The 107,335-nt window shown below is 38.5% G+C and overlaps 2 protein-coding genes across 24 annotated transcripts; both read right to left on the bottom strand.

Moving 5' to 3' along the window:
* Positions 1-5,094: 5,094 nt before the first annotated feature.
* On the bottom strand, positions 5,095-27,839 carry MELTF (melanotransferrin). The gene is made up of 16 exons (XM_053459591.1): positions 27,700-27,839; positions 15,003-15,157; positions 14,679-14,778; positions 14,161-14,343; positions 13,349-13,502; positions 12,469-12,536; positions 11,754-11,941; positions 10,681-10,861; positions 9,950-10,101; positions 9,575-9,671; positions 8,967-9,158; positions 8,240-8,396; positions 7,437-7,504; positions 6,709-6,896; positions 6,027-6,216; positions 5,095-5,280 (listed from the first exon to the last, which is right to left on the bottom strand). The coding sequence occupies exons 1-16, from the start codon at positions 27,743-27,745 to the stop codon at positions 5,213-5,215; spliced, it is 2,187 nt and encodes a 728-aa protein (XP_053315566.1). The 5' UTR covers positions 27,746-27,839; the 3' UTR covers positions 5,095-5,212.
* A 408-nt stretch (positions 27,840-28,247) lies between these two features.
* DLG1 (discs large MAGUK scaffold protein 1) lies at positions 28,248-102,010 on the bottom strand. Of its 23 annotated transcripts, none has more exons than XM_053459565.1 (26): positions 101,248-102,010; positions 97,689-97,820; positions 95,371-95,537; positions 77,495-77,659; positions 58,365-58,463; positions 55,830-55,883; positions 53,938-53,988; positions 53,477-53,601; positions 52,312-52,481; positions 51,229-51,368; positions 50,329-50,473; positions 50,115-50,238; positions 49,346-49,502; positions 48,348-48,450; positions 45,632-45,746; positions 44,785-44,961; positions 43,557-43,626; positions 40,165-40,264; positions 36,658-36,699; positions 36,349-36,384; positions 33,540-33,590; positions 33,094-33,195; positions 32,411-32,583; positions 32,217-32,326; positions 31,600-31,691; positions 28,248-29,908 (listed from the first exon to the last, which is right to left on the bottom strand). In XM_053459565.1, the coding sequence occupies exons 1-26, from the start codon at positions 101,264-101,266 to the stop codon at positions 29,802-29,804; spliced, it is 2,826 nt and encodes a 941-aa protein (XP_053315540.1). In that variant the 5' UTR covers positions 101,267-102,010; the 3' UTR covers positions 28,248-29,801. The 23 variants fall into 23 exon arrangements, with proteins under 23 accessions (XP_053315540.1, XP_053315542.1, XP_053315547.1 ...); XM_053459567.1 differs by having other exon boundaries at positions 40,165-40,261; XM_053459572.1 differs by lacking the exon at positions 40,165-40,264 and adding an exon at positions 39,640-39,673.
* Positions 102,011-107,335: the final 5,325 nt, after the last annotated feature.

The following is a 107,335-nucleotide window of genomic DNA, read 5'->3' as shown; positions in this document are numbered from 1 at the left end:
TGTGTGTCAGCATTTGGTGTTTGTATGTGTCTAAGGGTGGGTGTCAAACTACAGTGTTACCATGAGTGTGTATGTATGTGTAAGTTTATGGGTCTAGAATAATAATGTGACACAGATAAAACATACCAGTACAGAAGGGACAAAATGGGCCCACTCTTTCAAAATTAAAACCTATTAGGAGGTTGGGGGGGGGGTTTGTGACAGAAAATGAAAGTCACATGGAGATGTTAGGGGCATAAGGGCAGTTGCAACTTGGACTTCTGATTTAAACATTTAGGACCACTACCTGAAAGTGTTTTGTTTCATAATTCCACATGCATTCAAGGGCCTAGACTAATACTAACTCAAGGAATCATTTACATTTTTACTGGATCATTTCTGCAGTTTCTCTCTGTGTATATATATATATATATATATATATATATATATATATATATATATATACATACAGGAATGAATAGTAAACTCTGATAAGTTTCTTATCACATGGGCTGCTTTATTACCAGACTGAATGTTGCCAGCCCTCCCCTGTAGTATGCAAGGGTTTGGAAACAGATGTTGGGGGCATTAGTAGGACAGATCATAGATCATATGCTTCTGAACAGGTACCTTCTTAGTAAGAATTAGAGTAAGTAGGAAAGAGTCTGGCGGAACAAGCTAGTGTCTCCAACGGAATAGATACAGTCTGGGTGACGTCATGGAGATGCAACTGGTAAGGTGGGATTCATTGCTTTTACATCTCAAAACATCTGCTTTCATTTACTAAATAACATAAACTTTATTTATTTATACAAGCAATGTATTGAAGACTATTACACTCACTACCAGCAGAGGGCGCAATTCGTTTTCAAATGCTCTCAGGTGCTGTTTATTAGAGAGCAAAGTTTTTGCATTTCCAACAGGAAGTCTATCAGAAATACATTTGTTAGATTCACGCCTCACAGGATCGTTACGGAATAAATGCATAGTTTATGTTAATAGTCACACATTACAGATATTGTTTTGCTTCAAATAGACACAGTGGTTTTGTGTTATGAAATACCGGGAAATGGTTGGCATTTTATCCCTTACCATTCCTGCATTATTATTTTAGTGTTTTGCTTTTTGTAACATTTCTTTATCTTGTATCCCCGCAGTTTCTGCTATTGATCCGTTCATAAAATATTTTCACAATATTCTCCAGGGAAGTCCATCATTGGATTAAGGTATCACTAGGCCTCAGGCTAGGACAACGTCAGTGTTTACAATTGTTTACAATGAATGACTGACGAAGTAAGATACAATATAATATAAGAAAATAATATATAATATGAACAGAATGTGTTGTGAAGAATATGGCTAAAATCAGCTTTCTGTTTCACTGTTAATGTTAATTTAGACATTAGCCAATTGGACATAAGGAATTTAATTGGTTAAATCATTGACATCATTGTGTATGTATGTAGTGATGTCAGAGACTTGTGTTTTCCAGTGCAGTAAAGTATTTCACCCCTAAAATCATTACTAATTATAATAAAGATCACTTTATCTTTTTCGATAACTTCCTTTTTGTTTCTCTCCCACATTTACTCTTCGTGTGGCTTTCACCAGTGGACTAAAGACTGTCTCTTGTTTCCTCCTTTAGTCTCACAATCATGCCATCTTATTTTAAAACGTTCTGTCATCTTCTCCTCTGTTCTTTTTACCCATTCTGACATCTGTCATACAATTCCGCAGCTGACCTAAGGCACAATCCTGTAAAGCGCATCATATAAAAAAAAACATGAACAGGAGATTATTTTTCAACCTTTTTTTATTCATGTTTTAACATAAATACTAGCACAACAGAAAAACAAACATGGGTTGGCACTGAATGATAAGGTCTGAGCAAAGTGCAAACAGTCAACAGGAATTATGAAAGGGAAAGAAAAGTAAAATGTATAGTGCATTAAAAATGAAGAATTTATGACACGTTCAGACATTTTAAAAAAGTATGTGCTTTCCTTTCACAATTTCATATTCCTCTATAGGAATATATTGAAGTGTTGTGCACGGCTTAATGTAAATCTTTCCCATTTTTAATGGAATTGCTTGTCTCACTTTAACAAAAAAAAACAAAGACAATCCCATGTATAAAAATATCTATTCTGTAGCTTTGATAGAAACTAAATCTCTTCATCAATTATATTAGATGTATATCTATGTGTGTATGTATTGTGAAAAACACATGTCGAAACACATGGTTATTTAAGTGTCATTAAGAAGAAACCTTTGATCTGAAACACATTCACTTATCAGAAAAAACGTAATTACATCCCAAAATAAAAATGCCATTGCTTTGCACAACTAGGTCAGGCTTGTTCCTTCACCCTCCTGGAAGAAATGTGCCAGTGAGCAGAATTAAACAATGATTAACCAGGGATGTGTCAATGATGTATGGTGGAGCTGTGAGTCTGCTTAAACGGAAAATAGCCTTGTAACAGTTTTTAACATAATTTACGTACCTTAATTACATTTTTTACTTACTTTGAATATTGTTTTGTAGTATTGTTTTACCTTGTGGAGCCCTTTCCAGAACCATTAATCAACAACTTAATAATGGGCATAACTTAATGGGAAGCAATAATGCTACAGATTTTTATGAGCACCAATCACAGCAGTAAAAGGTTTGATTTAGGAAAAAAGACAGACCTACTATAAAACAAGTGTGCTGCTAAATATTCTAAGAACGATTGCACGTTTTGTCCTTTTTTGAGATCCAGCATGTCATGATGAAGCATCTGACACATTTAGGGCCTAACTGAAAAAACTCAAGGGTGGCACAATGGAAGAGGTGGTAGACACATAGCTCAACTCAAGCCAAGTCCATCAAGGAGCACATTTTTGTTGATCTTCCAGGAGGAGTCGCTACAAAATCTCATTTGCAGTCTTGGCATGACTTCATATAACAAAGCAGCTGGATATGAGGTCACATCTGGACCCCACACTATGAAGTCAAGGGAGCACTCAAAGAGAGACAATGTCTGTAACTAGAACAGATGTAAACATTCACTTTAAACTCACTTTTACATGGAACTTTAGGCCACATCTATGTTTACTTTTGCTCCCATTCTGCCACCCATGTAGGGTTTCAAAATAAATTATAATCGAAGGCCAGTTTTTCATAGCAGTGACTAATTTGTCCTCAAATTTGAACCTGTCAATGACAAAATAAGAAAATCCTTCTGTTCTGATTAGATTCTGAATATATATATATACTGGACTGCATGTTTGCAATTGATTTAACAGACATTGAAGAATAAATGGTGTATGTAATGGCTTTTATTTGACATCATACTTTTTACACAGAGCTTTGTATGAAGGCTAAATGAAATACTGGGAAGAAGTCATTGTTGTAAATAGCACACATGGGTAACTTTATTGGATTCAAACAGTAATACCACTCAAGTTCTTGTACTGGAGAAGATAAACCCTAAGAGGCATTAAACGTTCTATAATCCAGGGACTCAATTTCACAATAACCACCTGCTGATTGAAATCATTCCACTTAAAAAAAAAATCCTTAAAAGGCTAATGGCATCTACCCAGCATCACTAAAAATAGGCAAATATTGACTTTAACCTACATAGTCATAGAATCTACATGACTAAATATGTAACTCTATGTCAGTAAAATGGATGGGAAGTTTGAGGAAGTGAAACTTTGCTGGTTTATGCCGGTCTTCCATAAGAGCAGTGTTAATTGTTCTTTGATGCATATCGCAATAATTTATGATCATGTTGGAATTATATTACTTGTTTGATGGTCTCAGAAATGTTAATGATTAAAAGAGCAATCTAATAGTTGTGTTCTAGTCATAACCACCAATCCTAATCCCAAGTACTGTTAATATCTGGTTGTCAGTTTTGGACTTGCGTGTAGTGAATGCCCTGCAATGATCATACCTGGGAACTTCCCAGGGTAGGCAATCTGGAACTCTCCCTCTTGAGGGGGCCAAGCTAGCCATTCATGGAGGTAGGGCAAGCCATGCAAGTAGTGGTACTAGCCTCAGTTAGTGCCCAGGGAGTAGGTGGGGAGTAGGTGGAGATTAGGTGTAGTCAAATACTGCTTCCTGTCAGGAGAAAGTAGAAAGTGACTCAGAGACCCAGGAAAGGAGAGCATCTCCGAGATACTCTGGAAAAAACCCAGATAGTTCTCTGGTAAGCCCATGGCGTTGTGGTTAGCAGGGTCCAACATATGAGGAGAGATTTGGTAATTGTTTTTTTGTTTAAAAACACATTATATTTGTTCTTTACACATCCGACACATGCTAACATAGTAAAACACAATATTTACAATACTATTAAACAGAGATGTGAAATAGTGATGTAGCTCATACTTTGTGTAATATGGGTAACACATTAGCGATTGAGCTGAGTTTTTTTGCTCCTCAGACAAACTTAAACCAAAACCTAGAGTATTGCAAAAATTATTCTATATGTCAGTGATCGGAGAACGTCTGCACTGTATGGTCTATTTGAATGTCATTAATGTGAAATTATTAATATATTAAAGTAGACTATGTAAGCCTGATAAGTTGAACTCCAGTTTACTAATGCATTATGTATTCTAAAGCCTATACATACAAATATGTAAAAATATTATGTTTTCATTTCTATATTTCTTTATATATAAATATTTTTTTTAACATATGTGGGTACATTCACCAATCTGGGCTTCTGCAGCATTTTTAAGTAGAATTTCATTATACATTGCAAAGGGGCAACCCCACTGATTTTTTTTCCTCTTTGGAAACCGAACTGGCCCAGCAAAATGTATTTTTAAGTCAGTGAGTTATGCATTGCGGATGCCCAGCTCAGCTATTTGTGTAGGTAAAATGAATGAAGGTACTACTTTGGGATGCACAGTGAAGTCAGTAAATTGAAAGGTTCACCTCTACTGCCAACTTACTGAATTCTTTCTTTACACTACTATTAGATCAGTCTAATGCAAAACTAGAAATATGGAGAAAAGGTTATCTGGCATCTGAAACATGGAAAACTATACATTTGTATATTATATTGAGGTCTAAAATAAAATATTCCTGATGACTTGGACTTTATGCGTTACTTGGATAGAGGACAAAGTTAAAGACAGTAAGACGGGTATAGACTAAGAGTACATTCATCCTTCAGCTATTAAAGTGTCATTCATAGCACTTCCGTTTGCAGCCACATCCCATTGCCTCCGCAGTTTATACAGACAACCTAATGAGTAAGAGATTGGTAATCACTGTTAAAATGGCACTCCATGGAGTAAGCACTGTGGGAAAAAAAGAGAAAGGAAAATTACTGCTTATAATTGTACAGAGATAGGACAAAAGTCTGTGTCATGGAGTGAATCGTAGATAATCCTAGTGAAAAGTAATTTCGTAGATTTAAAATGCAGAATGGAATTGGAAACTAGAGTTCGATACGTTTTCTCATAAATATTGAATAACTGGCCATATTACCTGATATTGATTTATATCCCGATAAAGCAGTTGCAGTTCAGTGGCTAATTATATTGGCAATATCATACAGATTGAGAGAGAGAGAGAGCAAGAATATGATGTCATAACATAGCTTCCTTCATTGGTGGGTGCAGAAAACAAAAAAATGATTTATTTTGTTATACTTATATAAACGTTATTCAGAGATAACGATTCTGATACAATAATATACTAATAAAAGACTATCATTTACATTTAAATAATTCAATAGTGTATTATATTTGAATGTAATACCCCTCCATTGCCCACTGCCATCACATCGTGCATCAACCAAAAGTCAGGTATATGTTGATAAAATGTCTCAGTAATAATAAGGGCTGATATTGGGTTCTATAATGTAACCATCTTTCATTTCATCTATAAGGGGCAAACTGATCAGCATTTAAATACAAAAACAAACATTGGGGTAATTTTTAGTTGATTATTTGCATTCTGTGACCTTTTAAGGTGCAAAGGAAAGATTTTATTTCATGGAACTCAAACTCAACAGGCCTGCAACAAGCCAGACAATTCTTACCTGTGCTGGAAGAACACTGTGAACCTTCTAGCGATTCAATATAATTCTTTCCTAGCCACTTTTCATATGTGGTCTTTTCCTGTACAGGAACAATTTTGTTGGTGGAGTCCTTGAAAATCAGGTCATTTGCATAGTAAAAAGAGGAGTTGAACATTTTAAAATCAGGATTAGTGTCGCTCCCATAATATATCTGTAGAGATGGGGGAAAAAAGGCAATTAACAAAGCTTCCAGTTTAGGACTGAGTAAATAAAACAATCGACCAGAGAAGAGCAGTAGATGAGTAAAATTGGGCAGACAAGATGGGCCGCATGGTTCTTATCTGCCATCAGATTCTATGTTTCTTTGTTTCTGTATTGCTTACCAATTTGTGTTATTTTTCTTAACATCATTTTTATATTGCTCAACCATCAAGTACTTTTAACACCTTCATGACAGAGCCCGTACATGTATAGGCTCAAAATGCATTGTCATAAATGGGTTTTAGGGTAACCCGTTGGTAAAATGAGAATGAGCAATGCTGAATATTCTAGTCTGTGGAATTAACATTTATGTATTGTAACTTTTTTCTTTAATTGTATCAAATTGAAAGGTTTTACAGTGATTTTACGTAACAATTGTAGATACCATAGCTAGAAAACTTTTCTGCAGTACTCCTAAACTCTTTGAGTGATGATTTTTTACCTGAGCATTATCTAGGAGGCCGAACACTGCGTGTACGTTGGTATCTGGATGAACCATTACTGCATGCGGTGGCACTTGTGCCCAGTTACAGTCTGCAAACTGAGTTACTTCTGCTAGGGCTCCATTGGGACATAGTAACTGGAATTCACTGGATTTTAAATCCTTTGCCCAATCCTGTGTGTTTTTTCCTTAGGAATAATAATAAAAAAAATGTTATTTTGGTCTACCACTGCTCCTCAGAAATTTGTGATGTAAAGATCTGTACTGTAGATAGACGAAGACAAATGATAGCAAATTTTTTTCTATTTTTGTCAAATAAACTAATGTAACTTCATTGGGAGTAAGAATTGTATTTTTTTACAAACATCATTAGCACGGATCTTGTCACTATGCTTAATAAATGTATGGATTATGAGTGCCTGACACCAATGACGTATTGTGTACAATGAACGACATTGTGGTGAGAACCACATTACTTACTCTATACCCAAATATATACATTAACCTCTGGCTGTAATTAAGCAAGACACAAGTTTTACTTTTATGCGTTAATATTAGGAAAAACAGTGTATATAGCATTCTGTATACTTTTTACTGCGATGCTAAAAGAGTCATAGCTAGAAACTTTATCCTGAAAATGTATCCAAAGAAAACCATGATCATCCTTTGTAACTGACCACTGCAAAGTTAGCACGACAAAGGAATATATGACAAAAAAGGTCAAATACCATTTGTGTTTTCAAAAACAGTCGAGTGTTTAACAAAGGCCACATCTCCAGTCTTTTCTGCCAGGCACCTGCGATAATTCACACGGAAACATGATATTGGGCATTGCAATATTAGGTAAAATACAGAATCACATACTAGTTATGCTCTATTTTCTTTGATAAAAACCTATACACACCAGAACTGTTTTCTACCAAAAGCCATATCACTCCTGGATGCATGTATAGAGGATTCTACACTTAACATAATAAATGGTTAGGTAAATAAGTGAGGTGCATGTCTTACTAAACAGAATTCAAATAAAAACTTTGCAAATCAATTAAGAATTTTGGAATGGAAAGCAAATACAGAATGGTGAAACAATATATATAAAATATTCAGGGATTTTCTTTTGTTAATGTTTAAGGTTTAGCGGGCCACCTTATGATTGGGTTCACCTTCTACATCTGCAAATACAGCATTTGATATGTCTGTCACATAAAGATCATTTTGAATATGAAGATTACACATATTTCTGGAAAGCTGCTCAACTCTTCCTTATGTTCTTTTTCACTTTTTGGACTATTTTGGTTTTCAGAGACACATTGCCTCCTTTTAGTGAAATAACATTTTTTGGTGATTGATGTACATGGAGTATCCTCTTTTCTCGTAGTTTCTGTTACTCATCATAAATTCAGTTAAGTTGTCTAGAAAGGCCAAACCTAACCAGTAATCCAACGGAATCTATTTTTGTTCATTAACTTTGTGTATTATTACCAACATTACTATTCTTTAGAAAATGCTTATTTAATTCTCCAATATTTACCTAAATGCCCCAGAATATCCAAAGTATTGTTCTTGGTTATTCTTCTCACATTTAGATCTTCCAGTTCCATCGCCCTTGCAGAGCTCACACAGTTGTGATGGAAAGTTTTTTTGGTTGGCGCCAGGCACACAGCTTGCGGAGAAAAAACTGCTAACAGCTATAGAGTTAAAGGAAAGCCAAAATCACGATATGGTACATTCAAATCTAGAAATAACAATGCAACTTAGCCATTTATTTCTTACTAATACATCAGGTGAAATATTCACTACCCTTCAGTTGGCTTTGAACCTAGACCCAAGAGTAGCTATAGTTGGTCAAGTCATTGTTGGCTTGGGCCGAATGCTTGGATGAGCCTAGCTCACGGGCGAGTGAGAGATGGAGCCCAGCTGGATCACACTTCTCTCATTTGGGATTTTCTTTCTTGCTGATTATTGATGGAATACACAATTTTTCTTTTAGATAAACATTCGTGAAACTTGTGATTTTAATTTTCATGGGATCCAGTCTTTAGTACTGTTCCAATTTGTCTTGCTCTGGGAGCATGTGTACTCCGGGTTTAGCAATGGATCCCTACATGCCAAATTCAGCAACCTGTTCTTACCATTATAGAAACTTGTGGGATAGGCCATTATCAAGCAAAGAGGGGCTTAGCACCTATACATAGTACTTTCACCTTCTAATAACAATTCATTTAATAATAAAACTGTAAGTGAATACACATACTAACCTTTAGCAGTGTTGCATCCTTCGGGTCTAATAAAACCTTTTTTAATTAGAGTTCCTACAGGTATGTTCCACCCAGCTGTCCGTTCATATCCTGTGTGGCATGATTTCTTGCCCTTCAATTCGTTGATGGTAAAGGCATCATATAGGTTCTTGCGGACCACAGCTACTGCATAGTAACTGTCAGACACACTCTCTAGTAAAATAAAAAAATAAGCTTGTTTTGTTTTATTATTGAAATAGTATTTGTGTCCCCATCACAATGAGCTGATTAATCATGTGTGTATAGTGGGGTGTATTCAATAAACCAGAAGTTGAACAAACCCCCCTGTAATCATTATGCATTATGAAGGGCCCACTCCAGTGAGGTCTGCCTGCTAGAGGTGGGTGAGCTGACCCTATATAATGCTTAGTATCTTTTTTAATATATATATATATATAGTGTTGCTGAGATATCACCCAGTCTAATTCAGAATACCAGATCGCATTTAAAAAGCAGACTTGGATTGTGTATAGCCTTTGATGAGTAAATATACTGTTACAATCATCAGCCAGTCTTCAAGTTATGAAGAATAGAGTATCTTTTTAAAAAAAGCTGATCTGAGAGCTTACCCAAATAATTCTCTCCAGCAGCAGGCACCAGTCCATAATTCTTTCCAGCTTTGTAAATATCCCCTCCATCCAATGTTACAGCATCAGCTTCTTTTTGCTATAATAACAATAACAATAATAATAATAATATACATTTACTTTACTGAGATGGTGGTAAATAAGTGGAAAAGCCTCTCAGTAGAAGTGGTAGAGGTTTACACAGTAAGCAAATTTAAACATTTATCTAAGGACTGATTATGATTTGAATCTTTAAAGCAGACTAGATGGACTGACGGGTTCTTATTTCCTATGTTTCTATGTAAGTGATAGCTAATTGAAACCCAAGGAACTCAAATTATTAAGGGGATCATGGTTGTTAGCACATAGGACTCTGACCTGTATCATTTTCATGCAGGCTTCAGGGCTGTCAGCAGAAACACACTGGATTGACGGGTACAAAGTCTTGTTCATAAAAGCGCTGGCCATATCTGCGCACTTCCAGATCTCCATAGTAGATAAGGTGCACCAACGCAACATTTTGGGCAACTCTAAATTATGTTATTTATTAAAAGAGAGACAAAACATTGTAATATTTGAATATAGAACTGCACAATATCTGATTTAAACGCCCAAACCTCTTGAGACGAGAACATACAGGACAAAATTATATTTGCAGTTTCTAAGGTACTTTCTGTATGACATATTGGGCTTATGGGCTACTTATTTCCAGGATATGTAGGGCTCAGGATTTTTTATATAGTGAAGAACAAGAAATAGATTTCTGGAATACGTGGAAGAAATAATTTAAAGGAAGAGAAGAAAGATTGCTTTAGTGAATTCAAAATTATAATAGTGAAAAATATATCATTGTATTTATATTCTGTGATATGACAATTAGGCAGACCAATGTACAAAAGAAAAAACATATCACACACAACTGCATTGACAGCCTCGACCACTAACAAGGTTTGATGGGCCAGTTGGAGTCAATATTTCACTGTTGGACTACAAGTATTTGCAAGCATGTTTTTTTTCCCTAAAACAGTTGTAAAGGAAAGACAACGGTTAACACAAAATATAGCCAGTTTTGTTCGAATGAATAAGAATGTTGTAGAATACAGCCTTACTGTCTGGATCGCAGTCAATTCCGTTCATTGCCTGAAGAAACGTGTCTCCGAGCCAGGCTTGGTAAGTCTGATTTGAGATTGACCTCAGTTCTATAGTGGAATCCCTAAAAAGCAGGTTGGTGCCTCCATAGGTTGAAGAGTCAAACATCTTGAAATTGGAACTAGCAACACTAAATTTTTGCTGTAAAAAGAAGAGGTATTTTCAAAGAACGTAAGGGATGTTTTTATCTTGCATCTCATTAGTACAAAGCATGTTTTTTTTTTCAGACTAGCTGCATACATTGTTATTCTCACTTATTGACAGAATAGAAAATATGTTACAAAGTAACAAAATAGTAAAAGTGGTACAATCACCATAGTAATTGAAAGGGGAGGGCATGCAGCCTACAAATAAAGGGAGAATCGCAAATTCAGTAGTCTCTTCTGAAAGATTTTCATCACCAAAAACATCCCCAATGCCAAGCTATGAAAGCCTTTTCTTCTGTGTCAGTTATTATGTTCTCAGTTCATTTTAATCTGTTGTTTTGAAACTTTGTTTGCATGCTTAATTTTGCTGTTACTTTATTAACGTATTATTAAAATAGCTGTTAATAAGCTCTTCCATTTGAAAACTATTTGATTACATACTACATTACCCCCTTAGTCACCCAAGTCTGTCTTATTGTATGTATGTATGTATGTATGTATGTATATATATATATATATATAATGTAATGTGTGAGTACACTGGGCATTAAAAAACAGACAATTGGGCAGATGAGCCGAGTAATTCTGGTCTGCCATCAAATTCTGTTTATACGACTGAATGAACATATGGTATATATGGCAAAAAAATTCAAGCACTGGAACTTGATATATATACTGATCATGATGGGGTTGAACAGGCATTAAACAGAAACATTTAAGTTGCTTATTTAAAAGAATCTATATTTCATTTAAAAACATATGCAGTATTTTGCAACTCGCAGTAACTCGCTATTGTGTGAACAAAAAAAAATATGACAAAGTTTCCAGAATCCCCCAAAATATCAAGAACATCATACAAACATTTCCTACAATACATCCGTGCTCACCTGCCCTTCGTGTAAGAAGTTATAAATTATGGAACCATCCACATCATTCCGGACCACAACAGCACGAGCAGGGACCCTTGCTAGGTTACACCACCTCCACTCGCTCACTTCTGCCCGTGTGCCATCACGACACAGGAGTTGATAATCTGCAGATGAGACTTCTTTTGCCCAGGCATCAGAATTTTTGCCTATAAAAAGTATGCACAAAATTTTAAAAACATCTTTTTTTTTATTTTTATTATAGGCTATGTATTATAAGAAGTAAATTGTGCCAGCGCTGTATAAATAAAGTATAATAATAATAATACGACGTGTTTCTATTATCCGCAAGAAAATATTTGTACTTATTTTATACCACATTTTTGGTTTGGTTATGTTTATAGTGCACCCTATTTAAACTATGTAATTAGTTACATTTATATATTATTACCCGAACACTGTTCCAGTAAAATTTGTAACATATTCATAGGTAATTTATAAATAAGATATTATTATTACCGTACTATACATCACAGCAAGCTAATATGTAACATGCAAAATGTTTGCTTGTATGAAATAATATGGAGGGGGGGCATTTTGAGAATCCATTCTTAGAGAACTCACTCCTTATATTTATCCCTATGTCAGCTTGACTGGTTTATCGTTTCTAGACTTTATGTCCTATGCTAGATTCTACCCTGCCTTACATACAACGAAATATGTTAATCAAACGTACCATCTGAATTTTCAGACACTGTGCTGTGTTTAATGAATGCCACATCACCTGCTCCTTCCACCAGGCACCTAGAGAGATATATAATTATTATCATCATCAATTATCAGTATTTTACACCACCAAACAACATGGGGTAGTTTAAAGAGCAGAGTACAAAATATATTTAGACATATCAGTATAATGTAGGCACATCAAACTGTGAGTCATACAACTTTTGAGTTTATAAAACGGCTATTAATGGGCTGGCATTAAAAGAAATCATTTAGTTGGAGAAAAAGCAAGACAAGGGAGAAAACTATGGGTTGTTCTAATTATTTGGGTGGGTGAGTTTGCAGGGATTTAGGGAAGACTGGGGTTATGGACTTATGTTGATATTACATTAAAAAGAAGCATATCGAAGAATCTTAGAATTGGCTGTTCCTATTTCTAACATATCACTGCATAGAAACATGATGAATTTCAAATGATAGAGATATGGCTCATATAACACAACCACCACTCACATGCTGCAATGTACCCTGCTCTAGGGGAGGGCTGGCAACTTCTGGCCTGGGGGGCAAGTAATGCCAAGTGGCCTCATCGACCCCCCCACCACCACACTGGCACATACACGTACATACACATGAAGGCTAACACACATACACATGCATATACATACTTAAAGTAACATACTGTACACTTACACATACTTAAATTAACGCACTTACACTACTTATATTCTACGTAACCATAATGAATATAGCATCTCTGTTTACACATGGAGCTCCAGGCAGTGGTGTACAAGAAGGTAGATTATGTTACTGGTGGGTCACATACTCCACATACTGAATGACCTTCCTGCAAAATGATTTAAAAAATTCACCTAGTGTCCAAGGCATACCTGAAAGCCCCGTTATAATCATAATATCGCTCCTGACTACTCAGGTCACACACATTTTGCCCACTGTCATTTCCTTTGCATAGCTCACAGAGAGATGGGTAGGTTGCCTTGTTGGCCCCAGGTATACAGCTTTTGGAGAAGAAGGTGCTTACCCCTAGAAACAAAAAGAAACCAAACATGTTCCAAAAACAATTGAAAGAAGTCTAATAATGTTAAAACTATGTCACAAATACCATGGTACCAGAAGAGACAAAGATGATAATAATGAAATAATCATTCTAACTCTAGAAGAATAACATTTGGAAGTTAGAGCTGCTGGATCTGGTTCTAATTTAATCCTCCCTAGATAAGTTTAACCATGCCACCTCCTCTAGCAGTTTACATAACACTTTCAATGCCCTGAAACTGGAAATATTTCAAAATTACAATTAATATTATGTCTACCTCTAGGGAGCTTTAAATTATTTTCTTCAGTATCAATTATACGTTCAGTTTCAGGCATTGTGGAGTCCTAGCCATTCTTCCCTCATATTAGTTAAGACATTTTACTATAGCATGTAAGCCCCAAACATGGTATGTTGTGACAATTACATAATTACGGTAATATGGGCTCAAAGGAGTGAATGAAGCATTTATTAATATATGCACTTTTGTTTTTTATTTTTATTTTTTTAACTTCAATGTCAATAAAGTCAACTTTAATAGAAAGTGTGTCCTGGGCTGTCCCTGTAAGAAGCGGATTGGACTATCAAGTACCTTTTTTCCCTTCAGTTAGAAACCTTATTACATACATTTAACTTTTATCATCTTACCTTTAGGGATATCACACGCCATAACTGACATTCGCCCACTATCAATAAGATAGCCAATAGGGACGTTCCAGCCGGCTGTCCTCTGGATTCCAGTGTGACAAGACCTGGCTCCTCTTAGACTATTTAGGGTGATATTTGAGTTCCTCCTGGCAACAGCCACAGCATAATAAAAGGTCCCTACACCTGTGGATCAACACAAGATTTCACTGTATAATAATGGAAGCAGCTGTGTTGGAAACATATTTACAGTTCCTGGGCCATGTCCTCAATCCAGTGCTTTCCAGCTATACCATTATTTGAGCTCATAAAGCCAACATGTCTTTTCCCAACCAATTTAATACAAAAAATAATAAATACAATAAAATAAAATTATTGTTTAAGATGGTTCCCCTGATACTGGAGTTTATGTCCGTTTGTAGCAGTCTTTGGACATAATAGACCATGCCATTAATCACCATAACATTAAATTAACCTTTGTAAAAAAAAAAAAAAAAAAAGCATATCATTGCCATGCTTACCTTGATCATACACTTCACCAACAACAGGTTTCAAATTGAATTGTCTGCCAGCTCGGTATATAGAATCTCCCCCCAATGTCACTGCATCCGCCTGGCTGTTCTGTTGGGGAAGAAGACCACTGGATAAACAAGAACGCACTAGATTGGGGTTTTCATACAGTAAATAAAAGCAAGGTTATGTTTGTAATTAAATAACCAAGTCTTATATTACGTTATGTATCCTTTTAATACATATGTAACATATTATGAAACAGTATGTATGAATGAATGACATATTATAAAACAGTATGTATGAATGAATGAATGAAGAGTTATACGTCTTACCATAACCTTTTGAGAGCAGTCTGTGGAGGAGCTGCCTCGGACACATGACATCCGCGGGAGGATCTGAGCTTGAGTGAAAGCTAATTTCATATCGTTGCATTTTTTGTCCTCAAGGTCAGAAATAGTGCACCATCTAATTTCATTCAGACATAAAACTAGGAAATAGGGGGGGAAAAAGAAAGCAGGTGTATATCTACATTATTAGAATTATTTATTATCTTTTATTTTTATAGTGCTCATTACAATGAATTAATTTAAAGAGTATGATAAAATTAGACAATCACATTAGGTGAAGAGGGCTCTGCTATTAAGTTTACAATCTAGATGATAAATATAGTTGAGAAAGAAACACACTATATCATGCCGTTCCTAAAGAATAATATCAAAAGTAGGAGAGTTTTCCGTCACTAGGGTAAAAAAATGTCTCAATTTTCTCAAAGCTTAGTGATATGTTTGTGTTTTATAAAACTTTAGGTATCCAACTTTATGATGATCCTAAACACAATATCAAGCTGCTCTAGAATTTCAAAGCTTTGTGGAACCCTGGCTTGCTTAAAGGGGTACTCACACAAAATGTTTTTATTACTAGATTACAAATACGGGGTTTTTTTTTAAAAAAAATGTGCTTTCTTTAAACAAAAAAGCCCAATTATAGCTCAATCCACTACACGAACACCCTGATTCCTTACTATACTGGATTGTGGTAAACATTTACATTAGCTCTGTCCCGATATTCCATTAGGCACCCAAAATATTACATGATTTCCAGTACAAGGATGGCAACCTATAGGTATTCAGATACGGAACAAAACTATGATTTATCCATGGAAGCTCCACTTGTGTATGCAATATACATGTTGGTATATTTTCAGTACATCGAAGAAGTTGAAAGTGAAGAAAGAGGGGAAAGTTTATATTATTCACTTCGACTTTTGTCTAAATTGCTTTGTAACACCAGGGATACCATGTTGGGAATTGCCACTCTTGTCACATATATGCACTCCTGGAGCGGGAGGAAGTTGGGTCTGACATTCATACGTATTAACAAAATTGGCAAATTTCATTAACATTTAAATTTGCATGCATTCAAACACACGTCTATTTGCCAATTTGTAGGGAGGATGCTGGAGATTTGTCATTACTAGGGCAGGTGGATTCACCAAGTAGCGTCTCTAGTATAGATGGGGATGAAATGGAAGGCTAGACAGGCTATGGCGATAGTGGATTCAATTATTAGGAAAGTAACGTTTTGCTTTCTCCCAGGTTGTTCGGCTTTGGCGTGTGTTGGACCGAGAGGACAGATTGTTGGGCGGTGTTTGGAGAAGGGTGAAGGTAACATTAATGGGATAGCTAGTGCATGTTCAAGACATGGCTTAGCTTTAGGGGTTTTTGAAATTGATGATGAGAGAAGCATAGATACAGAAAAAGGAAGGCAAGATGGAGGGTTTGTCCTTAATGTGAGAAATAGCTTAAAAGTTAATCTTATACAAAGCAAGGATGAGAGCCTACAGACAGTTTGGGTTGCTTTAGAACTTAGTAAAAGGCTTCCATTCATAAAGTCTTGCATGATCCGAGAACCTTCTCTGGGTTTATTTTTATTCATGGGGGTTCTATACCTTTAATATAGGGTTTTGAGCATGTTCATGATGGCATGAAGGTTTTAACAAGTACATTTTTTTGACTGGCTAAAATAATAGACCAGGGAGGAGCAGTAGATTTTGCTTATCTAGATTTCAGTAAGGTGTTTGACACTGTCCCCCGTAGAAAACTTAGTAGCATTAATAAATAAACTGCAGTGTTGGAGTTTAAATGACAAAATATTTGAATGGATAAGGCAATGGTTGAGTGACAGGAGGTAGAAGGTTGTAGTTAATGGTGTATATTTAGAGGAAGGACTTGTTACTAGTACCTCGGGGATCAGTATTGAGACTTGTAATTTTTAATATTTTTATTAGTGATATTACAGAAGGTTTTAATGGTTAATGCTTGCATCAGGAGGAATGGGAAGACTAGATGGACAGAATGACCCAATTAAAAGTCTAAATTGTCAAAATGAATGAAAAATGCACCAGAGAATGCATTGGGGGAAAAACCCATTTATTTTCTACTTGCAGTTTCTAGGCATGGTTGTCTTTAAGGGGAAAAGTTGCCACAGGGGCTCATAGGAGCTGACCCTTGTACCCAGCAAAAGCTGCTGCAAGAGATAAAGGAAAAGTGACGTGAGAGAGAGGTATGAAAAAATGAAATAAAGCTGTAAAGATGGAGAAGGGATGCTGAGTAGGTGAGGGATTGAGGCCTGGGAATCACAAGCTGTGCCACAAGGAGGGAAACTAACTTTAGTCGGATATTGTTGTGCATGGAAAACATTGTAAAACCTGGTCAGCCAACTTGGCAGCCCACAGTGAATTTGATGAACACCAGTAATCCAGAAAAGGACTCCCAGTTTAAAAAGATGAGCAGCACAGGATCATTTACTTTTAGAAAGGTTGAATGTAAACAGACCATTGAAATTTCTGTAAAAGCCGCCTGTGCTGTACACATAGACTGTTCTGGTTTTATTTTGATGCGTATATGACCGAAAGGCTCAAGAAATTTCCAGTTTGGAAACTATGACTCCAGTCATTGCCCTTCACATGGGGTGTCTTGTAAGAGGAATGTAGCTGGATACATTTGAAGCTATTTTTTTTCTGTATATTTTCATTTTATTACTTGGATCAGTGACACACGAAACCTCTGTAAACACAAACATGAAAAAAACATGAAATATTCAGACTGATTTCTTATAGTGAAAAAGGAATTGAAATTGGGAACTATTTTAAAACTGTAAAAAGTGCGAAATGACATAAGCTTACAGCTGCAGCATTCACTCAAATAAAAAGTCCGAAAAATGTTTGCAATATTCATGATCTAGTCTCTCCTCCATATTCACATTACTTCAGCTCACGTTTCGTAGTTATTGGTGCTTTATTATATTATTTTCTGGGTTTTGAAACAGTTGTGTACATTCTGCTATTATCAGGACTCCTAAAGGATATTGGACATACCAATGGAATACGTCCTTCTTCGAGCCCTAGCATTTGGTACCCATGGGCTCATTCGTATAAAAATGCTTCTGCATTGCCAGTATATGAAGTTGATGTTGCATGCTTAAACGTATGCAGCGTTTATTTTGTTTTATAAATTTGTATTCTTTTTCTGTTGGCTTTTGTGTAATGTGATCCCTGCACATGGTCACTGTATGATCTCAACATTGTAAATATTGTAAAACTGTCACTTTATTGAGTGCACATTTAGGTTGATAAAGATAGTTCGATTGTGGGGAAACCCATAGGCAATGCTATTATATGTAGTAAACACTGTGACCTGATGTTTTTGGTTAATCTCTTTTTTATGTACCGACTTTTTGAAAAATGAATAAACATATTTTAAACAAAAAACACTTGCAATATCCAAAGGCCTGTAGAACATTAGAGGGATCCTTCTCCACATGCCGGCCCTAGGAGTTTCCCAGGTATGATTTGTTTATATGGTGATAAGACCACTTCTTAAACTGAGCAAGAGCGCTTTTTAGACATTATCCTCATAGTGTTTCTAAATAGGGATTACAAATCATTTCTAAAGATTCTGCCTGCACCCTAAAATTAGCTTTGAATTCTTGTAATTATGCCAAGTATTTTGATGCTGCTTTCATTTTGCCTAGAAAAGTCTGCATACTGCTCCTCTCCTTTCAATATATTGTAAAACTGATGAAAATAACTAATTTAATGACATATCTGAGGTTCTGAAAATCACTGTAAAATACTGTAATCTACTGTAATTGAAAATAAAAACCTGACATAAAAAACATTGGAAGACAAGATCTTAGCTCTGCGTCTGACATGTAATATTGATTAGTTTATAGAGACAGTTGAAACTGGAGACTCAAGGAGGTCCAACATTGTTTTGGATGAAAACCAGAGGGTCTATGGTATTATCTAACCTTGCCACTATCTTTTATTACAATCAACACAATTTAGAGCCAGCAGGATATATTACACGGACACCGTTTAACCCTTTCATAGACGGTGATATAGTCTGAACCCATGCATTGCTTGCCTCGATGCACTGAAAGGGTTCAGGTGCATAAGCTCAGAGAGAAAACTGCTGGAAGTATGCATGGTATGACCAAGTCTGTGTACAGTGCTAATGATGCCGGAGCTGAGTGATGGGATTGCACCTGAAGATTGTGTATTCATAGATAGACAAAACCTCATTGTTTGATCATGAATGGCCGCCTTCTCTCTGTGAACATAAAGGGTAGTTATCTCAGGGTAGTCTTATCCAGAAAGCGACTGGTACGCTAAAAGAAAGTATGTTCATCCACCCCATGACAGTTTTACCATCAATACGTAGACAAGTAATGAAGCACATCTTAGAAATTGCATATGGCAGACAAGGGTAGTCAGCGATAGGTAAATACCCCACACGTATCCATGACTTCCAAAAGCCATCATGTCCTCAGGAGTCTAGGTACAGATGCTTTTTCTATCCTTGATTGCAGAATCTGCTTACATGACGTGGCCCTAGAACTGCAGGGTATAGAATCTCTCAAACAAGCCGTCTAATACCTAATTTCTGTTCTGATGTATCTCTATGCCAGCTATTTACAATCCCATCACGGATAATGCAGAGTAAGCTGGATGTTCTATATCCACTGCATGTATGCACTATATGACATTAGAAATCCTAGTGGGTGACCGTTCTTTAAGTGATGGCATTGTGATGGCAGGGAGATCATAGATCTTTCCAACCACCATCACTCCATATGACCAAAGAGCTTTAGCACCCTACGCTGATGCCAAGTTTGCCTATTAGGTGGGGTCAGCCCTGACATCAGGAGGCAATACAATTCAAACACAGATATTTAAGCACAGTTAGCTTGGTTCACTGAGCTTTTAATTCATTATGAGCGCACTGTGGGTGAGGAAATGATGACTGGAACAGGCCCTTTTATCATGAGCACTGACTGATGAATAATAAAACATACTGTGGACTAAAATATTTTGTAGATGTTAAAGTGTTCGCCTGAAACAGAATTAGCATGCTAGATGTTGTGTAGCAAGAAAGCTACTAATATTTTCCACTCTCAGTAAAAAAAAAACAAAAAAAAAACGTTCCTAACCTACTATTTAGGTAAATCTTACATACACAGACATCTTTCTGTATGTGTTTCCAAAACTATACAGTCAACTATCAACAGAGAAAAGGCATCATTGAAGAAGTCATCTCAATAAACTTAGCCTGCTGATCTTGCATTTCAGGAAACAATTTTTTTTGTTTTAGAATTAAAACTTTTTATAAATTAGCATACAATGATGTACCATATCATCATCACTGAATTATCGATATGACCTTTTCGCAGTTATTTATCTTGGAATTTGGTCTACCGAAAACCGGGATTCCAAATGTTGCTGTAATGCCTTAGTACCCTCTTCTTGAGCTAACATCTTGATCATCTTCTGATCTTCACCCATGTTCTTATACACATATATTATTGACTTTTAGCTCACCTTGTCCTTTCCATTTTACATAAAATTGTAAAAACAAAAAAATGAAATGGTGCCTGTCAATAGCATTCATGTGTAAACAGAAGATAGGATAGGTAGAATACCATAGTCATAGAAGAGGATGAAAGTTATCAACTACATTTTGGTGTGAATTCTTAGACTTTCCTTGCAAATCATTTATCTGCTCGAGAAAAGCAAATATAGATTTTGCATTTAATTATAAATATATAAATATGTCTATATGCCAAGGCCAAATGCTAAACTAGGGCAAAGTCTGTAAATTATTGTCATTGTCAAACTAGAATTGGGTACAATTTCTACATGATTGTAAGATATTTAAGGAAAATGTTGATATAGCAAATCTGTTGGTACAACAGGACAAGTAACATTTAGTGGCAATGCTTAATCAGCTCTTATTTTCTTTGGAAACTTTCTGTTAATGATTGCTGAATTGGTTAACCTTTCCTACTGGTAGTGTGGTTGTCAGAAGACCGAGGCATTGTTAAGTTAAAAGGAAAGGTACACAAAGCAGATCTGTCACTTTTACCAAATCCCCAATTTTACAATGCAACTATGTAAATGTGTTTACTAATTAAGATCAGCAATGTGTGTATTAAGCACATCCTACAGAGATAAAGTGTAGCCCACAGGGAAAGGCATCTTGCTTTTCTGTCCCTTGTTCTTAATACATTACACTTAAAGCTTTTTCACACCAATTGGAGGAATTTCCTGCTGAATGGCTGCTTCAAGCTGTCAATCAATGGCAAAATAGACCACAAAGGATGGCAACTGCAGGAGCAGGCCCGGACTGGGACAAAAAATAGGCCCGGGCATTTAAGACTGAGCAGCCCATTTTTATTTATTTATTTATTTTTAAAGCCCACCCTTCATGTACCATCTTTGCATTTCCCCAAATCACTTAAACCAGGCATGTCCAAAGTCCGGCCCGCGTTTCGGACTGATACGGCCCCCAAGTGAGCCACGGGACTTGGCGTCATCAGCCGGCGCAGGGAGAAGGAAAGCGCGAGATTTGGGCTTTCCTTCTCCCTGCGCCGGCACACACCCCTCAGTAGCGTACCGAGCGGGGGTCGGTCCGCACCGGGTGCCGCTCATCAGAGGGGTGCCAACTTGCCGGCACCCCTCCAGAGACGGACAGTAATGTCCGCCGCTGGAGGAGCAGGCTCGCAAGGGAGCGGTATCGGAGGTCTTTAACAGACCACCGGCTCCCTTGAGTGATTTTAAGCCGGTTCCGCGCGGCAACAGCTGTTGTGCGCCGGGGTTTGTTGTCAGATCCCGGCGCACAACACTGAAGCCGCGCCCACCGCTGTCCGTGCCCTCTGAACCCCGTGCCCTCGGAAGAAGACAGAAGAACTGAAGAAGAAGAGGAGCGAAGAGCAGGAAAAGGAGCTGTAACGAGAAAAGAGGAAAGGTAGGAAAGCATACAGTGAGAGTGGATTGGTGTATGTGTGTGGATTGGTATGTGTGTGGATTGGTGTGTGTGTGTGTGGATTGGTATGTGTGTGTGTGGATTGGTATGTGTGTGTGTGGATTGGTATGTGTGTGTGTGGATTGGTATGTGTGTGTGTGGATTGGTGTGTGTGTGTGGATTGGTGTGTGTGGATTGGTGTGTGTGTGTGGATTGGTATGTGGATTGGTGTGTGTGTGGATTGGTGTGTGTGTGGATTGGTAAGTGTGTGAGAGTGATGGGTGTTATGCTGTACCATTTCCAATGTATTTTTCATTATATAATTATGCTCTAAAGTACATCATAACTCCCATCACTCTATACTGTTCCATACAGTGGGAGACAGAGGCCTTGCACCCCCACCGCAGGACTCCTGAAAGGTAAGTGAACTTCAAAGAGGGAGAGGGTAGATAGTTAGGAGGGGTAGATAGGGAGAAGGGAGTGAGAAGGGGTAGATAGGGCAGAAGGGAGCGAGAAGGGGTAGATAGGGCAATCATACTCCTATCATGCCAAGTTTGCGAGTGCCTCCTGGAATCTGGGTATGCCTGGGCATGATAGGAATGTGATTGCTGTTAACAATTATATATATATATATATATATATATATATATATATATATATATATATATATTGTTATTTAATTGTTTTGTCCTATTTTGGTGTGTTACTTACTTTAAATAAAAGTGTTAAATTTTTTCATGGTGTGTGTGTGTGGGGGGGTCATATTCAGTTTCGGCCAGGTAGTTTTAAAGTGTGTGTTTGGGGGGGGGGTGGCACATACAGGATCCGCCCCGGGTGCCAAATACTCTAGGTACGCCCCTGCCCTCCCCTACACAATTTCTTCATCAGATGCCCTTGTGGCTGTGTGTGCCGGCGCAGGGAGAAGGAAAGCCCAAATCTTGTGATCTCGGACGTCGCTAGATTTGGGCTTTCTTTCTCCCTGCGCCGGCACACACAGCCACAAGGGCATCTGATGAAGAAATTGTAGGCAGTGGCAGATCGTGAGAAGGGGGGTAGGGAGGGAGAGGGTAGATCGTGAGAAGGGGGGTAGGGAGGGAGAGGGGAAATTGTGAGAAGGGGGTAGGGAGGAAGAGGGGAGATTGTGAGAAGGAGGGGTAGGGAGGAAGAGGGGAGATTGTGAGAAGGAGGGGTAGGGAGGAAGAGGGGAGATTGTGAGAAGGAGGGGTAGGGAGGAAGAGGGGAGATTGTGAGAAGGAGGGGTAGGGAGGGAGAGGGGAGATTGTGAGAAGGGGGTAGGGAGGGAGAGCGGAGATTGTGAGAAGGGGGGTAGGGAGGGAGAGGGGAGATTGTGAGAAGGGGGGGTAGGGAGGGAGAGGGGAGATTGTGAGAAGGGGGTAGGGAGGGGAGATAGTGAGAAAGGGATAGATGTGGTATGCCGTTTTCAATAAACTTTGCATAAAATAGTTAATTTGCATAATTTTAATGGTTCAGAAAATGTCAGGCAAAATGGTCGGCCCTCGCACATGTTCACTTCATCAAATCTGGCACTCTTCGAAAAAAGTTTGGACATGCCTGACTTAAACATTCATGATAGACACAAACACTCACACATTCACACAAATCATTAACACATATTCATTAATGCAGTCTCACAAATCATTCAAGCAATTTCTCCACACATGAATTCATTAACTCTCATACGCATTCACACAATTCATCCACACATTTATTCATTCATTCTTGTACGCATCCACACTACCCCCCCCCTCTCCCCATCACCTTCTCATCTGCCCCTTCTAACTATGTACCCCCTCTCACTATCTATCCCCTCTACCCCCTCTGCCCCTTCTCACTGCACCTCCCTCCCTTACCCTACTTACCTTGTTGCCGGAGTAAGCAGCAACTGCGACCGGGTCCGCCACTCTAGGAGGCCGGGCAGCACCCACCAGGGCCGGCCTTAGGGGTGCGCGGCCGCACAGGGCTTAAATTAAAACATCGGGGTTTTTTTTTTTTTTAAACTTTATTTAACATCCTCCATGTTAAATAAAGTTAAACAAACTTTATTTAATATGAAGGATGTTAAATAAAGTAAACCAAAAAAAAAACCCTTATGTTTTAATTTAAGCCCTGTGCGGCCGCGCACCCCTTAAGCCCGCCCTGGTGGGGGCTGCCCGGCCTCCTAGAGAGGTGGACACGGTCGCAGTTGCTGCGGGTTTAAGGGGCAGGTGCCCCTTAAGCCCTGCGTCAATGCGGCCGCATAGGCCCAGTCAGCCCGGTCCTGACTGAGCCTATTTTAAGGTAGGTGTCTGGAGCTGCAGCTCCATCAGCCCCTATGTCAATCCGGCCCACCGGGAAAATGCCCGGTGTGCCCGATGGCCAGTCCGGGCCTGTGCAGGAATAGGGCTGCAGCTTCGTTGTCAGGAAAGTGTTTTTTTTCGGTTTAGGAAGAATGCATGGTAAGGTACTCACAAAGTACTGCAACATGCATTCTGAAGTGAAGGTGTCAAGGACATTACACTGTCGCTTTAGCTTGGCGGAAAAGAGAGGAGTAGTGATAGAAACACTTAAGTACTTAAATGGATGTAACAAAGTAAACTAGGATGTTCATTTCCTAAGGAGAAGAACTAGATGGTAAGAGGTACGGATGTGTGTGTGTATATGTATATATATGTATGTATGTATGTATATGTGTATATATATATATATATATATATATGTATATGTATATGTATATGTATATATATATATATGTATATATATATATATATATATGTATATGTATATATATATATATATGTATATGTATATATATATATATATATATATATATATATATATATATATATATATTTTGAGGGATTTTAAACATGCATTGGATAGACATACAGCTTTCCTGAATATAAGATGACACCAAAATAGATAGGCAGAAATGGTTCTTATTTGTGAAAAAGCAGGTCCACTTCATATTTGTAATCCAGAGGTTGAGCATGCCATTCATTCCTGAGAACCCTTATGGATAGTCTGAACTATGTGCATTGCCTCTAGTACAATCTTTCTTGACCATGAACTTTGGTTTATGGAAACGTAAGTAAGAAAAGGTAAGATTAGCAGGTTGAAATCTTAAGATTTGAGTCAGCAACTTTGCTCCCATGGAGTTTACTTTAGAAATGTTATGTGCCAAAATAGCTTTGGAATCATGTCTGTTATAGACAACAGAAGCTACTTTCTGGCTACGTACTAAACAGGCAATACTCTCAAACGATGTCTACATTCAGTGTTTTGTTTGAAATTAACAAAATGTAAAAGTGTAATGACTTAAGCATGGCTTATTCCTCATTTACCTTAGAAAAGGTAACTTTAATTAAGATAATAGTTATGAAGTTAAATGGAGTGCATGTGTCAGAAAAGGTATTTTAATAGGTTTTTTATATTATTGCTCCATTTTAACACATAGTTACGACCAAGAAACACATTGCTTGGTCATGTGGACATCAAGCAGTTTAAAGCAACATTGCAAAGACAATTTTTTCCAAGCAACCATTTGGTTTGATGTAATGAAGGATGTTGACTTCTAACATTGCTATACAGATAGTATTTCTACCACCACTGGCAAGGAGCCGTACAGCAACAGAGGGTGCATTATAGGCACAGGGGGAGTTATCTACGTATTTTGTGTGCGAGTATAAAGACATCCTGTGGCAAGCAGTACCTCCATAAACAGAAAGCTCTTATTTGTATGGAACGGTGGAGGAAAATTACAACATAAGCCATCACGTCACTGCAACAAACATGTAGAATGCACAAAATAACCAGTCCTGGCATTAATACAGCCTCAATTTTCAGTGGAAACCATAGGTAATGTATCATCCAAGAACAGATTCCGTGTTTGAATGACAATGACTAAAATGAATCTAACGAATATAAAAATTGCATGATAAAAAGTAAAATGCCTTTAACTTCACAAATACTCAGCTTTGTTTTAGACTAAAAAGCCATAAAGAATAAAGCTAATTGTGAGCACAACTACATTATTCAAAGAGCTACTTAAATTGATAAGTTATATTTATATACACGCACATCGTGCAAATGTTTTAGGTAGATGTGAAAAAATGCTGTAAAGTAAAAAGAAAAAAAAAAGGATGTATTTTTAATAATTTAACAAAATGCAAAGTGGGCAAACAGAAGGAAAATCTAAAGAAAAACAATATTTGCTGTGACCACCCTTTGCCTTCAAAACAGCATCAATTCTTCTAGGTACGCTTGCACAAAGTCAGGGATTTTCCAGGAATATAGTAAAGTGAATGATTAAACAGTTATACCAACGGGTGCTAATGATCATGAACCGAATATGTAGGTTAACACACAATCATTAACACAAATACTCCTTAAACAAGAGTTGCCACCTATCCAGATTTCATCAGTACTATCAAAATAAAAAGGCAAGTCCACACAGCATTGAGGAATACATGCGCTGGTAGACGGTGGAGAGGAGCAGTCCAGATGTCCTTAATCTCAGCTGGTTAAAGTGTTTTGCTCTCTCTGCTCTTGTCCTTTATTTTCTCGTCTTAGGTTTTTTTCTTCTTCAGCGAGGACAGGGAATTGAAACCTTCTTTCTGTCCTCTCTCCTTTCTTTCTTGTTTCTCCTCTCCCTCTTTTCTTTCTTGTTTCTCCTCTCCATTGTCTAAACTAAACCGATCATTTTAGCCGTCACCAGTTACACCACACACATACACAGCCAAAAGCCAGGAACAACCTCTCAAAAAGGTGTCAAAGAAAAGGCACTGCAAAAGATGGCAGCCCTACTTGGCATAGATTGTTACAGCAAAAAGATCCAGTGTAGCACTAACCCATGTTTGTTCTCATGGCTGCTTTGCACTAATCCATAGGGGATGCTGTCCTAGGGCAGTCATTATGTTTATTATACTTGCGGTGTTCTATACAAACGTTTACTGGATTAGTGCAAAGCAGCCATGAGAACATATGCATTTCTGGGAATAGGTGGCCCTTTCAGGCAATTGATGGCCCTTTCAGGCAATTGTCTTCTCAATGTGTCTGCTCTATAAGCCATGGGATATGTTTTTCTAAGTGGAAGAGCAACAACATTTTTTTAATATTACGGTTTGTGTAATTATGTGGCTGCAGACATCAGGTGACATGGTTTAAAAATTAACCTTATACTGCATGTAGTAGGTTAAGTTACAGATCAATACAGATAGTGGACATCAGAGCTGAACCATATGGAGCCATGCGGTTGTAGGGCTACAAAGTTACCCCATATCATTAAAAAAAATGCTTCAAATATAAATAAGTCTCTCATGCATGAAGAAATGCAACGTAACACAATCCAAGTGAAATGACAATTTCTACCTACAATACTTTCTGTTTAACAAAGTCAATAAGAATACTTTACTGGTAATTAACGGAATCATTATTCCATGTTATATATAACATCTATTGCCAGTTATTTAACCAAATATAGGGCGACTTTGCTGACAACTTCTCTCCGAGTGCCCTGAGACGCATTTAGCAAAGTATTTTTCATTATAGAGTTACATGGTTCTTTCCATAAAACACAAGTAAATTGTAAAATGGACCCAAAAATAATAAAAAATCCCCCAAACTTTAAAATCACTTAAAGATTTAAAGAACCCAGCAAGCAAAAATGAACAAATACATTTAGGTATAATCAGAACACAAACAAGTAAATACGCAAATGATTACTTACTGGTTTGAATGTTGCACAGAATAAAAAATAACCTTTTCCAAATCATCTCGGGTCCCCGACTGCCACCTCTCTCGTTTCCTTCAAGTAAGAGACTGTTTAAACTTTGAGCGGCAGTACTTATAATGGTGTTCCCTGTTCACTTCTGCTCTCTGCTGGCCAGGTTTCCAAGGAAGATATACTTGGCTTAAAGACCAACCCAACAGATGGCATTTGGAAAATGACAGATACATCCCGAGACACCATATATGTACGAATGGGATACTCCGTTTGATGACAACACACATTTCTTACACGATAAACAGTAGGGCAGTTTACCTGTACAGCTAACGGAGCAAAAAGAATATATAGGATATGGAAGCACGTGATGGAAATAAACATTCCCATTGATGTTAGAGCATTTCAGAGAAGTTCTAGCAAACCGGGTCCTGCCAGCCTTTTGTTTCTGTATTGTCGTTATAATGTGTATAAAGTGTCCCGTGGTGAAACTTTGTGGCATTTGTTACATAAAGGGAAGAGCATTGTAAATTATGACACGTTCACACAGGAGCTTTTTTTTTCATTAAAAGTTTATTAGCTGTTCTCCTCTTTCTGATATATGGAATGAATAATGCTGCTTTGTTCCTTACAAACTAATGCTTATCTAGTAGAAAGAATTAATGGAAAGCATACATATTTCTTTAGAAACAAAAAAATAAAAGAAAACAAAAGCAATGATTCAGTACCAAACAATACATATTACAAAAAAAATAAAGTTTACTTGTGAAACGTCCACTCAACCCTTTGTATGCGCAACCCACTGAAAACAGACGTAACGCGCCACACAAAAGGTCAGCGGATGGCAGCGTGACCCCAAATTAGACATGGACATGATACATGCAGCATTAAGTGAAAATGCAATTTATAACTCAAGACCGTATTAGTTGAAATCTCACACAGGGTAGACATGCAGATATTACATAAAACACCAGAGACTCTTCAGAAGAGAGGAGAACACGCCTATACTTAATTAAGCAGCTAATCTTCCTCAACCCCAGCATCAATTAACATAGCCACAAATGCCTTGTGCATATTTCACATGGAAGGAAAATGCAGGGTATATTAACCAAAAATATTGTGGAGGTGGTAAAAGAAAAATATATATATATATATTTTGTTATATTTTTTTTATTCTCATGTGCAAGTATTTAAAGAAAAGTACTCCAATTGTTGCGATTAAGTTTTAATATATATTTATTATAACAAAATAGGCAGATACCGTGGGTAAAATATTAAAATCTGTCTTCTAAGAATACACATACAGTCTATGATTCCAATTTTTAGATGCAATGTAAAGATATTCTTTTCATGTAGTGCTATATACATCACTGGACAATAAAGATGCTGTGTTAATTACCTGAAATTTATCTTTGTGTTTCAGAAAACAGGTCCGTATCAAAAGCATTATTGGACATTGTAAATAGTGTTATAGGAGCACAACTAAACATATCGTTCCTAGAGCTGTATCATTGGAACAAAACAAAACAAAAAATCCTAAAATAACCTTAAAGCAAAAGTGAAAACCAACTGCTGAGTTAAACCTCTTGCTTCTCTGGATAGGTTTTAAAGTAGATTGCAAAGCCAATCAGTGGAATTTGGAAACGTAAAACAATTCACCCGCCCCATGTAGAGAACTGTGTTATTTAATAAGTTCATTTGGAGCGAAATGCATAAGCCAAACCATGCTATTAAAAAGCAAATTGTGCAAAGTTGCTCACAATGTTGTATGTTAAGACCACTTATTTCATTTATTTTTATAAATTGTCTATTTATAAAGCTTTTTTTTGTGAAAATGTCAACTTTCCCTTAAACATTAAGGATTTTTCTTTGTTTACCACTTATTTCCCTAAACCTTTAAATACAGGTCCGACCATTCCACCTTCTTTAAAATTAGAAAACTTAAAACAAAAGTGACATTATTAAAAACAGTTTTGTTAAAATGCGACAACGAATAAAGGTGGAAAGAATGGCAGCAAATAAGTGGAAGGAGCAGTCCCTTTAATATGGACCTGCGCCTATGGGCTAGAATGTCATGAGGGGTCCTGGACCGCACAAACATCATGTTTTCATAGCTTCTCTTTTGCAGGAACCCAGATATATGAGCTGGACTGTTCTTCTATGATCTGTTTGACCTGGTTGTAGATTTCCTCTAATGTGTCGCCCTGTACAATTGCTGTGAAAAAAACAGAGACACACATGAGTTTTCTGGGAAGAAAAGCAATGCTTCTGCACTCAAACCAAACAAAAACACTGTTAAGTGACAAATTTGCTCTTAATACCAAGGCTAGTGTCGATCAAAGATGCGTACTTATTTGTATTGCCATATCACTTTCCTAAATTTTAGTGTAGACTTTGACAAAAGTGTCAATTTGCATAAAATGTGACATTTCTCCATGTCATGTCCATTTCATTGACAAACAGGGGACACTACAATACATACAGTGACTCTTCATACACAATGTGTTTATGTTAGACCGGCTGCTTAGCTCGTCACATCTGTAGGATATTTCTCACCTTTCACACGTTGTAAAAATTCTGCCAAAAGCTACTTGAATTTAAACGTTTCTGAATAACCAAAAGGGGGAACATTCACTTAATTTACAGGTGAATTTAAATGTTGTCCTTCATACTGCCAAGACAATGTGAGAACAATAACAAAACGTTGCTTTAATGCTTATATTTTAACAAGCAAAACTAATACTGTATATTTTCCACTCACACTTATGTGAATTATGCATGATCAAAAAAAAAGTCCAGAAAAACAAGTATATTCCGGTTTAGGATGTTCATACGTAGAGTCTCTATGAATGACAGTTAGATTATGTGTGCCTGACTACCTCAGTGCAGCATTTATCACTTTTGCATAATCAAACAAAATAAAATGGTTAGAAAACATTAATGGTGCACAATACAGAGTAAGTCAAACACCTAAACTCCTTCTCAAGTTGATGGTGCACAGAGAGAAACAAAGTAAACAAAAAAACAAAACTAACTAGGGGATTAACCCATATGGTGGTCTAGCAGAAATCGATGCGCCTCCAGCACAGAGGTCTGCCATCTGCTGCCTCTAGTGGCTGCCTTTTGCAGTGCGAGGGAGAAAATCGTAGAATGCTGCACCAGAGGAGTAAAGTTCTAATTAGAATTGCTTTCATAATGTGGAACTTCCATGTTACAATCCCTAGAAAGAATGTGATAGACTGGTACAAAGTTCTTCACTTTTCAAATCTCTCTGGTCAAATTGAATGAAGAGATGTGGTGGTGCTATAGTCCAAGTCGGTAGGTCAAAGGAAAGTGGAAGAACAGGAAGATTGAGCGTGTGACGGAGAGGAATTGCTTTCTACTCCTCCCAATCCGAGTAAATCATGTCATGAAGCCTTAACACTTAATGTGCTTCCCAGAGCAGATGGAGCCAGCATAGATATCTTCAATATTTGTTCATGTGATGGCCACATTGTTATCTTATATATGTTTTAATATGATTGGTACTTACCTTATCCACCGGTCATAAAAATTAAAGGAATGCTATTATATTGCATCAGTCCAATAGAATGTTTTCTGGAACAGCAAACTCTAAAGTCTTCCACAATATATGGAGTGGAAGCAAAGAACAGTTTATCCCCCTAACCAGTTATTTCTTATAAGGTAAATCTTAGCTGCTGTTTAAAATCATCTCCCATAACATTTGGTATTTCAAATATTTTCAAGGCATCATGGGATTGGTAGTCCAACAATAACTAGCTTTTAGCCTCTTCTCTTAACTATTATAGAAGCAGTCTGTAGTTATCCTCTCTACAGTACGTAAATAAGAAGAGCGACTGAGTAGTGTGAATTTACTTAAGTTGGCCATTAAATAAAAATACCAACCTGTAAAATGTTCTGTAAATTCTTGCTCTAGTTTCATAGCTCTATCAAACGTCTTGCGGGCTTGATCCTCAGTCAGGCGTTTATTCATTTCCCTGGTTGTTTGCAGGAGGTAAATATAATGTACAAATGACCAGTGCATACAATATTTGTGAAAATATGAATATCAATTATCAAAAGCAGGGCTGACATATATATATATACATACATCTATAAAGGTTTGTTTTTTTTTTTTTTTGTTTTTTTTTTTAACACCTGCTTAGCTTATAACTGTCCTAGAGTATTGATGGAAAAGTAACTCATGCTCAGCTTTTGGTTATGTTCTAGAGAATAGCAGTCAGTGATCAGATAATTATATCTATCTATCTATCTATATCTATATCTATATCTTCACACACACCCCCAATTCAAAAATGGATGAAAACAGCTAAGTGACCCCAAACACTAGTGTCTTTATCATCTGACATACAATCAAATCTGTTATTGCAAGGCCAGTATTTCACTAAAGACAGTACATGTCTATATCCAAAATGGACACGGTGACAAGCTATGTACATTTTATCAAAACTTTCCATAAACTAGCGGTGTAATTTATTAATTGCATGAAGTGTATTGCTTACATTATATTTTCCATAGATTTAGGCTTGATGAAGATGGAGATTGGGTACAACAGGGCTATCTGTAGCCTTTTGATCGCATTGCCAGAGACATCAAGAATGCAGTGTTTTCCCTAAATAAGAACGCAAAGTCAGAACACACAAATTAAAGAAACGACTTAAGGATGAAGCATGTGACGGTGACGAGAATGACTTACCCTCTCCGCCACCTCCCGCACAGACTGTACACTCGTTCCATAGAGATGATTATTGTACTGCCCGGCTTCAATAAACTTGTGATCCTGGATATCTTTTTCCATCTGCTCTCGAGAAGCTACAAAATGATAATCCCTTCTGTCTACCTCGTAGTCTCTTTTTGGTCGAGTTGTATCTGCAAAACAGTGACAGTTCATTTCAAGGCTTTAATTGCTCAGTTGTCAGGTTCAGCTGCTACAGATACAGAAATACAGTTATTAAGAAAACCAGCAGCCATAACATTGCAAATATGCAAGTCGATGAACACATACATCCGATGACATATGTAAAAAAACAACGGACCAGAAATTGTGTTTGACTGCAGCATAATCAAGAGTTTTTGAAACAGTGGTATATAGTGAACTTCCACAACCTCTCAATAAGACACCAATCCCCATCTCTATTACCTCAGCTTCTATAACTTGAAATTTTTCGGCCCCTGGCAGCCAGTTGTCAAAAATGCTCTATACTATGGCTGCCAAAGATAATAACCTGTATCTTGATATAAACACTTATATGTGCAATATATGTACAATATGGCAATGCCAAGCGTTCTTAAAAGTGAAAAAGTGTTTAATGTAACATTTTAGTTAAAAGGCTTGCATTAATAAAATAAAAATTTACAAAATATATCATGTATACTTACGTGGAACACAAGAACCAAATTTTTCTGGAAATTCTGAAATTAGGTCATCATTAATTCGGTCCTTCATGGGTCCTAAAATAATTACTGGCCTGGAGTAGTTTACTGAAACAGAATGAAACCAAAGTAAGGAGACATGAGGTGTATATGAAGCCCAGTACTTGCTTCAGTAACCTGTAGTGTCTTCCGAATACACAAATCCAGGGGCCTTCTCCTTATTCTAGTGTAGAAGTGACAATTGTTTTCTCCTTGTATTCCAATAGGAAGATACAGATATGCAATCTAATGGGCCAAAAAAATAACTCCATTTTTAAAGTTTGATTAAAGAGATTCTCACCTTTAAACAAAAGATTTTAAACTCTAACATTTCACATTTTATCCAACATACAAACATGATAATGCTCATTGGCAAAGTGAGATTTCTGTATGAATCTGTGAATATAACAAACCTTCTTGCTGATTTACTGGTTCATATGACAAAACACACTCTTCTTGTCCGCCTAATAATAATAAAAAAAAAAAATGGTGAAAAACAAGGAAGATGCCTTTGAGAGTGAAAAATAAAGCCATCTAGCAGTGCAATAACATCCCGTGGGAACGATGGTCTGAAGCATGCAGTGACTGTAATCGTAACTTGTGCACATACAAAGTATTGTGAAAAATAATAAAAATGGAAGATGCACACAAGCAACGACTTTCGCCTGATCATGTTCTTCAAATAGAATTAAAATTCTTTTTGTTTCAAGAGGTTTTACACAGTAGGAGTACTGTTCATAGGTAATCTCTACATATCTAATACATTGTACAGCTTCCTTATAAGACATATTTAATAAAGACGGATGTAAATGAACCACCACTGGAATATAATGAACCCAAACATAAAAAATATCTATGTGATGGAGCACGGCCCCAAAAAACATAACACCGACAGACATTGTAAGGCAGCATTTGGAAAGTTGAACTGACCCACAGCACATAACGTAGGAATGTCATGTGTTTGCCATTTTGATGCATGCTCCACAAAATAATGATGGAAAATGTGGGAATTATTTAAGCACATGTTAGATGTCCATGTCAGTGTAAAAGTACTCATAAGAGCGTCTGGCCTTATCCCAAGAGTGGAAACATCAGTATGACTGAGTTCAAGAAGCTGACGGACTATATTTATCACCGCAAATAGGAACAACCTAGGGACAGTTTCCATGATTGAAGCAGTCACTATAGAAACCAACAGAATATATGTTTGCCGATTACTCCATACCTGTCGTACAATTACTTAAGTCTTTTCTAATAAATACAGCCCGTTGTACACAGCAAAAAAACTGTCCAACTTCAGTTTGTGTGTTATCTCTGCTTTCCTGCGAGGTCAGCAAATGTTCAGCCATGAATAAAGATAATTAACTTTCATATAAGGTAGCGTTGTGATGGTCACAAAGTATACAGAGTCAGCGGGTTCACTATTGTTTCTGCTTGTAATGATCTGTAAAAAGTACCGGTGAAGCACATACCTGTGCTAAATGCTATTTATATAAGTAATTGCTCTAAAATGTCAATGCAGATATAAAGACGGATATTTTTGATACTGTCTGAGGGCGGATATGCATTGCAATACTACTTGTTTGCACGTAAAAGGCTATGGGGACAGCACTGTAACAGTAACATATCCAGGGCACAGTACTGAGCAGATGAGGGTGCATTTTCAAAACACAATAGAAGGTGGTCTTGCGGGCATCTGCTCCAGCACGTTATAACTCAAAATGGGAAATGCAATATTAATGATATCTTAAAAGCAGATTTATAAGTTTATACATTTATTTTAGAAATCAGTTTTGGGCACTACTGCTGTGCTTATGGTTCATATTTAGGAATCTGTGCATCACAAAACTAAATTAAACAAGAAGTGCAACAGCTTCCCATCGGACGTGCTAGATGCTAATAAGGTAATTTAAACATGCATTCATAGGCATAAAGCTATCCTAACACAAGACAAGACCAAGGTCTGAGTCTCTACATCAGGCCAAATGGACAGACTAGATGGGCCAAATGGTTTTTATCTACTGTCAAATTCTGTGTTTAAAAGGGGTAGGAATACTCTTCTCATTAAGGGTCACTGAAGCAAAGTTACTCATAATGGCTCCCTTTTTGTGGGGAAGCGAACCCATATATCCCCAATGTGGCTTCCCCAAGCCGCAGCGTCTAGGATGGACCCCGTCACCATGCGTCTGTGCCAGCCGCGTATCAGCCCTCTTGACAGACAGATAAAGTCATCAAGTTAAACAGGATGGAGAAAAGTTACTCTGTGGAGTGCCTCACGGAGAAAAACTCCATAGGAATAGTGAAAAAAAGAAATAAAATGTACGTTTGGCATCACTCCCTGTAAAACACCATATGGAGTGTTTAGGTACAGCCATAGGTTATAGACTCCAGGAGCGTTGACACCCAAATCCTCCAGGGAGCGGGGTCCTGAAAACCCCCACTCCCTGCTCATTCCCCCCTTAAACGGGGATGCACGCCACAAGTAGGGACTCCAGGGAGCGTAAAAGTTCCCAGGTATGGGTAAAGCCAGAAAAACAGCAGCTATTAGGAATGTCATTGTTCAGATTTCAGAGTATATGGGCTTTATCTGGTTGCGATGTGAATATTAGAAGATCCCTCAAGACAAACGTACACGTTGATGCCCTTCCTCATCTTCCCTAGGACACTTTTTTCTAGTCCCTTTTCTGCAATACTTATACTAATGTGGCTGGCCCATCCCTAGCAGTGGCGCTTTAACCCACTGTATAATACACCCCAACTCCCTCTTGTAAGTTTGTTTGAACAGGGACCTCCATAACCCTTGTTTCTGTAAGTCCAATTGTTATACTACTGATTATGTCCTCTTTACCCATTGTCAAAAAAAACGTCACTAAAGACTGCTCAGATGTGTTTAACTTCTTTATGGAAGTGGGCTTGCATGCACACTTTGTAAAGAAACCTGAGGAACACTCAGAACATGCAGCTGTGACATAAACCACCACAAAATATCCATGCAAATAAACCCACTGAAAAGAATATACTTTGCAAACCTCACTGCAGCCTGATGGGAAACGATTATTGTTCTAAACCACTAAACTAATACACATGAAGTAATTTCTTCTGTGCATTCAACGCCATCCATTTTGTGGCAATTGATTCATTATAAAGATCCATTATTTTGAGAGAGAGAAAAAGAACAGTGAGGTTTGAAAGTTTAAAAGAAAATATTAGTATATAATAGACCTTGTGAGCATCCATACTCATCCGTGATCAAGATTACTTTCATGTTAGAGAGCAGAAGAAGAAATTGAAAAAAAGACACCATTTCAATATGCACTTAATATCCCCCTCAAAGGGTAACCAGAAATGTTAGGAAAAGTGAAATTTAACAAAAAAGACAAACATTTTACTTTTCACTATACATTGAACTTATTTTCAAAAACCATACATGTTAATGAGAGCTATACAAAATATTACAACGCAATTAAATACATTAAATGTAAACCTAATACAGGGAGCGGAAACAGAAAGCAAGAAACTTAAAACACTTACGGTAACTACTTTCACTATCGCTGGCATTAGAGGTTACATGTTCTGAAACGCAACATATGGAAAAAATGAGGGGCGCAAAACAGAAATTAATAAAACAAAACAACTTAAATTGTTAACAAGGCGAATATGGTGAAAATATTGGGAAAACAAAAGAAGAAAATGCACAGGATTTGTAAATGGACACACTTTACTTTGCGTGAAGAATATTAATACCATTATAATACAGATCATGATTAATAATAGTAATATATGCCATGTGTGACAGTACACCATTAAATGTTTGGAAACACAACATTTACTATTAACAGACACTCCAGATTGAGGGATCTGCCAAGACTCAATTTCTAAACTGAAAAAAAAAACATAAAAATCACAGGTATAATACACAAGCCAAATTAAAATTTTGATTGATTTGTTTTCAGATCTGGCTTATTCAGTTGCAGCCAAACCACACAAAACTGAAAGCATCCAAGCAATAACTATTAGAATTTCCCCCAATTAATTTAAGTGACAAATAACCTTGCTAAATTTACAAATATATTTTGGTTGTGCTTGTGTATAAGTATGCATCTCCACCATTAGTGTCCTTTAAAATAGGGAAGAGTGATTATACATTGGGAATTCATATTTAACTTTAATTCAAACTTCACCTTTGTTCTTTTGGATAATGATATGCAAATTCTAAACATTTTGATTTTTTTTTTTAATATCCTGCAATTTATTTTAATGGATGGTTGTGCAAGCTCCAAACTGTTATATAACCCACATTACTGGGGAAAAAAATTTGATAAAATCACAAGCATAAAAACTCAGAAGTGGCATTTCCTTTGCAGTTTTTTTTTTTTTTAAGCACAATTGTGCATTTTTTACTAGGCTCTTGGGGTTAGAAACAAAAAAAAACACATGAGAATAGGCAATGCAATGCTTCTACAGAAGTTAAAATCCATTATGAAAGATAATTTTAAAAGCATTTAAACACTTACATCACAGAAAAACATATAGTTAAAGACACATGACGTGCCTGGCATGTCATGAGGTTAAATGTGCTTAGAACAATTGCTTTCTTTTTTTTTCCTTTTCTCAAATGATGTTGCTGCATTGCCTCAACATCAAGGCATTCAGCAGTATAAAAAGTGTAGGGGGCCTGTGCGATTACACGATGGACATTGAGGAATCTTAGCAACACATGGTAAACTTGTTCCAGCCGCCACATATCAAAACACATGCTGTTTTTCAATATGGTGTTGTCCTTCACCTGGCAACAACTTCAGAAGTGATCAATGATGACTTTCATTGCCTAAGGGGTATTGCTGCGTCGGCAACATCCAATCAGGAACATCCAATAATATGCATTGGCATTTTCGTTGGCAAGGAAGTGGTTTTAACCCATTTTAATTAAAACCAAATTGAATTTCAGGTGCATATTTCAGTTTTTCAACTTGGAATTTACCACCATGGTATATTTTTGAAAGCTAGTCACACCTTGGTATTTCAAATGGTGGTATTTTAACACTTTTCATGCACTAATTCTATCAAAGTTTGTGGAAATAATTTGTTTTGTGCGTTTTTTTTTTGTTTTTTTTTAATACACACACAGATTGTACTTCAGGTATAAATTTTTACGTTTAATTTCACATAAAAAAAAATACTACTTCAAACTTTGACAAAGGCTGGTGGTAGAATTACTGTATGGAAAGTGTTATATCAGCTGAAACACCCTGGGGTGTCTTGTTTTCAAAAATATATGGCTTGATGGGGGTAAATTAAACTGGTTGGCTTCAATGATGTCCCAAATAGGACATGGGTGCAGGGTGACCAGTGTCAATATTGCATATTAATATGCTGTTTAGCCCTCAAACAAGCCTATGCATGGGAGGTATCACTGTTTTCAGGAGATGTTGCTGAGGACATATTGAAATTTAGGTAAGATGTAATTTGTAAACTGACACACAGTTTGTGTGAGGTGAAGAATATTAATACCTTCATACATAATGTAAATAATAATATATGTCATGCATGACAAAACAACACAAAACATAATATGAACAGACACTCCAGATTGGGGGATGTGCCAAGTACCAATTACCAAACCGGAAAAATATAAAATTACAGGTATAATACACAAGTCAAATTTAGAATATATTTTTTGATATAGTAAATTAGATGATACAATCAAAATAATAGTATCTAAAGAAAGCTTTCTTGACCTGAAACAAGATATAATTTGTGTGCAGGAAATGAGAAAGATAAGAATTACAGCTAAACGCAAACATAGAAACATAAATGTTTGTCCCAAACTTAATGCTTCTTTATGTACTCAAAAGGCCATAAACAGCTGCTCTTGTATAGCAGTGCCCTGACATTTCCTGGAAGATATGGTGGCCTGTAAGACTTTGACAAGGACGGACAGTGGTGTACCTAGAGGGCTCACAACTGCGACAAAGCCCGTCTCGCTATGGGGTCCCCGCAACTTGTTCCTGACTCCTAGTGCCAGTTAAAATTTTCAGAAATTGTTCTAAAGAATTGTGAACCACCATGGGGAGACAGGAACACAGCAGGGTCACGTTATGTTACGTGACACCACAGGGAAACTTATGCTGCTTGGACCAGGTAATGGAGTGTGGTATATATTTGTATGTGAGCATGGATGTGTCAGTGTTTTTGTGTGTGAGAGCATGGATCTGTCAGTGTTTGTCTGGTGAGTCTATGTTGGGGGGGCACAAGAGGCAATGATGACACAGGCAGGCTGTTTTGGGGTTAGGATGGAACTAAGATTCTAGGGACAAAGGTGGCACTGTTGCTTTAGTGACATTGGCGTGGACCTAGTGGAAGTGGACTTTTAAATATATGTTTCTGTGGCCATCATGTATTTTTCTGTATGTATCCAAGCATTTGATTTTCACTTTCATTTCAAGGGAGTATACACATTAACGTAATAGGTCTGCTATAGCTGGAGGTGAATAGATTTTTTTTGTCACTTACTCAGGCCTTTTGATCCCATGTCGTCAGGGACATCCTGTTGTCCCAGAATGCAAGCAAAAAAAAAATAGAAAGATAATCACAGAGAAAAAAAAAGTTGTCAGTAACAAACACCAAAATGGAGCTACAGGAAGAGGCATTTCCAAGCTAAGGAACATGTCCCTGTTTCTGTAGATATATATGCATTGATGATGTAATCTTTTTCAAGCCAATAGGAACACACCTATGAATAGATTTTTTTCTTTTTTAAATATATGATTACAAGCAGCAGCACATGGATGCGGGATATTACCAAGCACATTACAGTACATGCTTACAGAAGGCTCAGACCTTCCTCTATTAAGCCAAAATCCTGCACCACTATAATCAAGCACCCATAACCTGACCGAAGTATGTACTGTAAATGATTCTGGTAAACAATCTCAATTTAACTTTTTTGTCACTAGCCCCTAATGCTTGAAAATACCTCCATTGTAACATCCTACGGTAAAACAGCCGGGCTTTCTAGAGCTTGCCCCACATACTTACGGTCTATATCACTTGTTTCCATTTCACTCTGGTCCTTGTTCTTGTAGAATGGAAATTTTCGGGAAAAGAGGTTCTTTTTACGCTTGTCATTGAATGACTGCTGAAGAAGAAAAGGAGGGGGCAAAACAAAGGATGTCTAATGTCTGTGTAAAAAAAAAAAGCCCCAGCCTAGCAGATTTGTGAGTGCGTAGCAAGATGATCTTGTAACATGCAGTATGCATTCCACTGAAGAAACCAAACTTCTCCATGTAAAGCTGTGCTCCATTAGAAACATACTGTCAATCACCTATTTCAGTAATATATATGGGCACATAGTATTATATTACAGGCCCCAAGAAAACACTATGGTTTAAAAGGCAGGTAGTGTCTGCCAAGATGCATAAAATGGTAAAATAACTCCTTACTTGGAAAGAAAGCGTCTCCAAAAGAAACCGCACAAAATTATGATAGAACACAATCTTATAACAATTCACAAACACGGTCACCCTAACCATTTGTGACAAAAACTTTAATTGTTCATGTGATGACATTTAATACATTTTACAGTAAATACTTGGTTTTATTGGCACTACCATTTTCCAAAGCCTTCCGGGGGCTAAAAAGCTTTTTACATTCATGATCATTTTCTGTCTAGGAACACAATGTAAATATGTCGTTAGCACTGGTATCTTGTGTTGAATGCAAGCTATTCACAAGTGTATGTCTGAGGAGGCTAGAGTGAGAAAGAATATAATGACTACTAATGTTCTAAATTCTCAGGAACAGAAAACTATTATGACTTTTACTGATTTATAGATTACAATCTCCAAGTACCTGCAAAGGGGTTTTCGGCTTTATTTGAAAATAACCATGGTCTCTAGGAGATGCAATTAAACTAACAATAAATTAATAATACTAATGATTACATTACATCATATTAATGATATACTAATGATTCCTGCTAACACTGATTATTAGATATGGAGCCGTCTGTAGACATTACACCTGGTTCAGTTTCAGTAGCTCAGTGAAATTTCATACTGCATTAAAGGGACTGCAATAAGTAGATACCTTGAAATTCTAGAAAGGATTTTTAACCCACACCAGGTTTTCACAGATATTGAGGATATATATAGCTCTGGCCAGCCGCAGCATGGAGGCTCATCTAGAAGTATATATATATATAGATATACATACACCCCCATCAGGTTACTACTAGACGAGTTTCTATACTGCGGCTGGTCGGAGCCTAATAACGGCAGAAGCGTAGAGGATAACTTAACACACCATATATCTGTCACCTAGTAAAGTGAGGTTAAAAACAAAATGGGGGGGGGGATTTGGGAGAAGGACACCAAAATCATCATACCCTCACTTATGAAAAAAATGACATTCCCTTTACTCAACAGACTTAGAAAAAAGAAAAACCCCAAAATGAAATCTTCATAAGATGATAGAAGCAATAATGTGTGTTAGTTGTGTTAGTGGCCACCACACGGTAGAGGTTAAGGTTTTCCAGCAAAACAAAGTAAATAGTGTGAGAAAGAATGTAAAAACAAGAAGTAGACGCATATGCGGTAGATCAATCTCAATTGGATGCGCAATAATTATTTATTGATTTAAATAGCCTCATCCTATTGTGCCAAGCTGTACAATAACAGAGCATACGTAGATTTGATTTTCTGCATTATTTAAACAAATTTTAACATTAACTTGAGAGAATTACTTAAATTCATCCACTTTTACTAATGCAGACAAAAAAAAAAAAATAATCGACTACATTAATACTAATATATTGACTTTCTAAGCAGATGTGACCCACGCCCAATTATTATTTTATGACATATTAGGTGTGTGCAAAGAAATGTAATGTTTGCATTTTAGATCAAACATTAAATCACAATTGGTGGATAATTAACTACGTGGCAACAATAATTTTAGAAAAGGGAAGGTAAAAGGAAAAAATAGACGAAAGTTGTGAAAAGAACTTCCCACAGCTTCCCAGGAAAATATTGGAGAAAAGAAAATGCAGTACACTATCAATGGCAAGCGTATTTTGTTTTTGTTTGTTTTTTTTACACATTCCATGCATTTTGAGATGCTGTGTTAATACACAGTGTGTATACAAATTGTTATGCAGTCAAGAACAAGGATACTGTATGGTTAATTAAGTTAAACGGTGTGTGGTTTTCCTTAGCACATGCATTTACATATAAAAACATCAAATGGGGTACTTAATTGCAGTTTTTAAAAATGATTTAGTCATTCCGATACATTTCCACATCTATGTATATATGTGTATAGTATAGAATTTATATATAGATAGATATATATATAGATATATATATCTATCTATCTATATATATATATTATCATGCAAACACACATACATCTCAACACAACCAAAGCATTTAAAGGTGCAGTCCTTAAGTTGTTTAGAAATAATAGCCCTGCTGGTATACTGTATAGGGCTTATCTTATACATAACTTTTGTACCAATTTATGAGTTATTTGTATAAATTAGTTGCAATAAAGGATGACGTTTATAGATTAACCAATGCAGCTCTAACAGCAGCTCTTATGGTAAATAAACCCCATAGTGTCTGTGTTGTGCTGTTCAAGAACAGCAATTTAAAGGGGTGCCATCCTATTTGGGAAGATAACTGGTGTGTGTGTCAAAGATTTAACTGTAAAATAGTGTAAGAACTGCACTTTTAGGGACTTATAGCAATGTAATTTTGAGCAAATCATGAAAATTAGCACATGCAGCAAGCACTTATTTGCCTCCTGCTTTTTATGGAGGTTGCCCAAAAAGAGCCAGTTTAAAGATTCTATCAATAAAACACCAATCGTTTGATGTGTCCTAACGCTGGTAAATATTACATTGAAGCGCAAGCTCTACTGCTGCACTTCAAAAATAGAAGCATTCACCATCAGATACCTAGGGTTTAGGAAACACACTTTCACATGATTTATAAAGTTTACCGTGATTTCCTAAAACAAATACTGTTTCAACAAGCCAACACGGCATCGTGTAATATAGCAAATTATCGTTTTTCCCTAAACGATCAGTTATTTCGAGCTGGGAATGACAATGTCTCTATTATTACAAAGTCACTTTCGCCTTGTCTTTTGATCTAGAAACTATCCACCCAATCACAGGAGCTTTAACTCTACTATGTAATAAATCTATCGTGGAATCTGTATAATATTCATTAGGCAAATGTGGCGACAGAATATTATACAAATACTTATTTATAATCATCTTAGTTTAATCATAATGGATTAAAAAAAATGGAGAAAAAAACCACGGCTCTTAGACCAACTTCCTTAAAAAGCCAGAAAAGGCACACCTGACCCAACTATTACGCGTTAAATACAGCACAAAAATATGAAAATATGGTCAAACTCACCCCTTTGTCCCCTCTTGCTTTTGAGTTAAACTTCACAGTCTTTAATCTTGCTCTTTCCTTCTTTTCAACTCTGTGAAAAGAAAAGGTTGAATCATCAGAAAATCAAGTAAGTCAGCTATTCTGGGAAAACTGTGGTTAAGCAATGAGTTTAGATAGTGGAACAAGGTGGTCAGAAGTGAAGAAACTTCAAGGAGAAACAGAGTTCCAGAAAATGAAAAAAAAATGGTGGTAGAAATGATTAAACTCCAGGGCCAGACTGGGGTTAACCAGGCGGCCCTGGAATTTTAAGTCCGACGGCCACCAAATGATGTGTGAATGGCCAACCGCTGGAGATACCAGGATAGACATTGTGTTTCTATACTCACTGGAGTGGCAGATCGTGTGTGCATTGAGTGATGGCGGGCAGAGGTCCACTGGCCAGTCTGGCCTATTCAACCAGTAGGTTTCAAGCTAATTGAATTCTAATTATGACACTAGAAATATGTAATGTTTAATATACTTTAAAATACAGCTAAACACTGTGGACTGGGGGGTTGAGGATGATCCGATTAAGAAATGTTGACGAAGTTAGCCACCATTCCAATCTCTTCCTCCGGTCGGTTCAAGCGGGTTAGACACTGCTGGCCAGTTAACGGAGCCCTGCTGTTAGAGACACCTGATCTCCACTAAGATAGGTGCGCTTTAGCAACATGATGGCTATAATGTTATACAACATGAGCAACTTAGTTTAAGGAAACGCAGGCAACCTAGTTTAAATAATATAAACTCTGGCTTCTTTAGAAGGTGCGGTTAACTATTTAATTACCCCCATTATTTTGTTTTGGATATTTTAAACAAATTAATAGACTGTGTATATCAATTTCGTCCTTTTTTCCTTTATTTAGATGTTCTGCTGTTTGGAGATTTTTATTCAGCTCAATGTAAAACATGTGGCTTGTTCAGGGAGATGGAATCACTGAAGTCTATGTCAAATGAGGTCTCAAAGAAGATGGGATCACCCAAAAACACTACCACGGGGATTACGCCACAAATCGCAGCACTTCAAGACCAGTTACCATATTTGTGTATGTTAAAAGGAAAAAAATATATATTCATACTAGTAGTTTATTCAAATGAAGATAAATATTAGGATATTTATCGTTCTGACCGTAACACGTTCCAAGGTCACTTCTAAGGAACTTTGGCAAATAGATTTACCCTCTTGAACACAAAATGCAATAAGATGTACCTGCGTTTGCTTGGAATAACACCAATCTCCTCACTTTCTCCATCAGGAGTAACTTGACGTGCTTGCCACCATTCATCATCTGAAGCGTTAACAACGTGCAGAATATCACCGAACTTGAAGTTAAGTCCTTGGCTCGGAAGGCCGCTGTCTTTAGTCTTGTCGTAATCAAAGAGGGCCCTGAGTAAAATAAAAAGTGCATTGAGAACAAAGGCAAAGCCTTAGTCATTAAGGAGATACTGGCATAGCCACAGCTTTTAGCACAATTAAATGCGTTAATCTATTCCTTGCTCTTTTTTTTGGCAATCAGTGTAATGGATTTTATTATAATTTTAACAGTTTTTTTTCTTCACTGAAACTGGGATTAACTGATCAATATCACTGTCACTGCTTTGGGAGTAGTACGGTTACGTCCGTACAGAGAGCCCACCTCTAATTGTTGAGCTGCGGAGCTGTATGTTTGGTAGTGTAAGCCCATGGGTGTTATGTGCTAACTAAACGTTATGAGTAAGTCTGTCTGTGGTGTGTGTTTATAGAGTGTTATACTCCATCTACAAATGTGCAGCCAGATACTTGTCTCAAGATTCAAGATCACACTCTGCACAACTAAGTTTGACAGCCCTTTTCCAGCATGACGCTCCTGGCAGAGCCACCAGCAAAATATAATATAATATAATATATACATATATATCACAACTGTCACTGGTCATATTCTTTAATGTTAGATAACTCATAATTAAATGAGCCAAAAAATACACAATGCATTGCAAGCACTAGAATGTAAGATGCGTAATTACAAGGAAAAAGAAATGGGACGGTGCTGTATTTTTCTAGCTGCTCACAAGGTTACCTGACATATAATGATCGTTTCTGGCTTGTCCGAAGGGAGCCAGATCCTGAGCTGATGCTGCTATTCATCATCTGTTCCCTTAAATCATGGATTTTTGCTTCAAAACGACTATATTCTACAAAACAAAAATGTGATGCATCACACAAGACCTGAATGCTAATATAATACATTACAAAATTAAAGTCTAATACATCTTTCAGGAGCAAGATCTATACAGATTAACCAGGGATAAACTGTATCAGACTATGATTACAATAGGATTAAATATAAGACAATATTTGTGACGTTGTACAACCATCAGAACTGCCCTCTGAGAAAGCAGGATAAATCGCCCCTTTGCTTTAAAGCTCTGTGCAAATTTATTGAGCAGAGATACGGTACCGACGCTCCTGACCTGCAGTCATCAAACGCACCAACTAACTTAAATTAAAAGGATACTACCATCAACCGTTCCCATTATTATTGCTAGTATTGATTTATATAGTGCCATCGATTTCTGTAGCACTGCCCAATGTATTTTACTGCATTTCTACTGATGCTTGTATAACTATTAATACAAACACAAAATGTGTTAAATACCCATATTCTGTTAATCCACAAACAAAAATGCTACATTATGACTATTAGTAATATAAAGCTGAACGAGCACAGTAGAATCTGTATTACTAATTTGGGTCAACATTGAACAAAATAATGGCATCAATGGCTTTTCTTTCATCCTTTGCCCATCATTACCTCCATCATTTGCTACACCCCCCCCCCAGCCAGTGGTCCAAAGAGTCCTATAGAGAAACTAGTGGATTAAGCAAGATTTTGAGGCAGGGGCAGAACATAATGGTCCTCAATCCCACCATGAGTTATCTTCTGCTGGAACAATATCCCAAATTTGCATTAACAACCAAAATAAATTCTAGAAAACCAGCGCACAAACAGTATGTCTATAGAGGAAATAAGAGAGTTCAGTTATTATTTTATTTACATAAACTGATATAAAGAATATATTTAAGCAGTGAATTTCTTTTTACCTCATTACTAAAGAGTTAAATTGCGCAAGCAGTATATAATTTGCCGGAATATTGGACAGACGACATTTATATGCTCCCCAGTGTTTCCATGGCAGCCCAGCGCATCATACTGTGATGGAATACCTGGTTATTGCTAGGATACTCCTACAAATAAACCCTGTGTGTGTGCCTGAGTCATCTTCACTGAGAATGTTACATTTTGGATAAAATATACAAGCACAAGAATAAAGAACAGGATTTATATTACAATAACACCATATCTTAAGCATTTAAGGTCATATTGTGATAACATATTTGGAGCTATGAGGTGGCAAACTCTGGTTGTGGGAAATTAAATGTTCCTATGTGAACCATTCAACAATGTAAAATCACAGATGCAGTCAAATGTCAGGATAACATCAACAATCTGTAATACACACACAGTATACGACCTGGGTGTATAAACTCAAGAACATAGGCAGTGATCTACATATACAAACACTGACAGTACATTGGGTCATGTTGAAGGGCTCAGCGACTTACAACGTGACACTTTTTTTTTTAATGATGTTCCACAATAACCGCCTGATTAAGCAAGTGAGAATGGTCCCAGTAGCTTTTATGACTGGACACCAATGAATGGAGATTCAGCCGTCATCTTAACTGCAAATGATGTAAAGCAGCCACCAAGATCTTCACAGTGGAAGTCAGTTTGTGACATTTCTGCCCTGCTAGATATGGCCAATTTGGACATTTCCACTTAGGGGTGTACTCACTTTTGTTGCCAAGGTTTAGACATTAATGGCTGTGAGTTGAGTTATTTTGAGGGGACAGCAAATTTACATTGTTATACAGGCTGTACACTTGTAGCAGAGTGACATTTCTTCAGCGTTGTCACATGAAAAGATATAAAATATTTACAAAAATGTGAGGGGTTTACTCACTTTTGTGAGACACTGTATATATACACACAACTAATTAGACTTGTTCATTGTCAAATGTAACTATAGCATAACTGTTCACTTGCATTCTCCCTCTGCCATGAAATCTGTTATCCTCACCGCTTGCTAAAATATTGCAAGTGCAGAACCAGAAATAACATTTAATGAATGCTTTAACAAATCTGGGGCAGACATAAGCCTCAAGTATATTGTAATAAACGGTATTATTTTTACCCACGGGTTAATACTGGATCCAGAATATCTAAAATTGAAACAGTCACACAGAAGCATGTGCATTACTCACTGTTGCTATGGTGTAATAGCAATATGTATATACTTAAAGGATTATTTGTAGGTGGCAGAGTTTTTTGTTTTGTTTTTTTAATTAGATTTCAGCACCTTGCTGTTCGATAAGACCCATTATATCTGCACTGTAAAACCTTGCTAAATGGGGAAATAGGAGGGACATTCGAACGTCCCTCATATGGTGACAAAACACAACTTCATGTAAAGCATGTATGATACAGTTTACGGGTTCCTTGTGAGCTGGGACTTGGTGAATGTTACAAATAACAAAGGCAGCGTCTGTAATATAGGTCCAAGTTAAGTGGACTAAAATATTCAGTGAATGAGATGCAAAGCTTTCTAAACCTCTTCAGAATTAAAATTCTACAAAACCAGCTATACTTCTGAAGAAACCTCTCTGAGGCTGTGAATGCTTATGTTATTCCTTCTCTGGGACCTATTTCCATAGGCGGTTCTTAAGCTTACCTTCTGGACGGTATTGTGCGATAATAGTAACTGACTGGCCGGCGTTCTTTAAGGCAGTTGCTGCCTGCTCATGAGTGGCACCTCGAAGGTCAACACCATTTACCTGAAAAATGATTATCATGAAACAAATTAACTTTTTTTTTTTTTTTTAGATTTTAGTCATATGTCATTTCTTACTAGGGAAATTCAGAATCTATAATTCAGTATGAATCAAATTAGCGTGTGCTGCAGTCTATAAATCAGGAACACATGCAAGATGTAAGAAAGGTAAAAACTAGGCGGGCAAGGTTAGTACAGGATTCTATATCTGGAAAGCCCTGGAAGTGCAAGTATAAATATGCACAGCAAACCGGCAAACGGCATACAAAACTGTCATGCTAAAGTAGATGATTTGTACGGCCCTTCATGTTACTTATTTCATTTTCAGACAGGATCTGTGAGCTGAAGCAGAAATAGCATAGTTTGCTTACTTGCATTACCCTCCTCCTGTCAGATTGATCTGCTGTGTATTAGCGAGTGACATGCTTGCTATCTGCTGGCCTTGGGCTATGGCTAATCCAGTTTTAGTCCCTTATACCACCATGCTTTCCGGCTTTAAAAATCAATCAGCACAATTCTTCACTCTCTATCAATCCAGGCATGTAGGCTACTTAATGCAGCAGTTTCCCATGAATATAGTGTTATTACTATAACGACTGAAGGATGAATACAATAATGGTTCCTAAATACAAACATTATGATTACAAAGAATACACCTTTATTTTTAACCATATACATGGCAGCTCAATCTCATATAAACTAAATAATATAATACTACTATGAAACAAGTTGCCTTATTGCAGGCTGGAAAGTCAGCCCAGATGCTAGTTAGAAAGGCGATTAATAAATATATGCCTAGTTGCCAAGTTTTTTTTTAAAAAGTTTGTCCAGAGTTATCAATGCTTGTAATTTAAACCATCAGGATTTTACAGAATATACTTAATCTGTCTGAAACATACTGATATAATGCGGTCCCCTTTTTGTAGCTCTCCACTCAAATCAGCTGGACCTCCGGCGAGGATGAACGAAATGAAAATTCCTTCCCCGTCTTCACCTCCAACAATATTAAAGCCTAACCCGGTTGTTCCTCTGTGCAATACAATCTTTCTTGGTTCCCTAAAAATAAAGAGGTATTTGGAAATTAGATACTATGCTCACATCAAAGGGGGGGGGGTTCCGCTGCATGGTTATACAAAAAAAAAGGCAAAAAGAAAAAAAAGAACGCTTTAAATGTATTACAGATATACTGATGAAACATCGTGTTCACGGATTCCTGGAATGTCTGTCAAAAGATTATGTTGAATTTCTTTCTTTACACATAAAGTGATGTGGCTGAATGAGGTCCCGTTCCCATCACTGCTCCATATCTCCATATATTGCTTCCTAGCACGAGTTCTCAAGACACAGGCTAGGCAAACATAAGGTATAAAATATATCCCTAGAAGGGACTGAGTATGCTGGGTGAAGTCTGCACTGGCTAGGAACAAACCTCCATGGTGTAAATGGGCCACCTGGGGGGGGGGTCAGAAACTCCCCTTCTTACCAGCTTTTCGAGCAGCTCAAATTCCACAATAAGCAAAGGGGCAGCTGCCAGCGCAGACCTCTATACAACGCTAACTGCACCATCTGTCCCAATGTAGGTCTCCGTCACAATTACACAACAATACCAGAAGCTATCATTAATGTTTGATGCAGACAGACTACAGTCTGTGAAAAATAGTTCCATACCGTGTTAAATCGTCTTCTCCAAGCATTGCTTTAGGGACAGGGGAATATCTACCGGGAGAGGGAGGTAACTGGTGCCCTAGATATCCAGAAGGACTGATATGGTTATCCACTTGCTGAGAATATGCTGCAACAAATCAGACATACACAGTGTTATAACACAAACACACTGACTAATAGATTAATACACATTGTGCCAGAAACGTTTTAAACTTACAGTTTGTGATATCTGGAGGTGCATAGCTGTCATTCATGAACATGGTGGTAGGTTTTGCTACTTTCAGATAAACAAAGTCGGACGTATTTTTTAAAGCGGTCACGGCTTCTTCGTGACTAACATCTTCCAAACACACAGAGTTCACCTAAAGGGAAAATGAGATCCTTTTAGCAATGCATACAATTACTGCCTGGCATGCAAAAAAGAGTGTATGGATATGGAAAAGGCTTTTGTTTTAAATATGCCCAGGTTCTATTACACGTTCCTTCTTATTCTTATACATTGTTCAAATTGAATACAGTAACAGGGGGAATTTAGAACTTGGAACTTGCATATTAAGTACATGTGCTTCATGCCATGTGTGTGAAGTACTGTAACAGGATTACTCAGTCTCACAGGCTAATCAAAAAATCTTCTAAAGAGGGATAATCATGCACAATATTTTAATCACAATGCCCTGTAATATACATGAAAGCAGGTGTAAGAGAAAGGTATACTGTACCTGCTTACTTCACTGTAGCTGTAATGTTATTTTTTAAATTCCATTAACGGAACATTACGAATGGGTCATTCATGTCAGTATTCACATAACGGTGACCCACACTGATAACTACACTGAAAGGTTAGCGAATACTAATATAATATTATTTAATTAATCTTAACAAGGGACTAAAATAATTAAGCACAGTGGTATCATATCTTCTAACTTTAATGCACAATAGTTTGAAGCAGACAAAGACCACTGGAAATATTTTAGTGTATAGATTGAGTCCCCGAGTGTGTACATTTACCCAATTAATTCAGCAATACTGGCTCAACTCTTTTTCCCATGAGCAACTTTCTTCTCCGTGGAGTACACAAAGCGTAGGAATTGTGTAGCAAAAGCAATAGACTACGTACCGCTAGAAGCTTGTCCCCAATTTGAAGTTTTCCATCTTTGTGAGCTGCGCCGCCTTCAATGATTTTAGTTACATAAATACTGTTGTCTCCAGGAATGTGCTGATTTCCTACACCACCAGCTATGCTAAATCCAAGACCTGCTTGAAAAGAGAAAAAATAACCCTCTTAAGGTTAGATGTAAACTCACTATACAAAAACCAGCAAAAAAAATAAATGTTTTTACATATCTTATACTTTACAGCTCAGTGCCACACGTTGTGTGTGTAACGCGGGAACTACCACCTTAACTTAATGGAGGGGCCCGCAACCACTAAAGCCAATCAGAGAGCTTTCAGCGCGGGCACACCAGGGGTCTTAGCAGACCCCCAGGAATATTTCTGCAAGCCAGCATTAGAGCTGGTTAGCGAGGAGTATTCCGTTAAATGCAATGAAGCAAAAAAAAAAAAAAAAAAAAAATTCAATGGCTGGAGTGTCCATTTAATAGTAAGAATTCAAAGGATAGTATAGAGTACAGCACCACCAGAAATGGAATACTACAGAAAACTGTATATAATTGGAACCAACACAAACACGTTTATTTGTTCATTGCAAAATAAACCCATTCCAAAAAAAAGGAAAATAATTAATATTTAGATGTTTGCATGTTGGCTTTCCAGGGATCACAAAGATAGCCTGTTATGTGAGCCGTTCAATGATCGCCCACCTAAAACTGTCACTGGCAAGCCCTTTCATCTATCCTGGATCGTCTTCTTCTGCAATGCGCTTTTCTTTTAGTTGCTAGGTAACCGTTTCAGGAAGGTAAAAAAGGATGGATGCCCACAATCCAGATGTAGAGGTTAACATTACGAACGGCGGATCCTATCACAGAACCACTCCAAACAAGCTTAAAGAGGCCAATGTCAAGTTTCTAAATATTTGTACTTTAAAGGAGCTGGGTTTCACTATATTAAACCAGCAGCTTAGAAAACATAAATACTTCCGTAGTATCAGTACTATAACAGTTATGGACACATAGCGCAGTATGTATTACTGCAAACAAATATGCAATGTGACTTAGTAGTAAGGGCCAGTAATTTTACTCACCTTTAGGGCCTTTTACAAGCTTAAGCTCCATTATTTTCTCTGTGATAGGCTTTCTCCTTCTGACATATAGTCGGACAATGGACCCAGCCTCTTTTAATGCTTCGACAGCCTTACTGTGCGTTACATCGTGTACGTCCACATCGTTCACCCGTAATATACAGTCATTAACCCTGAGAAAAGAATTGAGGGTATTTATCCAGAGGCAGTGAAAGAGAACTTTACATTTCATATAGACACAGATATCGTGTCTAGGATTCCCTTCCTAAGCAGCAGAATACAAATACCATATTTGCTCGATTATAAGACGACCCCCCAAAATGTAAATATTAATTTAGAAAAAAAAGAAAAAGCCTAAATATAAGACTACCCTATAAGAAAAAAGTTTTACAGGTAAATATTAATGTAAACTATTTTTTTCATATTTAATAAGAATTGATTGAGAAAAATGCCTCTTGTTTTTATTTTGCACTCTGCCCCCCAGATATACCTTATACCTCCCTATGCCACTCTGTCCCCCATATATGCCTTATACCCCCCATGCCACTCTGCCCCCCTCAGATATGCCTTATACCCCCAGATATGCCACCTTGGCCCCCCTCCCGATTTACCAATGCATCCCGAGACATGTCCCCCGTGCTTCAGACTCCCTGGTGTCTAATGGGGGCCGGTGAATGACTGCGCGATGCACGTAGACACCTCTGCTGATAACCGGCACTTCCGTCAGGGCTTCTATGACTAGCCGCCGTAAGGTCATGTCACGCCGGTGCTCAGTCATAAAAGCCCTGCCTGCCGGAAAGGAGGATCCGGGTCCTCTGCAGCTCTATTTGAGGTCAGATTATAAGACTACATCGAATATAAGGGGTATGTCCCAGAGCATTTGTTCTGGAAAAAACCTTGCCTTATATTTGAGCAAATATGGAACTAATTGGAAGCTTAACTGTATTGATGTGAATCCCAAATACTTTTACATACATCTCCCCTAACGCTCTATAGTAAATGCAAGCCAGAACATTTTACAATGGCATTTACTTTAATAATGTTTCTCGCGGTATACAAGACACTGAAATTAATTTGGTTTCTATGTCTTCTGCTTGTTCACGGTCAAGCAGAACATACGAGGACATGTTTTACTGGTTTCAGATTTGACTAGATCTGGGGAACCTACCGTAATCTTCCATCTTGAGCAGCAGCTCCTCCAGAAATGATTTTTGTGATGAATATGCTTGTGTCATCGCCAATGTGTGGGTTGTCCGTACCGCCTGCAATGCTAAACCCGAGTCCTGATGTACCCTGAGAGTGGGGAAATATATGGTATATAAATTAATATATAGAGTGTGTGCATTTATGTACATATATACACATAAACACACACATTGCTTTCTTGACCCCAGGGCCTATGGGATATACGTGAATCATTACACAAATAGGCCCTCCTATTTTTCAGGACTAACAATATAAAGCTGGGCTGCGAACAACAATGCTCTGTGACTTATCACACGGAGCACCAAAGCAATCATTAGATGTGAAGAGGTCCATGCAATGTTTGAAGACTCGTGGCACATTTAGCTGGAAGGGCTGTTCACTTAGAGCTCTAACATAACTTGTGGCATTTTGCTGCCATATTACCCTTTCAAGCGTAATTTCCTCATATTCATAATCTGCATCTGTTCCATTCACCTAAAATTAAAATGGAAAAACACGCTTTAATAATGGATTGATGTTTGAAACGACAAAACCTTTCTTCATAATAAACAAAGAGCACATTAACAGCACTCGAGTGCAAATTCATGAACATATACATTAAATAACCGAAACGCTTTTTTTTTTGTTGTTTTATATATCGTTCAAGTGGCGTCTGAAGTATTATCTGCAATCGGAACAGATGGCGCGCTAAAAACAAAACTAATAGAGGTTACAACCAGATTCCATACAGCAAGACTGCCAAGGTTTCCCTGATGAGTGAGATTATATCAATTTGTTTTACTTATTTATTGCTCAATCAAACCAATTAAACAACAAAGCTGTTCGTAGAAGTGGTTTTAGGAAGTCCATTTTCAGTTTGGGGTACGAGCCAAGAGATGGTCCGCAGCTTCATTAGTCTCATTACAAGGCTCTATTATAATATGCTATATTAAAAAATAATATTTTCGAGAGGCTGCAAAAATGTTGTGTATTAGTTCATCTGGCACCTTAAGAACGGTCTGCAATGAATCGCACCCGTGGAACGCAGAAGAGCTTGCGGGTCAATTCTGTATTGCAGACTAATTATCGTTGTTTCGAAAGAACTGAAAGCATATCGCTTACATGACATTATCGGAGGAAATAGAGAACCCCGAACTTGTTAATTAGTAAAATAGAAGCTTGACAGATCCATGCACGATTTTAGTGGGTTTTGTATTGGCAATCGTTTCAAGCGAGCGACCCCACGCAGAGATAAACACTTCTCTCACGTTACACACACTTCACAATATACCATCAGGAATATATTTTAGTTTGTGCAGAATCAGTATAGTCATACAGAGATAATACGCTGCTTGAAAAGGAGAATAAAAAGGATTTTGATCAAATTCATCATAGGACGGTCACATCTGAAATCAAACCATAACCGAATCCAGACACAAAGTTTTCCATACATCGTTTTTGGTTCAATGGTTCGTTGTTAACCAATGTTAGCGTTTCATATTTTTCCATACACTACTTTTGGTCAAGTCTCCTATAATCCCTTAGTAGAAACCCAGCATCAGGCCTCCTGTGTTCTCTACGGTCTAACCATACATTCAAACTTCTGGGATACATACATTTCGGAGCCCAGCCTGCCAACCATATAAACTGTTAAAACGGTTAAGCTTGAATTGCTAGGATGATCTTGGTCCTAAAGGGTCCATACACTGAACTTAGAAACAAAACGCACAAGATAATTCATCCTAGTCAATGGATGCAACACATGAGATGCGATACTGCATACAAATTTTCAATGAATCCACTGGGAAAAGGTCCAAGAGATATTAAACTTCACAAATGCTGAAATTTTAATGCACAGCTTTAGCCGCTTTTGTTGATAAAGAAATAAACAGCAGAGGAAAGGGATAATGTGCCATTAGCATCGCCAAGCAATACCCCATCAGCTAATTACATTTCTCTTCCAGGCTAGGTCGTTATCAGTTGTGTTTGTACATAATCACTATTTGAATACAGAGATACTTTCAGCGAAGATGCACAAATTACAGATTGTCCAAAATTCCCAAGGCATTGCTACAAAAACAAGGAACTTAGAAACAAAACAGTATTATATGCTGCGGGTAATGTTATTCCAGCACCTAAAGCAGATCATTCCCAAAACTTACCTGTCACAGTTATTTAGCTAAATAAGTCAATGTAAAGTTGTTTAAGTGTTAAATTAAGCCATTTATGTGCATCATAAATATAGCGATAATAGGAAGTGGTGTCTTGGCTTGGCAGTGTGAATTACACACATACACACACAGTACAAAACACAACAAATTGAATATGGCACTTACATAGGGTGGCGTGTCCAGGCTATCTGTGTTCACAATCACCGGTGGGGGATTTGCCTTGAAAATAAACAAGAATTTAAGTACGTAATTTTATGACATAACTATTGATTCATCCTACAGCAAGGCATCTTTCAAAGCATAACGTTTCACATTTAACACAGACAAACACCTCTACCCACCACCTAGAAGTACAGGTTCCAACAGCGGGGTTCAAGCCAGCAGGAAACCCCACCATACTGTTACACATAAAATATTTTCGGAGGTAAATCATCATATTTGATTTCACATCTCCTGCCTGGAATGTATCCACAAACCGTTCTTGCTATTCATAGTGTTCTAGCATGTTTATTTCCCTATCTATACATTTATAGACTCTATATCTACGCCTAATTTAGAAGACGGACAAAAAGGCTCAAAACTCGTTAAAACCCAACAGTAACGTTTTAGACACCATTCAGCAACAGATGATGTGAGCAGTGCTTACTAATAAAAGTGACAGGAGGTAGAAGATATTTTAGTTGTTACAGAAAAGGCTTTTTAGAACATTGTGTACTACATGAGGGCATCCGACACAAATGTAACCTTCCCGGGAGGTACATAGACACCTCAAAACTAACAGAAAGCAGCACAAAAAAAGTTACATGCAGTGCCCCATCAGCAGGAAAGCGTCAAGCTTGTCAATGATTCTGCATCAAATGGTTGAATGTGGCATTTTTTACCAAAACAAATCCTATATATCTTAAATAACCTTATCAAAGGGATGATCATTGTATACCAATGAACTCCCATTGTAACAAATGCATTTATTCAATAAACAGGTGAACTAAAAACTTCCACGACTGCACAAATGATTCATTATATAGGGCCATTCCACTCGGCTCTTCATAAAGCATGTCAGGGCTGTCGAAACCCAGGCAATGAAGGCTGCAAACAGCCCTACTTGGACAGAAGTAATGAAATCAATGCAACTCTAGCTGGGATATCCAAAGACCCTGGCCTGCTCGCCACGCCTGACTGCAGATGAAACGTTTCCCGTCCCTTCATTTACTGCGCAACACACTGTTCAGAAAATAAATGTCACAGAACCGGCAAAAAGAAAATCACATGCTTCCAAATAAGACTCATGCGATTAAACGTTAGTAGACCACCAATATACACAATAATATGACAGAAGCCCGCCGAGTTAGAAGCTTAAGGGACAGAGAGGATGAAGGAACGTTTCACTGAATGGTGGCTAAACAGGTCAAAGGGAAGAAGGATTAAGCAGACTGAAGAAAACGAGAGGGCAAAAGGTAACAGACTGAGTCAGGACAGCACCGATTCCTAATTCTGTGGATAGACAGAGTAGCAACGGTAACAGGACAGATGTCAGCTATTACACAAGATCGGAACCTGGGAAAACATGGAAGTCAGTTTCTGAGCTGTGCTGCAGACCAACGTTAACGTTACAGGTAGTCTACACTAATATGGCCAACCATTTCTCGGGACAGACTGTAAGAGTCATACCAAATAGAAGGCTAATAAAATAATGTTAAATACCGTATTTGCTCGATTATAAGACAAGGTTTTACCCCTCGTCTTATAATCAGGGGTCGTCTTATAAATCAGACCTCAAATAGGTCTGACTATGAGACGACTAAGATCCAGATGCCCCGCAGCTGCAGGGGACCTGGATCCTCCTGTCTCCCCCCCCGCCCCACTTAGCGGTACTTCTGAGTCCCCGGTGTGTAGCTGGGGCAGCGTGTAGAGCTCTGCAGCCGGAAGGAGGCATGGCTAGCAGCGGGGGTTGTCTGCGTCCATCGCGCAGACCTTCCCCGGCTGTCAGAGAGAGTTCATAGAGTGCCGAAACGGTGCGGGGAATTCTCTCTGATAGTCGGCAGAGTGTTCTATGAAATGCCTTTTAACCCCCTTAATGCCACTCTGCCTCCTGAAATGCCTTAAACCTCCCTATATGCCACTCTGCCCCATAATATGCCTTTTAACCCCCTTAATGCCAGAGTGACATATAGGGGTATAAGGCATTTCTGGAGGCAGAGTGGCACATAGGGGGTCAAAAGGCATATCATGGGGCACAGTGGCATATAGGGGGTATAAGGCAATTCTGGGGCAGATGTGCATAACTGGGGGAGCAGGTTAGAAAATAGAAGGAAATAAAATCAAAATATTTTTCTCAATCATAGCTTTTATTAAAAAAAATAGTTTACATGAATTAACATTTACTGGTAAAACTTTTTTCCTATAGGGTCATCTTATATTCAGGCTCTTTTTTTTCTAAATTAATATTCAGATTTGGGGGTCGTCTTATAATCAGGGTTGTCTTATAATCAAGCAAATACGGTAATAAAGGCGACAGATTCGTTTTGTGGACCGAAGAAAAGCCTGTGTTGATCCGCTGCCTTTGGCACAGCAATCACAAAGCCATTCTCTAGATTGTTCAGGTTAGTATGGTTAGTACAATAATATACACCGGACGGAATATGGAAAACAAACAGGCACATCAAAATAATTAAAAAAACAAACAAAAACAAACTAAAAGACCTGTGGAGCGGAGGGTGGGATGACATTGCTCTCGGCAGGGACTGGTATGACAGGGATCACAGGGACAATGGGAGGACAGGGAGAGCCAGCTTCAGTGGGCTAAAAAAGAAAAGAAATACATTCAAAATCATAAAGCAACGCAAGATGACAGAAACATTGCTGGACATTAAAACCCATACACCAGCAAGAACCTTGGCTATGGCCGAGTACAGTTTTATTACTTGTGCGTGTGTGTATGCGTTAACTCTATAAGCCATAAAGTGACAGAACTAGAGTGCATCATGCCTTTCCAAATACGTTACGTTGATCATGGCACTTACGTGGTTGGTGACAGTATTAAGGCTAAAGCCAATTAAACAATACAATCATTTAAAGGGCAACAGCTGATTCTGCAGTGCTATTACAATGTGGGGGATAATTAACAGTTCAATAGAATGGGAAGCCATTGTTTGCAAACTTACAATTATAATAAAATATAAATGGTAGAAAAAAAAAATACCATAAAACAAACCACTTAGGTTTACATCAGACTTTAGTTGTGAGAACTCAGTTTCCAGCATGTACTTGGAACAATCCCTGTTCAATCGGTCGGTGTCGCTTTAATTCTGCTGTTTGGCAATGAACATTTTAAGAGGTCATATAGACAAGTACCCTTAATGTGTTTTACAACACAACACTTAATGTGTTTGCCATTGTTGTCTGTTATGCGATATGTTGGATGACTTTCCCTTTTTAGATTCTTTATAACAATTGTGATGAAGTCTGTAAGGCTGGATGATTTAGAGCCATTCTATTGTTTCCTATAGGCGGTATGAAGAGGGGTCAGGGGGTTTGTCTAGTAGACTGGGCTGACATAACACAGCTATAATACATACAAGTAGCTAATACACTGTTGTCTGAAAGCATTAAGCAAGAACATATAACAGTTTTAATAAAAGAAAGCAATATATCTTACAGACTTAATGTTAAGCTGATACTATTAATACAATTGGCAGGAGTTTCCCCATAAGGATAACCTTCGAACCAAACTAATTATAGTAATTCTACTTACTTAATACTTTTTGGAGCAATGAGTAACACTACATAATACCACCAAAGTTTCTCAGTTTATGGTACGTGCCGTGTGAGGTTAAATGATAATTAACAGAAACAATAGTTTCCATTAGCAGAACTTGCCTGAAGGAATTTGGCATTCTGTAAATAATAATAACAACAACAACAACAACAACAATAATGTTGTGTACCAACAAGAATATGAAGTAAAAAAGCTGAAACAAAATAGCAAGACATTTGATAGAATTTAAGAGCATTCAGGCGATTTAGGCTCATAGACTTGTGTACAATATACTAAAACAAAATGTATAAGGCAGCAGTCCCCGAGCAGCGCCAAGCCCTGTAGCATTAAATGACGTTATACAGAATACGACTGTTAGAGGAAATGCTATGAGACGGGGCGGCTGATGCTCATTAGATGCAGTCTGTCTGTTGAGATTTTTGCCCTAGACAACGAAGCCATACCTTTACAAACGAACAATTTGACCAAGAGCCGTCAGACCACCAGCCACTAGTAGCTTTGAATTTGGCGGTGCTTCGGGTAGGACTCTTTTTGACACTGTCCCTGAGGTTGGTGAATTTGCCTCTGTTCTTGGAAGAGGATGGTAAGGTAGAAGAGCTGAAAGATCTTTGCATGTATGATGCCTGTTGCAGTTGTTGCTGAAGTTGCTGCAGCGCAGAATGCTGCAATCTCTGCTGTACACCCACCGCGCTCCTTGGAAGACTTGCCATCATACGGGTCAGTCAGATGCTAGCTGTTCGACCAACGCTACAAGCTTACTTACAAGGCATACGATGTTACCTCAAAGTAATAAAGCATGCGCAAAGCGCTGCATTACAACCAGGCAATGTGAAATCCAATTTTCTCCCGAAGCTCACCCTCCTGTTAATTAAACCCCACCAATGGATCAACAAAGCGCAATGTTGTTTCTAGGCATGAATAATCAATTCTCAACACAGACTACCAAAGGGCAGCGTTACAGTGACAGTGCTGTGAAACAAACATAGCATCTGTGCCCAACAGAAAAACACGCGCAACCAGAGAAGTGCCAACACCTAACACAAAGATCATATCCTCCACACAAACCAAGAGGCAGGACTGCTTTCTATGGAACTGTCCAATCAACGTCACCAGTCTTATAAAGTCTATATAGATAAGTAAATCTTGAAAGTATAGGCTAGATGGGGGTTCTTCAAATATCCCCCACCACACACACAAAAGTGTGATATAGCTTATTATCCAACAGCCATAAACTGCACAGTGTTTGTGGGGAGAATGTAATGAGTAGAGATAATAGACAATCACACATTCACTCTCTTCATTACTTGTTCATAGGGGAGAAACCAAGGTTACGCTCGTATTTATCTTCATCCATCAAAGCGTACGGGGTTAAAGAGAAAGCAATCTGCACTAAAATCACTTGATCATCCCTGACAAATATCCACTTTAAGTCACTGGACACAAACACACAGGATAGCTAATGCCGTCACTTCACTTGGGTTAGTCAGGGACCAACGGTTGTCTTATTTGTTACCCATAATAAAGAGTAACTTCTCTACCAAACTTCTATATCAAACAGCATCCACTGCAATAACACACATAACTTGGCATACACAACGAGATGCAGATAGTGTGTGTGTGTGTTATATATCGTGCTGCCCTTCATTTGAATTTCTGGGGGTAGCCAGACTATACTATCTGGGCAAAAGTACAGTCTTGTGCAGCTGACCAGCAACGTTTTACTGTTCTGTAAAAATACTTCTAGCAACAACAAGAATACCAGCTGCAAACGCAAAGCTTTATAGGAAATTTCCAGGAGGGCCGTATCGGTGCTACCGAGAGCATCATATGTGGTGTCATATCGGCAAAATGGGGTTCATTCACTAAAAGAAAGTCTGCAAGAATACCCTTACTGATATGTTCATTGAAGGGCTAACACTGGAAACGTTTCTCAAGTAAGAAATGCTGAGCTGGTCCTGCATAATGCATACATTAATGGTTGAAGAGACTCTGGAAAAAACTCAATGAATTAACTATGCTTTATACAGGTGATATGAAGATCCTCCTGTAGCAGAAGTTCACTGGGTTTGGCCCCTCATGATGAATAGTGAAGTCAAGTAGTTGAACCCCCAACTCTCCTGACAAACTTCCCTTTAGTGAACACATCTAAAAGAAACACCCTTTTCCTTCTTAAGTAGCATATGAGGGGCCTAATACCGTAGTGACGCTTTGTAGATGCTGAAAGACGCAGGAACAGGGTAGTACAAACATCTCTAAAATCACACACTTTACAATGTCCAACGGCTTTAACATCTGGCTCCTGGATTTTCAAATCGGACTCTTGACTTTTTGTGCTATTTCATATTGATCTCCAAGAGTGTACCTCCGAGCAGTTTGAGGTATCAGACCGCACAGATACATCGCTAATGACACAATCAGAACTGACATTAAGACCTTCTAATCAGTGATCCAATGCCAGCTTTCATCTATAACAAATGAGCTTAACATGCACAGCCAACCTGCACAACATTTACTATTCTGCTGCAGAGTGGATCAAATAAACAATGTCCATAACTGGACATATAAAATATCTTTACCTACTTCAGATACATTGTAGGGCATGGAAGTGCACTGGAGAAACGCGTGACTAAGCTTAAAGTTATACCAAGTATCACAAATCTATTTTATCTGCTCACATGACCACACGTAGATCAGTTTAACAGAGCTTCATCTACTTTTGTGTGCTAAACACCCGGACACTTTGGCTTTGCTGCACAGTAGCGCTTATTCAGAATCCCTCCCCCCAACCCCCAGATGTGGATTTATTCCCCGTGGCGGATTATAAACAGACTTCAATCAATGCATAGACACACAAGGTATATAAGCGTGTGGGTCAGTACAGTCTTACTTTATGGCCGTTCAAAAGAAATGTAACAATATAATGCGTCACCGGCCGCACTCCGCTCGTGGTACTATTGTTTATTATTCTAAACAAAAATCAAAAGTAGAAATCCAAATAATTAAAGCAATGTTATAGGCCTTAGTATTCCAACCAAATTAGTGATAGCTCATTAATATAATTTGATTCAAAGCCTGATTCTCATAAAACAAATGCCTCCCCCTGGTATCAAACCAATTAAAGAAAAACAAAAAAACGCTGGGGGGGGGCCACAGCGCCAAAAAAAAACCTGAAAATTGCCAAAAAAGTCACAATATAGTAAATTGGTAAGCATCAGTTATCAAACGTTCATCAAAATAATCTGGGTAAATCAGCAATCAGAAATGTACCCGGTGATTAAAAATCATCCAAATCACACAAAATGTATAGTTTTTAAAGAAGCAACACAGATTCTTTTCCACTTATGTATTCTTTTGATTGTTTGATACCCGGGGGATGCATTTGTTGTGAGAATCATGCTATGGATTAAATTATTCTAATGAATTATCACGATAAGCGCCTCTATATGTGGTTGGAATATTATTTGGCATACATTTTTGTTTATATTATAAATAGTACCATAAGTGGAGTGCTGCCAGTGAGGTCTTCAGAAGGAAACAAGTGGATTTATTTATAACGAAAAGCATCGATTCTGTCTGATGCACACCAGAGCACTGCAGACCACAGGAGCGGAGCTCAAACCCATCGGTTTCTTCAGTCCAGTTTATCCAATCCCATTAACCACTAGGGGTCTCCGCCAGTATGGAGTATGTCATGCAAACAATGCCTACGTTTAAGGAGTTATAATCTATATTCCAGGAAAAGGTTATTAGGGGACCTGGTTAGACCCTAACCCAAATATATCAGTGGAACACAAATGGCATCAAAGTGGGGTATATTCAAAGAACGCCAGATATTCTGTCCTGGGTGTCATAACATATTACAGGGACTGGAGTCACACAGAGGGCACGGCGCTAAAGAGTTATGGTATCAAAAATATGGTTACGTTTCCATAGCAGAATCATACATTGAAAACGTCCTGTCTGTGGACAGTGTGACCTCCAGAATGACGGCCAGGGCCCTCCTCTCCCTTTGTACCAGGTTGTGATTGTGTGTGATTTGAATGAATTCCTCTAATTGTAACAGCGCTACAGAATCCAATGGATCTACATACATTATAACTGTATTTATTCTACATAATTTGTCCGTGACACAGTGCATCTCAGAGCAGAATTGTACCCAAGCAGTTTCTTCATTTCAAGTTAAAATATAACAATACATGTGCATTAATTATATGTCTATGGTCCACTTTACTTTTTAGCACTCAGTATTTATTATGTAAGTAAATATGAATTCTAGTTTGTCAGCTTTATCTCCAACAAGTTACATGGAGGACTTTGATAGAATCTGCAAATCATGGCAATACATTGCGTACTCACGCTTTTTTACCTTTTAATTCCTTTGCTACCTTCGCGTAGCTGACAAAACAGACATGAAGACTGTTTAGTTTCTGTCCTGTAGTTTCCCTACTTCCCTCACTTTGGATTTGGTGATAAGCACTTTAATATAGTTTATAGAACATACAAGGTTATAAAGAAATATTAATGTATCATACAGTTTTCCCAATAAAGATGTACACATGTATACAAATATAGAAACCCAATGTACTTTTTTGTCTAAAAAAAAATCCCCAAAACCTTTCATATCATTCCTACCTTCCTACCAGCCCAGCAGCTTTGAACCTTTCATCACCTTACAGGTTAAACAATTTAATGGCAATGAATAAACATTACATGGTATGCTCGAAGAACTCAGATATCCATATCAGCATGGTGATGCGCACTAAGCCATGCTATATATTTAACGTGATCTTTACAAGCCAGCTGGAAAAGTCTGTCACAGGAGGTGAAACAATGGTTTGCCCCCAAAGGACCAAGAAACCATAGCCACAAAAAAGGCATAAAAAAAAGGCGCCGTTGGAAGGCATTAAGTGCCATCTTCTGTGATTGAAATGCACACGGTCTAACATCAGTGTCTGATATACCCCAGCAGCATCGCTTGTAAGATAACCTAGGAGTCAGAGAAAGTCATTTCCAGCAGTCACTTAACACAAACTGGTCCAAAACATTTGACGTTATCACTTACCCACAACAGCTCATTACACTCATCATTGTATTTACATACAATTAAAAGATAATAAAATCCGAAATTTTGGCCTTAAAATACTAAACATTTATAAACAATCTTATCGGCTGCTTTACTATCAGCAGACTCTCCTTGTGACATGTAATTTAATGTAATTAAAATGGTATCAGCATCATTGTTTTATAAATAAGGGAATTCTTATTCTTGCTTATGCTCGTGCTCATCTCCTCTAGCCACGCATTTACAGACACAGTCCGAACCAACAACAGTGACTATGACCTGCCCAATATAATAGAATCTGTGCCCCATTACATGGGTTTACTGTTATTTTGGTATTGAGCTGCAAAGAGCACAGTATGTAAAAAGGCAATAAAAAAAAGAAGAAGAAAGAATTCAATAATAAAGGTGAAGTTTTACGAGCACGGATGGTCCCTCTCGCTGCCTTCACTTATAACAGGTGAGACACGTGTGCCTGTGCTTTTTATTACCTTCACATATAAGGCATGAGGTGAAGTTTCCTCACTGTGCAAGAACAATTCTCTAGGCGCTCTCTTGCAAATGTAGCATTTTTGGCCACACGATGTAGAGTTTAAACTTGTATGGGTTATCCTCTCTAAACATGTCATCCAGTAACCATGGCAACAAATTCCAATATAGGCAAAGGAATACTTCACTGCATGGGCACCAATATTACTGGTACATTTCAGAAGGGACACAGATCACATATATATCTTTTATTATTATTATTTCACACAGTGAGATTTCACACAGCAACATAAGACCAGTGCATTTTAGCAAGAATTTAGCCCATATCATTAGAAAAAACACCCTTAGAGAAATATTTGGGGATCCTGTCATACTATATTGTCATATATCGCACCTAGCAGTGTGCAGAATAAATTTGCAGAAGGTAACATTTCACCAGTTATGGGATCATCATACCCGCCATGGCCTACTTTTGCTGGATGTATACCGTGCATTGTATGTATTGTACATTATATAACACTACGATGCCACCATAGTCCAGAGTTTCCAGTGACGATGAAATGTAAAGCATTTATCTGCATTATATACACCTGAGACGGTGTTAAAGGTAAAGAGCAGGAGTACGTCACATGCATTAGCTTTATGTCATCTCTCTTTAAATATGCAGCTGGATCTCCTTCGTAGGCAATCCACTGACACGAGCGCAGACCATATGAACGACTACCAATTCAGATAATTTTATCCATGGTGACGCCATGGCAACCTGGCAAACAGTCTATGGAGACCCACTTCCACGACAAGGTCATAGCATTATGAGAAACTCAAAATAATTGCAGTGGGAAAAAGCCTGCAGAATAAACTTCAGGCAAGGTCTATACGCCATTTAAACTGAATGTATTATGTCGTATATAGAAAAGAGTTGGCTTTACTTAACCTGCTAAAACCTAGGAGAAGCACACAAAAAAAAGAGAGTAAAACAAGTTTATTCAATCATTTTACTAAACAGCTATAGCATAAAAGCTTATATATTAAACTCCATTCAGTTTTTAATAATGTGGATTATAAATGGTAAATATAAAGCATTTCCAAAGCACTAGAAGACTCAGAAATGGGTGAACCAATGGTGTGAATTGAACATAACGGGCTGAAGTATGTTGGAATTCATTTTCCACGGACAGCAATGCATTTCACTGCATGCAAAGCGACGAAGGCATTCTTTACTTATTAGAGTTAGAAAGTGAGACGTCTCATCTAACTCCTCGCCGGCTGTGTACTGAAACCACAAAGTAGAAGAAGAAAGCCTACTTCCCCGACACGTCAGCAGCATTACCAGAAGCGAACCGCGTAGATGCAAGCAAAACATGAGCGTTAACTCGCATGCATGCTATATGCTTTCCCATGGAGTAGAATAAATGCTACCGAGCATGTGCAGCCGCGACAGGAGTCTAATCACCACGCCATCTATTTGCATTCAATAAAAGGCACTGGAGTCAATGCAAAAAGGATTCCAATGTGTGTTTAATACAGAAACATTGAATAACGCATGTTTCCTTTTCTTCAGAGCTCAAAACAGAACAAATATACCCAACAAGGTGCACTAGATGCATAATATTCACTATGTACATAGCCCAAAAGCACACCTTTCCAGGCTCACCAGACTCGCAAGTCCCATCATCCATGAAGGGGCTATTTAATCCCAAACGTTCGTACCAGTGTACGTATACAATAAAGCTGGGGCACTGGTGCTTCATGTACTTTCTATGCTCATGGTATATCATTCTGGGTTGTAGCTTTAAAGTTGTGGCCTTACACAAACAGTATCTGGCCACTACATTGATTCGTATACGAGTACTAGCTATAACTTTGGACTCCTTGTCAATATGGATTCTGCAATAATTATAACAATTCCAGGATCCCAAATGTCATCCTAGGGGACAGTGGAAGGAAATGGATAGGCACTGGCAGAAGGTCAGATGTCTGACCCAGGCCAACAGGTCCCACAGGTGGGAGGCCGCATCAGTGCTTTACAGGGCCGGTTAGAAGAGACAGCACTGATCTCCCAAACGTCCACGCAAACTATGGAGGACTGTGCTGTGTCAGCATCGCATGCATATTCCATTTGCACCCAGCGGCATCACGCATCATTAAATGCAGAGTGCTGGGCTATGACATCAGACCCCGGCACTCAGCTGTAAGAACTGTGCTGTGAATGGGAGGGTGGCGGTGATGCTGTCCTGAGCCAAAGACAAATACAATATTACATACAATATGGAATACAGATGATTTAAGATTTATTTAGGTAGTTGAATGATGTCCAGAAACCGTACAATGGCAGCTGGTAAGACAAGCTATAACATTAATAAAGGGTACAATGTGAATATAGCCAACATAAGAGATGGCGTGAAACTCAAGAGTAAATTAGGTTACCAGGAGAGGAAGTGTAAACCGAGCACAGAGACCATAGAGGATCTTTGGGGAATACTAACTGAACGAAGGTGTAGTCAGTAAATGAAGCCAGAAATGGAAACACTAAAAGTTACCTAACCCTGCGTCCGTTTTTCATTCAAAGAACAAAGACACAGATTGCAAATACATGAAAAGTGAATAGAGAGATGAAAATGGTGTGTAACGCAATAGACAGGTTTAGGGGATAACAAAGCGACAACCAGATACAGAGCCAGGGCACATTACCAGAAGTGGGAGAAAGTATGCTTAGAACAGTTCTTTATGAATAGAAAACAAAAACTGTTCACAGGCTTCAGAAGACTATATGGTACCATCTTGGGACATAAGAACTATGGAGATATTATTCACCTTGCCACATAGCAAAACTGTTAACATTTTACAGAATAAAAAGTAAAATTACCAGGATTAAGAAATGCAGATGTTTGGACAAAACACATCCTTTTATTTAATATATACATAGTTACCCCCCCAATCCCCTTGCTTTTGACAACATTCTGTTCATTCTCTATTCAATTGTCATGTATTTGTAACGAAGGCCGGACTCCATTGACAAAGACCATGATGGAGTGTATTCAATTAAGTGGGACTTGGCAGGAGAGTTTTACGTTCAATTTACTAACTTCACTATACATTATGATGGATCAATCCCAAATAATTAGAAACGCCACCACTTTTGCCAAGTACTTACAGTACAAGCAACATCAACGTTAAGTGATGAAACTGGAGTCATGCCTGCCTAGCACCTATGATCTAGTTCTGATTATTTATATAGAAGGGTAGATACAAGTCCCTTGATGCTCAGATGGCAATAGGCATATTTTCTTTAGATTCAATGTGCTGTAGATCCATGTGAATTTGGATATTCATTCTATAGCAAAATCTAGGCCTCATCTTTTCTTAATATACATTCTGTTTTATCCATCAAACACAACGCACACCCCTCACACACGCAAAGAACGAAATAGGAATTTTCAATAATATCAAGGAGACAGAAGTTGGCTGAAACAAATTCTGAAGCCATCAACACATTAATCTGCAGCACCAAACCAGATTACCGGACCAAATGTTTTACCAACCTATGGGGTACAAATCAACTGGCAGCATTTCATTTCACGGTCATTGATCCAATTGTAGAAAAAGAAATTCTTTACATAGCCAGTTGCGCAAAAAGCAGATTATATTCATACAAACTTTCAGGCCCCAGTGCTACCCAGCTAGGAGCATATGGATGGCCCTGTTATTATTAACAAAAGGTTTTAGTTATGTCAAAGTAGAAATAAGAGCAAACAGGCTAAACTAAATGCAAATTCAGCATTATTTTGCTGGTTGGGCCGTGCTATTGCTCAAGCACTCATTAGTTCCCATCAATAAATAAAGAGAATTTAATCCGGTACAAAGCCCCTCAGTGTTCATTCAGAGACTCTGCAGGTCCTATTACAATAGAACAGGTATTCATTCCACCTTTAAAATGGGCACCGAAAAACAAAAACGGGCAAAGTAATAAGACATTAAAAATGCACCAGTTTTACTTTCAACTGTGCAATAATTTGGGGTATAGTTTTCACAAAAGACAAATGTTGTAACCGAACAGGGTAAATACAAAGTATCCCAGTCGCACAGCAGGCGTTTGGCTAAGGGCCCAGCGTGTCACCAAATGAACAATCCCATTAAACAATACATTAGCAGGTGGCTTTACAAGCAAGGGGTTAAAACTATAAAGCAAATATTTATCGAGAAGGACAAACAATTGTTCGTGACCTTTGCCAGTCATAAAAAGATCCTTGAAAGGCTGTGGCAAGCAATAGCCCCCCGATACAGATACACTATGGCTCCAGTCTCTCATTCATGTTTAAACATTTCATTTAAATACAATTTTTTTCCCCCAAGAGGAAATTTGTTCTTAGCTGTGTATTTTCTTTTTTCCATAACAGCCTATGTTTTCCAATCGTTTTCTGCAGTCAACTGGGATTTTCTAGCTCCTCATGTCTCTTATGTCTCCCATAACCCAGCGTGACATCAGTTCCTTGCACATTTACCGAGCCTTGGAGAGACACAACCAGACATCCCAGCCATGATGGGGTTAAACATGAATATGCAGAAAAAAAGACTTGCTAGGTTTGTGCAGAGACTGAAAATATAATTTCCGTCTCTATGGAAGCCGATTTAGGACACTGAAGTAGGTATTTTTAAAACCATGTCAATTTAGCGAACAACAACAACTAAATTCATGTGTCTGTTCAGAAAAGCCCTTTTGATTTGTAATGCCTATTCATTTCCAAGATATATTTTCCTGTGAATTGGTTACTTTCTATTGGACACCAATGAAAAGCATATTAAAAGGCATTAATTACAAATTACATTCGGAGAGCTCATCCTATTAAGGGGGATTGGAACACAGGCCATTTAGGAAATCAGGAATTTAATCCCCAGCCAAACGTAGCTCACATTTATAATATTAAACGATATACAACACACGCCTCATTTATTCATACTTAATAACATAAAAACTTTCACACTTTCAAACACATAACGGTCATCCACCTTGAACACAAAGGGTTACTATTTATCAGTAATAAATTTAAATACACACACATTCATTAGAACCAAGAGAGATTTCCAACAAGTGGTTAGTTACCTGGGTGGAGCTGGCGGATACTGAGATACAGTCAATAAAGCCATGTCTGCGAGTAAAAAAAGCCACTATCTGCTGCCACCGAGAAGGCTCAGGCTCGGCTCTAAGCTCCTCTGCGGAACCCTTTTTGGCCCAGGGCTTCTGCTTTGGGCCTACGGAGCTATGACTGGAGCTAGTATTTCCTCCTCGATTGGCGCGGGAGTAGAGGAGTGTGTTGTTTCCGAAAATGTAATTCATCTCTGCAGCTCTGCAGGTGGTTGCCAGGCAGTCTTTACTCCTCTACCAGCTGCTGAGTGCTGAAGGATCAGCAAGAACTGCAGATAGAATTACAGCAGCATTGCATCCGAATGGGCGAGCAAAGATCCTGGAGCCTCGCCGTGCTCATTGTTTCCCCCCCTGTGCGCTCCACTATACCTGTTTACATGCCTCAGAAGCTAGCACTCACTGCTGCAGCGAGCACACAATCTGGGGGAAATAGCAATCCCACTGGCTTCTCCTCCCCATGATTTGGTCTGCAGGGATCAAAGGCAGCTGCTTCTTTTGTTAGCTGATAACCAGGCAGAGCGAAGCCAGGAAGTGAGGTCGATTAGCAGGTAGGACGCTAGAAGCATTTGACTGCGGAGACCCACTGGGGATGCCAGATTTAATGCACATGCATGTGGGGAAGGGCTACATCGCAAATTACCAAGTTTCAATCACTGCCTGTGGAAAAAGCCAACGACATTCTCAGGGCTAACATAAATTATACATACAAAGTGAACAGAAGAGGGAAAGTATACTTTAAAACAGATCTTTTGCAGACAAATTCGTTAGAAATGCTTTCAATTAAACAGCAACAAAACCCACTCGGTAAGCTTTCTTATTAGAAGAGAGGAAAAAAAAAGATTCCAGGAATGGTTACATTAGCATTGATTTTTTTTCTACAGTTGTTAAGCATTTTGCTTTTAGAAAGAAGAACCTAATGGGAGTCAATCCATTTTAAGGGCGCTCTCTCCAACATAAATGCGGCGGCAAGAAAAACAAGAAAACATAACAGGATCCTTTTTACCGCAGCAATCAGGAACGGGGAATTAAAGTGTTCATATAAGGAGTCGGTAGGGTGCCACGGAGAAGTTTTACATTTATTAGACTTGCACCCCTGGTAAAGTGGGTAAACACCACCTCAGAATTTAAAATTTAACAATAAAATCCAGGTTTTTTTTCCCCAATGCATCATTTTGGCAAGCATCACTCATTCACTTTCCCCAAGGGCTGCTGTATACATACTTGGCAGGCGGCACCAAAAAACACACTGTGCATGTACACACACGGGCACTGACATTCTCCCAAATGCCTTCCTCTCTTGCGCTGCCAGCATCTACCCAGCACAACGCTACTCAGGCCAGAAAGCCAAAGAAACTGTGTGAGGTTGTCCGAAGAGCTTTTATAAACTCTACAGGTGGCAAAGGATAAGAGAGCAGTGCTGCGGAGTCTAATGAGACCCCACTAGCTGCAGCACATGCTCAACGTAAAGGATTTTTATATTTTTTTCCTCTAGGTATAATGGATACATATTGTTCATGACACATGAATTTTAAGCACACTCTTAGGAGGTACAGACCATGCCAATAACGCGCAGCTACGGCAGCATTCGGACCTTACATTTTGCCTTGCTGCTAAGAGGCTTGTAAACCACCTTAAAGAGCTTCACAATAGAGGAGGGCAGGTGTATCAAAAATTAATTTTCATTTTGGGGATTTATTCCCCAAAGTCTTGTCTGTTCAGAGGCAACCATTCAATTTGAATGAAATACCATCTTCTACGTTGGCAGGAACACGAGTAGGATCAGAAGCGGACATGAGGATCACCAGACTCCTCTGATCTAATTACAGCTGTCAGATGTACAATTGGCAATATATTAACACTTCCACTTGCCTAACGGACTTCATATTTACTTTTATTTGAGTCACAAGGGCATTTCTCACAATATAAACTTGGGTTTTACTTTCCTTTAAGAATGTGTTATATTTAGATGCAAATCCTTCTCCCCCCCCCCCGAGTTAAAATCCAGAATAATCACAGCTTCTTTTTTCCCCAATGTGGTAGTTAAGCACGTTAAGTAAGTAAAGCAGATTTGCCTTTTTAATAAATGATTAGAAAAAAACAACAGATCTGCATTTTTGGCAGTGCTTACGATATTCAATAGTAAAAATGTTTCTAATAGGAAAAGTATAAAATTCTACAAAGTAGGTGGGACAGCATCTTTAAACTCCAACGCATTGCAGGTACCGTACAAAAAGAAAAATATTTGAAAGTAATAAAAATCCATTATGTATTCTTTACCATGGAAGCATAATTACATCTAAATCCATTTTATTTATTGAACTTATTTTTAAAAGGTATTTTAATTCTTAAGCATCACCATCATCCAGTTACTTGTTAAATAGCCTTCAAAAGTTGTTCACGGCTCCTATGGTCTTTCAGTGCTTTATCACCACAACAGATAACGGCAACGACGTATAAGACCTTCATTGCCACAATACGAACGTGGGTTTCCTAGCAACAGCACGTCCGCATAATGCAAGATGAAAGTTACTGAAACTAACTAGTTGCAGTACCGAAAAAATAAAATACAACAAAAAAAAAAAAGTATCTTTAGAAGATTAAAAACAAATATAATTGCTGGCAAAAAAGACGTCAGAGTCTGTAAAATCTGAAATGCAACTGAATTAACGAGAATGCGCATACAACTTTAATAAATCTTCACCTTATAAACATTAAGACAAGGCAGTAATGTTCAAGATCAATAGGTACTTGCAAGTTGAGTACCACTTACAAGGCGTTCAATATATTTAAATTTTAAAAAGGCTTTGAAAGCACAGGCTATTATATTCCTGTTAATGGCTAACCGTCCTGGCTGTAAAAACAAACACGTAGTCAGGAGAAGGACAACAAAAACTTTGCAAGCTAAAATGTGATTGCCTTTAATATCTCCAAAAACAGACAAAACAATGAAATAACTTAAAGTGGATTAAAGACATGCCCAAACCAAAACACGATGACCAGAGGCGCTATGTGTTGCATAAGAAGCATTAACAGATGTATTCATGTGCTCTACTAGATGAGGGGCAGGCCAGATCTCTACACCAGTCTAGAGGAAGCCTCTTTATATTTAAATCATAAATGCAAGGCTTCCCTCATTAGTGGAACGCAAGCAAGCCTTCCAAGACTCGAGGTAAGATAGCTGCCAGTTAGCTCAGGCAGTGTCCACTAAGCTACTTTTTGTTCCATGTCCCTCATAGATAGAGGAACCCTGATGTGCCACCATGCATGATATATGTGGTCGGCACTCAAAGAAGCAATCCAGCCCTATTTTCATGTTAAATACACAATGACCTCTATTTTCGACGGACTCCGGTGCATTACTGCAGGCCAATTGGTGAAGGTATGCTATGAAGTTATTGGAGTTCTTCATCTAACTACTACCCTTGTTGCTTCTACTGAAAGCAAGGAGCTTACCTCAGTGGGCTTATTTTCCCACCCTCGTTGGGAGCTGAATCTACAGGACAAGCGGTAGGCTCACATGCCATCGGGTAACTCATGTTTTGCCGGCATATAACATGCACTGAATTGGTATTTGTAATTGTGGCAGGTTACAAAATGCAATGCAGTGATTATTTTGGAACGATATTGGACAAACAAATCATGGCAGATTAAGGAAAGAAAACACCAGGTTTGACTTCAAATCATATCTAGTCAACATAAACAAAGAGCATTGCTAAACAGAACAATGGCCTTGCCAGCATGCAAGGTGATGAAATGAAATATTAAAAAGGAGCAGGACTCTATAAATAATGCAAGGCTCTATAGAGGAACAAAGAAAAGCAATAAATATAGTGAAGGTTGAAGGCTGTTCGTTCAAGACACAGGTTTTACATCAAGCATTAAGGAAGCCAGTCGATTTTATTTTACCTTGATAATGTTCATGTATTAATGTGTATGTAGTAGTAAAACTGACCCGACACAACAAACAGTGGTTTATATGCTCGGAGACTGATAGTCGCTGGGTCAAATTCCTACATTTAAATGGCATTCAGTCAAATTCAAATTTCAACAACTCTGAATCACACAGCATTTGTTTGTTGAAGTCATACAAATACCCCTTTTTCTACTAACCTGTCATTACATGGATATTTAGTGATCAAATGAAAGCACAGGATTTAAATCTCAAGTTAGCAGCCAATCTGTTTTAATACACGCCTTAAATTGAAAAAACCCATATTGTTCCAATTTTAAGATGCATCTGAATCTTTAAATTAGGGGTCTTTCAATATTAAAATCAATATTACTTTAAAATCTATTTTAACAATAATGTTAACTTCTAGACAGTCACATTTCTACACTATGTAAAGTGTATAATGTATACATGGACACACACATATGTGTATATGTAGATATCTATATAATAATTCTTGCTTTACTGTCCTACAGTCCACCGCCTGCATTCATTTACTGGTTTATACACCCGCAGGCACCTGGGTTTGGCACCCTATGCATTTGCAAAGCTTCAGCATGACAATAAACCTATCACTAACCATGCCTGCCTTGGGCAGAACTGGCGTAATACTTGCTTGCAGAAGAAAATCTCCAGGGTGGGCTGTCATGGTGCATATTTAATACAGTAAGAACCATATTTTTTTGCAATATTAAAATGTTGGGAATGTTACCTCAAGTCACCTTCTTGCTGTTAACAGTCACTGGATAACCTTGTTTTTATGGACATTCCCAGCAAAGTAAAAAACTCATTAACAAATCTAGAGGACCAAAACCCAAACGCGCAACATGTAAGGGGTCACCGTTAATGAACTTGGGTTGAAAAGTCCCCCCCCCATTGTATTTTGTTTAAAGGAACAGTCATGTAGTGTTGTTTACCCTTTGAAACACTTTACAGAGCCGTTTAAAGGTGCTTCAATGTTTAGGGGGTTTACGGTTTCAAACCTGAACTTGACTGCTTGGGGAAAATGCATTAGAATTCTCCGGCAGCAACACTGCTTTTCTGCCTTCCTAGATTGTTCATTGCTTTCTGCTTGTTCTGCTGAAATTAGGTGATCAGTGAAGCAAATACACTTTACTTCACTGAGCGCACCACCACCTAAAAATGCCTGTGTTTGATGCTATTCTGCTTAATGTCATGGCTTAAATCACAATCAAAGTAAGAGTTAGAGACCAAAACAGCCAAAGTGATGGTTGTTAGATCATTATGGTCACATTAACAGTTTGTCATTCATGTTTTACCATAAAGCATTGTAATTTAAAAACAAATCTTTGCTGCCACCTAGTGTTACCTTACCGCCAGTACAATAGCATTGAACCCTGTAACTATATAGGGAGTTAATATATTGTTCTAGTTTTCATATCAAAAGGATTAGGCAGAATTTAATGAAAAGGTTCACTGAAAACCATGGCACTAAAAGTGGACCTGTACTTATACATCCTGTATCTTATACATTTTAATCAATAGTTTTGGAGATATTCTTTTAGAAATACCTTTGTGCCTTATACAGCCCCATCAATAAAGAATGCAGACTAAGGGATTCTGGAAGAACTCTGATATGCCTAAATAAAAAAAAACATGCTATCTAAACCCCCCCACCCACCTTCATTTTTTCACCAGTTTTGGCTGCTAAAAATTATCAATAAATAAATTCACATGCATGTGTGTGCGGGGGGGATTAGCCGGTTTAGAACTGGTTGGAGTAGAGTATCGCGCATGTGTGCAATGGAAAGCAGGATCTGGCTGCATTTTTGCTGGCTTTGGGAGACCCCACTGCACATACTTTTCTAAGTTAACCCAGTGTTTCCCTGCAAAACACTAGGCTCCAGGGGGAAATTTCTTGTCGCCATGAAGACCTGGCACCTGTGGTTTGTCAAGCCCTATAGATATATATAATTTTGTACACAGATCAAATGTATGGATTCCTGGAGTGGAGCAGGGTGAGAGCAGGATGGGCTAATGCTCCAACTCCAGTGTTGCAGACTGGATTCTGTCCTGGATTTCACAAAGACCACAGGACATGGACAGTTAAACTTCCCGCAACCTCACAATCAGGGAGATGGTTGAGGGAAGATTTCCCAGGGTAATGAGAGACCTTAAAAGAAGAAGTGTTAAGTGGGGCACTACCTGCTCGGACCTGTGTGTCCTGTGTGGGGGATGGCTTCCAGGGACTGGCCTAGCTGGGTCAGGCAGAGATGGCTCCAATTGGGAGCAAGGCCTTTATTTTATATTTTTAAGGGCATTTCTTTTGTTCACTTTCAAATAAAGGACACAGTTTACCAGTGTTCTTTTGCTAATAAAGACTCAAATGAAAAATTCCCGTAAACTGGTTGGACCACTAAACGTTAATCATCTATGTTCCCAGTCATTTGGCCTGTGGCAAAAGCTTTCACAGCATCCTATCATTACACAAAAAAAAATATGACAGAGGACAGTATTTATTTATTTAAGTTTTGTGCTGAAACCATTTTCTATAAAATACTGAAGCAATGGGATACAGAAGGATATGCCTTAGGTCATAAGGCTCATGTATTTCAAAGGGCCAGTATTTTATGGCCTGCTCCACTGACAAGATGCCAGACTAATTTAAAAGCATGGGGGGAATGAGAAAAGAAATGCCACAGGAGATGTTTCTGAAATTTAAGCACTGAGTGGGCTGCTTACTAATCATCAGAGAATAGCATAATAGCTGGGGACTTAGATTAAAGGCTGAATCAAACATTAAAGGGAAATTTATATTTAATCAAAATATTACACAACTACATTTGTAAAATACGCCATCACTTTTGAAGTTAGCTGTGTTTTCCAATGTAGTGCTGCTTAACAGCCGTATAACGTTCTTTATTTTTGCTGGGGGCCAAAATCGCATTACATATGCGTTGTAATGTGGAATAAAGCCAGTGGGTTTTTAGTCAAACCGAGAGTTAGATAAATGTGCTTAGGAACAAGATCTGGCCTGGGGGGGCTCTAACTGGAAAACATATGGGGCAAACTTTCTTGCAAAGATCAAGAAAATTTAAGGACGATTAATATAATTATTACCTTACTAGTAGAGAATTTATATAAGCTAGGTCATCGAAAAATGTTTGTGTATAATTTGTGTCCAACAATAATGTATTGGCCATGGGGAAAAAAAAATGAAACATTTGTCAGTATGTATCAAGAGCTATGCTATGGTTTCCTTAGTTTCAGAGAAACACTAAGAAGACTTGTGATGGGGGGGGGATCCTAGGTTTACCAGGAATGTTAGTAAAACAATGACTAAAACAGTGTTCCTTAAATCTACGCATGATATCTTAACACCTTGACCATGGTTGTTTCCTATCAGGTGTTATAGTACTTACAGTTTTGAAAGAGTAGACATGGAAATGCTTACTTTTATGGGAGAAATGTGCGAATGTGACACAAGTCCATGGATATTTTCTATCTGGGAGATATTCTTCTCAGAGACCTGAACTAATTCTGGACTTCTTTCCTCATTTAGGACGTGTGGAGAGATGGGCTCTTGCGATGGGAGATCATCATCTTGGAACCGATATTTCTATGGGGGGAAACATGTAACATATTAAAGAACATTTAAGACCTGCATCACATACATGAAAAATAAAACTCAGCAGGCTACCGTTATACTGGCACATGCAAATCCCTGCTGGGTTCAATCCTCAACCAGGTGGCCAGAGAAGACGCTGGGAGAGCATGACCATCACCACCAGTGTCCAAGCATGCGCAGCAGAACAAGCAACGTTTTTAAATTATATACGACTCTTCACGGACAGAAAAAAGAATCAGTAAAACACTACTACTCCAACGGCTGGAAGAAGAAAATAGCAAGGCTAACATTTTTAATTTTATTACAGAAACTTATAAACAACTATTTCAGATAAACAATCAATCCCTTAAAAGCCCACACCGCTCTCCGATACATCCCCCATTCACATGTTTGCTGTAAACAGATATGTTGTGGCAAGCACTGAAATATGGTAAGTCGGGGAAATATTGGGGGGTTGACACATGAAAAAAAACCATCTCATTTAACACCCATATTTCAACTTGTGTAACTCTCCAATTAGAATTCTAAAAAATGTACAATTTAGAGAGGGAAAAACATCTATATCATCAACTTTGCAGCATTAGTAATCCTTCAGCAGATCAGGGAGATGATTTGGACAGTTGCATGGCTTTCATATCCAAAGGCAACAATCACGGGTTTGTTTATGTTGTATCAACATCATGTCAAAGCTTAACTACAAATTTTATGTAGTGAGATGTCAAGAAATAAGAGCATGTGTAGAGATCACGTAACATTCTAAAAAACAAACAAAACAAAAAAAACCACAACCTTACGAACAGCAAACATTCAAGAGAGTAAAGGGAAACTAAGAAAAGGTGCTTAATAACATTTTAAATTCCATTAGAAGACTAAGAATGAAAAAAAAAATTCTTTATTGGACTAAAACAGTATTTAAAATAATAGACAAGCTTTCGGGAGTCTTCCCTTTATCAAGTCAAAAGCATTTCTCTCTATTAGAAGAATAAAGACTATTAAAGTTCCAGCACCAAATATGTTTTGGCCTTTACACATTGCGAGAGAAGGGGGACGTTGGCAAGAGGTAAAGCTACTTTTCAGCTACTGTTTCACACTTACTACCAGAAGGTGTTAGGAAATTTTGAGGGATTTTACTTGCTCTTACACCACACTGAGCCGCTTCCTTATGGCACCGCTAATGAAATCCATTCCTCTAACCGTACAATGGTCAGAGTATCTGGCTGGGTGATAAAGATTGGGTCATTTTATGGTTGACCACAAAGCAGTATGATAAGGAGGTCAGGTGCTTCTCTTGCAGATTGGGCTCAGAAGACATTATGACCAACTCCTTATCACACTGCCTTGTTTGCGGAGGAAAGAATTTCATTGGAAGGGCATAGCTTCATTAGCATTGACAAACGGTCAGCTCAGGAAAGTCGTCCAAAGTATCACACGAGTGTCGATGGTCTAGGTCTGTACATAAAAGGACATTGGAACAAAATGAAAAAGAGCCAGCGTTTCCCCAGGACTAAAACTAAATTACCATATAGAACACTTTTTAATGCTTAGAAAAAATTCCCCTTTAACCTCATGGAAGCTTTAGTACAAGGCACCCTGCAGCAGGGGAAGTATTGCCTAATCAATTGCTAGCCCTGAAGTTCTCTCTCTTCTCATCACCCACCCCTTACCCAGGCTGACAGAACCAACTTAATAGGCGATAACTTAAATGGGAAGAAATGCTTATGGAGAGGAGGAAAAAAGGTAATTAAGATGCACTTAACAATGGTATACACATTCGCTCATGCTTACATTTATAAACACAATTAAATAGGTTTTGCTTACTGTATAGAAGTTGGCTAAACGGTACCAAAACTTGGCCGAAAAGGTTTTAATCTTATTCTGTGATCAAGTAATACGTTTCTGTCCAGTGTTTATATTCAAAGGAAATAACCATTTAAATAACTCCTTCCTAACTGTGTAGGTTGTACTGAATATTTTGTAATACAAGCAAAAAAAGAAAAAAAAATGCTTGTAATGGTTTTATAAGTTTCAGCTCTAAATGAGACACTATGGGTGTAGTAGCACGTCCCTCCCCAAAACAAGGGCCAAGAGGACATTCTTACCGACAGCTTGGACTCGCTTCTTTCAGCAAGAGCTAAATGCCCAAACTTTCACTGCCGAAAGCATTGCTCCGAGAAGTAGATGACCCCTGCTGGCTGATCTTGCATATTGCAATCAGGAATGCAGGGCTACAGAACTCTCCTTTCTAAACACCGTGTGATTAGATACAGTGGAGCACAGAGTAAGAACAGGGAGAAACACTGATAGAAATAAAATACTTGCACAGACACCAGTGAGGTGACAACAACATAACCAAGGGCTCTCTGCAGACAAAAAGGATGTCGCACTGAAAGTCAACTTACTTCATACTCCCACAGATATAATTTGTGTAGTTTCATTTCTAACGGTTTTGTTATTTTATTAAGGGCGCACTAATCGTCTCATGTGTTTCAATATATCAAGGGATGCTGCTGAACAAGCTTAGTAGCTTATATCTCTTTGTTTAGCTATTAACAAGCACTAATATAAAATTGTAGTGATACGCATTAAACTTTTCAAATGAAAGTCCCACTTGTCCTGAAAAAAAAGCAAAATATAATGTGTATATATCAATCATGGAAAAGGGAAATCATAATTGAACATACATAAGGTATTTGAATTTCAAGGTTGTGTTGAACACTGCAATGGAATATGATATATGCAATAAAAATTATTGAATTATTATAATACTGCAATATATGTAGTTACAGAATACATGTCACTAACAATTTATAAAACACGTCACAACACTGTAATCCCCGCACATCAAGTCTTGTTCTGCATACATAAGGGATTTTCCAGCACTGGCAAGGTTTTTAACATTGACAAATCAATTGGTGTACCCACCTTACATCCAAACATTAATGAAACCGTGCTGTTATTACAGGCAACCTTACAGTGACAAAGCACTGGTGTAAAACAGTCCAAGTTTTTAAGGTTTGAAGAAATTTTTTCAGTACCAAGACATTTAAATCTATCCGTCAACATGATTCCGGGAAAGTGTCTTTGCAAATGCTTGTTTATTGGCTTCGACATAGTCTCCGACAGAAAACAAAACAGGAAAAAAAAAGCTTCAAAATTCCGTCCCTTGAAGAATTCTCTTACAGCACAGTCTACCTCATTCCATGGTTTAAAAACAAAACCATTCCAAAAGTTCCAAAACAGAGTGTTCGTTATCCTATGTGCTGCAGTGTTACCAGCCCAATGTCATTTATGTAAAGGAAAGCCAGCGCGACCACTCTCGATATAAACGCTTGCTGACAGGTCTGGAGGAGGAGCAACATCTTTCAGAAATTTACTCATTAAAAGGATTTCACCAAAAACATCTGGGAGCCTGCAGTCCGCTTATCGAGACTTACAAGTCGCCTACACCTTTCATTCAAACACGAGAAAGGCAACGGTCCCACTAACGTGCTTATCAACATTATTTCACTCCCACAAATATGCCATCTCACGTTTGGAGGTGGTCGACAGTGGCTCTCAGGCATCACATTCACAAAACAATTCTTATTACAAACGTCAGTGACTGAGGTAAAGCTAACCCTTATCATTGCAAACATCCCTTCCTTGCAAGAAAATAAAGGGTTTTAGTTCTTTTAACCCCTTTGTGATAATGGCTGATTTTATTTTTCAAAGAAAAAAAAAAAAAAGAAAAAAAAAACAGTACTCATGTTTAGCTGTATTTTTCTTCTTTCCCATTTATATATTATAGTTCTATGTAGTTTGTTTTTTTTTCAGGACAAGAACTTTCATTATTTTAATTGTATCATATCATTTACTAAAAAAAGGAAAAAAGTATAAAATATGGTGAAAAAAAAAAGAAAAATCTTTTACTCATCTGCAAAAACTAATGAAAAACCTTCTAAATAGATTCTACTATTTAGCCTGAGTTCAGAAATCACCAATGTTTTTATGTTTTTTGCTTTTTTCTGCATGTTATGGGGCAAAAAATACAGGTAGCGTTTTGCCATTTCAAAACCATTTTTTCTAAATCTGGTCATTCTGCACTCATGTGCTACTTGGGATATTTCTGAAGCCGGCCAGTGCAATTTACCCCATCAAACCATATATTTTTGAAAACTAGACACACCAGTGGTATTTCAAATGCTGGTATTTTAACTCTTTGTATGCACACATTTTACCACCAGCCTTTGTCAAGATTTTCAGTAGTATTTTTTGTGAGTATTTTTCCCACACACGTACTTTAGGTATGAACTTACAGCTCCTGGTATACGTCACTGTCATACAACACCCCAATATGTTTACAATATGAGTACAGTGATAGCCCCCATGCATGGGTTTTTTGGGAGCTAGAAGACCACATTTGGGACGTGTGCATTTTTGAAATTGGAAATTAGACATGTGGTCATCCTTCCCCATGTGTTAATTGGGACATTGTTTAAGCTGGCCAACTCAATTCACCCCGTCAAATCATAATTTTTTTTTTGTTTTTATTTATTTTTTTTTTTTAAGTAGACACCCCATGTGCATTTAACATGCCAGTATTTTAACTCTCTCCATGCGAGAATCGTTTGAAGATGTAATTTTAGGGCTTGTTCATAAAAATACAAAAATATGAAATGCCAGTGGAAGTTTGGAAGTCTTCAGCTATGGAATCATAGCATTAGTGACTTTTACGACCATACACCTCAGAACTCAGTGACTTTATGTTGTCGTCAGCATTGTGGCTAAGTTGCTGCAGTTCCTAAAAGCTTCCACTTTCCAATAATATCACTTACAGATGACCGTGGAATATCTAGCAGGGATGATATTTTCTGTGACAATGGGTTTGGAAGTCTTCAGCTATGGAATCATAGCATTAGTGACTTTTACGACCATACACCTCAGAACTCAGTGACTTTATGTTGTCGTCAGCATTGTGGCTAAGTTGCTGCAGTTCCTAAAAGCTTCCACTTTCCAATAATATCACTTACAGATGACCGTGGAATATCTAGCAGGGATGATATTTTCTGTGACAATGGGTTTGCTTAATTGTCATGTAGCATAAAATCAGGCACTGGTTGTTCCCCTAGAAGCTGGAAAAGCTTCTTGCAAATTAGTAGCCCTCTAGAAGCCACACTAATGACCACGGGACAAATGTGTTTTTAGATTATGCATCAGCCCTTTAAAAAGGGGGAGCAACATACAAGTGAAATTTTTTAAATGATGGATATTTCACATACCATAAAATCTTGGGCTTAATACGCACAATTTATCCCCTTTTCAAGAGTCCTGAACAAAACAAGTTATAATCAGACACAAGCCTTCTTGAGTTCAGAGATACCACATAGTTTGTTTGTTTTATTTGTAAGAATCAAAATAACTCTAAAAAAGTCATTGTCTGACGATTCCAAGGGGAAGTCCAGGCATTTAATAGACAGCCTGATCTAGTGTGCATCAGCAGAGGGGTCTCCCTGCTAAAACAAACCCCTCAGGATGTTATAGTACCTTCTATGGTGGTGAAGGGGTTGAACAGAAAGGTGTGAAGGATTCAGTGTTTGTCAACTAAACCTCTGAGTGCCAGAAGTAGCAACATCTACCCCCCCCCATGAGAGGTCAGGGCAATTTTTGCTACAATTATTATTATATTATTATCTTTTATTTATATAGCGCCAACAGTTTACGCAGCGCTTAATACAATACATAGATTCAAGGGATATGACAAAACAAGAATTGACAGACTAAGACAAACCGATATATTCGGTGGAGAGAGCCCCGCTCGCAAGTTTACCATCTACAGGATTAAGATTACAACCCAATAAACAGCACACATTTTACAGAGGGAAAACCCACACATCCCATATGGATAACGGTATACAATATAACACCAAGGGGGAGTTAAATTGGATACTTGTCGTAAACTATATAGAAACAACAAGAAGAAGGGATCAGAGTATTTTCCAGCATGATTGCCAGCTGATGGCATAATAGATCTGCTGGTAACACGCTGTTCATTTTAGTAAATGCGAGGCTTTTTTGCTCTTTAGCAAAAGTCTCGTATATAGTATTAAACAAGGAAGCCTTCAGACAGGTAACTACACTATAGTAGAGGACTGTTTGCGATCTCTCAGAACACCTCTAAGACTGCTTCTGAGCAGATGATGCATAGATGGCATCCCAGAGGTTAAGCCACCTTGAGAGAATGCATTACTACTATAGCGATGCATTCACTGTAGGCATCATATTTGTAAAGTAAATACAGATGCTTCCTGTAAGTTCAGGGTCACTTTACCTAGCCGGCCCTTGGGCACAAGATATTGTACACGCCTGAGAAGACATCAGACATGCTGTATGTGACGGAAAGGCAGCCAATGGAGGTAAAGGAGACAGAATGTTCCTGTAACGGGTTCACCAAGAGAGCTGTACTAACTCCCAGAGATCACCCACATGTATCCTCCTGTTGTCCCCGGAATCACTTCCAGCACCAGTCAGCATGCGCACCTTGGAACCCTGCTATGTGTACCCAATAAGTAGACACAACTACCTTGAACTGAGTACAGCAGGAATGAACAGTTTATTGTTGTAAAACATAGACTGATATAGCCACAGACCTTCATTAACATAAATTAACATTGATAAACAGGTAGACAACCCAACCTTTAATCCCCTTTAGCTACTGAATATCCCCCTGGTAGCCAGCCTGTTAATGGGATTAGTTTAACAATGGAGTTCCTGCCTGTTTGGCAGCCAGGCTGGAGCCATCTCTGAGTACCTTGGGCCCCTGTATGACAGGTCATTCTGTCACATATCTCCCCTTTTAAAAAGAAGACTGAACTGGGGCCAGACCCCAACCGGGTCTGCATCCAGTTCAGTCGAGGAGCACAGCTCCGTCACTCCTAGAGCCGTGGATGCAGGGGGCTGGCAAAGGGCACCCGTCCCACTAACCAGTCCCAGGGTGCATTCAGAGACTGGGGAGTTCGGGTCCCAGACGAGGACAACAGTCCCACTCGCCAGGGCAGGGAGACAGGGCCCATAATCTGCGGGTAGCAGGCTTGCTTTCAGTCCTCTCCAGGGGCCCCAGTGATGGACAGTTCCGTCACACACTCCATCACATATCTCCTTTTTCTGGGGGAGAGTGACGTCTGATAAGACCCCACACGGCTTGACTCCAAAGTCAGTCTGTATATCCGGACCACCACTGCCAGCCACAAATTGGTACTCCCCAAAACAATTTAACAAAGGACCAGTACTCACCCAGCCGCACTCTGCTTCTCCCAAATAGTGTAACTGCCGCTGGGGAGAAGGGCCAAATGTGCCTTCTCCCTGGAGTCCTCTCAGCCGCTGGGGAGAAAACAGAGCGGCTGGGGTCCCTTCCATATGGGGTTCTGGGCTGACTGCTCGGCACCTCTGGGGACTGCAGGTGGTGACCGTAGTCCAATCCACCTGCATGGTACAAATGTTTGTATGATCCTCGGCGAGGGGAGGAAAGCCACATGCATCCCCTCCTGTATACTCCATCTGCTGGGGAGAGATGTTGATCTGCCTCTCTCCCATTGCCAACACTTCTGCTGGGGATACAGGATCCATAGAAATCACTGCCTCTGGGCAACATTGGGGGGGTAAAGCCAATGGAGCTGGGGTCACAGAGGGGAGCGGGCAGAGGCCAGCGGCACTCTGCCCCGAGGGCAGCGCTTCAGCTGCATTTGTAAAATCCAGTGGCACCACCAACTCTGTGGCTGCCTGACCGGACCCTCCTTGGTTACTGCGGTCAGGCTTGGGAACAAGTGGAAGGGGTGGGCAGAGGCCAGCAGCGCTCTGCCTCGAAGCCAGCAGTTCAGCTGGGGGATCTGGCTGGGACATGCAGGGGGGATCTTGGTCAGTTTCTGGGCCATATTGCGGGGAATAGGACAAAGTGTCTGGGGTGAGGGAAGGGAGTGGGCAGAGACCAGTTGCGCTCTGCTCGGATGTTTGTGCTTCTGGTGGGGGCACAATACTCACAGGATCCACTGGAGCACACTGCTGAGCACGGTCAAAGAGTTCTCGGTAGGCCTGCTCCAGGAACCATTCTTGGTAAACCAAATAATCGAAATCAGCCCACAAGTCGGGCAGGTAACAGGGCACATCTGCGAGAATCCCTTCCCTGAACTCCCGGATCTCCTCGCACCGATATTTCGATGGGCTCCTAAATTCTCGGTCCTCTTGTAGGCTTTCCATTATCAATCCCGGGCCGCCAAAGTCATCGCCCTCTGGCATGTAGTCATCCTTCAGCTCTGGACACCACTGCACGGCCTGCCAATACAGGGCGCGATATCCACAATCCACAGTCATTTCAAGTGGAAGCAACTTCTCCAACTCAGCCACCAAGTTCTCTTGAGGCTGCTCTCCCAGGTACTGCATTCGCCAATCTAGTTGTAGTACATACCATTCCTTGGAGGATGGGAGGACTATTCCCCGGACACCCTGGTCCACTCGGAGAGCCTCCATCCAGGCATTTATGTAACTTGCGACTCTGCTGTGCACCAACACGTCCTGTAGTGCTGGAACCATCTTTGGCTTGCTGCTGGTATACCCGCTGGTACTCCGCTGGGACGTTTGCAAGGAGGTTCCCGCCGCTGCCGCCAATGTAACGGGTTCACCAAGAGAGCTGTACTAACTCCCAGAGATCACCCACATGTATCCTCCTGTTGTCCCCGGAATCACTTCCAGCACCAGTCAGCATGCGCACCTTGGAACCCTGCTATGTGTACCCAATAAGTAGACACAACTACCTTGAACTGAGTACAGCAGGAATGAACAGTTTATTGTTGTAAAACATAGACTGATATAGCCACAGACCTTCATTAACATAAATTAACATTGATAAACAGGTAGACAACCCAACCTTTAATCCCCTTTAGCTACTGAATATCCCCCTGGTAGCCAGCCTGTTAATGGGATTAGTTTAACAATGGAGTTCCTGCCTGTTTGGCAGCCAGGCTGGAGCCATCTCTGAGTACCTTGGGCCCCTGTATGACAGGTCATTCTGTCACAGTTCCAATCCCAGTAACTAAAGAATTTCTGCACCAACTGGTAATCATTAAAAAAATAAATAAATAAATAAAAAAAAAGAAGACTATAATGTGCATCGATGTCTAAAGATAAAGATTTGGGACCATTAAAGTTTTTTTTTTGTTTTTTTTTTTTTATTTAGTTTCTATGTCGACAACCTGCTTTTCTGTAACATCTATAAAACTCCCCAGAAAAAAACATTAAGACAAAAAGTTCATAAGATTAAGGAGGGCTTGGCAATCAGTACTATTTCTAAGGCTACATTTAATTCTAAAAGTGTTCAATTCAGGACAGTGGGTGAAACATTACCTCCAAAGGAGAAGTCCCATGGGGAAAATATTGCTCTGCTCCGGCATAAAGCATTGTGCTTTATGTAGCAATGTAGGTTAGTGTCAACAAAAAGCTGTGCTTTCAAATCATTTCTGAAGACCTGTGGGCTGTTGTTGCTGTCTGTCCTGTGATATTGTGGGTAATATTTCCCTGCTTAAACACAGCAACAAACCAAGACTTTATGGCAATGCAAATTAAGTCAGTTCCTCTCATTGGTCAGTGGCCCAACTTGGTGAGTAAGAGCCATTCTACTGCATACTGTAAGCAGCATGGTAAGATAGTTTGTCTAGTAGACTGGGCCAAGGTAACAGAACTGAAACACACAGCTGTCAGACAACATGTTTTTAATCTGATGATCAGAAATAAAATAAAAAAAAAATGGATATCATTTAAACAGAATCAACACATTGCGACTGGTGCTATGGGACGTCACTCTTTAATGGAGCATAGTAACCAAAATTAACAACAGCCCATGTCAAACATGAAGCTCTGAACCAAGGTAACTGCTTCAACAATATCAGTTTCTGGATCGAGATTCCAACCCACATGTACCACCTACACTATTATTTATGATCTAAAAACAACTGCATGGATATTGATAGAAATTGCTTAGATATCACCTTAAATCCTGAGCACAACCGAGCTGTAGCTCCATAAAATCACCAGTAGATGTATTAATCTCACCCAAAAAAATGCAAGACTGACAAAGTGCTGTGTCCTTAAAGTGGAATTTTAACCATTTACGCAGTTGGCGTCACCTTGAGCATTTTGTTTATCATTCAATGTCACAACCTGTGAAAGGCCCAGTATTATCTAATCTAATTCCCCATACTGAAGATCTCAGTTAAAAAGGCTGTGTGAACCAAATCCAAATAGCGGCATTACATTAGTACAATGGAAAAACATGACAGTAAGAATAAATCACGTACACACCAACATGAAGTTAAAAGGACTGTTTACTGTGCCCTGCTAAAGAAGAATATATAATAAAGTCCACTGTATTTTAATACACAGTCTTCAAAAACAGGAGGGGGGGTGAAAAGTACTTACCGGCTGCCCTCTTCCTCTGTGGCCCCAAGACAATCAGTGGCAGTAAAGGATTCCCACTGGAATCTATGCGATCACCTGGCGTGCAGTGTGTGGGGTCCCCGCTCACTGCGGATACCGAGCCAGCACTGGAACCCACTGGCGGGTATAGCGTGCAGGGAGATGCGTTTGGCTGAACACATCTCATGTACAGAAAATAGCCAGGGACCAGGAGAGGGGGCAAGTACCACAAAGAAGGTACTTAAAAGGTACGCAGGACTTTGGAGGTACGTATCCGACAATATTTCCATGATTACGTTGCCTGCCCCATAACTGTTTTAGTGTTCCAACCTCTAGTTCAAGAGGACAAATTGCACAAGAAGACCATGGCTATAGGTGTACTCACGACACATTTAGGCAGGCAAAAACTTAAATTATGGGGGTTTCAACTAAAGCATTACATACATATAACTTGCATAATGAATGATTTATTAAAAAAATATTGTACAGGATAGTGGGGGTTCTCATTTAATAACCCATAGTGTTGAGGTTTTCTTTTTTGTTTTTCTTATTGAGCCAACAAAAGGAGGCAAAAGTAGTATTACAGTTGTCTGCCCCAAGATTCCCCTATGTCTCCTCACTCCACCTTCACGAAGGCTCCCCTCCATCAAATGCCACAAAAGGAGGCAGGTAAATCACAAAACATACACCCTTAAGGATCAACAAAGGTATGACGGCTGCTGGCAGAAAGTACAATATATTAGCACGTACCAAGTGTAACCATACGGTCGAATCATAAGTACACCTTTCTTTTAATACACAAACGGCAAATATTCCAGGAGAAGTAGGTTTGGTTAAATATATTTGGATTTCAACACACTATACAGCAGATGGCAGTATAAGCATTCCTATAGAACACCGTTAGCAAGTGTTCCATATATTGTCTTCAATGAAATTTGGTGTGGGTATTGTGCAATAACTGTAGCCCATAATACAACTATATTGAAACAGACGTTACAACTTTCCTTTTATATTTTTTACTTAATATGTAAAGAATTTTGTAATGTAGCACTAAACATGTAAGGAAAAATCTGATTAAAATGGAAGTGATTAAAAAAGAAAGCCCAGTTTTCTCAGTGGATTTGAGGGACATTAGTTCAATGTCAATGAAAATGTTGCATTATAAGTACTCTTTTATACTTGCATCTATAGTGTTTTTATGAAAACACAGAGGGACAACTTTTAATTTGGCCATGAGGTTTTATGACATCCAGTCTTTGCTTTGGTTATATAGGATTTTTAGGTGTGGATGCATCAATATAGTTTTTCATATCAGGTACCTTTACAAGGCGCTACCGTCCCTATAAACCTCCCACATAAAAATGGAAAGGATAGTATTTCCATGATGAAACAAAGCAAAAGCAGAACTGGGAGTCAATTCAAAAATCAGAATAAAATTGTACGAAGAAAAAAAAAAACAAAACAAAAAAAAAACCCACATCCACACTTGTATACAGCAGGTTAGATAAGACATGTCACCTACCAAAAATAAAGGGTCTCACTACATTAGTTCTACAATGTAATTTGTAGCATGAATATTTTAAAGAAAAAACATGATATACAAAGCTAGAAATACACTTTTTAAACTTACCTTTGTGGTGACAATACACAAACAGTCCATGGTTCATACATAATAACTATTTTACATTTAATATGCCAAGAAACTCGAGGAAGCCGGGTTTTGATTGTACGATGAAGGACTATGAAGCGATAGGCAAAAGCAGAGCAAGTTGTAGGACCACAAGTGATTAATCGTAATGGTAGGAATTTAAAGGCGCTGCTCATATACACCGCAACCTCGTGGAAGTGCAAACAGCAGCAGATGAATGGTTCTTACTTCACCAATTACATACACATTTAAAGAGCTTGAAAATCTCCCATGGGGGAGGACAAAAATAATACATTCCAGGGTTTATTCCATAACGGTGTAACTGCAGCTTGATTAATTCCTCCTCTCACAGAATTGAAGACATGATGCTTATAGTGACTCATTTGCTGAAACACTGAATAAAATAAGCAAAGCTCTAATAATATGTCCTGATAAATGATGCATCGGTAAAAAGAGCAATCTCTTTTCTTCTGGCAAAATAAATAAATTAAAAAAGGGGGGGGGGGATTAACTACTCCAGCATACGAGAAAGAGTGGCAGCCCGTTCCAGCATCTGCAGCCTGGAGATCAATGACTTTCTTGGTCAGAATGAATGGAATATTCCACGTGAAGTTAGCAGGAGGGGAGGTCTGTAACACTTTCAAATCATTCTGTGAGGCTGAGCAAGAAATACTATACTTATAAACCTCCTACTGCACGGTCACTGGACGTATTTCTAAAAATTAAATCCCTCCGACATCCCAGCCACTTAAAACAAAATAGTTATAATCGCTGCAAGGACGTAAAATAAAAAAGCTGCCGTTCCATGCAGATAATTGCGTTTCTGGAAAGGGAACGAAACACCAGCCAATAAGTTACACACTCTGCCTTGGAAAAGCACCGATTCCGGAACACACATCGAAGTACACTTTTTTTTGGTTTTTCTTCTTATTTGTAAGAGTCAAGGAACAAGCAAACATATGGAGTTCTATCCCAGTTGGCATCTTCATGGGCTGTGATTCACTATCGCAAGTGCTTCACCGGCGAGATCTTAAGCCCTCGGGAATTACACACACGTAAAATATTAAAACTGATCACATGAAAAAACAGCTGGATCCTACATTTTATACATGGGTTATAATTCCAAAATGACGTCTGTCAGCATTTTCTGTATGTACGGAATTACTATGAATCACAGCACCTATATTACAAAACATACTTCCGCAGGGAGTCACCTGAAGCATCCCGGAATGTACGTAACGGATTATACCAGCAGCAGAGGGCGCTGGCAGAACAAACCCAAGTTTGAAAAAGGCAGAATGGCCATCGCTAGCTGCTATTCCAACGGCATTCCTACGTTTTTGGCTGGCTCCTAGATCCAAGCCAAATTTGCCAACCTCTGAGGTAAGTAGATCACATGCAGGGAGAAGCATTCAGCTTTGGGTGCATAAAAGGGGCAAACGCATCTAGGGGATTCTGCAGATGGAGATTTATGATAAAAAATGGGCAAAGAGTGGTACCTGGCACCAATAGTTGGAAGTGTGTGTACAAGAGAGTCACAGAGGCCTAAATTAAAAGATCTCAGTACAAGTAGAAGACAACAAAGTCCTATGAAAAGTTTCAATTTAGAGCTTCCTAGGTTTCCAATACACTACGCAATGCCTTGAGAAATATAAATTTTCACTGTCAAGTCATAAACAGATTCACTGCTAGAAGTAACAGCTCAATTAACATTTCTATGTAACAGCTCCTACTGCATTTAAGTGTAAGTTTCAGGAGTGTTAATGGAAAAGACAGAAAAAGTACTAAAACAAGTTCAAGAAATCGCCCAGGTAAATGCAAGGGGTATTCTTGACGAGTTGCTTGGGAGAAAAAGGGAACACAGAACTGGACAGGTGAAGCTACATTAACCCATACTGACAGGGGGTTATATTATTTTAGAAACTATTCTAACATTTATTCACAAATAAAAATTCAGTGTGCTGTCACACAACTTGAGTGTTACTCACACTGAAATGTTGATAGCAGCAAGTGTATTGTTTTGTGATTCACTGGTACCCTGGAACCCGAGTGACACCTCAGTGACAAAGCTAAAATAATTTGTCCATAATCATGTACGAGTACAACTGTAACAATGATCAGGAACATAGTGTGTACCCCCAACTCCTGTATTACAAGCCACAAGGCTATTACACTATCACAGCAGCCTAGAACGCTAAGAAGTTAAAATATATTTCAAATATAAGAGCCTGCATTCAGCGCCCAGGTTTGTGAGAATCTCAGAATTATGGCTCTAATGCCACCAACCAAATAAAAGCAAGAACACTATATACACAACGCCAGGTTTGGTTGCATTCCCAGCACAGTATTAGCGAAGGTAATCTGTAACGGATCACTCTCGATTCTATGTACCAGGAAAGCCAGTGATCGGTGCGATCAAGTGACCCTGCCGCAGAACGGGGGCATTAAGCGCTCAGATTCATTGGATTAATACCCTGTGTATGCACACGTACACTAAATGGACAAAAGTATTGGGACGCCTGACCATTACACCAACAACACTAATTGCCTTTTTATTTTACTATGACATAATAAGCTATATTTTAAAAAAGGTATAAGAACCTAAACACAATATTTCTCAAACTAGGTTTTAATACCTAAAAGAAAAAAAGCTTTATTAGTAAATATTAATTCACGTATAAACAGGTTTATCTCTTTATTACAGAGTACAATATTAATGTAAATTTTACATTTTTTATTCTGCTTTGTTGTTAACACCCAGTTTGTCCATTAAATTATTTTAAATAAATAAAAAAAAAAGTCGTTGCGTATGTCTCTAAATCTGTGTGTCAAACAGAGAGACCCTGGGGATGCATAATAAGTGTTAGCTGTATGATGTATAAATGTGTACAGCAAACAAGCAAGGACAATTAGTGGTGATTTTATTAACCTAAACCAGACCTGGGAACTATGTTTAACAGCTTGTTTATTCACATGTTTTCTTCCATAAGGAGGGGGATTGTGAGTAGCATGGCTATACCTACTTAAAATGTTGGTTTTGTATTGTTGAAAGTGTGGTATGGATATGCTTGTTCGTTTAAGCGCAGAGCCTGGGTATAAATAAAGCAGCTCGGCGCAGCTGACTAAAGCACAGCCGTCTATATGCAGCAACAGGAATCCGGATGCCAGAATAGCTGCCATCACAACCATTTGCCATTATTTAAAACAGGGGGGTTAAGCTATCTCATCAGCTGTAAGTTACAGATGCATGTGTACGATAACATTTTATCCAATGAATCCTTTAGATATTTGTCATCATAAATAATACTGATCAGCACACAGTAAACAGGTGTCCCATCTAAAGCATTTATGTAAGGGGGGGGCAACACACACTCACCGACTTTAGTAACTAGTAACACAAGAGACTGTTTCTTCAGCGCTATACAATAATTTACAGAACAGAAGCAGGGGAATATCCAAAGCGCATGGATTTCCAGAAGAAAATAATTATATTTAACGATGCACTTGGTAAGCTTAATAGGGTAGGTGTAACAGCACCTTTGAAGAGGAACTCCAGCTAATAAATAAATAATTATATACACACACACACGTTTATTTTTATTAGGAGTTTCAGATAAAAATACATTGTGCCATTTTCTTTTGTTTTTATATGGCTGCAGATTAGTTATTTTCTCAGAAATTAAAAAAAATGAAACTATATGCAGTAAGACGTTAAATGAGGACAGATTATTACAGAATTTACACATACACACACACACACAGTATTCTGCTTTCCCTCCAGCACCATCTTCTATATACAACGCTCTTCTTCAATTCCCTGCATAATATTCTCCTGCACATCATCATCATTAAACTTCCGTTTGCTATCCGATAATCTTTGTGCACATATTGTTTGCCATTATGTACTATTTCCTTGTCCTTATGTTTCCTTTCCCAGGTATATATGGTAACACCCAGACACTTACAGAAACACACCAAAATGTGCTGTGGTCTTAAAACATACCAAATATACAAATTGTTAGTGAAAGCCACTACTCCCCATGTGATCAAAGCTCAGAAAAAGGGTTGAGAAGCCCATGAGCCAAATGTATTTAAATAGATTTCAGCTACAACGCAAGATGTATAGAAATTCCACTTAAACAACAGCTTAAAAGGAAGAGGGTGATGTTACTAACACAGTCTCCTTTGCAGCAACCTCAGTGCAATTATAGTTTCCACGTAGTGTCTTTTAAGAGGAGTAGCAAGTGCATCATATTAGATGTTCCAAAAGATTTTAACCCCGTAAGGACCAAGCTGTTTTTTTTTACTTTTTTGTACCCTTTGGGACAGAGACTGTCTTAACACTTTTGTGGTGCTCGTGTTTAGATGTAATTTTCTCCTCACTCATTTTGTGCACCCACACAAGTTATATTTTTTTTTTTTTAGGACAAGAAGGGCTTTCTTTAGATCTTTTGATCATATTATCTAATTTCCTTAAAAAATAAAGAGGAAAATTTACCCCATCAAATCATTCGTTTTTTTAAATTAGACATCCCTTCGGTATTTGAAATGCTTTTACTTTAACGCTGTCCATATCAAGATTTTTTTAGAAGATACAGCACTAATTTTAGCACTTTATTTTTTTTTTTATTTTTTTTTTTTATGACTTGTTTTAAATTTAGCTGGAACTGGGTGGTTCCTCTGATGCATAATTATTTTAAAATGTTACCACTTTTTATTTATTTATATATATATATATATATATATATATATATATATATATATATATATATATATATATATTTTTACTAATCACATTGAGATTAGAAAGCTGGGCTCCATTGACTTGCATGGTTGAATGCAGTACCCGTATTCAACCTGCAAGTGGAGCTAGAGTTCTCAAGAGGGTCTGGAGACCCTCTAGCGCAGGGGCGTCCAACCTGCGGCCCTCCAGCTGCTGCAGGACTACATCTCCCATCCTCCTCAGCCAGCCCCTTAGCTGAAAGAGCATTATGCTCTAGCAAACTTTTCCATCTTGCCAGTGGCAAAAATCACTCACAGTGGCAGTTTTTGATCGCCTCCTAAACTCTTTATGGCGGTTGTTTATGCCCCAGGAAGGGGCCAGAAATGGCCCTTGATGCCGATCTCTGTGTTGCTGAATGCATTAACATTGTAGATCACTTTCCAAGCTTGTTTAATGAAATGACGTGCCAGGCACGTCATTGGTGGTAATCTGACCGTTTTTGCGTGACGTGCCTGGCGCGTCAATGGACATTAAGGGGTTAAAAATCAGCCGTCTTAATCACGGTTAATTCAATTAAATGCAATAACAATAACAAGGGCGATATTCTACCACATTCCCCATGAAAGACAAGTTTAAGCTTTTAATTGTATGGGCTGTTCTAGTAACACGTTTAAACAGATATTCTTCTCAAATGATCACATGGCTGAGTGGTCTGCATAATGGATCCACCCCAACGTATAACACATACAGGTGACTGCTAGATTTCATTTCAGAGGCCTGCACATGTTCAGAGTTTCATAGCGTGAGTATAGGTTACATTACGAGCGGCACGCACTTCTAACAGGAATCCCGTTAAAAATAACATTAAATATATTGAAAAGAAAAACCCACCTCGACGCTTTGGCTAAGGCTGCTTGGTAGTGTTTCTGATGTCACGGCAGTGCTGGGAAGGCTGGAAAACTCCCATGTGTTCACAGGCTGTATGGCTACCGGCGGCTTACAATTGTCTGCATATGAGGGACTGTCCTGTAAGGTCACTTCATAAAATTCTTGTATATCTGGAAAATACAAACAGTAAACTTCATAGCATTTTTGTATTATGAAACTCTGCTGAGGTTCATCAGCGAGTAGAGCGTGTGTATACTGCATCCAGTGAGGGGGTACATCACGCAGCACATCAGTACATCTGATTGATGGGATGTCAGCCTTCTGCTAGGACCGGAAAGCACCAGGTGCGTGAACTTTATGGACCTGTTACCTCGTATTATGTAGACATGTTTGCCAAAACCAATCAAATAGTCCAGACTATATATGTTTCCAAGGACCTCGCTGGTGTTATGTTAACATCTAAATGAGACCACCACCAACAGAATGAAATTCTACTATTATGTTGCTGTGACAGCTTTTAGTAAATTCAACAACGGCAACCAGTGTAATTGCTTTTTATACTTGGCTTCTATGCCTTTCAGGAGACACAGAGAGAGAGAGAGGCAGAGACAAAATATTGCTTTAGTAATTCATGATTCAGTGAAATCAAGCTCCTCGTTCACATACTCAGCAGACACCTGCATCGTGAATGCAGAGATTGGGAGAGGGGTATATGGAGCAGTATGCAAAAGTAAAAAAAATATTTTTAACACGGAAGAAAATAAATGTTCTAGCAAATTATAATGCTAAAGTGACTTCTGGACAGAGCACCACACAGAAGGAGGTATTCATTTGCTTGTCATATACAGCCACACAGTACAACCCAGTAATTCTGGGTACTACACTTGTTTTTCAAGATAAAAAAGTATTTGTCTAAATAAAGCAAACCAAGGTCCTAGTTTTAATTGACAGCCCTTAAACATTTAACTATTCCATTGCACTTGCTCAACACTTTCTATTTTATTATTTCCACCTCCACGGTAATTTAAAAACACAACTTATCACATAAATGGCAGCACATAGAAAAATGTTTACTTCTAATGCAGCCCAAACAAATAATGTATGCAAAACAGAGGGCACAAAATAGTATGTTTTATTGTTATTAATTAGGAAACAAGACTTACTGTAAATGACCAATTGAGTATTTAGATTTGGCCATTTAACATTACATAAGTTATTATTTTAGAATGACTGCGGAACTGGAAAAAAACATTTACGTATATCATGTGATATTGATTAAATCTTCAAAACATCCAAATTACACCAGAAGGGCCTTTTAGTTTTTGAGCTTTAGTAATGTTGAGACACAATACGTTTAACTCAAACAGTAAGATCGTAGCATGCATGAGCTGTATTTGTCTTTTAACAATTAACACGGACATTAAATCATACTAGTAAGGTCCTGCTAGTGCTTCTAATAGGACTCCTGTTAGGACACAGACAGTAGTTGAAACACCTTTTGTAATCATGTCAAAAGGAGCTTATTGAAGCAATTGTCCTAACAAACAAAAAAAACCTTTCCCAGTGCCAAATTACAACAAATATTTTTGGAAATATTAGGAAACCAAGTAATTATCAACCAAAGCAAGACCAGCCAGACCAAGCAGATCACGCAGAACACCAGCATATCAGGCTAACGCTACTGAATACATCACCTGCAGCCACAAATCAAACACAGCTGAACTATGAACATCCTTCCCCAGTAAGCAAAAGAGACATTATGACTAACTGTATCTTTCACGGGAGAGTAGTAGTCTAAAAACCACTTCTTTAACTGAAGAGAAGGAGTACTCTATTCCGCAGAGTCGGGTGGAAAATTTATTTTCCAGTAGGAAAAAGATCCTAAACACACGTTGAAGCCATGTTGGGCATATCTGAAGTCCAAGGAGTCCAAATTTGCTTTCCAACTGCAACCACAGGACCAGAACATCTCTGAGGACATTTGAAGAGGAAAAACGCACTGGGAAATCTCTGTGCACCCTCTGGGATGCTCTTAGAGAGCGCTAGAATAATGTGCATTGTAAAATTCATTAAGCCAAATGGTGGTCATACCAACTTAATTTTTAGTGAAAATCGTGTATTGACATTTGAGAAACTGCATACTTTGCCGAAGCATTTTTTAATTAGAAATGCTGATATTAAAGCAGATTATAACATTATTACAATATTAAAACAGGGACAAAACACCAAATAAGGTGAAAAGTAGAAAAATGGTTTGCAGTTATTCATATATTTTGCATAAAATTAAAAACTTATTGTAGCAATATGATTCACAGCCCTACCTATTAAAGCTTGGAAAAGGTTGCTCTGAAAGATGCCAATAACGCGCTCAATAGATTTCCTGAGTTGCTTATCCTCAGTTTGGTTGAGCTTGGAGCGATACTCTTCCAGAAGATTCAAAGCACGTTGAGTATCTGTGAAGAAAAAGATTACATTATGGAACAGGTCACTGTAATGGAATAGTGGAAAAAGTGCATTTTATTTTAAGACAATTCTTACAGTAACGACTGTAATCGCCATTTGTCCCATTAAACTCTCAGAATGTTAATTGCCACAGTTTTAGCATAGCTTGATTCATATTAAAAACTACTTACAGCTCGTGATTTATGGTTGCTGACACATTTTTTGGAGATATTTAGCTTACATATTAACCCCGTGAAAGCAGAGATCTGTGGCTACATGTGGCAGGGCCAGCTTCTAAATTTATTGTTCTGAAAGGACTACCCTTCCCTCCTCACATATCCTTACAAAGGCTACTAGAGCTTAAAAACGGTGGAGAAAAGATCATCCAGATACCAGGAACAGAACGTTATGAGCTTTCTAAACATTATACAGGTACAGAACATATCATAACACACACACGCCACATTATACATTTACATACACACAATCAACAGCACCGAGGTTTATTTAGTATATACAAAATGTACAATTTATGGTTTGGGAAGAGAAACTAAATCAACTAAAATTACTTCAGGGAAATAAAAAAACTATATTTTTCCATACTGGAAGAGGCCCAATGGGAGACGCTATTATTAAGCCGGACCAATCGCAATAATCACCAGCAAATCATACTCATGTTTCTATTGTTCGCCTTCATGCAACTTCTAGTCCACTTACTTCTATTCTTTGTATTCTATATCCAGGAAAAAACCTTTGGGCAAGAATAAATTGATTTGTGATCTACCACTACAGAGTATTCAAGGTGTATTTGGTCCAAGGAGCAACAGACTTCATTGGTATTGCTGAAAAGAAACAGCGCAGTGTGGCAAATGGATGCAAGTAAAGGAAAAGTCTCCCAGAACATCACATTACTGACAAACATGGCAGCCTCCAGACAGAGGAAGCTCATTGGAACACAATGAGATCAAATGAAGTTATCTGTAATAAAAAAAAGTAATTGTTTTTTTCATGGAACTGCCCCTTCAAGGAAGGTACTTTAATATACATTATGTAACCTTGGGTGCTGGGGGGGAATAAAGTACTTGAATATGAATTTTTCATTGGTGGGACACTAAACTGCTTCCTTAAATTTGGCATCACCTTTGGGTTTGAAAGTTGTTGGAAAACACGTAGAACCCGCAAGGATGGTAGACTGAAGAACAGTGAATGCCCTGTTTGCCTTCTACTTGCCGCAGGTCACATTTTGATTTTTCATTTCTAACATACAAACACCAAAACACTATTTTATCATATTGTATGATTTCCCCATTATTTTGCTGTTACGTTGACACGTTATATTTCACTGAAACAGTAGAACAGTTTCCCCTCAAACTTGCACAAAACATGGTTGTTCAATAGAATGAAGTTAATTTAGTAAATTAAATATTTAACATAACAAAAAATACTTACTTAGTACTTACATATTAAAAAGCAAAGTGTTTAATCATAAAAATAAAGTTACGAGCAACTAAATCTTAAGCGAACTATACTGGCTATGAGCAAGCATGCGTTCAGAGATTGTAAAACCACACAAGTCACCATGGTTCACAATCCAGTGAGAGGGACGGTTTAAAATGTACCATTTATTCAAATGGGAATGGTCATAAATGTGACTGAATCCAATAATAACCTAAAGAGACCGATCTCCCAGCAGTCTAATATCACATATGCCTTATCCGTGCCTTAGAGGAGAAATTTAGTGTAAGTTTTGTCTTTTCCCATAATCCATCAGTGAAGATTACATTCCAATCCTATGGTCAGGCCAAGTACGGTTAAACACACAGCCCCCTGACCTAGAAGTGCGGCTCCTCTGCTGCTATTCACATCCCTATCCGAGGACAGAACAGCAATTTCAACCGTCGTGTGGCAGGAACACTGCAGCTTCAACATAAAGCGCCACCCAATAAATAAAAGGTATATTTATAACGTTATTTAAGAGATGAAAACATTGGGATCAGAGATAATAAAGATTCTGTCTGCTCATCTTTTATAAGCGCAGACACATAGGTCAAAAAGAAATTTAGGCAACTCAAAGATCAAAAGATGTTTCATTAACCGACACCTTGATGGTTTCTCCACTAGTTCCACTCATTTACAATGCAGTAGGGGGGCAGTCAAAATTCTCCTTTGCCTTAGATCTTCTCTGCTGCTGCAATTCATTGTCATGTTTTTATTACCTTTTGGGCTAGGAGCAAGTCTGTTTTCTTCCACAGCTAATAATAAAGTTACTAGTCTACTCACGTTCGATTAATGGATTTTTATTTCTTTCAAACAATGGGCCGGCAGAGATTTCTAGTCATTTATGAATGGACATATTGTCTGCGTTACACGTTACTAAAAGTAAAAACTGAGCAAGCATGCATCCATTCTCCCAGTAACTGTAGTTGACTTCAAAAGCAGACATCATACTGAACGCAACTATCATGCATGCTATTAAATGCACCAGACTGGGTGCCACTATCCTATCCCATCCACACTAACAGTACCATTAGTACTATATTATTACTCTAGCCCCAGCTAGGAAAATGAACCAGCCTTTAAATGCAAGAGAGAAACTAGTAAAAGTGAAGCAATCAGCAGAACGTTCCTATGGTTGCTATGACAACTGCGACTCTTCACACTGTTAAAAACAGCAAGTAGAAAGTGCTAACTTTCCCACTAGTGATGCACAAGTCTTACTCCATTAAATAAGATGCATATGGGTGTATAAAATGTAAATCACCAGTTCAATTGTCACCCGTTTTAACTCCTTAGAACGTTAATAAAAAAAGTCTTAGTGAAAAAGGGACACAGTGTTGAGGGTTATAAATAACGAAGAACAATCTGCTTCTGTGTGCTCATGGAAACAGATATCTGACATTATGTCCCCAGTCTCAGTTACAAGAAATCAGACTCTACACGATCTCAAAAACAGCTAAAGCCACCGATTCAGAAGGTGCCAGTAAAGCTACGTGGACATCCAATCGTGACTTTCTAAGACACATGGAACTTGGCAGCTATCAATACTAATTCCGCAAAGAAATGGGTTTAACGAGCCAATAATGGCCAAAAAAAACGAAAAAGAAAGACTAACAAAAGTTAACGTGAAGTCGATGAGGGCGCTTTTGATGGAAGATCAGACGACGCAGGTAATCCCTGGAGGACACACTTAGGGAAGTTGAGTGTCAGCAGTCTATGTATACGGGCTTCGAAGATTTCAACATGGGTGTAACATTTCTTAAAGGAAAACGAGTCTATACAGCGAGTAATATGTGCGATTATAACACAACGCACAATATCTAATGAATGGATACACTTACTAGCCCACAATACTATCACAGTAACACACTTATAGTATGGAGTCCTACACCAGCAGCTAAACAATAACGCAAGAAAGAAAAAGCCACCCAGGACACACACCTTGCTTCCTGACAGGCATGGTGCACACAACAGGCTGCTAAGTGCCTGAGCCCGACAATACGCGTCTCCCTCTGCAGGAGACTCCAAGGTGTCCCCCTCCTCAGAGCAGAACACTTCACACGGTTCCACCACCCCTCCAGGAAACGAGTGGGAGAGTTCGGTTCTATAGGGCAGACACTCCCCAGGGCTATTCCACGCACTCAGCAAGGGAGGATCCCAAATCCCAACAGCCGATAGTTATATATCCATTCAGGCTTGATACGATCCGGGATCTTTCTCTCTGCCCCAGCCGGACGGGACCCGTTAGTGTGCAGCACAAAGTTGGACAGAGAGTTAGGGGGCGGCGGCAGCAGAAGTTCACGTCTCCTCCTTCTTCTTCTTCTTAGCCCACTTCGCCAGTGGGATATTTTCACGGATACCGGGGACCACGTAAAAAGTTCACTTCTCCGGTCACGGTTTTACTCCCTTCTTCCCTTTCCACTTTCCACCTCTTTCCCTTTTCTTCATATCCTTATTTTTCTTTCTCCTTATCTTTCTGTCAGCTCTCCGCCCCTCCTCCTTCTTCTTCTCCACCTACCCCCTCCTCCTTACACAGCTTGAAAATCCCAAACTTTCCTTCAAAATGGCGCCCCGGAGCTGAACTGAATGCACCACGTGACCTCCTTTTCCAGAGCCCCTTCCGTCTCCGCCAATCAGGAGTAAGCTTTACCGGGCGGGAGAGCCGGATTCTACCTTGGCGAAGAGAAGCGATGGCAGGGAGTTTCTTAAAGGGGTAAAGGTGAGCAGGTGGGGTTATTGAATATGTCACGCCTTCTACCTTTTTAAAGCGGCTGCCGTTCACTTTATTCCGGTTTCGTTTTGCCGATGGCGGCTTGTGTTGCGGATCATTTTACGGAATAAGAGAGCGCATTTGCTCTGATTCCACAAAGCCAAATAAACAATGTATTTTACAGATATTCCGTGTAGATGTGTATAGATAACGTTGATAAACAAAGGATTGGAAGCGACCGGCGTTTCAAATATAGTATGGAAGGCAATTTAAACATTGTATAAAGGCTCTTGAATGATATTGTAGTTTCAGGATCCAGGGCACCATAGATCTGGGGGATTGAGTGGCTGGATTTCCCTCTCAGCTGCTTATGTTCACCCCACGAAATCATCCCACTGAAGTTCACCCAAGTTGGGCAAATCAGGTGAATGCTGGGCAGGACTTTAATGACTGAAGGAATGTGATGGGTCTGCCTGGCCTGGTTGAGGGGGGATGAAAGGTAAGGATGATGCACATGGAGAATGGATGCCCCAATCCCAGTGGGCATCACTGGCGAGGAAGAGCTTGCTAAAGCCTGTATAATGCAGTTAAATCAGCAAACTTTCTTTAAAGTCACCATTTTTTATGAAGTTATAATATTCCAGAATTATACAACATATAATGTAAAAATACATAACATAGGTGACGTCGGGTTGTAGCTTCTGCAGTTCTCCAGCTATGATCCTTGGAGATTGTTTGGCCACTCGATCCTCTTCACACCGCTTTGAGACAATATAGACACACATGTCCTCTTCCAGGTTGATTCATTACATTTCCAGTGCACAGAAACATCTTAATTATTGCCCTGATGAAGGAAATTGGTATTTTCAATGCTTTTGCTCATTTCTTATAGCCATTTCCCATTTTGTGAAGCTCAACAAAGTTTTGCCGCACATCACATCACTTGGTCTTACCCATTGTGATGAATGACTAAGTGAATTTGGTAAACCAGGTGTACTAAAATAATAATTTTTACACACACGTTTATTTACAAAAAAAAAAAGTTTTTCGATAAATACGTGTTGTGTTTGCAGTTGTTTGATATCCATGAGAGCAGAGTATGTTTGTGTATTTTATGAAGAAAAGCTAAAAGGGTTAAAAATAAATCATTTTTCACAGCCTTCTTTGCGCACATTTAACAAGGATGCCAATATTATATGTGTATGTATATGTGTGTGTATATGTGTATGTATATGTATATATATATATATATATGTGTATTTATATATATATATATATATATATATATATATATATATATATATATATGTGTATATAAAGTGATCCTAGACCACCGTAAATGAGTAGCTATAATGTCATTTGTTTTTGTTTTCCAAAGATACGTATATTGTTTAAGAAGGTTGTGTGGATTGGTATACAGAATCATTCTCACATAATAATTGATCGTAGGCATTATATATGATTTCAGGACATTCGGCCCATTAATGGACCTCACATTTTTTAACAATGCTTTATGCAAGGCCAGAACATGCCAGGCATGTTTCCTGGGTCAACACCCAAATTCTTCGCGGGAGCCGGATTCTAAAACTCCCCTCTGCCTATCCATTTGCCCCTTCAGTGGGGGGTGTCCTGCGATGTCAGCTGGACCACCCACTGATGTCAGCAGGTAGTCCTGGCTGCATCCTACCAAGGGGTCTCGGGGTAGCTGTTATTGAGATAATAATTGTTAAAACCGTATTTTAGAACAAGAAAGTTTTCATCCCTTCAGCAAATAAACCTGATTCTTAAACTGCATGCATTAGTTGAAACCCACGTCATGTATGCCATAGGATCGGTCATCCTTATTCCCTGACCTTGAGATATACACAATTATACCTCCCATTGAGTTATTACACCCCTAATGTAGGGTTATGGGAAGGGGAATAAAGGCAAGGATTTCATTATATATGCCATTTTTGCTTTTGGCACAAATATCTGTTCTCACAAGGTAAAAGGTTCCTTGGTTGTTTCCTTAAATGTAGTTATGCAAAAAGCATTCCGAGGTGTGATCACAATGCATTCACTTCTGTCTCTTGACTAGCATGTGTGGCGTGTTAGCTAACAGTTCTTCCAGCATGAGTAAGAATATACATTTATTATTGGGTTGAAAAGTCCTCCTTTTTTTACAAGATCTTCAGAACTTCATCATCACCCTGTAACTTGATTGACAATGCTGATAAATTTGAATGGGATTTTATAGCTTTCCGCTTAAAAACATTCACAAAAGTTTATTGTTTGGGATGAAAAATGCAGTAGGTGCATTATTTCAAGTAGGGGAGCAGGTCTCCTTTTGTGGGCCAGCCAGTCTTGCACATCCATATAGTGTAGTTTTTCAAAGATGAATTACAATATGCATTAAATATCTATTAAATTGCTCCTATGATTATTACTGATGTCCTTTCACATTTTTTATTGTGTTCAGAAATGGTTAGATGGGCTACTGATTTGAAGGTCACCTTTGTTTTAACTTGTATTATGTACGGCCACCGGGAAAAATAATGCCGGTAAGTATTCAGGACAGCCTTTCAAGAGTTATTTCATAGTCTTTTCACTAAAATCTGAGACATTATGTAGCTGCACAGACTTACAAGTGACAAGGGTGAGTGTTTTCACCCTTGTCACTGATTTCAATAAGAGTTTAACACAATGTGAAGCACAACCTTGAGCTAGACCCCCCACCAAACAGCGACGAGACGAGTTATTGGTCAAAGCTAACCCCTTTGTGTAGTGAAGACTATGAAAAAGATGGCAGTTTCATAAAAAAGCGTTTCATAAAAAAGGAAAGCCACTTTTACAATGCAGGTTACAATAACCATTGTGCAATGATATTTCTGCAAGATGATACTATCTGATATGACGGTCAGACAAGCACAGCAACAGATACTTAAAGATATTAGGTACATTTGGCTTGTCCACACCACGCAATTTAAATCGAATGCATAGCATACTACATGCATCATGTACATAAACATATAAGACCAGTTTCCACCGGAATATCTTCCATTAGGCTAACTGGTTGGTTTGTTCTTATAACTATTTTATACCAGTTCATGCAGGAAATGGAAATGGAAAATGTGGTGTTTTTACAAGGAAATGACAACAAAGCAGCATCAAGGCTAGTAGGGCTATGTATGAAATGTAATCCCAGCAGAAGATTTTGAGCGTGGTCTTACCGCCATCGCAACTGAAGACATGCTCCTGGTAACTGAACCATTACTTTGGCTATTGTTGTTTTAAGTCATTTTTTATTATTATTATTAAGTTTTTCACTTTTATTGAACAAAATACAAAAATTACATAAATCATATAAACAAAGTCTTCACATATTAGCACGCAGTACGTTTTATAAAAATGAAAACTTCCGCTGCAGCCGGAAGGAGGTGCCGTTAGCAGGGAGGGTTGTCTGCGTCCATCGCGCATACACCCTCCGGCTGTAAGAGAGAATTCCCCGCAGCACTGCGGGGAACGCTCTGTGACAGCCGGGGAAGGTCTACGTGATGGACACAGGCAACCCCCGCTGCTAACAGCACCTCCTTCCGGCTGCAGCGGAAGTTGCCTACGCTGCGGGAGATCTGGCTCTTAGTCTCCTAGTCAGACCTATTTGAGGTCTTATTATAAAATAACACAGATTATAAAACGAGGGGTATTTTTCAGAGCATTTGTTCTGGAAAAAAAACGTGTCTTATAATCCAGCAAATACGGTATATGCTATATGCGTTAGACATGCATTTTTAACTACATAATATGTACATATGTCTTTGAAGAAAAGACTGTGATTGAAATGTTGCTGAAAACGTATTCCTGAGCGGCCGCTTGGCGCCTCTCTCTCTCTCTCTCTCCTCCGGCTGCGCAAAATAAAAAGAAGATGGCGTTTCAATTGGGGGGCACACAGAGGGGCACAGCATGATGTGGGGGGGCATGTCCCCCTTGCCCTCCCTGCCGACGCCACTGCAACCAATGCTTAGCCTTAGATATTATAATACTAACAAGGATCACTTCTGAATATCATTCAAATGCAGTAATCAATGAACATACAGCTTTGTACTCAAAAGAAAAAAGCACCCCTCTGCAGAAAGAAGGAACAGATCTCACAACCACAGTGGGAAATCTCTCGGTAACAATGATCCTTAACACTGCTTGTCACTGAGAAGAACAGAAGTTTTCCTCTCTGTTCTTCACTGGAGACACAGAATCAGCTAAATACTTGTTCCACAGCATAATTTGCAAGAAGTTCCTTTACAAAATTAAAGTCTTAAATAAAATGAAAATTCTTAGGAATATAGTTAACTGGTATGAGTTTTACAGATAAAAGATTCTGTAGTATTATAACCCAAGCAGGCCGGTCATGACTGCCTGGAAAAATTGTCTTAATAAGATTGTGATAATAAGATATGTTCTTCAAAATTGTACAGGTTTATAGTTCCTTAAACTGCACATTTTGCTGCATCTCATGTAAGTATTTACATCAAAATATGAAATCACTGAGAGACCCAGTAAGGCATGGATACACGATGACAAATGCTTGAAACGTTAACGCGGTGGATTCTTACATTGTGATTAAGCAGGCTCTGTTCATTTTCATGTGAGATGACATGGGCTATCCTCTCAGTTGTATGAATTGAGTTGAATACAACCTTTGAAAATGGCGACAGGCTGACAAACCAGGGTGAAGAGTTGTTTGTACTTACCATAAATAAATCTTTTTTATGTTTATATGTGAAAGGGAGCTATTTTGTCCTTCCTAGAGGACACTTGCCTACTATAATTACCAGGTATATCAGCTACCGCAAATGATCTGTATTTTTTTTTACAATACAATTTAGTTTTTTACTATTTTTATAGGATCAGTTATGTCTAAAATTCCCTGATCTAATTCCCTGATTCCCACTCATTCTATTATAGCTTCAGGTCTTTAATTAAGTTCTCCAGGTTGAGAACAAAATGTCACTTTCTGCCATGATAACAAGATTATCAGTGTTATTTAGTTCACCTGACAGTGGTCATAATGTTATGGCTGATCAGTCTATAGTAAGACTTTTCAATTAAAGTAGCTGGGTTAAATACCTAAAATGACATTGTACTGGACAAAGCAACAGTCTATACAAATAAATATTATCTAAAAGAAGGTAGCCTCGATAGGGGGCTTGTGTAACCCAAAATAAAGTGACATTTGCACTACTATTACTATTTTTGAGTTAGGAAGGTGAATGGTCTAATGTTGTTTGTATATGGGTAATTCCACAGCTAGACATGCACCATGTAAGTGTTTGCAATCTACAC

The sequence above is a fragment of the Spea bombifrons genome, chromosome 3 (assembly GCF_027358695.1).
Source record: "Spea bombifrons isolate aSpeBom1 chromosome 3, aSpeBom1.2.pri, whole genome shotgun sequence".
NCBI classification, from domain to species: domain Eukaryota; kingdom Metazoa; phylum Chordata; class Amphibia; order Anura; family Pelobatidae; genus Spea; species Spea bombifrons.
This window is presented reverse-complemented; position numbering and strand designations above follow the sequence as displayed.

What these genes read in the sequence shown, in the direction of transcription:
- DLG1 (XM_053459565.1), bottom strand. An exon ending in CGATAGTGAAAGTAGTTACC is followed by an intron (nt 36,385 to 36,657) that starts GTAAGTGTTTTA and finishes CTAACATGAAAG; the next exon opens with TAATCTTGATCACGGATGAG. An exon ending in AAATCTATGGAAAATATAAT is followed by an intron (nt 31,692 to 32,216) that starts GTAAGCAATACA and finishes GCAAACAACCAG; the next exon opens with GGAAATGAATAAACGCCTGA.
- MELTF (XM_053459591.1), bottom strand. Translation starts at nt 27,745, where the DNA reads ATGATTTGGAAAAGGTTATTTTTTATTCTGTGCAACATTCAAACCA. An exon ending in ACTGCTCTCAAAAGGTTATG is followed by an intron (nt 14,779 to 15,002) that starts GTAAGACGTATA and finishes CTTCCCCAACAG; the next exon opens with AACAGCCAGGCGGATGCAGT. An exon ending in CCTGCATGAAAATGATACAG is followed by an intron (nt 9,672 to 9,949) that starts GTCAGAGTCCTA and finishes TTGTTATTATAG; the next exon opens with CAAAAAGAAGCTGATGCTGT.